General features: G+C 46.2%; 1 long non-coding RNA gene across 1 annotated transcript; it reads left to right on the forward strand.

Moving 5' to 3' along the window:
• Window positions 1-9,857: 9,857 nt before the first annotated feature.
• Window positions 9,858-91,725, forward strand: LOC134943546 (uncharacterized). Its single transcript, XR_010181602.1, has 3 exons — window positions 9,858-9,999; window positions 10,098-10,493; window positions 91,537-91,725. It is a non-coding gene; the product is annotated as an uncharacterized LOC134943546 (long non-coding RNA).
• Window positions 91,726-144,179: the final 52,454 nt, after the last annotated feature.

Below are 144,179 nucleotides of genomic sequence, written 5' to 3' on the forward strand. Positions count from 1 at the left end.
GCCCGAAGAATTGCGGGCCATTTTCGGCATTCAGCCACCGCGTGCCAAAGACTGGAGCACCAGCAAACACTCCTGAATCTACCCCTCCATCAGCTGAAGCAAGAGGTGGTAACGAGGTGGAATTCAACCCTCTATATGCTTCAGAGGATGGAGAAGCAGCAAAAGGCCATTCAAGCCTATACAGCTGCCTATGATATAGGCAAAGGAGGGGGAAAGCACCTGACTCAAGCGCAGTGGAGAATGATTTCAACGTTGTGCAAGGTTCTGCAACCCTTTGAACTTGCCACACGTGAAGTCAGTTCAGACACTGCCAGCCTGAGTCAGGACATTCCCCTCATCAGGCTTTTGTAGAAGCAGCTGGAGAGATTGAAGGAGGAGCTAAAATGGAGCGATTCCACTAGGCATGTGGGACTTGTGGATGGAGCCCTTAATTCGCTTAACCAGGATTCACGGGTGGTCAGTCTGTTGAAATCAGAGCACTACATTTTGGCCACCGTGCTCGATCCAAGGATTAAAGCCTATATCTCTCTTTCCAGCAGACACAAGTCTGTAGAGGTTCAAAGACCTGCTGGTGAGAAAATTGTCAAGTCAAGCGGAACGTGACCTGTCAACAGCTCCTCCTTCACATTTTCCCACAACTGGGGCTGCGAGGAAAAGGATAAGAATTCCGAGTCCACCCACTGGCAGTGATGCAGGGCAGTCAGGAGTAAGTGCTGACATCTGGTATGGCCTGAGGGACCTGCCAACGATTACTGACATGTCATCTACTATCACTGCATATGATTCTGTCACCATTGAAAGAATCAGTGGCGTAACTACTGCCCCCGCAGTCCTCGCGGTGGCTTGGGGGCGAGGGGCTGCGGGGGCGCCACTGATTTAGAACAGATTGACATGCGGACGAGCGTCCGCATGTCAATCTGCGATCTCCTCTCCCTCCCTGCGGTGCCTGCTCCCCCCCCCCTATGTGTTGGAGCGACACGAGCGCATCGCGCGTCTCTCCTGTGTCCCTCCTGGCTCTCCCCCGGCCGGTCTAAGGAAGCAAGTGCCGTTCGTGAGCTCTGATTGGCTCACGAACGGCACTTCCTTTATTAGACCAGCCGGGGGAGAGCCAGGAGGGACACAGGAGAGACGCGTGATGCGCTCGTGTCCCTCCAACACACAGGGGGGGGGGAGCAGGCACTGGGGCATATACCCGGCACTGGGGACATATACCTGGCACTGGGGGGGCAGATCTGGCACTGGGGACATATACCTGGCACTGGGGACATATACCTGGCACTGGGGGCATATACCTGGCACTGGGGGGGCATATACCCGGCACTGGGGGCATGTACCTGGCACTGGGGGCATATACCCGGCACTGGGGGGAAGCAGGCACTGGGGGGGGATATCTGGCACTGGGGGCATATACCTGGCACTGGGGGCATATAACTGGCACTGGGGGGGCATGTACCTGGCACTGGGGGCATATACATGGCACTGGGGGCATATACCTGGCACTGGGGGCATATACCTGGCACTGGGGGGGAATATCTGGCACTGTGGGAGAATATCTGGCACTGGGGGGGCATATACCTGGCACTGGGGGCATTTACCTGGCACTGGGGGGGCATATACCTGGCACTGGGGGAATATACCTGGCACTGGGGGGGCATATACCCGGCACTGGGGGCATATACCTGGCACTGGGGGGGAAGCAGGCACTGGGGGGGATATCTGGCACTGGGGGCATATACCTGGCACTGGGGGCATATAACTGGCACTGGGGGGGCATGTACCTGGCACTGGGGGCATATACATGGCACTGGGGGCATATACCTGGCACTGGGGGCATATACCTGGCACTGGGGGGGAATATCTGGCACTGTGGGAGAATATCTGGCACTGGGGGGGCATATACCTGGCACTGGGGGCATATACCTGGCACTGGGGGGGCATATACCTGGCACTGGGGGAATATACCTGGCACTGGGGGGCATATACCCGGCACTGGGGGCATATACCCGGGACTGGGGGGGGCATATACCTGGCACTGGGGGGGGAAGCAGGCACTGTGGGGGAATATCTGGCACTGGGTGCGAATATCTGGCACTGGGTGCATATACCTGGCACTGTGGGGGAATATCTGGCACTGGGAGCATATGTGGCACTGGGAGCACGGCCCTAGCAACAAGCACTACCCCCTAGCAACGAGCATGACACCCAGTGCATGAAACCCCTGGCAACGAGCATGACATCCTGGCACCGTGCATGGAACCAAGAGCATGAAACCCCTGGCAACGAGCAGGTAATTTAAAAGTAATTGGAAGCCTTACTGTAGAACTTAATGTGTAATGGGCATTACGGTGTGTGGCATAATGTATCACGGACATTGCAGTGTGTGTCATAATGTATCTGGCATTACGGTGTGTTGTATACTATGTCACGGGCATTGTGGTATGTGGTATAATGTCTCAGGATCATTGTGGTGTGTGTCATACTGTGTCACAGACATTGTATGTGCTATAATGTATCAGGGGCATTGCAGTGTGTAGCATAATGTATAACGGGCATTGCGATTCCTGTCATAATGTGTCACAGGCATTACGGTGTGTGGCATAATGTGTCGGGGGCATTACGGTGTGTGGCATAATGTGTCGGGGGCATTACGGTGTGTGGCATAATGTGTAGGGGGCATTATGGTGTGTGCATATTGTGTCATGTGCATTATTGTCAGTAATCGCAAAAACGCGCTATGGCGCGTATTTTACCCAGAAACAGCCGCCCGGGACTCACATTTAGAAGATGAGCGGGTCCCACAGGACGCGCTCATCTGAATATGTGTTTGCATGTGTTAAGCCTGTCAGCGGAATGCAGGAGGTGACTGGCTGTTTCCTCGGCCAATCACCTCCTGTAGTCTCCATCCAATCACAGCCTGCAGCATCTTCCGCTTTGAATCCTGCTCCCCGCCAGCACATGAATCTGTGCTGCAGGGCTGACAGACTGGCCCCGCTCATCCGGCTCCACTGCCGCTCTGCCACCAGCACCCTCCTCTGCGACTGGGAGTACAGCTCCGGATCTGCCCGCCGCCACCCCCCTACCCGGGACCCGCTCAACGCCCTACCGAGACCCGACAACTACCTTCCAGCAGGAGCCGGCCGGGCTGCACAGCTCCCGCTGTAGGTAAGCAGTAGACAGTGCTGCATCGCCCCGCTTCACCTGGAGTAGCTGGTGCAGATGCGGGATGTCCGGGGGCTGCAAGCTCCGTGTGTGCAATGTGAGGCCGCTCAGAGTGTCAGGGCCTCACTGACACCATTTTTCTGACAGCACAGTGCAGTGTGTGCACTGGCACAAGTAGCCAGCCGGCGCCGCAGCATGAAGGAGCTATCTGTGAAATCGCAAGCAGAGGCTGGCAAGAAGGAGCTCCTCCGATCGCTTCCCCTGACGGGCTGGCCACTGCTAAATATACCAGTAATCAGTACAACTGTGCAGTGACACTGACTTTCCCATTGCATCTGGGGCTCCACTACTTTGACACAGTTGGAACTGATTATCGGTATATTTAGCAGTGGCCAGCCCGTCAGGGGAAGCGATTGGACGAGCTCCTTCTTGCCAGAGAACAGCCTCTGCTTGCGATTTCTCATAGAGCTCCTCCAGGCTGTGGCTACTACAGGCGCAGGCTGGCTACTTGTGCCAGTGCACTCACTGCACTGTGCTGTCAGAAAAAATGTTGAGTGTCAGTGAGTTGCTGCTGGGGGCGGAGCCACTTGTGTCAAACGGCCCCTTCGTGCAACTGGAGGTGATAAGTGAGTGGTTACTGCAATGTGCCTCAGTGCTCTACCAGGCGCATTGTGTATAATAACGTGCTCTACCAGGCGCATTGTGTATAATAACGTGTTCTACCTGGTGCAATGTGTATAATAACGTGTTCTACCTGGCGCAATGTGTATGATAACGTGCTCTACCTGGCGCAATGTGTATGATAACGTGTTCTACCTGGCGCAATGTGTATGATAACGTGTTCTACCTGGCGCAATGTGTATGATAACGTGTTCTACCTGGCGCAATGTGTATGATAACGTGCTCTACCTGGCGCAATGTGTATGATAACGTGTTCTACCTGGCGCAATGTGTATGATAACGTGTTCTACCTGGCGCAATGTGTATGATAACGTGTTCTACCTGGCGCAATGTGTATGATAACGTGCTCTACCTGGTGCAATGTGTATAATAACGTGCTCTACCAGGCGCAATGTGTATGATAACGTGCTCTACCTAGTGCAATGTGTATAATAACGTGCTCTACCAGGCGCATTGTGTATAATAACGTGTTCTACCTGGTGCAATGTGTATTATAACGTGCTCTACCAGGCGCATTGTGTATAATAACGTGTTCTACCAGGCGCATTGTGTATAATAACGTGCTCTACCAGGCGCATTGTGTATAATAACGTGTTCTACCTGACGCATTGTGTATAATAACGTGCTCTACCAGGTGCATTGTGTATAATAACGTGTTCTACCTGACGCAATGTGTATGATAACTTGCTCTACCTAGCAGCAATGTGTATGATAACTTGCTCTACCTAGCGGCAATGTGTATGATAACATGCTCTACCTGATGCCATGTGTATGATAACGTGCTCTGCCTGGTGCAAAGTGTATGACGTGCTGTACCTGGTGCAAAGTGTATGACGTGCTGTACCTGGTGCAAAGTGTATGACGTGCTGTACCTGGTGCAAAGTGTATGACGTGCTGTACCTGGAGCAAAGTGTATGACGTGATCTACCTGGATCAGTGTGCATAGGAGGTTCTACCTGGTGCAATGTGTATAAGCGCCACTACTGTGTGGTGTAATGTGAATTGACACTATTATGTGGTCATGCCCCTTCCCTATGAAGCCACGCCCCTAAAATTTTGCGGCGCGCCTACAGCGCGCACTACCTGTTCTTTATGGTCTAAGTGGTCTAACACCAATTCACTTTCTGCCTAAGGGCACCAAAATGTCTAGTTACAGCTCTGGTGCAGGGTGTCCTGCATGCTACACAGCCCAGCAGCATTGTCACCCCATCCCCCCCATCTTGCAACACTTTTGTAGTGTCCAAACAAGATTAAAATTAATAAGAACCTTCATTCCGATGGGACCCAGAAAAAGACCGGTAGGACCCAATTTTTAAAAGTGAAGGGTCCCTGGGACCCACTTTTTTTTTGGCTCAGCGCGATCACTGATTGTGTGTGGAATAATGTCTAAGGGCCATTGCAGTATGTGGAATAATGTATACTGGGCATTACTATAAGGAGGAAAAATGACAAATAATGTAAGGGGCATGAATCAGGATTATTTTTCTTTCCTGTGGTGGCCAACGTCTGGGCGTGCAGGTTGCAAAACTGGGGTATAAAGTAGTCTTTTCCTGCAATGCCACGCCCTCCACACAAAGCCACGCCCATTTCGACAAAGCCACACCCCTTTTTGCCAGCGCGCGCCTGCGGAGCGCGCATTTTTCTACCTTTGCTAGTGCCAATTACGGGGTGTAGGGGGGGGCGGGGGGGGCGCCGAAGGATTTTTTGGCTTGGGGGAGAAAAATTTCTAGTTACGCCACTGGAAAGAATGGTGGAGGATTATATGAGTGACCGCATCCAAGTAGGCACGTCAGACAGTCCGTACGTATACTGTCAGAAAAAAAGTCAATTTGGAGGTCCTTGCACAAACTGGCTTTATTTTACCTAAGTTGCCCCCCCCCCCCTCCAGTGTGTACTCCGAAAGAGTGTTTAGTGCAGCCGGTCACCTTGTCAGTGATCGGCGTACGAGGTTACTTCCACAAAATGTGGAGAAGATGATGTTCATCAAAATGAATTATAATCAATTCCTCCGTGGAGACATTCACCAGCAATTTCCTCCAGAAAGCACACAGGGACCTGTGATGGTGGATTCCAGTGGGGACGAATTAATACTCTGTGACGAGGGGGATGTACACAGTGAAAGGGATGAGGAATCGGAGGATGATGATGAGGTCGACATCTTGCCCCTGTAGAGCCAGTTTGAGCAAGGAGAGACTGATTGCTTCTTTTTTTGGTGGGGCCAAAACCAACCAGTCATTTCAGCCACAGTCATATGGAAGACCCTGTGGCTGAAATGATGGGTTTGTTAAAGTATGCATGTCCTGTTTATACAACATAAGGGTGGGTGGGAGGGCCCAAGGACAATTCCATCTTGCACCTCTTTTTTTATTTATTTATCTTTGCATCATGTGATGTTTGGGGCCAATTTTTTAAGTGCCATCCTCTCTGACACTGCAGTGCCACTCCTAGATGGGCCAGGTGTTTGTGCCGCCCTCTTGGGTCGCTTAGCTTAGTCATCCAGCGACCCAGGTGCAAATTTTAGGACTAGAAATAGTATTGTGAGGTGTGAGGTGTTCAGAATAGACTGGAAATGAGTGGAAATTATGGTTATTGAGGTTAATAATACTATAGGATCAAAATTACCCCCAAATTCTATGATTTAAGCTGTTTTTGAGGGGGTTTTTAAAAAAAACCTCCCGAATCCAAAACACACCCGAATCTGACAAAAAAAATTCAGGGAGATTTGGCAAAACGCGCCTGAATCCAAAACACGGCTGCGGAACAGAATCCAAAACCAAAACACAAAACCCGAAAAATTTCACATCTCTAGTTTTCAGCACAGCCAGGAACCTTGCAAGCGAACGACATAGGAGGCTACTTCTTCAAAATGTGGAAAAGATGAGTTTCATCAAAATTAACTGAAAATTCCATGAGCAACACCTTTCTTTGCAATTACATCAAAGTACAGATACTTCTGTAATGGTGGATTCCAGCGGGGATGAATTCATATTATGTGAGGATAATGTAAAGACTGCTGAGGGTGAAGATGAGGATGGCAGTGACAATTACATCTAACCCCTGCAGAGCTGTTGGCATAGCTGCCTTAAGTCCATTGGTACTGTAGCTTGTTTTGTGGGGACCAAAACAAACCAAGCTCGTCAGATACAAAAGTGGCAGTCCCTGTTACGGAAGTGCTTGGTTTGTTAAACTGCGCATGTCCAGTTTAGTATCCTGCAATGCACAGACATAAGGTTGGGTGGGAGGGCCCAAAGACAAGTTCCATTTTGCACCCCTTTTCTTTTCAAAATAGGCTGTAATTATTTTTATTAGTTATAACTCTATTTATATTATGGGTTGCATTTTTGGGAGGCATTGGTGACTGTTTTTTCCTCTAGGACTCACCTCATGCAGAATATGGACCATACAGTTGCCAGTGTCTACCACAATCAATTAATCTTTTTTTTAAATTCCTTTATTTAGTCTTTTTACCTGTAGGCCTCACCTCACAGAGTATTAATTCATTAACATCAGTCTCTTCCCTAGTTGACCATATAGTTGCCAATCCTACCACAATCAATCAATCGTTTTTTTTTTGTTCTTCTTTTAGTGTCTTTTTGCTGCTAGGCCTCACAGAGAAAAGTTAATTCACATCAATGTCTTCCCCAATGGACCATACAGTTACCAATGCCTACCATAGTTAATCTTTTTTTTATTCTTCTCTTATTGTTGACATAATGAATATAAGCAGGGTAATTTGCCACTGTGAATTGTTATTTGCATATTTTTGGCTAGTGGGAGGAAACCGGAATACCCGGGGGAAAAACCCACGCAGGTACGGGGAGAATATACAAACTCCACACAGTTCCCATGATGAGAATCAAATCCATGACCTTAGTGCTGTGAGGCAGTAATGCTGACCATTACACCGTCCCTACTGTCCCTTGGCTCCATCCACAACACTTACTCTACCCACATGATCTCCCAGCACCACCCTCCCTTTCACTGTGAACCGGAGCCGCGTTGCCTCGACATGGCTCCCGTTCACACTAGACAGCTTACCGGGTTGAACACGCGTTCAACCCGGCAAGCTACCTGGGTAGTATTCCCGGATCACTTGATCCGGGAATTTGCAAGGGGACCCTTTTCCACAGGGGAAAAACACATGTAAATGCACGCCCCCGCGCATTTACTAGTGGAAAAGGGGTATAAGAGAGTGTCATGGGGTGAGAGATAGAGGGTGTCAGGGACAAAGAGAGAAGACAGAGAGAGAGAGAGAGAGAGAGAGAGAGGGAGAGAGCAAGAATGTGTCAATGAGAGAGAGAGGGTGTCAGGGATGGAGAGAGAAGGGAGAGAGAGGGTGTCAGGAAAAGAGAGAGACAGAGGGCTTAATTCAGAACTCGTAGATGTACTAAATTTAGCACATTTAAGATCAGTCTTCAGACATGCGGGGGGGATGCCCAGCACAGGGCTAGTCCGCCCCGCATGTCACCCCTCCCCACACAAGCACAAAAGCATCGCACAGCAGTGATTCTTTTGTACTGGAAGAGTAGCTCCCTGCCAGCGCAGCTCCTGCATGCTGGCAGGAGCTATTCGTCGCTGCCCAGGTTGCATCGGCTGCGTGTGACATAACGTAGCCGCCGCGGCCAGCCCCACCATCGGTCCAGGCACGGCTGTGTTGCCCGGACCAATGGCGTTTCTATAATGGGTGCAGTGTGTGTGGTGCACACGGGCCCGAGTCCCGGAGGGGCCAACACCGCACACACTGCACCTATTTCTCCTATACTTACCTTTCCGGAGTCCATCTCTGACCGTGTGTGGGACTCCTCCTCTCCCATGGCCGTCGCACCACTGCTAGCACACTGACCACTAGAGACTCTGGTACAGTGCCAGAGTCTACAGCGCATGCGGACATTTTTCGTAGTCCTGCGCATGCGCTGTAGACTCTGGTACTGTGCCAGAGTCTAGAGTGCTGAGAGTGCTAGCAGCGGCATGATGGCTACGGAAGAGGAGGAGGCCCACACACGGACTCTGCACACGGGTCCCCTCCTCTCTAGAGACACCCCTGGCCCGGATCGCACCCCCTAAATGACATCCAAATGCCACCGGCCTGCTCCCTCCCACCCAGCGACCGCCTCTGCCTGTCAATCAGGCAGAGGTGATCGCAGGCTAAGACAGATGTCAGCTATCTGGCATGCGCCGCCGCACTGCGGCGCCGGCGAATGCACAATTCAGACCTGATCGGCTGCTGTGCAAAAACGCACAGCAGTCTGAATTAGCCCCAGAGAGAGAAGTAAGAGAGAGTGTCTGATAATGAGAAAAAGATAAGGGAGAGTGAGAGAGTGTCATGGATAGAGAGAGGGGGTGATAGAGAGAGGGGGGTGAGAGAGAGGGGGTTCGGGGACAGAGTCGCAAGAGAGAGAGAGAGAAAGGGAGAAAGAGAGGGATCCGAAGGCAGATCTTTTCAACACCAACAGGAGCCAGGTCCTGCAGCATAGAGCGAAAATCTCGGCAGTGTACCAGGTACTGTAGCACAGAGGTCACTGTGGGGAATTGCTGGTGATAGACCTCAGCAACTAAAGTTACAGCCATGCTGGAGGCTGCTCCTAGGAAGCACAGTCCACCACCAACCCCTCCTCAGGCTATTCTGTCTCCTCTACCTGTAGCTTCCAAAATAGCCATAGCCCCTTCCTCACTGTACTCTTGTCCCCCTCCCCCAAATGCAGGCTATCCTGGTGACCTTGTCTGCTCTTCCTGTAGCTGCCAGCATAGCCCTCTCCTCACTGTACTCCTGCTGCCTCTGATCCCATGCTCTGCACCCTGTCCCCGCTGTGTCTCCTGAGTGTGCCGGGCTGAAGGTCACCTATATATCACTATACTATTATTGTATGTCATCTTACCATTTTTTTCATGAACACTCGCCTCCCAGTAGCAGTACCAATGTGTGCAGCGGTTCCTCCCTCCTTCCGCCCGCTGCTGCCAGTCCCGACTCTGAATATCCTGCCACTATTCACCTCCTCCACTCCCACTTTTCCCGGATCTCTCAGACATCAAAGCAGCCACACGTAGTATATACTGCCTAAGAGGAGCTGCGTGCTGCCAATGCAGCTCCCCTACAGGCATTCAAACAAATAATAATCAGTGAGTAGCGCTGATGGATCAGCACCCAGGGGGAGTTTCTAGGTATTCATAAACCCTCCCTGTGTGCACGTATGAGTTGCCTACCATAATCAATTAATCAATCAATCAATCTTATTTTAATTATTTTTCTTGTCCTTTAGCCACTAGGCCTCATCTCACTGTTGAGAAAGAAGTTAATAGAGGCGCTCATAGCAACCAGCACTTCATACAGAACGTAGCCGGCGTGTGAGCTCCATGCGGCAATTGCAGCCAGATACATCATCCTCTCCTACGCTGACCACGTCCAGGGAGTCTCGGAAGAGGTGCATACACAGCCGGATTTGTGTGGCGGCTTTCATTCATTCAGCCGCATATTTGTTCTCTCCACAAACCCTTGCAGCACTAATTGGGTGAAGCACCCCCAGGGGTATTGAGTTCACAACAGTGTGGTTTCGAACATACACACACCAACGCAACGAACCCTCCAGCTCTATACAATATTGGGCCAGCTCTGGACTCACCCGGGGACGCTCGGGTGCATCAGCCCAAAGGGAGAGGTAATCTTTTGCTTACTTGTTATATATATGCCGGCTACTAATTCTGAAATCAGTTCTAACATCACAGAGCCTACTGTGGCTATACGTTCAGTAACTGTGTCTTATTCATGAACTCTATTCACAGCAGTTTTGGCAACAGTGTTCCCTAAGGAGTATAACAGATTGATACATTTGAACTTTTTATTAGCTACAGTATTTCTGTGAGTTGTTTGATATAGCTTTCACTGCAACAGTTTATACCATTTATATGATTTTTATGTGCATATTTGTGGCAAATCAGTGAGATAGGAATTATATATTAATTACCTATGAATGTTTTAAATAAGTGGCATTTTACCAAATCATTGTGATCATTAAATATTTATTTTACAAATCTACTCGTTTCTTTGGTTGTAGTAGAACCCAGGAAATTATGGTGTTTAAATGCTATGAGCGCCTCTATTAACTTCTTTCTCTGGTTCATGTAGGTAGGAGCACCACACAACTCCTTATAGAGGCGAACGTGGTTTTTTATATAATTAATTCCAGGTTTGTGTCATTAAGATCGGCCCAATGAATAATTGTTAGACCCAGACGCAGCAATTTTTTCTGTTGTTCTCATCTCACTGTTACTTACTGTAGCTTACTCAGCCAGCTAGCTCGGTACAGCCTTTTGGCCTAAACTGGATGAACACAATGGGCCTAATTCTGAGTTGATCACAGCAGCAAATTTGTTAGCAGTTGGGCAAAACCATGGCCCTCATTCCGAGTTGGTCGGTCGCAAGGCGAATTTAGCAGAGTTGCTCACGCTAAGCCGCCGCCTACTGGGAGTGAATCTTAGCTTCTTAAAATTGCGACCGATGTATTCGCAATATTGCTATTACAAACTACTTCGCAGTTTCAGAGTAGCTCCAGACTTACTCTGCCTGTGCGATCAGTTCAGTGCTTGTCGTTCCTGGTTGACGTCACAAACACACCCAGCGTTCGCCCAGGCACTCCCACCGTTTCTCCAGCCACTCCTGCGTTTTTTCCAGAAACGGTAGCGTTTTCAGCCACACGCCCCTAAAACGCCGTGTTTCCGCCCAGTAACACCCATTTCCTGTCAATCACATTACGATCGCCGGAGCGAAGAAAAAGCCGTGAGTAAAAATACTTTCTTCATAGTAAAGTTACTTGGCGCAGTCGCAGTGCGAACTTTGCGCATGCGTACTAAGCGGATTTTCACTGCGATGCGATGAAAAAGAACGAGCGAACAACTCGGAATGAGGGCCCATATGCACTGCAGGGGAGACAGATATAACATGTGCAGAGAGAGTTAGATTTGGGTGGGGTGTATTCAAACTGAAATCTAAATTGCAGTGTAAAAATAAAGCAAACAGTATTTACCCTGCACAGAAACAAAATAACCCACCCAAATCTAACTCTCTCTGCAAATGTTTATATCAGCCCTCCCCTGCAGTGCACATGGTTTTGCCCAACTGCTAACAAACTTGCTGCTGCGATCAACTCAGAATTACCCCCAATATTATGAGAGGTTGTCCAAACTGACTGGAAATTAGTGGAAATTAATGTTATTAAGGTCAATATTACTCTAGGAACAAAAGAAGCCAAAATTATGCGATTTTAGGTTTTTTTGTGCAAATTTTTGAAAAAATTTCAAAACCAGACATAACATTTTCACAAAACCAGAAGGTAAATTAGAACCAAAACCAGCAAAAATGGTCAGACACACATCTATACTGTAGTTTAATAATTTTTCTGCTTGTTGCTGCTCCTTGTTTAGAACCAGAATTGTGTTTTGTTTTGGCCTTCATCTGTCCCAATTCTGCTGAATTTGTGTCTCACAATGTGATACCTATTACGGCCAGGGTGGGCTGAGATAGGGGGCAGGATGGGACCTGCACTCTTGGACAGGTATCCAATGTGTCTGATCTGTGGGCTGATAAGAGGGGGAGCAGATGCTGGTGACAAGGCTACAAGCAATTTGCTCTTCCAATCTACAGCATTGGAGACAGATCAGAGCCGCAGCTGGACCGATCGCCGAGTTTGACTGGTCTCAGTCTTGCAGCAATGCAGCTCTACCTATTATCTAGTACTAACACTAGGGACTTGGCTAGTTCTGCCCCCTCCTCCACACTTTGTGACGTGTGTTAATATTTTGCATTAATGATAACAACGCCATAGGGGGTAATTCAGAGTTAATCGCAGCAGCAAATTTGTTAGCAGTTGGGCAAAACCATGTGCACTGCAGATGTGGCAGATATAACATTTGCACAGAGAGTTAGATTTGGGTGGGTTATTTTGTTTCTGTGCAGGGTAAAAACTGGCTGCTTTATTGTTACACTGCAATTTAGATTTCAGTTTGAACACACCCCACCCAAATCTAACTCTCTCTGCACATGCAGTGCACATAGGCCCTCATTCCGAGTTGATCGCACCAAGCAACTTTTTGCTGCTGGTGCGATCAACTAGTCTCCGCCTATGGGGGAGTGTATTTTAGCATAGCAGGGCTGCGATCGCTTGTGCAGCCCTGCTATGCTAAAAAAGTATCCTGCAAAACAGCACCAGCCCTGGACATACTTACCCTGTGCGACGGATTCAGCAATGATGGGTTCGGCTTTGACATCAGACATCCGGCCTCCGTTCGCCTGGATATGCCTGCGTTTTTCTTTCCACTCCCCGAAAATGGTCTCCAATGGTCAGTTCACGCCTCGGAATGCCTTCCTGCAGTCAATCTTCTTGCGACTGCCGCTGCGACCACTTTTTCCACTGTCAGCATCGTTGCCCGGCGACGGCTGTCGTCAGGCAATGACGCGCGTGCGTATTACGGCCCCCGCACGTGCCCAGTAGTGACCCGGTCGCAGCTGTGCGAACGAAAGCACACTGCGACCGGGTCGGAATGACCCCCATGGTTTTGCCCAACTGCTAACAAATTTGCTGCTGCGATCAACTATTAGGCCCATAGTCTGTGCATTGCAGACTGAGATGCAGTAGAGCTCCTCCTGCCTGCCACTGAATGAGGGATAGGAGAATGCCTTCCATAAAATGCCCACTACATGTTAATTACTTGCTAATAAATCTTCACTGTGAAAGTAATTATATATGAAATGCTGTCTGTGTGCATTACAGCAGTGATATATGCGCAGTTTGCAAAACCATAAGCATAGCATACAACTCTGATTCAGACCAATTGTGAATGAAAGAAGAATGGCCTTACCTGGAATTCCTGCCATTCGGACATTGGCCCTCATTCCGAGTTGATCGGTCGCAAGGCGAATTTAGCAGAGTTACACACGCTAAGCCGCCGCCTACTGGGAGTGAATCTTAGCTTCTTAAAATTGCGACCGATGTATTCGCAATATTGCGATTACTAACTACTTAGCAGTTTCAGAGTAGCTTCAGACTTACTCTGCCTGTGCGATCAGTTCAGTGCTTGTCGTTCCTGGTTGACGTCACAAACACACCCAGCGTTCGCCCAGACACTCCTCCGTTTCTCCGGCCACTCCTGCGTTTTTTCCGGAAACGGTAGCGTTTTCAGCCACACGCCCCTGAAACGCCGTGTTTCCGCCCAGTAACACCCATTTCCTGTCAATCACATTACGATCGCCGGAGCGATGAAAAAGCCGTGAGTAAAATTACTTTCTACATAGCAAAGTTACTTGGCGCAGTCGCAGTGCGAACATTGCGCATGCGTACTAAGCGGATTTTCATTGCGATGCGATGAAAAATACCGAGCGAACAACTCGGAATGAGGGCCATTATTTTGTTATGGTTCAGATAATCTGATTCGATTTTGTCAATTGGTAAGAGGCCAATTTAGTTGTACAGTAACTGTTATCTGTCCTGCACAATAAGACCTTATAATGTTAATCTGCCATTAACTAATAATGCACCATTGTCCAATATACAGTAACAACCAGTAAATGTCCTGTAGAATTTACCACTAAATTTCCAACTGTTTTGGAAAGATAAGCGTTAATGAGAATCCTGACCCAGGAATGACAGCAACAAATGCTTATAATAAATTATTTACTCTGAATAAAATGAAGCTTTTAATCCATCTTACATTCAAGCAGTAGCAGCATTTCTTCTAGAGATTGCGAGTATTACTATATGTAGTAGTGTGAAAATTGTGCATACCATGTGGTATATCTACTAAGATACTGATTTCATTCGAAGCTATTCCAGTTGGGGTTTTTTTTTCTAAGTGGCATCTCGGTAATTTACTAAACATTAAACTCGCAGTGTTTGGGGCATTCGTATTTTTTTTCACGCCCGTCAACACAAATACTAGAGATGAGCGGGTTCGGTTCTCAGAGAACCGAACCCTACCGGACTTCACGCTCCGAGCCCGTCCCCGAGTCAGGCTCGGGTTTTCCCGCCTGACTCGGAAACCAGAATGAAGCAAAACGTCATCATCCCGCTGTCGGATTCACGTGGGATTTGGATTCCATATAAGAAGTCGCGCGTCCCTGCCATTTTCACTCCGACATTGGAGCGTGTGCAGAGAGGACATGTCTCCGTTCTTTCAGTGTCCTCAGTGTCCGTGTCTTGTGCTGCATCAGTCCAGTCACAGTGGTTGTGTCCTCTTGCTGCCATATGTTCATTGCTGCTGTATAGGGTGCTGTGTTGTGCTGCATCAGTTCAGTGGTGGTGTATTGTGCTGCCAGGGCCGGCTCTACCATTAGGCAGCTTTAGGCGTCTGCCTAGGGGCGCCAGCACCTGGAGGGCGCCACTGAATTCATTTCATCTAGCAAAAAACTGAAAGATGTCTCTGTATGCGGCCTCCTCTTTTTACACTGTGCTACCTGCTGCTGCAGGTCTAACCAGGTGCAGCCACCACTATCAGGCTATACCACATAGTGCCTCAGCGCTTTCTCTGTGCCGACACGTGTAACATCAAGTCATGTGAAGGCACATAGGAGGGGGATGTAACTATGGCTCCCGAGAGGCGCCCCCATGGCGGCTCCTCATAGCCATAATGCACCTCCTGCAGGAAGGTTGCAGGTTAGGGGGCACCAGGTTGATGCTTTGCCTAGGGTGCAGAGAGACCTTGCACCGGCCCTGTGTGCTGCATCAGTCCAGTCACAGTGGTGGTGTCCTCTGCTGCCAAATGTCCAGTGCTGCTGTATAGGGTGCTGTGTTGTGCTGCATCAGTTCAGTGGTGGTGTATTGTGTTGCATCAATCCAGTCAGTAGCGGATCTTGCTACGGGCACACAGGATTTTTGCCCAGGGCACCGCCTTCCGGAGGGCGCCGGCACCATCTGTAGGGCACCGCACCATGGCAAGACCCGCTACCGTTTGTCAGTGCCCCCCGGTGCTGTGCCTCGCTGTGAAGGAAACTAGATGGGTAGACGCTACTCATCTAGGTTCCCTTCATGTAGACGACCTTTACTGTGCGGTGCGCGATGATGTCATCCTGCACCGCACAGCATTGTGGGACTGGCACATAGATGCTAGGGGTCATAATTGACCTCTAGTGTCTATGTTGTACTATGGGAGAGACATCATGACGTCTCTCCCATAGATCCGAGGAGAGGAGCTGCGCGGCGGATGTCAGCAGTGGTCGAGAATCAGGAGCGTGGATAGTAAGTATTCATTATTTTTATTTTTGTATTTTTTTTTTAAGCGGCGCTATTCTACAGGGAGCACAAATAGGGGCTCAACTCTACAGGGGGCACAAATGGGTGCACAGCTCTACAGGGGGCACAAATGGGGGCACAACTCTACAGGGGGCGTAACTGACTATGCCCCTGTATGAAGCCACGCCCCTATTTTTGCCCGGGCGCCACAAGGGCTAGAACCGGCCCTGAGTCCAGTTACAGTGGTGGTGTCCTCTGCTGCCATATGTCCAGTGCTGCTGTATAGGGTGCGGTGTTGTGCTGCATCAGTTCAGTGGTGTATTGTGCTGCATCTGTCCAGTGGTAGTGTCCTGTGCATCAGCCATCAGTCATTCCAGTGACCACACACAGTGGTATACTCTGCTGCCATATGTCCAGTGCTGCTGTATAAAAATAACAAGTCCCTTACAGTGTTGCTGTGTTGTCCTGCATCAGACCAGTGGTAGTGTCCTGTGCATCAGCCATCAGTAATTCCAGTGACCAGACACAGTGGTATACTCTGCTGCCATATGTCCAGTGCTGCTGTATAATAATAACAAGTCCTTTACAGTGTTGCTGTGTTGTCCTGCATCAGACCAGTGGTAGTGTCCTGTGCATCAGCCATCAGTCATTCCAATGACCAGTCACAGTGGTATACTCTGCTGCCATATGTCCAGTGCTGCTGTATAATAATAACAAGTCCCTTACAGTGTTGCTGTGTTGTCCTGCATCAGACCAGTGGTAGTGTCCTGTGCATCAGTCATTCCAGTGACCAGTCACAGTGGTATAATCTGCTGCCTATGTCCAGTGCTGCTGTATAATAAAACAAGTCCCTTACAGTGTTGCTGTGTTGTCCTGCATCAGACCAGTGGTAGTGTCCTGTGCATCAGCCATCAGTCATTCCAGTGACCAGTCACAGTGGTATCCTCTGCTGCCATATGTCCAGTGCTCCTGTGCCGCATATTGTGTTTTATAACTCCAGAAAAATAATGGAGAACAAAAATTTGGAGGATAAAATAGGGAAAGATTAAGAACCAGGGCCGTAACTAGGTGTGTGCGGAAGGGGCACCGCACATAGCGCTGCAAGATATGGGGCGCTGTTGGTAGCACTTGTAAATTATCTATTTTAAATCCTTTTCACTTGCAGCTTTCTCCCTTTGTGAAACCCAGCATCTCCTGTCCGCCCCTGTCTCCTACCCTGACCCATTCTGTCTCTAATACCAATACAACATTCATGAACTCAACTTGAGATTTCTTTGTTAGTCAGTCACACTGTCCTTTATTACATTTCAAGATGCTGACATACCCGGGATTCAAACCCATTGCCTGTGGCATTGCAGTCAGACAATCTATTAATTGAGCTGTTGGCCCTGGCATAGAAAGCTAGAGAATTTTAAGCTAGAGAATTCTAACTATTTGAAGCTTACCTTGTACTTTGTGAAAAATATTCAGCATTGCAGCTGAGCAGATCTATGTAGTGTGTGGCAGCAAGAGATTGGATGTGTAGCTGTACACTACATAGATCTACTCAATTGCAATGCTGATTATTTTTTTATACAAAGCACCAGTAGCTTCATATAGTGTCATAGTTTTAATGTAGGATCAAATAGCTCAGTGAGTAGGGTGTGTGATTACAATTCAACAGGTTATAGGTTTAAATCCTGGGTATGGCAGTATATTCAATACTGCCATACCCAGGATTTAATAAAGAGTATTGTAACTGAAAAACAACAAGCTCTCAAGTTAAGTGCATGAATGTGGTATAAAGAGGATTCTTGTTAAATGTGTGTGTAATATATACTGTATATATAATGTGGGAATGGACATCATAACATGGGCTTTCTCTTTGTATCAATCTTGTCAAGCCCCTTCCCCATGAGGCATGTACCTTATGCCCCTATTGGAAAAATGATGGGGGGGGGCAACTCTCTCTATGGCACAAGGCACCAAAAAGTCTAGTTACGGCTCTGGGCGCTACTGTGCGGTGTAATTTGAATAATGGTAACTACTGTGCAGCGGGCTGTAAATTGGTATTATTTTGTGGCCACGCCCCTTCCCCATGAAGCCACGCTCCTATATTTTGCCTTATTCAAAATATGAATGGGGGGGTGGGCGCCGATGATATTCCTTGCACACAGTGCTAAAATGTCTAGTTACGGCACTGTCAAGAACCACTTCCTCCTAGTGCTGAAGCTGCTGCCACTAGCCATGACATAGACGATGAAATGCCATCAAAGTCGTCTGCCAAGGCCGATGCCCAATATAATAATAGAGAGCATGTAAAATCCAAAATGCCAGAGTTCAGTAAAAAGACCCCCAAATTTTTTTTTAATGGTCTGAGGAGAAATGTAAACTTGCCAGTATGCCATTTACGACATGGAGTGGCAAGGAACGGTTAAGGCCCAGGCCTATGTTCATGACTAGTGGTTCAGTTTCACATGACGATGGAAGCTCTCATCCTCCCACTAGAAAAATTAAAAGAGTTAAGCAGGAAAAAGCACAGCAAAGAACTGTGCATTCTGAGATGGTATCACAACTCCCCAAGGAGAGACCAAGTGTGTCGGCGGTTGCGATGCCTGACCTTACCAACACTGGACAGGAAGAGGTGGCTCCTTCCACCATTTGCACACCCCCTGCAAGTGCTGGAAGGAGCACCCACAGTCCAGTTTCTGATATTCAAATGAAGATGTCACTGTTGAAGTACACCAGGATGAGGATATGGGTGTTGCTGGCGCTGAGGAGGAAGTTGACGAAGAGGATTCTGATGGTAATGTGTTTTGTTTAAATGAGGAACCGGGGGAGACACCTGTTGTCTGTGGGATGAAGAAGCCCATTGTGATGCCAGAGCAAAACACCAAAAAAGCCACCTCTTCGGTGTGGAATTATTTCTCCACAAATCCGGACAACAGGTGTCAAGCCGTGTGTTGCCTCTGTCAATCTGTAATAAGTAGGGGTAAGGATGTTAACCACCTAGGAACATCCTCCCTTATATGTCACCTGCAGCGCATTCATCATAAGTCAGCGTCAAGTTGTGAAACTTTGGGTAAGAGCGTAAGCAGTCCACTGACACCTAAATCCCTTCTTCCTCTTGTACCGAAGCTCCTGCAAGCCACACCACCAACTCCCTCAATGTCAACTTCCTCCTCAACCATGATCGTCAGTAGTCCTACAGGCCCTGGCAAGACTGACGAGTCCTCTCCTAACCGGGATTCCTCAAGAGGATCCTTGAGTGGAACGCCTACTGCTGCTGTTGCTGTCGCCGCTGCTGTTTTTGCTGCTGGGAGTTGATCGTCATCCCAGAGGGGAAGTCGGAAGACCACTTGTACTGCTTCAACTAAGCAATTGACTGTCCAACAGTCGTTTGTGAGGAAGATGAAATATGACAGCAGTCATCCTGTTGCAAAGCGGATAACTGAGGCCTTGACATTTATGTTGGTGTTAGACGTGCATCCGGTTTCCGCCCTCAGTGCAATGGCATTTAGGCAATTGATGGAGGTATTGTGTCCCCAATACCAAATCCCATCTAGGTTACACTTCAGTAGGCAAGCGATACCGAGAATGTACAGATACGTCAGAAAAAGTGTCGCCAGTGTCATAAAAAATGCGGTTGTATCCAGTGTCCACTTAACCACGGACATGTGGACAAGTGGAACAGGGCAGACTAAGGACTATATTACTGTGACAGCCCACTGGGTAGCTGTATTGCCTCCTGCAGCAACATCAGCAGCAGCAGCACCAGTAGCAGCATCTCACAAATCCAAACTTGTTTCTAGGCAGGCTACGCTGTGTATCACCACTTTCTGTAAGATGCACACCACTGACAACATCTTACAGAAACTAAGGAATATCATCGCGCATTGGCTTACCCCACTTAGACTCTACTGGGGATTTGTAATATCGGACAATGCCAGCAATATTGTGCGTGCATTACAACTGGGCAAATTCCAGCATGTCCCATGTTTTGCACATACAATTAATTTGGTGGTGCAGAATTTTTTGAAAAATGACAGGGGCATGCAGGAGATGCTGTCGGTGGCCCGAAAAATTGCTGGCCACTTTCGACATTCTGCAACTGCGTGCCGAAGACTGGAGGACCAGCAAACACTCTTGAACCTGTCCTGCCATCAACTGCAGCAAGAGATGGTAACGAGGTGGAATTCAATACTCTATATGCTTCAGAGGATGGAGGAGCAGCAAAAGGCCATTAAAGCCTATATATCCATCTATGATATAGGCAAAGGAGGTGGAATGCACCTGACTCAAGCGCAGTGGAGAATGATTTCCGTCTTGTGCAAGGTTCTGCAACCCTTTGAACTTGCCACACGTGAAGTCAGTTCAGACACTCCCCTCATCAGGCTTTTGCAGAAGCAGCTGGAGAAATTGAAGGAGGAGTTAAGACGGAGTGATTCCGCTAAGTATGTGGGACTTGTGGATGGAGCCCTTCATCCGCTTTGCCAGGAATCAAGGGTGGTCAATCTGTTGAAATCAGAGCACTACATGTTGGCCACTGTGCTCGATCCTAGGTTTAAAGCCTACATTGTATCTCTCTTTCCGGCAGACACAAGTGTGCAGAGGTGCAAAGACCTGCTGGTGAGTAAATTGTCAACTGAAGCGGAATGTGACCTGTCAACAGCTCCTCCTTCAATTTCTCCCGCAACTGGGGCTGCAAAGAAAAGAATATGATTTCCTAGCCCACCCGCTGGCGGTGATGCAGGGCAGTCAGGAGCCAAAGCTGACATCTGGTCCGGACTAAAGGACCTGCCAATGATTACTGACATGTCCACTGTCACTGTATACGATTCTGTCACCATTGAAAGAATGATGGAGGATTATATGAGTGACAGCATCCAAGTAGGCATGTCAGACAGTCCGTACGTATACTGGGGGTAATTCCAAGTTGATCGCAGCAGGACATTTTTTAGCAGTTGGGCAAAATCATGTGCACTGCAGGGGGGGGGCAGATATAACATGTGCAGAGTGAGTAAGATTTGGGTGGGTTATTTTGTTTCTGTGCAGGGTAAATACTGGATGCTTTATTTTTACACTGCAATTTAGATTGCAGATTGAACTCACCACACCCAAATCTAACTCTCTCTGCACATGTTATATCTGCCTCCCCTGCAGTGCACATGGTTTTGCCCAATTGCTAACAAAATTCCTGCTGCGATCAACTTGGAATTACCCCCACTGGCAGAAAAAGAGGCAATTTGGATGCCTTGCACTAACTTGCTTTATTTTACCTAAGTTGCCCCCCTCCAGTGTGTACTCAGAAAAAGTGTTTAGTGCAGCCGGTAACCTTGTCAGCGATCGGCGTAGGAGGTTACTTCCACAAAATGTGGAGAAGAGGATGTTCATCAAAATGAATTATAAATTCCTCCGAGAAGACCTTGTCCAGCAAGTGTCTCCGGAAAGTACACAGGGACCTGTGATGGTGGATTCCAGTGGGGACACATTAATACTCTGTGAGGAGGGGGATGTACACAGTGAAAGGGGTGAGGAATCGGGGGATGAGGTCGACATCTTGCCTCTGTAGAGCCAGTTTGAGCAAGGAGAGATTGATTGCTTCTTTTTTGGTGGAGGCCCAAACAAATCACTAATTTCAGCCACAGTCGTGTGGCAGACCCTGTCGCTGAAATGATTGGTTTGTTAAAGTGTGCATGTCCTGTTTATACAACATAAGGGTGGGTGGGAGGGCCCAAGGACAATTCCATCTTGCACCTCTTTTTCTTCTTTGCATTATGTGCTGTTTCGGGACTATTTTTTAAAGTGCCATCCTGTCTGACACTTCCGTATATGTCCAGTGGTACTGCCATATAATTCCAGTGATATTGCCATATAATTCCAGTAATATTGCTGCATAATTCCAGGGGGAATTGTTTGTGTCGCTTGGCTTAGTCTTACTGCTACCTCATTGCACCTCTTCTACATCTTTGCATGAGGTGCTGTTTGGGGCCTAGTTTTTGAAAAGTGCCATCCTGTCTGACACTGCAGTGCCACTCCTAGATGGGCCAGGTGTTTGTGCCACACACTTGTGTTGCTTGGCTTAGTCATACAGCAACCTCGGTGCACCTCTTTTTCTTCTTTGCATCATGTGCTGTTTGGGGCCTTTTTATTAATATCTGCCCTCCCGTCTGCCACTGCAGTGCCACTCCTAGATGGGCCAGGTGTTTATGCTGCACACTTGAGTCGCTTAGCTTAGTCATACAGCCATCTCAGTGCAACCTTTTGGCCTAAAAACAATATTGTGAGGTGTTCAGAATAGACTGGAAATGAGTGGAAATGAATGTGATTGAGATTAATATTACCGTAGGATCAAAATTACCCCCAAATTATCTGTTTTTAGCTTTTTTTATGTTTTTTGGTTTTTAAATCATCCAGATCCAAAACCAAAACCAAAACACGAAAGGGTGATTTTGGCAAAACCAAGCCAAAACCAAAACATGAAAGTGGAATTAGAACCAAAACCAAAACACAAACACGAAAAGTGCCAGCCGCACATCTCTAACAAATACGAATGTATACACCATCAGTCAATGCATATGTTATTTAATAGAACTTACTAAGAATTAATTTACTAAGAATTTCCATTCTCAATCACTGCCGATAATAGCCAAACACTGCCGGGAAAGCATAGAATTAATTAAAAAATGGAGCTTTCAAATTGACCTGCTTTTTGCTGGCGTGTTCAGATAGTCATGCACGGGTTAGTGAGATCTGTGCATGCTTATCTGTGGAAAAGGGTCTGTAAGAGTTAAAAAAAAATGTGTGGTGTCCCCCCATCTAAGCATAACCAGCATCGGGCTCTTTGAGCCAGCCCATGTTGTTTAAATACTGGGGAAAAATTGAACAGGGGTTCCCCAGTATTTAGCCAACCAGCACCGGGCTCTTGGGCCGGTCCTGGTTCCATAAATATGGGGGACAGAAGATGTAGGGGTCCCCCGTAATTATGAAACCAGCACCGGGCTCCACTAGTCAGGGAGATAATGCCACAGCCGGGGGACACTATAGCTATTATGTTAGAACTTGCATAACACATGACTTTGACAATAATAACCCTTTAACTGCTCTGATAAATGGACATTTGCTTTTATTTCTTCACTCCAGATGACATTTTCATTATGTTGCAGAGTTGCAGACATGTCAGATTGTATTTACTTATTCTTCCCAATTCCTCACCTTGTTAAAAAGAGAACATTATCTTTCCTCTCTCCATTATAGCCTAGATGGCTGTCTACTTGTACAGCAACTGTCTATTCCTGTTCAAAGTTTTGTGTCATCTCAGTTTCTCATTTACTTCACAGCAAATAGCAGAAATAATGGAGCTGCTTCAATGTTTTATTACTGGACAAAATCTTATGTACTGAGCCGACCACCTGTTCTTTGTAAACTATATCTCACTGTCTTCCAACAAGCGCTGGCGGGTCTCAAATATTAATGAATACAGTATACTGTTGTTTTGCTTTTGCCTGAAGCAATTACAGCCACCGCTATATTGCAGTCTTTTCTATTAACTGCTAATCAAATGCAGATTCCCAGTGAGATTCTATATCTGCTGCTGATAAATAAAAGACAAATGGTATCATGCACAGTGAGGTGCAGCTAAATCGTCTCAGTTCCCATCGTGAGTGTTTGAGGATATGCAATATCTCACCTACAGTAGGTGGGACTGAATGTTTTTCTTTTTCTAAATATGTAGAATAATTAACACGTTCTACTACTGAGAGAAGATTATTTGTTTGTCTATGTCTGCACTATATTAGCAGATTGGAGAGTTTAATTAATGCAATATATATCTCTTTATTGCTAGATACAGTGTAGATTGTAGACCAGTGTTACAAAATCTGTCACTGACCAGCTGTTACAAATAACAACTCCCAGAACACTCAAATATTTTCACCACAATTATAATGAAGTAATTTGTTGCTACAGAAGAATCTTTTTTATTTTATTTGAGTTTGTAATCTTTCTACATTTTATCAAACATTCTGAAATGAAATCTGCTTAAACATTGACAGAGCATAAAATTTTTATTACAATACAATTTAGGTTTATACAGTATAAAAGATGTCACCGAAATCTGGCACATAAGTTAACTTCTCTCATTCTTGTGGCGATACACTCTGAGCTCCACCCAAATTGTTCTTGTAGGCCAACAATGCAGAAACATCCTATACCATTCCCACTGCGCCTTCCATGCTATTCAACCTGAGCCCGCCCTTTCTTTTTTCTTTCTTTTCTAGACAGTCAATATACATAGTGTGGTCATCAGATCCATAGTCTCCATATTCCTTGATAGTTTTGCTGCCTGGCTCCTAAAATAATCTATATTCAGCACTAACTCCTTCATCCTGGGTGATCTCAATATTCCTATTTATAAACTCATGGACTCTTCTTCTGCAAACCATTGTTCGTCTTCTTTATTTGGCCTCTCCCAGTGGTCTTTCTCTCCTGCCCACTGTGATGTTCGCACCATCATTTTATTCACCCAAGTTTTCCAACTTACCCTTCCTGCTGTCCAATCACAATATCCTTTCCTTCAACTTCCCCCTGTTTCCTAGACCATTTTTACTAACTAAATCCACACACAATAGGCATTATCAAGAAGCTCTCCACCCTGCCTTCTGTTGTACCTGACTTGAAAAACTCATTCCTGAATCAACTACATCTGCCATCTGCCACCTCATCCATAGTACTCCAAGCTGACCTGTTATTAGCAAAAGTCCTCCCACACTGCAGAGTAACACTGAAGGAAGTCTAATTTTAATGCTGAATTCCTCCACTTCAAATTCATCTTTCCATCCTACAGCTCTGCCCTCCCTCTCACTTAAAAAAACATATCTATATATTTTATATCCTTCCAGTCTTCCAACACAGTTGCCACCTGCAGCTCACTATTTTGCACAACCATCCCCTCTTGCAGCCCTAGATTTTTCCACTCATTTCACCTCCACAGTTGACAACTTCCATAAATATATTTCATCCTGCCAGACTCCTCACACACTACCTTCCAACTCTCTCTCTCTCTCTCTCTCTCTCTCTCTCTCTCTCTCTCTCTCTCTCTCTCTCTCTCTCTCTCTCTCTCTCTCTCTCTCTCCTGAATCATTGTGTTCTTTTTTCCATCTCTGGGCATGATGTACATGTTCATTTGTCAACTTTTCTCCCTTGTAACAACCACCTTGATGACATCCACTATCACCTTTTAAAGACTGTTTGCAACTAGTCCACCTCTTCAACTTGCCTCTCTCAGCTGGCATTTCTTCTTATACATTAAACAAAGTCTTGTCTCACCCATTTCAAGAAAAATTATCTATGTACCTCTTCACACACTTCCAATGTGTCCATAAACATATCATAGTATTCCTCTCCCCTCACTCACTCCTCAACCCACTCCAATTTGATTTCTTTCTTTCTTTTTGTTTTGAAAAACATTTTATTGACAGGAAGAAATGTAAACATTCAGCAGGTTCACACAGTATTAAAATATGGTAATAGATAAAGTCACAGTGCAAAACTCAATAAAACAGTTAGAGGAACGCAGAAGTTCTAGCTTAGAACTCAGAATGGGTGTCCAGTATCCAGAACCATCATATTATACCATGTAGTAAGCTGACAGCTCTGACGTAGAAGTGTTTTAGTCACTGGGGACAGTGTTTTAATGTAAATATCAAAGAAAACAGCCTTCTTTCATTCCTTTTGTAAGGAAATGTCAGACCAATCTACTGTAAAAAGGTAGGACACTCTGGGGTACAGGAGAGTCATAGATACCGGGTCAGGGAATATCCATTAGGATAATATTGTCTTTTTTGCAGTAGCAGCAAATTTATCAAGCAATTTTAAGTTCCTGCTGGATAATCCATTTCTTGATTCAGCGGAGGTTATACCCCAGAAAGCCCATACAGCATCAATAGTAAAGGTCAACCTTAATTTGTGATTGACATATATTTGAAGGGCAGTCTATAGGGGTTGAACAAGAGGATAGGACCAAAGACAATGTTCAATAGTGGCGTCAAGGGATCCACACTTAAAACAAGCCAATGTGTCAGCTTTTCCCATCAAAAACTTAAGTTTGGGCGTGAAATATGCCCTGTGCAAGATTTTTTGGTTCATCTCTACGTATGACATAGAAATGAGTTGTTTATTCAAACCTTGGTAGGTGGAAAACAAAGATTTCATGGTAATATCAGGAAAGTCTCATTTCCACTTCAACAAACCAGTCGACCCTCCATCAAGATTTAGTAAGGGGCGAACCCGGTCATGAATATGTGAAGTCGTAAGTGGGGATCCCAGATGATGCTGAAAGGCACTGTTGAGGTCAGTGGAGGCACCCCTATCTCTCAATAAGCAGTATAGAATTCACATAGCTACAGGCCTGTAGGAAGGGAAACAGTGGTATTGAAAGGGTAGGGAATTTCTCCTGGAATTGGGTACGGGTTAAAGAGTAAATGATTCAGGTTGTAAGAATTGGTATATATAACAAAGACCATGGGTATGCCATTCCCTAAAGATGGGGGAGGAATGTTGTGGGTAAAAGTTTGGGTTTCCCTATAAGGGCAAAATTATCGACTAATAGTGCAGCAGCTTTAGTCAGGGGCATAGCGTGCACAAGGCAACACAGGCAGAATACATTAAACAATTATCTTTGAGTGTTGGAGGGAAAGTTTGGGGTGTGGTGTGTAATAAAGACAACAAATTCTAACCAGGGGTAAAGGATTGATTTAGGTGGCTATTTGAGAATGTTTGGCTGCCACTAATCCAATCTACTGCTACCCTATAATTAGCCACCATAGCGAAGGACCGTAAACAAGGCAAGCTAAGGCCTCCCAATTCACGTTTTTGCTGTAGTTTAAACAAGGAGATTCTGGGGTGCTTGTTTGCCCAAATAAATTTCTAGAGAGCTTTGTTTAGGGTCGATAACATATTTTTAGAGGGATAAACAGGTAGCATTTGGAGAACATACAAAAACCAGGGGAAACAGATCATTTTAAAGAGATGACATCGTCCAATATATGTTAAAGGGAGGTGGGCAAATTTGAAAAGTCCAATAGGGTTCTTTGCAAAAGTGGGTTATACTTACAATTATGTAATAATGATGGTTTGTCAAGGTATATTTATACCCAAATAGGTTAAACAGTCACTTTTCGCCCATTGAAAAGGGAAAGAGTCTCGCCACCCCCGTTTCCCCTCAGGAAAAAATGACGATGCTTCTGTCTTAAGATAGCTGATTTTAAAACCAGAGACCTTCTCAAAATCCGCTAGCAAATTAAGAACTTTTGGGATTGCTAATTTGGGATTTGAGAAGTAGAGAAGAATGTCATCGGCAAATGCCGAAAACTTTACCTCTGTAACACCAATCTGTATCCCTTTTCAGAGAGATTCTTTAATAAAATATTTAAATAGCGGGTTTATGGCTAAATTAAATAAGAGAGGGGAAAGAGTGCAACCTTGTTTCGTGCCTCTGGCTAAATTAAAACAACGTGTGTTATTAGAGTTAACAGTTAAAAAGGCCATAGGATCACAATAAAGGGTAGAGAATATCTGAAGGAAGGGGGCGCAGAATCCCTGAACCTGGAACACTCATGAGAGATGAGCCCAGGATACCCTGTCGAAGGCCTTGTCGGCGTCACAACTAACCACTAGATTATCTACCAGGCCAGCACGATGTGATTCTGTCATACCAGCCAGAAGAGTTCTGATGTTGCGGACAGAGTGTCTGTGACACATTAATTCTGTCTGGGCAGGGTGAATCAGTTTGGAAAGTATGGGTTGCAGTCGAGTGGCAAGAAATTTCATGAAAATCTTAAAGTCTTGATTCAATAGGGAGATTGGTCTGTATGAAGATGGAAGGGTTGGATTCTAGGTAGGTTTTAAAAGCAAAATAATTCTAGCTATATTAAACTGGGGGGAGGCTGGCTCACCAGAAATAATAGAATTAAACAGCGGGTGAGTAACGGAGAAACTTGTGCCAAAAGGGATTTATAGTAAGCGGCAGATAGACCATCAGGTCCAGGGGATTTACCCGCAGGGAGAGATGTAATTGTCATTTCTACCTCTTGTGTAGTGATTGGGGACATTAAAAATTCATCATCTGCATTGAGTACTGGAAGGTTTAAGGAGGTTAAGAAATTCAATCCTGCTGTTAGGTCATCTATGGGGGCACTGTAGAAGGACTCAAAATAAGATAAACAAATCGAATTAATTTCAGTCTGGGAGGTGGAGAGGATGCCATCAGGCAATTGTAGTGACAGAATCGGGGCCGTAGCCGATGAGGCACGCACCATGTTAGCAAGGAGCTTCCCAGGTCTATTACCCCATCTAAAATATTGTTTTTTGAGGTAATTGAGATTCATCTGGGCTCATCCTGTGCAGAGAGTGTCATAGACATCTTTGGCTTGTTTATATAGAAGGCAGGAGGATTCTGAAGGGTTTGAGGCGTGAGAGAATCTTTGGGCAAGTTTCTTCTTTTTAGCTGCAACATAAGCTATGATATGGCCTCTTAAAACTGGTTTAGATGCTGTCCAAAATAAATTAATGTCCAAACAATGGATACTATTATCTGTATGGTAATTGGAAAATGATTGCTTTAAGTGGGTTACAAAATCGTCAGTTGACGCTAAATAATCAGGGAAGTTCAGGGGGACGGGGAGCCCTCTGTAAAACGCGGCCGCTATGCCCACCAGAAGTCTTGATTTCTTTCGTATCACTTCACAGAGACTGCCCTTAAGAAAGGTGACAATGACTTGCTTGTCTGACAAGTATATGGGTAGATATGCCTTGCTTATGATCTTGAACCTCTCTGCTGCTTTCAAAACTGCAGACCACTTGCTTTGTCTGCACACCCATGATTCCATTTGCTTTTGTGAAATAGTTCTTTTTTATTCACTTGCTACCTGTACAACCATTATTTCTCTATTATGGGGTATATTCAATAACTGTCGGAAGTTGCCGTCCTGTCGGGAAGATGGCAGCTTCCGACAGTTTTAGGTCGGAAGGGGTTCAGACCTATTCATTACGAAACCACCAGAATGTGTGCGCTCGATGTGCTGACAAAGAGTTTTATTTACAAACTAATTGGATAATTATGTGTTTGGATTCATTGGGAATTTAAATAATTGAGAGACTTGCTTTAATAAAACATTTTTACCAAAATTTATAATCATAATAGTAACAGATGTAAAACACCAACATATACAGTAAAAATAGATGTAAATATATTCACATTCAATTAAAGTCCGTTTTAGACACGAGCCAGGGATACACTGAGCGTATCAGATATTTAATAGCAATTGTGTTACTTCTTTAAATGGCAACAGTCACGTATAATAGAAAGTAGCAGTAAACTGTTACAACTTGTGAGCATTCACAGTAGAAATAACCAAGTCCTGCTATATGAACAGTTGCTAGCAGTGGTAGTTCACCTGTTACCGGCGTCCCGGTACAGGGAGTATTACAATAGGTATTCTACCCGATCTTGCGGGATTTGTGATATACCAATAATAAAGATGAAAATATCCGGTATATGCTCACCATATATATGGCTCCACAGTGTCCTTTAGTTGTGTCGGTGGCTGTTAATAATACGCAGGATGGATGGCACACTTTTCTCAAATTTAGAGATACCCGTAATGTTAAATCAGCTCTCCAAAGCAGCCGCTTCCGACACACTGCTGTACACACGAGCGGGATAAAATGGAGCCGGGTCAGCCAACCTCTGTTGCTTGTCAGACTTGTCTGTGTGTGCTCAGACAGACGCTGCTACACACACGAGCGGGTTGAAATAAAGCCGGGTCGGCAAACCTCCACTGCTTGTCCGGCTCAGCTCGTCTCCGTGTGCAGATGGTATTGTGGCTGTGATCGTTAGAGAAGCAACACTGTGATGATCCGTGGCTCAGGGATGTCGGCTCAATCGGCAAGAATGACCGGGGATGACGTCAATGCATTTCGTCCCGTAAACTCGGGACTTCCTCGGCCCCATTTATTATGACAAGTCAGGAAACCCGACTTGTCGGAATGCTGTCGGTCAGCGTGCATTGTCGGAAACGGGGGCCAAACCTGACAGGTTTTAGCCCCGTTTCCGACAATCTCAATTTGACTTTAAAAAAAGTCAGGTTGAGATGAGGGAGCTGAGACCAGGAGACGGGGGGAGCAGCGCTGCAGCGGAGAGAGCAGGAACCCAGCTGCAGCATCCACCCGGCTCCAGCAAGCGAGGTCCCGCTTGCTGGAGCCGAGTGGACGCCGCCGTGAGCCTCCGCTGCTGCAGCCGCTTCTCCCCCGTCTCCTCCTCTCCCCGTCCACTTAATTTCCTCCACTGCACCCCCCACCGCCGCAGACATCTCCTCACCTCCGGCGCCGATGACCGCTCCACCCTCACCCCCGGCGCCGCTGACAGCTCCCTCTGCCGCTGCTGTCAATGCACCCACAGCGCTGACAGCAGCAGCAGGTCAGGAAACAGGGAACAGCCAAATCTGACAGTCGGATTTGGACGCTCTTTTGAATAGGGGTTGTTGGGTCCATTCCGACAACTGCATGTCGGAACGGACCCGACTCTTATTGAATATACCCCTATGTCTGACTCTTAATCCCCTCCTCTGCTGCTACATTTAGATATCACAATTTTTGTATCTGTGGTCCTCTATTTTTTATCTCTGTCCAAACCTCTCAAAGTCTCCCTCTCTATGGACAATACTACACTCTTCTCTCTGCCTAATATCTTATACCTGGCTGTTAGCATCAATTTCTCACTCTCGTTCAATTCCCACATCCAGAAACTTAACCAGTCTCTTTCTATTCCATGATGCTACTAAAACTGTTCTCCATATTCTGATTACCTTCTGTTATGCTACTGCAATCTCTTCCTGTATAGGCTCCACTAACTATCTGCAATATTCAAGCCATCCTGCAACACTTTAATTAATTTTCCTCTCCCAACACTTTGCTTCTGCCTCCTAACTCTGCCAGTCCCTAGACTGGCTACCTACAGAATGCAATTCAAACTTCTCATCTCCACTTACAAATACATCAGACTTTCCTCCACTCCTACCTCATCTTATTCCTTATATCCTCCCAACATCCCCAATTGAAAACTACCCAGTAATTACAACACAATGCTTCCAGCGTCTTACTTGGCGCTCTACATCTTTGGAAAAAAAACTGTTTTGTTTTTTATTTGAATCCACTCAGACTATCTACCAGACTTAAAGTGGTCCAAAAAAATGCACCTGCTCTTAAATGTCTTTCACCTAACTCTACCCCCACAGACTGATTCTCAAATAGAAGTTGAAATTAACAAACGTTCTTTAAGGTCACCCTGTCTTTCAGGTATCACTTCAAAAATATAATGATCTTAACCTATTCCTGTAATTCAGATTTTGTGATAAAGTACCTGAGAAATTCAAGGTAGAAAAGATCCTGAATGTAAAGCTGGGTACACACTGGCCGATATATCGGCCGTTCAATTGAACGACCGATATATTGCTGCCTTGTCGGCCAGTGTGTATCAACGATATGTCTGGGAATGCTGTAGTTCACAAAAAAATTGCGTCGGCCCTCCTGCACACATGATGACCAATACAGATATAGAACACAAACACAAGCGGCCTCTGCAGTACACATGTAAATGCGCTCCCAGTTTATGATGTCAGTCATGACGGATTGGGCAGTGTGTATGCACATCACACTGCCCGATCCGCCTATAGATATATCTGCAGATCCACTGATCTGCAGATATAGCTACCAGTACCCACCTTTAATAACAGGGGAAAAAAGTAAATACAGTATCATTATTTTACATATATAATGGACATAATCTGGTTCTGAGGAGTATTTGTTGGAACTACTGGAAACCTATGATGCAAAATACCTTAAAACTAAATGCACACAAAGCTACACAATGTTGTCTGAATATATATATATAGATCAATTTTGACCTTGTCGGGATTTTGCCTGTTGGTCAATGGTTGTCGAGATATTGACTGTCAGGATTTTGATTGTAGGTAAATTGACCGCATCCCACTGGAATAGTGGTGGAAGGCAGGTATATTAGTCCCAGATTTCTTACCTATGTGTTTTAAAACCCCAGGAATATTGTGTTGGTTCTGCTGAGAGCTTTTGCTTTTGGGTAAGATCTAGGTTAGGGTCCTGGGGTTGGATGTGAGAAGAGAGGGCAGGTTCTCCATCCATTTAGGCTCAGTATGGGTCTATGGGCTTTTAGCTTCACAAAAGGCTAATTTGGGCTTTTAGCTGTATGTGTGTGTTAAAAGGCTGTCAGTCTGATCATTGCTCTCTCAGTCTGCTTGGTAAAAACTTCTTGTATTTTTTTAGTGAGTTAGGATTATCCTGTGTATAGTTAGCGCCGGACGGCAAGGTACTTATTTTGATGTTCATTTCTATTTTTCTGTGCAATAAAAGTGGTTGAGGCCAGTTGCACCAAACCAACAGACTTGTGTGATATCTCAGCTGCTGCATGCTGACATCTGCCCCAGGAGATGGTACCTGTTCCCTTGACCCTGTTACGTGGTGGAGAATTAGCTTGCATGATCTGCACATACTGTAAGTGAAGGGAGCAATAGCTTTGAGAGCCCTGCAGAAAGCAGGTATGTGTCTATCTGGACAAAAGCTAAAAATATGGCAATGCAGGTGCAATACTGTGCAGAGGCTTTTTCAGTATGACATGCAGAAGCAATTCCACGTGATCAGTGGTTAAAGTGGGCCAAAACGGGGCAGAACTGCGTTCTGCCACTTCTAATTAAAGGCGAAACCAGTTCCGCCTCCGCCCGGCCACCAAAAAGTAAAAGCTTCAGGACCCAGCTTCACTATAAAGTTGGAATCCACATAAGCAGCTGACAGCCAATCTCTCCTCGCTGACGCAGTTTCAGAGCCAATCACGGCTCGTGGACTGCCAGCCATGAGAAGTTGCAAAGTGGCAGCTTTTCATTGGCTGAAGGTCCGGCGATCCGTGATTGCTTCAACAGTGCGGCTCCATTTGAATAGCAGGCAGTGGCAGTGGCACTGCCAGGCAGCCGATCCGTGACCGTAAGTCAGGCCTGCCTGGCGGCCGCTACCATCAGCTGCAACCTGATGCTCCAGGCTCCGACGAGGGGGGGATGTGGAGGACGAGGACGAGGGGGGGATGTGGAGGACGAGGGGTGGATGTGGGGGAAGATGAGAGCAGCAGGGGATGGCGGGGCCAGGGGGTGATGAAAAAGCTGTAGGCAAGATGGGCAGAGGGGATGATGAGAGAAGCAGGGAGTGAGATAGGTGGAGGGAATGATGAGAGAAGCAGGGGGTGAGACGGCAGGGGATGATGAGAGGAGCAGGGAGTGAGATGGCAGGAGATGATGAGAGAAGCAGGGGGTGAGACGGCAGGGGATGATGAGAGGAGCAGGGAGTGAGATGGCAGGAGATTATGAGAGGAGCAGGGAGTGAGATGGCAGGGGATGATGAGAGGAGCAGGTAGTGAGATGGCAGGGGATGATGAGAGGAGCAGGGAGTGATACGGCAGGGGATGATGAGAGGAGCAGGGAGTGATACGGCAGGGGATGATGAGAGGAGCAGGGAGTGAGATGGCAGGGGATGATGAGAGGAGCAGAGAGTGAGATGGCAGGGGATGATGAGAGGAGCAGGGAGTGAGACAGCAGGGGATGATGAGAGGAGCAGGGAGTGAGATGGCAGGGGATGATGAGAGGAGCAGGGAGTGAGATGGCAGGAGATGATGAGAGAAGCAGGGGGTGAGACGGCAGGGGATGATGAGAGGAGCAGGGAGTGAGATGGCAGGAGATGATGAGAGGAGCAGGGAGTGAGATGGCAGGGGATGATGAGAGGAGCAGGTAGTGAGATGGCAGGGGATGATGAGAGGAGCAGGGAGTGATACGGCAGGGGATGATGAGAGGAGCAGGGAGTGATACGGCAGGGGATGATGAGAGGAGCAGGGAGTGAGATGGCAGGGGATGATGAGAGGAGCAGAGAGTGAGATGGCAGGGGATGATGAGAGGAGCAGGGAGTGAGATGGCAGGGGATGATGAGAGGAGCAGGGAGTGAGACGGCAGGGGATGATGAGAGGAGCAGGGAGTGAGACAGCAGGGGATGATGAGAGGAGCAGGGCGTGAGATGGCAGAGGATGATGAGAGGAGCAGGGAGTTAGACAGCAGGTGGTGATGAGAGGAGCAGGGAGTGAGACAGCAGGGGATGATGAGAGGAGCATGGGGTGAGATGGCAGGGGATGATGAGAGGAGCAGGGTGTGAGACAGCAGGGGATGATGAGAGGAGCAGGGAGTGAGACAGCAGGGGATGATGAGAGGAGCAGGGAGTGAGACAGCAGGGGATGATGAGAGGAGCACGGGGTGAGATGGCAGGGAATGATGAGAGGAGCAGGGGGTGACATAGAAGGGGATGATGAGAGGAGCAGGTGGTGAGATTGGGGTGGGGGTGGTGAGAGAAACAGGAGGTGAGATGGGAGAGTAAGAGAAGCTGGGGCTGAGATGGAGAATGAGAGGAGCATAGAGTGAGAGGCTCAGGGGGCGAGATGGAAGAGAGAGAGGCATGGGTGAGATAGAAGCAGAGGCTGAAAGGGTAGCAGGGAGTGAGAGGTGTAGGGGGTAAGAAAAGGAGAGAAAGATTCAGGTGGTCAGACATAAAGGGAATTCGGTTTGTCTAGGATGAAGATATGGACACGAGGAGAGTGACAAAGGAAACAAGAAAGCAGAAAGGATACATGGAAGACATAGGAGAGGTGAGCAAAGGTTGTTCAACATATCCTGATACAGTGCACATTTCTATATTTAAACACATTATAAAAATACCTATAGATTCAGTGGGACACTACTACTACTGTGGGCATTGTGTGTGTAAAAGGGCTCTAATATGTGGGGCAATGTGAATTAGATTGTGCTACTGTGAGGCGTTATTTTAAATTGGTTCAATTGTGTGGCCACGCCCATTCCTAGTGAGGTCACACACCCTTTTTTGCAACGGTGATGAGTTACTCCACCTCTCCATGACCACTTTAAACCCTGCACATGATGCTTTGTCTGGATGATTGTGGAAACCTGTGCAGTTAAAGGGCCAGACCCATCCTTTTTCGAATCCAATACTGATACATGTCATGGGTAAAAGCATACTTGCCTACCTGACCCTCTCCATGAGGGAGAAAATGCTCTGTTCCTGGACTTTCCTGGTAATGTATGATTGCCGTCAACCTGTGGTGAGCTAGTTAATTGATAAGAAAGGTGTGTGTCACACACCGCAGGCAGCGGCGGCCACGCTTGTCCCTGCGGGTGACTTGGACTGCCCGGTGCCTCTCTCCCCCCGGCGGTCTCCGGGTCCCGGCGGCGGGTCGGTGCGTTCCTCCGGCGGCTTCCCGGAGCGAGGGCGCCGCCATCGTGAGTGTGGTCAGGGAGGTGGAGCAGGACTGACGTCACCTGCCTGCTCCGCCAATCAGGCAAGGGTGGGGAATTCAAAGCCAGACGCCGGGCAGAGATCCAGTGCCTGAGTATCATCGATTCTGCCTCAGAAGCTGTGATTTCCAGAGCTCCCACGTTCCTGCGGTCTCCGTGTCTGCATCTCCGTGCCTCCAAGCATCTCCGTGCCTCCAAGCACTTCCGTGCCTCCAAGCATCTCCGTGCCTCCAAGCACTTCCGTGCCTCCAAGCACTTCCGTGCCTCCAAGCATCTCCGTGCCTCCAAGCATCTCCATGCCTCCAAGCATCTCCGTGCCTCCAAGCACTTCCGTGCCTCCAAGCATCACTGTGCCTCCAGCACCTCAGTGCCTCCAGTACCTCAGTGCCTCCAGCACCACAGTGCCTCAGCACTCAGCATCACTGTGCCTCCGGCACCTCCGTGCCTCAATACCTGTGTCTCCAGCACCTCAGTGCCTCAGCACTCAGCATCTCTGTGCCACCGACACCTCCGTGCCTCAATACCGGTGTCTCCAGCACCTCAGTATCTCCAGTACCTCTGTGCCTCCGCATTCAGTATCTTTACCAGTCTTGTCTTTCAGGAAACCTTCAAGTATTCTTCCGTGCTTCCTGCCTGCCGTTTTAATCCTGCATGAGGAAGACCTACATCCGGCCATCTCTACTGCGACCCAGTAGCGGTTCCTCTTCCCGGTCATCGGAAGAAGCCCCAAGTCCACAACATTCCCAAATCAGGTCAGTGATAGTGTTCACCACAGGTGATGGCAACAGAGGCGTACAGTAGCTAGGGTTTTCGGAGTCCAGGGCAAGATGGAAAATGGCGTCCCCCCCCCCCCAAAAAAAAATAACACACGAAAAGAAGCATGTGCGCGCGCCGAAGGCGTGCGTACCGAAAAACGGGCGTGGTCACACACCAGAAGGGGTGTGGCCACGCTCCAGAAGGGGTGTGGTCACGCTCCAGAAGGGGTGTGGTCACGCTCCAGAAGGGGTGTGGCCACTGAAAATGGCCCACAGTGCCAGTTACATTGCCCCACAGTGCCAGATACAATGCCCCACAGTGCCAGATACATGCCCCACAGTGCCAGTTACATTGCCCCACAGTGCCAGATACTTGCCCCACTCAGTGCCAGATACATGTGCCAGTTACATTGCCCCACAGTGCAAGTTACATTGCCCCACAGTGCCAGTTACATTTGCCCCACTGTGCCAGATACATGCCCCACTGTGCCAGATACATGCCCCACAGTGCCAGTTACATTGCCCCACAGTGCCAGATACATGCCACACAGTGCCAGTTACATTGCCCCACAGTGCCAGATACATGCCACACAGTGCCAGTTACATTGACCCACAGTGCCGGATACATGCCCCACAGTGCCGGATACATGCCCCACAGTGCCGGATACATTGACCCACAGTGCCGGATACATTGCCCCACAGTGCCAGATACATTGCCCCACAGTGCCAGTTACATTGCCCCACAGTGCCAGTTACATTGCCCCACAGTGCCAGATACATGCCACACAGTGCCAGTTACATTGCCCCACGGTGCCGGATACATGCCCCACAGTGCCAGTTACATTGCCCCACAGTGCCGGATACATGCCCCACAGTGCCGGATACATGCCCCACAGTGCCGGATACATTGACCCACAGTGCCAGTTACATTTGCCCCACAGTGCCAGTTACATTTGCCCCACAGTGCCAGTTACATTTGCCCCACTGTGCCAGATACATGCCCCACAGTGCCAGTTACATTGCCCCACAGTGCCAGATACATGCCACACAGTGCCAGTTACATTGCCCCACAGTGCCAGATACATGCCACACAGTGCCAGATACATTGCCCCACAGTGCCGGATACATGCCCCACAGTGCCGGATACATGCCCCACAGTGCCGGATACATTGCCCCACAGTGCCGGATACTTGCCCCACAGTGCCAGATACATTGCCCCACAGTGCCAGTTACATTGCCCCACAGTGCCAGTTACATTGCCCCACAGTGCCAGTTACATGCCCCACAGTGCCAGTTACATTGCCCCACAGTGCCAGATACATGCCCCACAGTGCCAGTTACATTGCCCCACTGTGCCAGATACATGCCCCACAGTGCCAGATACATTGCCCCACAGTGCCTGTTACATTGCCCCACAGTGCCAGATACATTGCCCCACAGTGCCAGATACATGCCACACAGTGCTGGATACATGCCCCACAGTGCCGGATACATTGCCCCACAGTGCCGGATACATTGCCCCACAGTTCCAGATACATTGCCCCACAGTGCCAGTTACATTGCCCCACAGTGCCAGATACATGCCCCACAGTGCCAGTTACATTGCCCCACAATGCCAATTACATTGCCCCACAGTGCCAGTTACATTGACCCACTGTGCCAGATACATGCCCCACAGTGCCAGATACATTGCCCCACAGTGCCAGATACATTGCCCCACAGTGCCAGATACATTGCCCCACAGTGCCAGTTACATTGCCCCACAGTGCTAGTTACATTGCCCCACTGTGCCAGATACATGCCCCACAGTGCCAGTTACATTGCCCCACAGTGCCAGATACATTGCCCCACAGTGCCAGATACATTGCCCCACAGTGCCAGTTACATTGCCCCACAGTGCCAGTTACATGCCCCACAGTGTCAGGTACATGCCCCACTCAGTGCCAGTTACATGCCCCACTCAGTGCCAGTTACATGCCCCATTTGGTGCCAGATACATGCCCCACTGTGCCGCCGCCCCCCCCCCCCCCCGGTCACTCACCGGCCGCTTGTTGTTATGTGAGGGGAGGACAGCGCAGCGCCTCTCCTTCCCCTCACTGCTCCAGGTCTCCGGCGGCTGTCTGGCGCCGGTTCGCTACCCAATCAGAGCTCGCGGACCGGCAGCCAATCAGGAGCCGGTCCGCAAGCTCTGATTGGCTAACGCCGGAGACCGGACACAGCAGCGCTGCTAGTGCTGGCAGCGGCGGTGAGGGGAGGGAGAGACGCTGCGCTCTCCTCCCCTCACATTTCGGGTTGACGGGGGCGAGTGGGGCATGATGCCCTGGCCACCAGCGGCGCCCCCCTCTCCTGGGCCTGCCAAGGCGCCCAGGGCACGTGCCCCACTCGCCCTACCCTAGATACGCCTCTGGATGGCAATCATAAATTACCAGGAAAGTCCAGGAACAGAGCATTTTCTCCCTCATGGAGAGGGTCAGGTAGGCAAGTATGGGTAAAAGTGGCTACAAAATTGCTGGAAAACCCGAAAACATGGAGTACACAATTAAGGCCTTGCTACAAGAAACAGCAGCACAGCAGGAAACCACCAGGGTTCAGCAAGAAAAAGAGACATACTGTATATACCAGGTGCTGACTATTCAGGGGACCTCTTATATATAAAGATTATTCAGGATATACTGCAGCTTCACAAGAGGAGATCACTGATTCTCCAATCAATCAAATAGACAAATAACAAACTAATGAAGCGCTGTATTACCAGAATCAATTATAATAATTTTTAATTTTTTTATTTTTTCACCAAAATAAAAAGTAAACACACAAAAACAGACAGACACACGGCCGGTGTTCAATTAAGATACAATAAAAAAAAAAATATATATATATATATATATATATATATATATATATATATATATATATATATATATATATATATATATATATATATATATATATATATATATATTATATATATATATATATATATAAATTAAAAACACCATGAAGTTATTAATGACCCTAAATGGTTATACATAGCACCAAAAAAGTATTTTCATCACAATAAATGTTAGAGCAGGTGGTTGCTGATTAGTAAATAGCTGATTCAGGTGGTTAGTAGGCAGTCTGTTAATTGACCCTTATCACTTTATGACCATCTGTTCATCACCTCTCCAAGAGATACAATCACACTTGTGAGTAATCCAGCATAAATTGGTCAGTTAGTAAGCAATCAGCTGCAATAGCCTTTTATCCTTGCTATAGGCCAGGCATTCCCAACCGCGGTCCTCAAGGCACACCAACAGTGCAGGTTTTAGTGATATCCAGGCTTGAACACAGGTGACTTAATTAGTACCTTAGTTATTTTGATTTAACCATCTGTGCTGGAGCCTGGATATCACTAAAACCTGCACTGTTGGTGTGCCTTGAGCAGTAGTGGATCTTGCCACGGGCAAGCAGTACTTTTGCCCGGGGCGCCGCCTTCCGGAGGGCGCAGGGCGCCCTCCGGAGGGCGCCGCACCAGGGCAAGATCCGCTGCTGGTGTGTGCCCCCTGCTGCCCGCTGCCCCCGGCCGCCACCGCTGGGAAGGGAAACTAGACGCGTACGCGTCTAGTTTCCCTTGCTGGAGAGGTCCTTTACTGTGCGGTGCGCGATGACGTCATCGCGCACCGCACAGCCAAGGTCCTCTCCACGAAGGGAACTAGACGCTACGCGTCTAGTTTCCCTTCGTGGAGAGGACCTTGGCTGTGCGGTGCGCGATGACGTCATTGCGCACCGCACATCAATTCAGCTGTACAGGGGGCGTAAACGACCACGCCCCCTGTACAAAGCCACACCCCCTAAAGCCGCCCGGGGCGCCACAAACCCCGGAGCCGGCCCTGGCCTTGAGGACCGTGGTTGGGAATGCCTGCTATAGGCTATAATCATCACTTGTTAGTAAAAACGTAGTCACATGCATCAAACAAAGGGTGGATGGTTAGTCTGATGTCATTGTCATCAGTATTTACTTTGCTTTAGTATAATGTTAATATGTTTAAAAGTGGACACAGTCAATTGAATCCTTTTATGTCGTAATACTGAAAATGCAGACACAGTCATAACAGGGCACAGCCAATAAATTCCTCTTAAACTGTGATATCTGAACATGCAGGTAAAATTATAACTGAACCACTCTGAATCAGGGTATACACACACAGCCACTCTGTCTTGGACACTGGTCCTTACTGGTCAGCTTACTGTACTGGAGTCTCTCAGTGGAACTAGGTATCACACCAAAAATTGTTCCTCCTTGGAATTCCACTCACCGCACCTCAGGTTCCTTTTCAGAAATGTCCCACAGAGTGCTTGTATCAAATCCTGGATTTGTGTGTGATTGCTCAACGCATTTCTCCACCTTATGAATCAGGAGCTTACTCCTGAGGAAGCCGCTGAATCGAAAGGCCATTACTGAAGCAGAAGTACTTTCAGTTATTACGGAACTTAAATCCAGCAAATTTCTGGGTCCAGACGGATATACTGGAAAATTCTATAAAGCCCTTCAAACCTGTTACCGCCATCCTTACATGTCTTTATAATTCTGTTTTTAAAGGGTTATTATCCCAAAAAATTTTACAAGCTTTCCCATGTGTGTGTGGTTTAGGGGTACGCTCTCCTGTGCTGCATATTATTATAATAACTCAAAATAAAAGGGTTATTATCCAAATAATTTTTACAGGCTTTGCCATGTGTGTGTGGTTTAGGGGTATGCTCTCCTGTGCTGCATATTATTATAATAACTCCAAATAAAAGGGTTATTATCCAAATAATTTTTACAGGCTTTGCCGTGTGTGTGCGGTTTAGAGGTACGCTGTCCTGTGCTGCATATTATTATAATAACTCCAAATAAAAGGGTTACAGGTTGAGTATCCCATATCCAAATATTCCGAAATACGGACTTTTCTGAGTGAGAGTGAGATAGTGAAACCTTTGTTTTTTGATGGCTCAATGTACACAAACTTTGTTTAATACACAAAGTTATTAAAAATATTGTATTAAATGACCATCAGGCTGTGTGTATAAGGTGTATATGAAACATAAATGAATTGTGTGAATGTAGACACACTTTGTTTAATACACAAAGTCATAAAAAATATTGGCTAAAATGACCATCAGGCTGTGTGTATAAGGTGTATATGGTATATAAATGTATTCTGTGCTTAGATTTAGGTCCCATCACCATGATATCTCATTGTGGTATGCAATTATTCCAAAATACGGAAAAATCCGATATCCAAAATACCTCTGGTCCCAAGCATTTTGGTTAAGGGATACTCAACCTGTATTATCCAAATAATTTTTACAGGCTTTGCCGTGTGTGTGTGGTTTAGGGGTACGCTGTCGTGTGCTGCATATTACTACAATAACTCCAAATAAAAGGGTTATTATCCAAATTATTTTTACAGGCTTTCCCATGTATGTGTGGTTTAGGGGTATGCTCTCCTGTGCTGCATATTATTATAATCACTCCAAATAAAAGCGTTATTATCCAAATAATATCTACTGGCTTTGCCATGTGTGTGTAGTTTAGGGGTACGCTCTCCTGTGCTGCATATCATTATGACAACTCAAAATAAAAGGGTTAATATCCAAATATTTTTTACAGAGTTTGCCCTGTGTGTGTGGTGTAGAGGTACGCTGAAGCTGCTGCCACTAGTCATGACAGACAATGAAATGCCATCAACGTCGTATGCAAAGGCCCATGCCCAGTGTCATAGCAGAGGGCATGTAACATCCAAAAAGCCAAAGTTCAGTAAAATTACCCCCAAAAAAAGAAAATTAAATTGTTTGAGGAGAAATGTAAACTTGCCAATATGCCATTTACGACATGGAGTGTCAAGGAACGGCTAAGGCCCTGGCCTATGTTCATGACTAGTGGTTCAGCTTCACATGACGATGGAAGCCCTCATCCTCCCGTTAGAAAAATTATAAGAGTGAAGCTGGCAAAAGCACAAATCCCAAGGAGAGTCCAAGGGTGTCGGCGATTGCGATGCCTGACCTTACCAACACTGGAAAGGAAGAGGTGGCTCCTTCCACCATTTGCACGCCCCCTGCAAGTGCTGGAAGGATCACCCTCAGTCCAGTTTCTGATATTCAAATTGAAGATGTCACTGTTGAAGTACACCAGAATGAGGATATGGGTGTTGCTGGCGCTGAGGTGGAAGTTGACGATTAGGATTCTGATAGTGATGTGGTTTGTTTAAATCAGGCACCGGGGGAGACAGTTGTTGTCCGTGGAATGAATAAGCCCATTGTCATGCCTGGGCAAAATACCAAAAAAGCCACCTCTTCGGTGTGGAATTATTTCTCCACAAATCCAGACAGCAGGTGTCAAGCCATGTGTTGCCTTTGTCAATCCGTAATAAGTAGGGGTAAGGACGTTAACCACCTAGGAACATCCTCCCTTATACGTCACCTGCAGCGCATTCATCATAAGTCATTGTCAAGTTCAGAAACTTTGGGTAAGAGCATAAGCAGTCCACTGACACCTAAATCCCTTCTTCCTCTTGTATCCAAGCTCCTACAAGCCACACCACCAACTCACTCAATTTTAATTTCTTCCTCAGTCAGGAATGTCAGTAGTCCTGAAGGCCATGTCACTGGCAAGACTAATGGGTCCTCTCTTAACCGTGATTCCTCTGGAGGATCCTTGAGTGGTACGCCTACTGCTGCTGTTGCTGCTGTTGTTGCTGCTGGGAGTCGATTATCATCCCAGAGGGGAAGTCAGAAGACCACTTGACCTACTTTAACTAAGCAATTGACTTTCCATCAGTCCTTTGCGAGGAAGATGATATATGACAGCAGTCATCCTGTTGCAAAGCGGATAACTGAGGACCTGACAGCTATGTTGCTGTTAGACGTGCGTCCGGTATCCACCATTAGTGCAGTGGTGATTTAGACAATTGATGGAGGTAGTGTGTCCCCGGTACCAAATCCCATCTATATTCTATTTCACTAGGCAGGCGATACGGAGAATGTACAGAGACAACAGAAAAAGTGTCCTCAGTGTCCTAAAAAATGCAGTTGTACCCACTGTCCACTTAACAACGGACATGTGGACAAGTGGAACAGGGCAGACTAATGACTATATGACTGTGACAGCCCACTGGGTAGATGTATCACCTTGCGCAGCAACAACAGCAGCGGCACCAGTAGCAGCATCTCAGAAACTCCAGGGCAGGCTGTGTTTCGCTGATTTCAGTAAGAAGCACACCGCCGACAACCTCTTAGAGAAACTGAGGGAAATCATCCCTCAATGGCTTACCCCACTCTCCTGGGGATTTGTGATATCAGACAACTCCACCAATATTGTGCGGGCATTAAATCAGGGCAAATTCCAGCATGTCCCATGCTTTGCTCACACAATAAATTGATGTTAGAGCATTTTTTAAGAAACAACAGGGCCGTACAGGAGACGCTTTCGGTGGGCTGAACATATTTGCAACACTTTCGCCATTCAGCGACTGCATGCCAAAGACTGGAGCACCAGCAAACACTCTTGAACCTGCCCTGCCATCACCTGAAGCAAAAGGTTGTAACACAGTGGAACTCAACCTTCTATATGCTTCAGGGGATGGAGGATCAGAAAAAAGCCATTAAAGCCTGTGCATCCACCTATGACATAGGCAAAGGAGGGGAATGCACCTGACTCAAGCACAGTGGAGATTGATTTCCATTTAGTGCAAGGTTCTCCAACTCTTTGAACTTGCCACACGTGAAGTCAGTTCAGACACTGCCAGCTTTAGTCAGGTCATTCCCCTCGTCAGGCTTTTGCAGAAACAGCTTGATAAAGTGAAGGAGGAGCTAAGATGGAGCAATTCAACTCGGTATGTAGGGCTTGTGGATGAAGCCCTTCATTCGCTTTGCCAGGAGCTGAGGGTGGTCAATCTGTTGAAATCAGAGAACTACATTTTGGCTACCATGCTCGATCCTAGGTTTAAAGCCTACGTGGTGTCTCTCTTTCCAGTCAAGCTTGCAGAGGTGCAAAGACCTGCTGATGAAAACACAGTCAGCTGAAGCGGAACATGACACGGCAACAGCTCCTTCTTAATTTTCTCCTGCAACTGGGGTTGCCAGGAAACAACTTAGATATCTGATTCCTAAATAACCCGCTGTTGGTGATGCAGGACAGGCAGGACATCTGGTCCAGCTGAAGGACCTGCCAACAATTTCTGACATGTCTGCTGTCACTGCATATGATTCTGTCACTACTGAAAGAATTGTGGAGGATTACTTCGGTGACAGCATCCAAGTAGACATGTCAATCAGTCCGTACCCGTACTGGCAGGAAAAAGAGGCAATTTGGAGGCCCCTGTACAAACTGGCTCTATTTTACCTAAGTTGTCCCCCTCCAATGTGTACTCCGAAAGAGTTTTTAATGCAGCCGGTAACCTTGTCAGCGATACGCGTAGGAGGTTACTTCCACACAATGTGGAGAAGATGATGTTCATCAAAATGAATTATCAATTCTTCCGGGAAGACCAGCATCCAGAAAGTAGAGAGGGACCTGTGGTGGTGGATTCCAGCGGGGATGAATTAATACTCTGTGAGGATGAGGATGTACACAACACTGAGGGGGGTGAGTAATCGGTCGATGAGGATGAGGACAACATCTTGCCTCTGTAGAGCCAGTTTGTGGAGGGACAGAATAATTGCCAGCTTGTTTTGTGGGGGGCCAAACAAACGAATCATTTCAGCCACAGTCATGTGGCAGACCCTGGCACTGAAATGTTTGGTTTGTTAAAGTGTGCATGTCCTGTTTATACAACATAAGGGTGGGTGGGAGGGCCCAAGGACAATTCCATTTTGCACTTTTTTTTTTCTTTGCATGATGTACTCTTTGGGGCCTAGTTTTTATAACTGCCATCCTGTCTGCCACTGCAGTGCCACTCCTAGATGGGCCAGGTGTTTGTTAGCTTAGTCATCCAGCGACTTCGGTGCACCTCTTTTTTTTCTTTGCATGATGTGCTCTTTGGGGACTAGTTTTTAAAACTGCCACCCTGTCTGCCACTGCAGTGCCACTCCTAGATGGGCCAGGTGTTTGTGTCATTTAGCTTAGTCATCCAGCGACCTCGGTGCAACCTTTTGGCCTAAAAACAACAGTGTGAGGTATTCAGAATAGACTGGAAATGAGTGGAAACGAATGTTATTGAGGTTAATAATACAGTAGGATCAAAATTACCCCCAATTTCTATGATTTTAGTTGTTTTTAGGATTTTTAAAATCATCGAGATCCAAAACCAAAACCAAAATCCAAAAGGGTGGTTTTGGCAAAAACCAATCCAGATCCAAAACACGAGCGGGGATCCAGATCAAAAACCAAAACACAAAACACGAAAAGTGCCCGCAGCAAATCCCTAATGTATACTTGTAATTTTAGATGGACCTTCGCAGCAGGCTATGGACAAAATTAGGGAAGCAAGCAGAGCTTGAAATTGAGAGTGGTGTTGGAGGGTTTTGTTACAGCTAGCAACGGTTCTCCTTCCAAGGAGGGCGGAGCTCACGGAGGTCTTCTTGCCGTGACCCTTGTACACCCAGGATAGTAATATTGCTGGCAGATGGGATTCTAGCGATCAGGATATCGACACAGGAATCCAGACCACTGACAATGACGACAGCCGGAATCCCATCTAACAGGGGCTATCCCCACTTGTGGGTGTCCACAACATCCATAGAGTGGGATTAGAACCTGTGGTAAGTGCAGCGAGCCTGCAAGGGGCTTGTTAGCGCTCGCACCGCTGCCAGCATTAGGGTGACTGGGGTCCCTGCGTCGGTATGCTGACCCCCAGGATCCCGGATGCAGGCAAAGCATATTCAACCCAGGGTTGAGACTCATAGAACCTACCAGCAGGTCTTCACGCCTATGACAGTCACTTTTCCCATAAGGCGGAACGTGCATACCAGTACTGGGATGCCGTCAGGTCTTTCTCCACTGGTGGAAGTATGAGCTCAACCCCTGAGTGACCTGAATCGATACCGGTGGAGAGAAAGACCAAAAAAGGATAGGTGCTGCTCTTAGACAAGGGACTGGAGAACAAACAATAGACACTTAAACACAGAACTCTCCCAAACTCTGGACAGCTTTTGGGTGAGGAGGGAACATAAAGTACGTACACAGACAATACACTACAGAAAGAAGTTAGACAAAAGAATTTAGAGACAGAGCCACTGGCATTGGGAGTACTGAGGGTATGCAGGTGAGATAGATAACTGAGAAGACACAAGACTGCATAGCAAGAAGATGAGGAGTACTATACACAGAATAAAAGCAATAGAGACAGATAATGCAACTTACACAGAGTAGGATGCTGATGATTATGTACTGATACAGGGCTGGACACAGGAATACTGAGTTTGGATGCTGATAATTACATAACTTACACAGAGCTAGGCCCAGGTATAACTGAGTTGGATGCTGATAATTGCATAACTGACACAGAACTGAACACAGGAATACTGCAGAGGACAGTAGCAGAATAACCAGACAAAGAATTCCATTACTAGTACTAGAACCTAGAGACAAGGACTCCCACTGCAACCAGGAACTAAGGGGGTAATTCCAAGTTGATCGCAGCAGGATTTTTTTTAAGCAATTGGGCAAAACCATGTGCACAGCAGGGGAGGCAGAGAGCTACACAGGAAAAAAGACTGCAATTGTCTTCTCTCCTTGCTGACATATGTGGGAAAGTACTCATTAGAACATCTTACGCCCACATGACTGCCCACTTTCGCAATGGTAATTCAGCCACTCCTCAACCACAACCTGATACACCTCTTTTGTAGTAGTGCTATTTCCATTTTTTTAATTTTTAGTATTTTTGGGTTTGCTGTCAGAATATTCACTTGTGCAGTACACTCTGCGTGCTTGCGCACTGTGCTAACATAGACAGTCATTCCGAGTTGATCGCTCACTAGCTACTTTTTGCAGCCGTGCAAACGCATAGTCGCCGCCCAAGGGGGAGTGTATTTTCGCTTTGCAAGTGTGCGATCGCATGTGTAGCCGAGCAGGACAAAAACATTTTGTGCAAAACAAGACCAGTCCTGAAGTTACTTATCCTGTGTGTTGATCCTAGCAACGAAGGTCCCGGAATTGACGTCAGATACCTGTCCTGCAAATGCCTGGACATGCCGCGTTTTTCCTACCACTCCCAGAAAATGGTCAGTTGACACCCATAAACACCCTCTTCCTGTCAATCTCCTTGCAATCGGCTGTGCGATTGGAATCGTCACTAGAAGCATTGCACAGCAACTATGCTGTTTGTACCCATACGACGTGCGTGCGTATTGCGGTGCATACGCATGTGAAGTTTTGCCATTTTTTTACCTGAACGCTGAGCTGCGAAAATCAGCAGCGACCGATCAACTTGGAATGACCCCCATAGATGGCTTGCGTGATTATTTGCAATCCATGCTGAATGAGAGCCTAAATAAAAAATGCAATCTGGCCTTTTGTGACTTCATCTCTAAGCATACCAGTATATTTTTTGTTGTTTTAGATGTTATTTTATTGTGAACACTGGACTGCTTGCAACTTGTAGGTCCTAGCTATATGTATTGGATGTGCTGTTTTCCATACCATTGTATCATTGTGTAATTTCCATAATACAGACACCAGATACTCTGATTAAACAAATGTGTTTAAATTAGAGCTGATCGGGTTCGGATCTCTGAGATGAAAACCCCCCTGAACTTCACGATCTGAGCCGGGAACCAAATCCGGCTTGGAACTTCCCGCCAGACTCGGATCCCAGAATGAGGCAAAAGTCATCATCCTGCTGTCAGATTCTCGCGGGTTTTGGATTCTATATAAAGAGCCATGCATCACCACCATTTTCACTCTGGACTTGGAAAGTGAAGAAGACAGAACTCTGTCTCTGCAGGTGGTGGCATTGGGTGTGCTCTCTAGGGGTGCTGTCCTGTGTGCTGTTAGGGGAGCTGTCCTGTCACTGTGGTGTCCAGTGCTGTTAGGGGTGCTGTCTTGTCACTGTGGTGTCCTGTGCTGTTAGGGGTGGTGCAGCTGTACAAAAGTGTTGCTGTCCTGTCATTGTGATGTACAGGAGCACTGTCCTGTATGCTGTAAAAATACAGGGGTGCTGTGAAAATAAAGGTACACTGGCCCTGTCTTGTATGCTGTAAAAGTACAGGGGTGCTGTGAAAATAAATGAACACTGGCCCAGTCTTGTATGCTGTAAAAATACAGGGGTGCTGTGAAAATAAAGGTACACTGGCCTTGTCTTGAATGCTGTATAAATACAGGGGTGCTGTGAAAATAAATGAACACTGGCCCTGTCTTGTATACTGTAAAAATACAGGGGTGCTGTGAAAATACTGGGGTGCTGGCCTTGTCTTGAATGCTGTATAAATACAGGGATGCTGTGAAAATACAGGGGTGCTGGCCTTGTCCTCTATGCTGTAAAATTACAGTGGTGCTGTTGTTAAAATAAAGGTAAAATGACCCTGTCTTGTTTGCTGTAACATTATAGGGATGCTGTGAAAATACAGGGGTGCTGCCCCTGTCTGCATGCTGTAAAATTACAGGGATGCTGTAGTTAAAATAAAAGTACACTGACCCTGTCCTGTATGCTGTAACAAATACAGGGGTGTTGTAAAGGTACACTGGCCCTGTCTTGTATGATGTAAAATTAAAGGGATGCTGTGAAAATTAGTTTACACTGGCCCTGTCCTGTATGATGTAAAAATACAGGGGTGCTGTTGTTAAAGTAAATGTACAATTGCTCTGTCTTTTATGTTGTAAAAGTACAGTGGTGCTGTGAAAATAAAGGTACACTGGCCCTTTCTTGTATGCTGTAAAAGTACAGGGGTGCTGTGAAAATAAAGGTACACTGCCCCTGTCTAACATGCTGTAAAAAAAAGGGGTGCTGTGAAAATACAGGGGTGCTGGTTCTGTCCTGTATGCTGTAAAAAATACAGGGGTGCTGTTGTTAAAATAAATGTACACTGGCTCTGTCTTGTATGCTGTAAAAGTACAGTGGTGCTGTGAAAATAAAGGTACACTGGCCCTTTCTTGTATGCTGTAAAAGTACAGGGGTGCTGTGAAAATAAAGGTACACTGCCCCTGTCTTGCATGCTGTAAAAAAGGGGTGCTGTGAAAATACAGGGGTACTGGTTCTGTCCTGCATGCTGTAAAAAATACAGGGGTGCTGTTGTAAAGGTACACTGGCCCTGTCTTGTATGTTGTAAAAATACAGAGGCACTGTAAAAATAAATGTACACTGGCCCTGTCTTGTACGCTGTAAAAATACAGGGGTGCTGTGAAAATAAAGGTACACTGGCCCTGTCTTGAATGCTGTATAAATACAGGGGTGTTGTGAAAATACAGGGGTGCTAGCCCTATCCTGTATGCTTTAAAATTACAGAGGTGCTGTTGTTAAAATAAGTGTACACTGGCCCTGTCCTGTATGATGTAAAAATACAGGGGTGCTGTTGTTAAAATAAATGTACACGGGCTCTGTCTTTTATGCTGTAAAAGTACAGTGGTGTACTTTCTTGTATGCTGTAAAAGTACAGGGGTGCTGTGAAAATAAAGGTACACTGCCCCTGTCTAACATGCTGTAAAAAAAAGGGGTGCTGTGAAAATACAGGGGTGCTGGTTCTGTCCTGTATGCTGTAAAAAATACAGGGGTGCTGTTGTTAAAATAAATGTACACTGGCTCTGTCTTGTATGCTGTAAAAGTACAGTGGTGCTGTGAAAATAAAGGTACACTGGCCCTTTCTTGTATGGTGTAAAAGTATAGGGGTGCTGTGAAAATAAAGGTACACTGCCCCTGTCTTGCATGCAGTAAAAAACAAGGGGTGCTGTGAAAATACAGGGGTACTGGTTCTGTCCTGTATGCTGTAAAAATACAGGGGTGCTGTTGTAAAGGTACACTGGCCCTGTCTTGTATGTTGTAAAAATACAGAGGCACTGTAAAAATAAATGTACACTGGCCCTGTCTTGTATGCTGTAAAAATACAGGAGTGCTGTGAAAATAAAAGTACCCTGGACTTATCTTGAATGCTGTGTAAACACAGGGGTGCTGTGGAAATACAGGAGTGCTGGCCCTATCCTGTAGGCTGTAAAATTAAAGAGATGCTGTTGTTAAAATAAAGGTACACTGGCCCTGTCTTGTATGCTCTAAAGTTATGGGGTGCTGTGAAAATACAGGGGTGCTGGCCCTGTCTGTATGCTGTAAAATTACAGGAGTGCTGTAGTTAAAATAACGGTACGCTGGCCCTGTCTTGTATGCTGTAAGATTAAAGGGGTGTTGTTAAGACACAGGGGTGCTGGCCCTGTCCTGTATGCTGTAAAAATACAGGAGTACTGTTGTTAAAATAAAGGTACACTGGCCCTGTCTTGTATGTTGTAAAAATACAGAGGCACTGTAAAAATAAATGTACACTGGCCCTGTCTTGTATGCTGTAAAAATACAGGGGTGCTGTGAAAATAAAAGTACACTGGACTTATCTTGAATGCTGTGTAAACACAGGGGTGCTGTGGAAATACAGGAGTGCTGGCCCTATCCTGTAGGCTGTAAAATTAAAGAGATGCTGTTGTTAAAATAAAGGTACACTGGCCCTGATTTGTTTGCTGTAAAGTTATGGGGTGCTGTGAAAATACAGGGGTGCTGGCCCTGTCTGTATGCTGTAAAATTACAGGAGTGCTGTAGTTAAAATAACGGTACACTGGCCCTGTCTTGTATGCTGTAAGATTAAAGGGGTGTTGTTAAGACACAGGGGTGCTGGCCCTGTCCTGTATGCTGTAAAAATACAGGAGTACTGTTGTTAAAATAAAGGTACACTGGCCCTGTCTTGTGTGCTTTAAGATTACAGGGGTGTTAAGATACATCGGTGGTGGCCCTGTCCTGTATGCTGTAACAAATACAGGGGTGTTGTAAAGGTACACTGGCCTTGCTTGTATGATTTAGAATTAAAGGGATGTTGTGAAAATAAGTGTACACTGGCCCTGTCCTGTATGATGTAAAAATATAGGGGTGCTGTGAAAATAAAGGTACATTGGCCTTGTCTTGTATGCTGTAAAAATACAGGGGTGCTGTGAAAATAAAGGTACACTGGCCTTGTCTTGAATGCTGTGTAAATACAGGGGTGTTGTGAAAATACAGGGGTGCTAGCCCTATCCTGTTTGCTGTAAAATTACAGGGGTGCTGTTGTTAAAATAAAAGTACACTGGCCTGTCTTGTTTGTTGTAAAGTTATGGAGTGCTGAGAAAATACAGGGGTGCTGGCCCTCTGTGTATGCTGTAAAATTACAGTGGCGCTGTAAAAATAAATGTACACTGGCCCTGTCTTGTATGCTGTAAAAATACAGGGGTGCTGTGAAAATAAAGGTACACTGGCCCTGTCTTGTTTGCTGTAAAGTTATGGGGTGCTGTGAAAATACAGGGGTGCTGGCCCTGTCTGCATGCTATAAAATTACAGGGGTGCTGTAGTTAAAATAAAGTTACACTGGCCCTGTCTTGTATGCTGTAAGATTACAGGGGTGTTGTTAAGATACACGGGTGCTGGCCCTGTCCTGTATGCTGTAAAAATACAGGGGTGCTGTGAAAATACAGGGTGTTGGGCCCTGTCCTGTATGCTGTAAAATTACATGGGTGATGTTGTTAAAATAAAGGTACACTGGCCCTGTCTTGTATGCTGTAAAATTACAGGGCTGTTGTTAAAATACAGGGGTGCTGGCCCTGACAGTATGCTGTAAAATTACAGGGGTGCTCTGGTTAAAATAAAGGTACACTGGCCCTGTCTTGTATGCTGAAAGATTACAATGGTGTTGTTAAAATACAGGGGTGCTGGATCTGTCCTGTATGCTGTAACAAATACAGGGGTGTTGACAGGTGGCCCTGTCTTGTATGATGTAAAATTACAGGGATGCTGTGAAAATAAGTGCACACTGTCCCTGTCCTGTATGCTGTAAAAATATAGGGGTGCCATTGTTAAATAAAGGTACACTGGCCTTGTCTTGTATGCTGTAAAAATACAGGAGTGCTGTTGTTAAAATAAGAGTACACTGGCCCTGTCCTAAATGCTGTTAAATTACAGGGGTGCTGTTATTAAAATAAAGGTACACTGGCCCTGTCTTGTATGCTTTAAAATTACAGGAGTGCTATGAAAATAAACGTAAACTGGTCCTGTCTTGTATGCTGTAAAAATGCAGGGGTGATGTGAAAATAAAGGTACACTGGCCCTGTCTTGTATCCTGTAAAAATACAGGGGTGTTGTTAAAATAGAGGAGTGCTGGCCCTGTCCTGTATGCTGTAAAAATACAGGGGTGCTGTGAAAATACAGGGGTGCTGGTTCTTTCCTGTATGCTGTAAAAAATACATTGGTGATGTAAAGGTACACTGGCCCTGACTTGTATGCTGTAAAATTACAGAGGTGCTGTGAAAATAAATGTACACTGGCCCTGTCCTGTATGCTATAAAAATACAGGGGTGCTGTTGTTAAAATAAAGGTACACTGGCCCTGTCTTGTATGCTACAAAATTAGAGGGGTGCTTTGAAAATAAAGGTACACTAGGCCTGTCCTGTATGCTTTAAAAATATAGGAGTACTGTTGTTAAAATAAAGGCACACTGGCCCTGTCTTGTATGCTGTAAAAATGCAGGGATGCTGTGAAAATAAAGGTACACTGGCCCTGTTCTTTATGCTGTAAAAATAAGGGGTGCTGTGAAATTAAAGGTACACTGGCACTGTCCTGTATGCTGTAAAATTACAGGGGCACTGTGAAAGAGCACTGTTCTGTGTGCTGTAATAATACAGGGGTGCCGTCCTGTGAAATGGAGAACAAAAATTTGGAAGAAAAAATAGCTGAAGCTGCTGCAGCCAACAGTCATGACATTGATGATGCAATTCCATCAACGTCGTCTGCTAAGGCTGATGACCAATGTCATAGAGGGCATGTAAAATCGAAGAAGCAAAAATTATTAACCAGAAGAAAAAAAAATATCTGATGAGAAACATAAAATTGCCAATATGCCATTCACGACACGAAGTGTCAAAGAAAGGCTAAGGCTTTGGCCTATGTTCATGACTGGTGGTTCAGCTTCTCATGGAAGCCCTTATCCCTCTCGAAAATGTAAAAACAAAATGAAGCTAGTTAAAACACAGGAAAAACAACAAATACCCAAGGAGAGTCCAAGTGTTTTCGCGGTTGTGAAGTCTAGGCCTGACCTTCCCAAGACTGTATGGGAGGAGGAGGCTGCTACCACCATTTGCATGCCCTCTGCAAGTGCTGAGAAGAGCACTGCCAGTCCAGTTGCTGATATTGAGATTGAGGGTGTCACTGTTGAAGTACACCAGGATGAGGAGGATAATGGTGTAGCTGGCACTGAGGAGGAAATTGACAATGAGGATTCTGATGGTGATGTGGTTTATTTGAATGAGGCACCAGTGGAGACAGTTGTTGGCTATGGGACGAAAAAGCCCATTGTCATGCCTGGGCAAAATACCAAAAAAGCCACCTCTTCGGTGTGGAATTATTTCTCCACAAATCCATACAACAGGTGTCAAGCCATGTGTTGCCTTTGTTAATCCATAATAAGTAGGGGTAAGGCCATTAACCACCTAGGAACATCCTCCCTTATACGTCACCTGCAGTGCATTCATCATAAATCATTGCCAATTTCTGAAACTAAATCCCTTTTTCCTGTTGCAACCAAGCTCCTGCAATCCACACCACCAACTCCCTCAATGCCAATTTCCTCCTCAGTCAGGAACGGAAGTAGTCCTGCAGGCCATGTCACTGGCATGACTGACGAATCCTATCCTATCCGGGATTCCTCCGGAGGATCCTTGAGTGGTATGCCTACTGCTGCTGCTGCTGTTGTTGCTGGTGAGAGTTGATCGTCATCCCAGAGAGGAAGTCGGAAGACCACTTGTACTACTTTAAGCAATTGACTGACAACAGTCCTTTGCGAGGAAGATGAAATATGACAGCAGTCACCCTGTTGCAAAGTGAATTACTGAGGCAATAACAACTATACTTGTGTTAGACATACGTCCGGTATCCACCATTAGTGCAGTTGGATTTAGACAGTTGATGGACGTACTAGGAAAGCGATTCCCAGACTGTACAGGGTCATTAAAAAAAGTGTCTTCAAAAATGCGGTTGTACCCATTATCCACATAACCACGGACATGTGGACAAGTGGAAAAGGACAAACTAAGGACTACATGACTGTGACAGCCTACTGGGTAGATGTATTGCCTTCCGCAGCAACAACAGCAGTGGCACCAGCAGCAGCATTTCACAAACACCAACTCATTCCTAGGCAGGCTACGCTGTGTATCATCGGTTTCCGTAAGAGGCACACTGCTGACAACCTCTTACAAAAACTGAGAGACATCATCGCACAATGGCTTACCCCACTTAGACTCTCCTGGGGATTTGTGATATCTGACAATGCCACCAATATTGTGCATGCATTATATCCGGGCAAATTCCAGTACATCCCATGTTTTGCACATACAAGTATTTGGTGGTGCAGAATTTTTTTAAAAAAACGACAGGGGCGTGAAGGAGATGCTGTCAGTGGCCCGAAAAATTGGAAGCCACTTTTAACATTCAGCGACTGTGTGCCGAAGACTGGAGTGCCAGCAAACACTCTTGAACCTGCCCTGCAATCACTTGAAGCAAGAGGTGGTAACAAGTTGGAATTCAACCCTCTATATGCTTCAGAGGATGGAAGAGCAGCAAAGGGCCATTCAAGCCTATACATCTACCTATGATATAGGCAAAGGAGGGGGAATGCACCTGACTCAAGTGCAGTGGAGAATGATTTCTGTCTTGTGCAAGGTTCTCCAACCCTTCGAACTTGCCACACGTGAAGTTAGTTCAGACACTGCCAGCTTGAGTCAGGTCATTACCTTCATCAGGCTTTTGCAGAAGCAGCTGGAGAAACTAGAGGATCTAAGACAGAGTGATTCCGCTAAGTATGTGGGGCTTGTGGATGAAGCCCTTCATTCACTTTGCCAGGATTCAAGGGTGGTCAATCTGTTGAAATCAGAGCACTACATTTTGGCCACCGTGCTCGATCCTAGGTTTAAAGCCTATGTTGTATCTCTCTTTCCGGCAGAAACAAGTCTGCAGAGGTGCAAAGACCTGCAGGTGAGAAAATTGTCAGCTCAAGCGGAACGTGACCTATCAATAGCTCCTCCTTCCTTTTCTCCCGCAACTGCGGCTGTGAGGAAAAGAATAACATTTCCTAGCCAACCCGCTGGCGGTGATGCAGGGCAGTCAGGAGCAAGTGTTGACATCTTGTCCGGACTAAAGGAGCTGCCAACAATTACAGACATGTCTACTGTCACTGAATATGATGCTGTCACCATTGAAAGAATGGTGGAGAATTACATGAGTGACAGCATCCAAGTAGTCATGTTAGATAGTCTGTATGTATACTGGCAGGAAAAAGAGGTAATTTGGAGGCCCTTGCACAAACTGGCTTTATTTTACCTAAATTGCCCCCCCTCCAGTGGGCACTCCGAAAGTGTGTTTAGTGCAGCCGGTAACCTTATCAGCGATCGGCGTAGGAGGTTACTTCCACAAAATGTGGAGAAGATGATGTTCATCAAAATGAATTATAAATTCCTCCGGGAAGACATTTACCAGCAATTGCCTCCAGAAAGTACACAGGGACCTGTGATGGAGGATTCCAGTTGGGACGAATTAATACTCTGTGAGGATGAGGATGTAAACACTGAAAGGGGTGAGGAATCGGTCGATGAGGACGAGGACAACATCTTGCCTCTGTAGAGCCAGTTTGTGCAAGGAGAGATTAATTGCTTCTTTTTTGGTGGGGGCGCAAACAAATCATTCATTTCAACCACAGTCGTGTGGCAGACCCTGTCGCTGAAATGATTGGTTTGTTAAAGTGTGCATGTCCTGTTTATACAACATAAGGGTGGGTGGGAGGGCCCAAGGACAATTCCATCTTGAACTTTTTTTTCTTTGCATTAGGGGGGTGATTCCGAGTTGTTCGCTCGCTAGCTTCTTTTAGCAGCATTGCACACGCTAAGCCGCCGCCTACTGGGAGTGTATCTTAGCATAGCAGAATTGCAAACGTAAGCTTCACTAATTTTCTCGTAACGATTACCCCGCAGTTTCTGAGTAACTCCAGACTTACTCAGCCATTGCGACCAGCTCAGTCCTTTTCGTTCCTGGTTTGACGTCACAAACACACCCAGCGTTTGCCCAACCCCTCCCCCGTTTCTCCAGCCACTCCTGCGTTTTACCACTCGAACGCCTGCGTTTTTCCGCACACTCCCATAAAACGGCCAGTTTCCGCCCAGAAACACCCACTTCCTGTCAATCAAACTACGATCAGCACAGCGATGAAAAAGCTTTGTTATGCCGTGAGTAAAATACCTAACTTTTGTGTAAAATAACTAAGCGCATGCGCTCTGCGAACCTTGCGCATGCGCAGTAAGCGACTAATCGCAGTATAGCGAAAATCGGCAACGAGCGAACAACTCGGAATGACCCCCTATGTTCTGTTTGGGGCCTAGTTTTTTAAACTGCCATCCTGTCTGCCACTACAGTGCCACTCCTAGATGGACCAGGTGTTTGTGCCACCCACTTGGGTCGCTTAGCTTAGTCACCCAGCTACCTCGGTGCAACCTTTTGGCCTAAAGACAATATTGTGAGGTGTGAGGTGTTCAGAATAGATTGGAAATGAGTGGAAATGCATGTTATTGAGGTTAATAATACTGTTGGAACAAAAAAAAATGTGATTTTAGCTGTTTTTATGCTTTTTTCAAAAAAATCCAGATCCAAAACCTGAAAGGGTGGTTTTGTCAAAACCAATCCAGATCCAAAACAAGAATGGAGATCCAGAGCCAAAACCAAAACCCGAAAAGTGTCCGGTGCACATCTCTAGTTTAAATGAAGAGTAAATATAAAAATTCTTACCCTCACTCACAGCACACTAGCAATAAAAGCAGACACTATGGCACACTGGGGATACATTCAGCATGCCAGCGTTTAGGAAGCTGGCAGTTAAAATACCAGTGCCAGAATCTCAACACATGGGCAACATACTGGCACCAGAACGCCGACATGAGCCAAAATGCAGACACCACAATCCCAACTGCCGACATCCAGATCATAAGTATGCTGGTGACTCTTAGGTTTAGGCTTTAGATAGGGAGGTTAGGTTTAGGTTCCACCTAGGAGGGCTAGAGTTATGCTGCAGGGAAAAGAGAGTTAGGGTTGAGCTGTGGGTAGGGAGGGGTGTGTTAGGTTTTTTGCTCCACTGGAGAGGGTTAGGCTACTGGGGAGGTAGGGTTATTTTCAGGCTCCACTGGGGAGGGTAAGGGTTAGGTCTTGGGGGTGGGGAGTTATTTATTTATTACCAGTTATTTATATAGCGCACACATATTCTGCAGCGCTTTACAGAGAATATTTGCCCATTCACATCAGTCCCTGCCCCAATGGAGCTTACAGTCTAGATTCCCTACCACATGTACACACACACACACACACACACACACACACACACACACACACACACACACACACACACACACACACACACATTCACTAGGGTTAAGTTTTTTGTTAGGAGCAAATTCACCTACCAGTATATTTTTGGATTGTGAGAGGAAAACGGAGTACCCGGAGGAAACCCGCGCAAGTACGGGGAGAATATACAAACTCCGCACAGTTAGGGCCATGGTAGGAATCAAACCCATGACCCATGACCTCAGTGCTGTGAGGCAGTAATGCTAAACATTACACCATCCGTGTTTAGGCTGCAGGGAGGAAGGGTTAGGGGGGTTGGTGGGGAAGGTAAATATACTCACCTGACTCGTCGGGATCTTCTCCATCGGGATGCCTCTAATGATCATATGACTACCAGCATCCTGATCGCAGGTAAAAGGTATCACAACCGGTACACTGCAAACATGCATCACATATATGAAGACACTATGTGATCAAGTGCTGCTGTTGCTCCTGACAGGGATCCAACAAGTGGTAAATAAGTCATCAGCAGGGACTCCTGAACAACTACAGCAATCATAGTGATTACGGCAAATCACGGGCCATGCAGAGAAACTCCTTGGTCAGAGGCATATTAAGAGAGGAGGGGGCCTATGTGCAGTGTCTATCTGGCCACCCTCCTCTCTAGCTGGCAGCGCAGGTCTCTAGGAAAATGAGCACTAGAGCACATATCTGTGGGAACATAGCATGGTGGCCTTTTTCCCAGCAATTTCCCTATTGCACTTGCTGCTGCGCCCACGGGGCAGTAGCACAGGCTGGATTAAAGGAGGGCCAGATTAAAGGAGGGGTGAAAGGGGCCGTAGTCCAGGGGACCACACACATTTGGGGCCCCCACACACTGTCCCTCAAATCGGACACTGGCACTATAACAACGAACACAGTTGTTAGCTGTGTCTCCGTTCTCCTCTCTGTGCGGCCACGAAGGAGCTGCTCATAGCTATGCATACACTGCACAGTCAGTGTGGCGGGAAGTCAAATCCCGTGAGACACTCATAGTACTCATAGCCACAGATCCGGCCTCGGATGCAGGGATACTGATGTGACAGAGCTGAGTGAGTAAGGCACCATTTCACTCACAGTTCCGACTTCAGCAGCGCCAGCTGACAGGTGGTGGCGAGTGGCTTTGTATTGGTCGGCTACACCGAACCCACCTACCACCTGTGGTGCAGTGCTGTGTGTACTAGGAAGACAGTATAATGTGAGTGTTTTAGATAGTAGCTCCGCTGCCTCTCTAGCCTATGATATTGCAATATGTTTCCTAAATATATATATAAAAAAATTAATAATCACCTTATGAATTTTGGTTAATGCATATGCAATAATTAATCCTACTGTAGTTTAAGCAGTTAAATCATAATTATTATTGAATCAGTCATTCTTTCTAAGAGGTTATTACTAATAACCCCTGAGGAAGAATGACTGATTGAATAATAATTATGATTTTACAGTTTAAACTAGGATTAATTATTTACTATGCACATAACCACAACTAATAATATATATAAATGTAAAAAATTGTTTTACATATATATAGGAAAATGATTGCTATTTTCAATACTTGTTAATCGCCACTATATTACTTTCGTTGATGGGGCCCCCCACAAGTATGTTGTCCAGTGGCCCCAACAGACCTTAATCCAGCCCTGCTGGAGAGGTAAGTCATTCAAAAATAGGTGCAGGGTGTGTGGTGTTGGATCCCTGTACCCAGGGATCTATGTGTACTGCACACCGTGCACTCATTATAGATAAGCCTTTGTCCTTGGTGGTACCCTGGCAGGCTAAGTTAGGGGGTCATTCCGAGTTGATCGCTCGTTGCTGATTTTCGCAGCGCAGCGATCAGGTAAAAAAATGGCAAAACTGGGCATGCGTATGCACCGCAATGTGCACGCGTGTCGTACGGACACAAAGAGCATCGCTGCTTTTCACTGGATCTAGCGAAGATTCCATTCGCACAGCCGATCGCAAGGAGATTGACAGGAAGAGGGCGTTTATGGGTGTCAACTGACCGTTTTCTGGGAGTGTTTGGGAAAAGGCAGGCATGTCCAGGCGTTTGCAGGATGGGTATCTGACATCAATTCCGGGACCTTCGTCGCTGCAATCATCTCACAGAATAAGTAACTACAGGGCTGGTCTTGTTTTCCACAAAATGTTTTTGTACCACTCAGCTACACAGGCGTTCGCACACTTGCAAAGCAAAAATACACTACCCGTTGGGCGACGACTATACATTTGCATGGCTGCTAAAAGTAGCTAGCGAGCGATCAACTCAGAATGACCCCCTTAATCTGACGTAAAGAATCTTGAGTACTTGTTTACAATGCAGGGCATCAGGAGGTTATACACTAAAATGAGAGTTACCTGTAGAATATAGGAGGGTAGGTAAATACTGTATGATGGGATCTACATTTCACCTATATAAACTACAGCTAAAGGGATGCACTATACATGTAATGGATTGGTAATGTGGGTGGAATGTATTCGTACCTGGAGCTCGACCATGCTTGTTGTCAGCTAAATCCACTTCTACACGATGTCGGAGTCAGTACCTGTTCTTCGCGTCACCTCTATAACTGAACAGAAGGACAATGAGACCCCCAGAAGGTCAACATTGACATGGTCGACATGGACAAATGATCAACACATGAAAATGTTCAACCCATGAAAGGTCGACACATTAAAAGGTCAACATAGATTTTTGGACTGTTTTTGGTGTAATTTTTTCTGTAACATGACCAGGAACCCCAATTAGTGTACCGCGTCCTCTTGTTGCAGGCAAGGTTACCGTTCCTAATCGTAGTCCACGTGGATCGTAAAGTATGAAAAAGTTAAAAATCTATTTTTTTTTTTTAAAAAGCCATGTCGACCTTTTCATGTGTTGACCTTTCATGTGTCGACCATTTTCATGTGTCAAACATTTGTCCACGTCGACCATGTCATTGTCGACCATTAGTGATCGACCTAATGAGTGTCAACTTTAACATTGTCGACCATCTGTACGGATACCGGGAAACCTTTGGCCCTCACGCTGTTGTTGAACTACACATCCCAGCATGCCCTGAAAAAGTTTTAGCATGGCCAAATAGCAAAACTGTAGCAAGGCACGCTGGTATGTATAGTTCAACAGCAGCTGTAGGGCTGAAAGTTCCTCAACCCTGGTCTAAACTGTACACAGGGTGGCGCTGTGCTCCAAATAATAACATTCAATTACTGCGCTGTGGTTTCCGTTTAGTATCAGTGTCCCAGATTAATAAAACCTGCATGGCAATAGTGAACTCCTGAGATAATGTCAACAGACACCAGGTAAGTATTTGTAGGAAGGCATGCAGGGTGGGTAACTTTAAGTATAACACAGCAACAATGAATAACAGTGTTTAAGGTATTTGCATCCACAGAAAGGTAAGTCAATTAGCAGACTTATGCGCCTTCGTATTCCTAAGGATATTTGTATCCACTGAAAGGTAAGTCAATTAGCATACTGTCTCGTAGTGCAAACTAGCAAAGTCAAAACAGTTCTTGCTGGCAGAGTGAATAGGGGCTTACACAACTCACGGGTCTATTTATTAAGCCTTGGATGGAGCTAAATCTGACTGAGATAAAGCCCCAGCCAATCGGCTTCTAACTGTAATTTTTCAAATCCAGCTTGTGACATGACAGTTAGGAGCCGATTGGTTGGGACAGTATCTCCGTCGGATTTATCTTCATCCAAGGCTTAGAAAATATACCCTTCCGTCTCTTAAACTGGAGTGGGGTGAGGGCTATTCCCAGTCCCCAATTCAGGATCTCTCTCTTTACCCCAGGTGATAAAGTAGCATGTAATTAGGGTCCCAGTAAAATGTCTTAGCTTGGGACATTAGGGACAGGCCCCACAAAATATAAGCTGGTGGAAGGAGGGTGCAATAGGGTACCTGTATTGGTTGTTGCAGTTCCTGCTGGCTGCCTCCGTGCTCCTGGCCTGCACAGCCCCTCCTGTATGTCCTGTATGCTGGCCGCTGGGATACCACTTTCAGGCGCCCTGCTCCCTTCCCAGCCAGTCAGTCAGTGCCAGCTGCTTGCAGCGCAGCGGCGCCTCTCCCTGTTAAGCGGCTGGCGAGGAGCTATGGTGTCTCCTTCCCCCCAGGCGAATCGGCAGTCAGTCTTCTCCGCTCCATGATGTGGCTGGTGGCTTGGCGCTCCCCACAGCGGTGTCTCTAGCTCTGGCGCTGGTGATGGCCGTGTTTCTTCTGCTCTCCGGGTGCAGCGGCGGTGAAGTCCCCGCTCCAGCCAGCTGGGCATCTCCTTTCTCCATGCCACGGCTCTCTCCTCTCCTGATAAGTCAGACAGGCCGGGTCCTCCTCTTCCTTTATTCAACCTCGTGAGCCAATCCTAGGGCTTCCTGCTCTCTGGTATCTGGCAGAGTGTCCTGGGTCCCATTGCCCCAGCTGTTGACAGGCACCAGGTAAAGAAGTTTAACTCTGACAGTACCAGTACAAACAAAAGGTCTCCTCAGGCAGCGCTGGCTGCCATTAGGGCCGGAGCCGGCCTTAGCTATAGGCAGTCTAGGCATTTACTTAGGGCATCCAAGCATGTCTTGGGGCATCCAAGCATATCCCTGCAGTATCTCATGCTGGGAGGGACAGTCTGCAAACTATCTGTTACTTTCCAAATGTATTCAATCAGTACTTGGATACACTGCTGTTTATATTTTTCAAATAGAATACAGCCATTCCCTTAAATTGTCTTTGACATGCTTGATTGCCCCTGACTTGTGAGACCTCAGACAGACAGCAGAAGCCCAGTAACTGCAATTTACTGGACCTGTGACATTTTCACTGACTATATAAGGTTATTACTGGATGGCTCCTTATGATACCACATGTGTATTTTAGACGACTGCTCCACATAAATCTGACATCACCTATACTGCATGTGCACATGGGGGATGGGGACCCTGGTATCTTGTGTGTGTCCCTTATCCCTGTGCAAACCCCTGGTGTCTGCAGGGATATAACATGGGCAGTGTTCTCCCCACACTTATTTCTCAGTCAGTAAATGCCATAAATTCCCCTGCCATCCAGCACTGTAACTCGGTCAGTATGTTGCGTTGTGCTATTTCTATATGAAACGTCAGTGCAGCATGACTTTCATATTCGTAAGACTGGAGAGCAGAGCATATTGCTCCCACAGTATAAAATAAAGGGCATGCAGTTGCCAGGAGTAACAGACACCAGCAAACACACTGAACAGTGAAGATAATGGACAGTTTCTATGTTTGATACTGGTCTATTTGCATAACCAGCAAGTATGGAAGTATCTGGACTTTGCTGCCATCTGCGCCCAACCAGCAAGCTAAAATAAAGGATGAGGCTTGCAAAGGACGGCATACCCTGTGAGGTCACATCCCTTGTATGGGTGCCCCTTTAACGGGTGCGAGCGCAAGAACTCACCCATCCTGCCACCCCCATCTCACAAAACGCAGTCACGGATCTAGGGAGCTGCATGGGCGCACACACTGACTGCAAGTACACCAGCAAGCAAACGTAAGTTTTATTTACAAAAAAAGCTACTAGCGCTACTAATGTGGGGCATATGTGTAAGGTGAATTGATGTGTGGAATTATGTTTATTATGGGCATTACTAATGTGGTTCATATGTGTGAGGTGCATTACTGTGTGGAATTTTGTGTATTATGGCCATTACTAATGTGGGGCATATGTGTAAGGTGCATTACTGTGTGGAATTATGTGTATTATGGGCAGTACTAATGTGGGGCATATGTCTAATGTGCATTATTACATGGAATTATATGTATTATGGGCATTACTAATGTGGGCACATGTGTAAGGTGCATTACTGGGTGACATTATGTGTATTATGGGCATTACTTATGTGGGGCATTATGCAGGGTTAAACTGGCCCACAGGGGCACAGGGTAACCCCTGTGGGCCCCACTGCCTGAGTGTTGCTGGGTCAGATGCAGAACTAGTGGCGGTGCTAGGGGGCACCAGCCAAAATTTTGCCTAGGGCATCAAATTGGCTAGGACCGGCTCTGGTTAGGGCTGTGACAGTTTGCTGTAGGGGTATCCCAAACGTGGGAACCACATGCATGATTCATGTTGCCATGTGTGGAGGTGTATTTTTAATTCATTAAAATACTACATTATATTATCTCATTGTTCCTGTTTTTTTTGTATGCTGGAATAATTAATTGGAGAAGATTTTAATTAACATCTATCAATTTAAGTAAGGATTTTGATTTATTATGTGTAAGGATTTTGATTTATGATTGGAACTTTCCTTTACTGTGGATGTGAAAGACTGTAGCGCTAGTATAAGGTGTACCTACTCTATTATGTATTGTATTTTATATAGGTGTGTAGGTGATATCCTTGTTCACCTAGTCTTGGCTGCTTTGTGTGCTGATTTAGTGATTTCTCTTTTATAAAGTGTAAATTAGAACAAGGTGAATAGAAATAGGTTAGACACCAGGCTGCAGAGCAGAAGACGGAACCATAGAACTATCACTATTCCGTGCATAGGACACGCGGTCTCATTAGCAGACAGTTCCCATAGTTCAGTGTCAAGACGAGCAGATGTGGATAACAGGCTCTGGGGAGATTTCTGCTCTAAAAACCTGGAAATCTTTGTATAGTAATTACAATTAATGGGGATGGAAACAGCTACATCAAACCAAAATACACACAGGCTCATGTCCCAGAGAACAGCAGTTGGATCTATTTAAAACTTTCCAGACAGACCGTATTGAATGCTGAGTTGTGAGAGACAATACAGTATATTGTGTATGTTACAAAATAACCCCAGCAATTGCTTTCAGTAACAATATAAAGTTCTTATAGTTCCGTCTCTCGCATTATGTTTTATTCACATTTTCATATTGACTGTTTACCATCTGTATATTGGTCCCTTTCCTGATCTGTGGGCAGCAGTTTCATTTGAGGGAAAAGCAGCCACACAACAGGCAGAGGGCCTGATTCAGAGATGTATGCAAATACCGTCGCAGCTGCAAATTTGTACACACCGGCTGTGCTAAAATATGGAAGTGTTGTAGCCACTAGGCTTTGTATTGAGATGACACTGAAACAAACTTACCTACTTTGCTGCCCCCTCCTCCGGGAGAAGGCAGCGTTGTAGGTGCATGGGGGCGTGGCTGGCAGCAAGATGGATGGTCTGGGGGCGTGACCGACAGGGAAGTGGGCAGTACGGGGGCATGGCATAAGGATCTCGTCATCGTGGCTCCGCCCCCCGCTATGCAGTGCTAAGAAGATAGGCACTGTATAGCGGGGGGCAGAGCTACGATGACGCGATTCAGCGTGAATCGCGTCATCGGACCCCCTCAGACCGCCCACTTGTTCTCTGCAATGAGCGGCCGAGGAGGGGTGTGGAGGGGCTGCAGGGAAAGCAGGAGGCTTGCCCACCTTTCCGGGGGGCTGGGAGGGCCACCCGATTTTCAGGAGCCTCCTGGCTATTGCGGGAGAGTAGGCAGGTATGCACTAAAAGCATCCCAGTTCCTATGCTTGTGTACAAAGATCAGGGCCAGATTAACAATAGGGCGGATTGAGCTGCAACTCCAGGCCACCTCATCAAAATAGGCCCACAGGAACAGCTGGTGTTGGACGACTCCTATCAAGGTATCTTTGTATGGATGGTAAAGCTCCTTCTTCAAGCCCCCTTAAACAGGACAAAAGAGATAAATTACATTTCCCATCAGTCCCCGGCGGGCCGTGACTTCCGTTTTAGCGATGTTAACTCTGATACTTGTTGATGTTTGTGTATATAGTTATATGGGACCCAAATATGTATGTTTGATGGCCATTATTGGAGTCTGATTTATATAGCTATAATTTAAGCAGGTTATTTGACAGATATAGCAAACATCTGTTTAGCAATTAGATGAGGTAATTTCCTGTGGACATGTTATTGGCTACCTGTACTATAAATACCTAGCTCCTGCATACTCCAGTTTATCTTGATAGAGGTCTTCCATTCAGGAGTGTGAGTAGCCATTTTTAATCCATTTTGATATTTCCATTCAGGAGTGTGAGTAGCCATTTTTAATCCATTTTTTATTTTATGTTTGTTTTTATTTTTTCTGGATCCCCTTTTTAAATCCCTTTCTATGTTTTGTACGTTTTTGGATATTTTTTATTGTGGACCTTTCATGTGAGGATTTTGTACAATCCATTAAACCGTTGTTTTTATGAAAATCTGTGGATACGGATTTCTTTTGTGGCTTGAAGCAGGAGTATTCAGTTTATCGCAAAAAGATACCTTGATGGGAGCAGTCTGACATCCTTACGTGTGAGTTGGGGTACGCAATATATAGAATTTGTCATACCTTAAAGATACCGAGATGTGCGTGATATTTATGCTGTTCCTGTGAGTGTTGGGGATATAAGGAAGCATTTGGAGTGAGAAATTTGAGAAAGGGTACCCTCTATTCGTATAAAGATACCTTGATGGGAGTCACCATACGTCACTGAGTGTGAGTTGGGGTACGCTGAGTGTGATAATCACTCCAAAGATACCTTGATGTGCTTTCCATCTTTTTCCCTTTTGTGAGTCTTGGGGTATGCTGTACATCCTTCAAATTGTTCTATTCATGACCTATATTGATTACCTTCACTTTACATGTTGAGGGTGAATGGATATAATAAGATACAGCTGAGAGTGTGAAAAGATACCTTAATGAGCACATATTTACCTCTAATTGAGTGAGTGGGGTACGCTAGAATTTGACGTCTATAACTCTATTTGGGGATATCTTTCTCTTTTTCCCTTATGTTTATTGAGACATATTACACATTGGTTGTTTTTTTTTTTTGCTCTACCTTATATATTTTAGAGTACATATATTGGACAACCCTTTCTTGGGGTTTGAAGAATGAGTTTTACCATCCATACAAAGATAGCTTGATAGGAGTCGTCCTACAGCACTGAGTGTGAGACGGGGTATGCTGAATGTGGTTATCATTATACCCTAAAGATACCTTGATGTGCTTTCTACCTTCCTCTCTCCTGTGAGTTTTGGGGTATGCTTTACATCCTACCAATTGTTCTGTGCTTGATCTACACCACTTACCTTCATTTCACACTGTTGAGGGTAGACGAATACAATAAGAGACAACCTGATGGTGGAAAAAGATACCTTGATGTGCACATATTCACCTCTAATTGAGTGAGTGGGGTACGCCAGAATTTGATGTCTGCAACTCTATGTAGGGACATCCTTGTCTTTCCCGAGATATACTACACGTTGTTTGTTTCTCTGCTCCTACTTTGCATATTGGAACATGAACTTTGGACATTATCTACTTGAAGAATCCAAATAGGAGAATCAGCATCTACATCCTAATAATTAGTAGAGATGAGCGGGTTCGGTTCCTCGGAAACCGAACCCCCCCGAACTTCACCCATTTTACACGGGTCCGAGGAATACTTGGATTCTCCCGTATGGCTCGGTTAACCCGAGCGCGCCCGAACGTCATCATCCCGCTGTCGGATTCTCGCGAGATTCGGATTCTATATAAGGAGCCGCGCGTTGCTGCCACTTTTCACTCGTGCATTGGAAATGATAGTGAGAGGACGTGGCTGGCGTCCTCTCACATTGTTTCAGGGGGCTGCATATCTTTATTCTGGGGACCAGCAGTATTATAGGAGGAGTACAGTGCAGAGTTTTGCTGACCAGTGACCACCAGTATTATACGTTGTCTGCCTGAAAAACGCTCCATATCTGTGCTCAGTGTGCTGTATATATCTGTGCTCACACTGCTTTATTGTGGGGACTGGGGACCAGCAGTATTATATAGGAGGAGTACAGTGCAGAGTTTTGCTGACCAGTGACCACCAGTATACGTTGTCTGCCTGAAAAACGCTCCATATCTGTGCTCAGTGTGCTGCATATATCTGTGCTCACACTGCGTTATTGTGGGGACTGGGGACCACCGGTATATTATATAGGAGGAGTACAGTGCAGAGTTTTGCTGACCAGTGACCACCAGTATTATACGTTGTCTGCCTGAAAAACGCTCCATATCTGTGCTCAGTGTGCTGCAGATATCTGTGCTCACACTGCTTTATTGTGGGTACTGGGGACCACCAGTATATTATATAGGAGGAGTACAGTGCAGAGTTTTGCTGACCAGTGACCACCAGTATTATATGTTGTCTGCCTGAAAAACGCTCCATATCTGTGCTCAGTGTGCTGCATATATCTGTGCTCACACTGCTTTAATGTGGGTACTGGGGACCACCAGTATATTATATAGGAGGAGTACAGTGCAGAATTTTGCTGACCAGTGACCACCAGTATACGTTGTCTGCCTGAAAAACGCTCCATATCTGTGCTCAGTGTGCTGCATATATCTGTGCTCACACTGCTTTATTGTGGGTACTGGGGACCACCAGTATATTATATAGGAGTACAGTGTAGAGTTTTGCTGACCAGTGACCACCAGTATTATACGTTGTCTGCCTGAAAAATGCTCCATATCTGTGCTCAGTGTGCTGCATATATCTGTGCTCACACTGCTTTATTGTGGGTACTGGGGACCACCAGTATATTATATAGGAGGAGTACAGTGCAGAGTTTTGCTGATCAGTGACCACCAGTATTATACGTTGTCTGCCTGAAAAACGCTCCATATCTGTGCTGCATTGTAGTATATAGTAGGAGTACAGTGCATAATTTTGCTGACCACCAGTATATAATATATAGGAGTACGGTACAGAAGGCTACTGCTCTACCTACCTCTGTGTCGTCATGTATACTATCCATCCATACCTGTGGTGCATTTCAGTTTTGCACAGTTTGCTGACCACCAGTATATAATACATAGCAGTACGGTACAGTAGGCCATTGCTCTACCTACCTCTGTGTCGTCAAGTATACTATCCATCCATACCTGTGGTGCATTTAAGTTTTGCACAGTTTGCTGACCACCAGTATATAATATATAGCAGTACGGTACAGTAGGCCACTGCTCTACCTACCTCTGTGTCGTCAAGTATACTATCCATCCATACCTGTGGTGCATTTCAGTTGTGCGCAGTATATATAGTAGTAGGCCATTGCTATTGACACTGGCATATAATTCCACACATTAAAAAATGGAGAACAAAAATGTGGAGGGTAAAATAGGGAAAGATCAAGATCCACTTCCACCTCGTGCAGAAGCTGCTGCCACTAGTCATGGCCGAGACGATGAAATGCCATCAACGTCGTCTGCCAAGAACGATGCCCAATGTCATAGTAGAGAGCATGTAAAATCCAAAACACAAAGGTTCAGTAAAATGACCCAAAAATCAAAATGAAAAGCGTCTGAGGAGTAGCGTAAACTTGCCAATATGCCATTTACGACACGGAGTGGCAAGGAACGGCTGAGGCCCTGGCCTATGTTCATAGCTAGTGGTTCAGCTTCACATGAGGATGGAAGCACTCATCCTCTCGCTAGAAAACTGCAGTGCCACTCCTAGATGGGCCAGGTGTTTGTGTCGGCCACTTGGGTCGCTTAGCTTAGTCACACAGCTACCTCATTGCGCCTCTTTTTTTCTTTGCATCATGTGCTGTTTGGGGACTATTTTTTTGAAGTGCCATCCTGCCTGACACTCCAGTGCCACTCCTAGATGGGCCAGGTGTTTGTGTTGGCCACTTGTGTCGCTTAGCTTAGCCATCCAGCGACCTTGGTGCACCTCTTTTTTTCTTTGCATCATGTGCTGTTTGGGGACTCTTTTTTTGAAGTGCCATCCTGTCTGACACTGCAGTGCCACTCCTAGATGGGCCAGGTGTTTGTGTCGGCCACTTGGGTCGCTTAGCTTAGCCATTCAGCGACCTCGGTGCAAATTTTAGGACTAAAAATAATATTGTGAGGTGTGAGGTGTTCAGAATAGACTGAAAATGAGTGGAAATTATGGTTATTGAGGTTAATAATACTATGGGATCAAAATGACCCCCAAATTCTATGATTTAAGCTGTTTTTGAGGTTTTTTTGTAAAAAAAACACCCGAATCCAAAACACACCCGAATCCGACAAAAAAATTTCAGGGAGGTTTTGCCAAAACGCGTCCGAATCCAAAACCAAAACACAAAACCCGAAAAATTTCCGGTGCACATCACTAATAATTAGGGACGTATTTATACTCTTCTTTGTTGCGCCGAGTGTGTTAGGGGGCCTATATTTTTTTGTGTTTCAGTCTGTGTTTAAATGTGGTGACATTTATTTTTAAGCCCATAGCACCTTAGCAGCATTGCGCCACTTGGTACACTTTCCTAATTTAATTCCACAGGAACAGCTGTCTGCTGCTGCAGTACACAGGAAAAACATTTTCCTGCTACAGCAGCACAGTCTGCCACAGTTGACCGGGGCCCCGCCTGCCCATTTAGCCCCTGTTGTGACTCCGACCCCGCTATGACCACACCCTGGCCTGAGAGCAACTTCCTTTAACTTCACCGCGGATCGGACGCTGCCGCATATGCAGAGAGAAAGCAGCAAATAAGACACCAAAGAGGTGCTGCTCCGCTCCACCACAACTGAGCCCTAAAAAACAGCAGCATAACAATGGAGAAAGCATAGTATCTATATCTATGTATGTGTGTGCAGTGTAAAAAAAAAATATATTTTATGGGACAAACTGTAGGTGCGGCACTGTGCTTAAGAAAGCATTTTCAGACAGCTTTATTGTGTCAACGTTTCAATGCCCGTTTATTAAGGCATTTTCATCAGGATGAAAATGCCTTAATAAATGGGTATTGAAATATCGACACAATAAAGCTGTCTGAGAATGCTTTCTTAAGCACACTGCCGCACCTACAGCATGTCCTTTGTATACTACCCTTGTGATGGAAATGTGTATTATGGGCTTTATTCAGTATGCGCATACTCTGGAATATTGGCCCAGTGTACATGCGCAGGCAGGCATCTCCATAATGCAAACACCTCTGCCTGACTGACAGGCAGAGGCGTTCATGGGGCCTTCGCAGGTAGTTTGCACTGGCAGGGGGCTACCCTTGTTTTGCGGGGCCAGTGATGCGATCCTGATTGAATTGCAGTCACATCGCTGGCGGTCATTTGAATGCTGGGCGGCCTTGCGGTGTGCCGAGCAGCCGCCAGCATGTGATCACAAGCACCTGCAGTTTTGCTAAATTTGCAAAACTGTAACTGAAGCTTGATAGGGTCCAGTGTGTGTGTGTGTGTGTGTGTGTGTTTGTGTGTATATATATATATATATATATATATATATATATATATATATATATATATATATATATATATATATATATATATATATAATAGATAAATCCGGAGGCTCTGTCATTCACGCAAGGATGGCAACTATGCCTGGTTCCCTCACTGATGCAGCCGCAGCAATAGGTGGAGGATGTGCGGCACTCAAGGCTTGTAAAACGACAGTTTCAGTATCAACGTTTCAATTTACATTGTCGTTAGGATACATAAGACCGATAAGTGACCATTTCACCTTCTTATTGCTTATATCATCATAATGAATTGTTTGTGGCATGAAAAATGCTATATTGGATACATTGTTGTCATTTGGATGATTATGATGAGCTACCACCACTTAAGACTTTCTACAGTGCCCATTGTGGGTGAAAATAAAAGTTATGTGTTTTTCTACATAGTTAAGAGTGCCCTTTTCTACAATATCCTATTTTCTCTAATGTCCTAAGTGGATGCTGGGACTCCGTAAGGACCATGGGGAATAGCGGCTCCGCAGGAGACTGGGCACAACTAAAAGAAAGCTTTAGACTACTGGTGTGCACTGGCTCCTCACACTATGACTCTCCTTCAGACCTCAGTTAGATTCTTGTGCCCGGCTGAGCTGGATGCACACTAGGGGCTCTCCTGAGCTCCTAGAAAGAAAGTATATTTAGGTTTTTTATTTTACAGTGAGATCTGCTGGCAACAGACTCACTGCAGCGAGGGACTAAGGGGAGAAGAAGCGAACCTACCTAACAGGTGGTAGTTTGGGCTTCTTAGGCTACTGGACACCATTAGCTCCAGAGGGATCGACCGCAGGACCCGACCTTGGTGTTCGTTCCCGGAGCCGCGCCGCCGCCCCCCTTACAGAGCCAGAAGCAAGAAGTGTTCCGGAAAATCGGCGGCAGAAGACTTCTGTCTTCAACAAGGTAGCGCACAGCACTGCAGCTGTGCGCCATTGCTCCTCATGCACACCTCACACTCCGGTCACTGATGGGTGCAGGGCGCTGGGGGGGGGGCGCCCTGAGGGCAATATAAGACACCTTGGCTGGCAAATCATCACAATATATAGTCCCAGGCCTATATATGTGATAAATTACCCCTGCCAGAATCCATGAAAAAGCGGGAGAAAATTCAGCCGAAAAAGGGGCGGGGCTATCTCCCTCAGCACACTGGCGCCATTTTATCTTCACAGTGCAGCTGGAAGATAGCTCCCCAGGCTCTCCCCTGTAGTTTTCAGGCTCAAAGGGTTAAAAAGAGAGGGGGGGCACTAAATTTAGGCGCAATATATGTATACAAGCAGCTATTGGGGGGAAAAATCACTCAGTTATAGTGTTAATCCCTGCATTATATAGCGCTCTGGTGTGTGCTGGCATACTCTCTCTCTGTCTCCCCAAAGGACTTTGTGGGGTCCTGTCCTCAGTCAGAGCATTCCCTGTGTGTGTGCGGTGTGTCGGTACGGCTGTGTCGACATGTTGGATGAGGAAGGTTACGTGGAGACGGAGCAGAGGCCGATAAATGGGATGTCGCCCCCTGTGGGGCCGACACCGGAGTGGATGGATAGGTGGAAGGTATTAACCGACAATGTCAACTCCTTACATAAAAGGCTGGATGACGTAACAGCTGTGGGACAGCCGGCTTCTCAGCCCGCGCCTGCCCAGGCGGCTCAAAGGCCATCAGGGGCTCAAAAAACGCCCGTTACCTCAGATGGCAGACACAGATGTCGACACGGAGTCTGACTCCAGTGTCGACGAGGTTGAGATATATATACACAATCCACTAGGAACATCCGTTGCATGATCTCGGCAATAAAAAATGTGTTACACATTTCTGACATGAACCCAAGTACCACATAAAAGGGGTTTTATTTTTGGGGAGAAAAAGCAGCCAGTGTTTTGTTCCCCCATCAGATGAGTGAATGAAGTGTGTAAAGAAGCGTGGGTTCCCCTGATAAGAAATTGGTAATTTCTAAAAAGTTACTGATGGCGTACCCTTTCCTGACAGAGGATAGGTCACGTTGGGAGATATCCCCTAGGGTGGATAAGGCGCTCACACGTTTGTCAAAAAAGGTGGCACAGCCGTCTTTGGATACGGCCACCTTGAAGGAGCCTGCTGATAAAAAGCAGGAGGCTATCCTGAAGTCTGTATATACGCACTCAGGTACTATACTGAGATCTGCAATTGCCTCAGCATAAATAGTGCTGCTGCAGCGTGGTCTGATACCCTGTCAGATAATATTAATACCCTAGACAGGGATAATATTTTGCTAACATAGAGCATATTAAAGACGTTGTCTTATATGAAGGATGCACAGAGGGATATTTGCCGGCTGGCATCCAGAATTAATGCAATGTCCATTCTGCCAGGAGGGTATTAGAGACCCGGCAGTGGACAGGTGATGCTGCCTTTAAAAGGCACATGGAGATTCTGCCTTATAAGGGTGAGGAATTGTTTGGGGATGGTCTCTGGGACCTCGTATCCACAGCAACAGCTGGGAAAAAAATTTTTTACCTCAGGTTTCCTCACAGCCTAAGAAAGCACCGTATTTTCAGGTACAGTCCTTTCGGCTTCAGAAAAGCAAGCGGGTCAAAGGCGCTTCCTTTCTGCAGAGAGACAAGGGAAGAAGGAAAAAGCTGCACCAGACAGCCAGTTCCCAGGATCAAAAATCTTCCCCCGCTTCCTCTGAGTCCACCGCATGACGCTGGGGCTCCACAGGTGGAGACAGGTGCGGTGGGGGCGCGTCTCGGGAACTTCAGGGACCAGTGGGCTTGCCCACAGGTGGTTCCCTAGGTTCTGCAAGTAGTATCACAGGGATACAGGCTGGAGTTTGAGGCGACTCCCCCTCGCCGTTACCTCACATCAGCCTTGCCTGCTGCCCTCGGAGAAAGGTAGTACTGGCGGCAATTCACAAGCTGTACTTCCAGCAGGTGAAATCAAGGTACCCCTCCTTCAACAAGGCCGGGGTTACTATTCCAAAATGTTGTGGTACCAAAACCAGACGGTTCGGTGAGACCCATTCTAAAATTTAAATCCTTGAACACTTATATACGAAGGTTCAAGTTCAAAATGGAATCGCTCAGGGCGATTATTGCAAGCCTGGAGAATTTCAGGGTATCACTGGACATCAAGGATGCTTACCTGCATGTCCCTATTTACCCTCTTCACGAGGAGTACCTCAAAATTGTGGTACAGGATTGTCATTACCAATTCCAGACGTTGCCGTTGGTCTGTCCCCGGCACCGAGGGTATTTACCAAGGTAATGGCCGAAGTACTTATCCCGTACTTGGATGATCTCCTTATAAAGGCGAGGTCCAGGGAGCAGTTGTTCGTCAGAGTAGCACTATCTCGGGAAGTGCTACAACAGCACGGCTGGATTCTGAGTATTCCAAAGTCGCAGCTGGTTCCTACGACGCGTCTACTGTTCCTGGGTATGGTTCTGGACACAGAACAGGATAAAAAGGGTTTCTCCCGAAGGAGAAGTCCAAGGAGTTGGCGTCTCTAGACAGAGACTTCCTACTACATATACAGGTGTCGGTGCATCAATGCACGCGAGCCCTGGGAAAGATGATAGCTTCTTACGAAGAAATTCCATTCGCTAGGTCCCATGCAAGGATCTTCCAGTGGGATCTGTTGGACAAGTGGTCCGGGTCGCATCTTCAGATGCATCGGCAGATAACCCTGTCTCCAAGGGCCAGGGTGTCGCTGTGGTGGTGGCTGCAGAGTGCTCATCTTCTAGGGGGCCGCAGATTCGGCATACAGGACTGGGTCCTGGTGACCACGGATGCCTGCCTTCGAGGCTGGGGGGCAGTCACACAGAGAAGAAACTTCCAAGGCCTATGGAAAAGTCAGGAGACTTCCTACACATAAATGTTCTGGAACTAAGGGCCATTTACAATGCCCTAAGTCAGGCTAGACCCCTGCTTCAACACCGGCCGGTGCTGATCCAGTCAGACAACATCACGGCGGTCGCTCATGTAAACCGACAGGGCGGCACAAGAAGCAGGATGGCGATGGCAGAAGCCACAAGGATTCTCCGATGGGCGGAAAATCATGTGTTAGCACTGTCAGCAGTGTTCATTCCCGGAGTGGACAACTGAGAAGCAGACTTTCTCAGCAGACACGACCTCCACCCGGGAGAGTGGGGACTTCATCCAGAAGTCTTCCAAATGATTGCACACCGTTGGGAAAGGCCACAGGTGGACATGATGGCGTCCCGCCTCAACAAAAAGCTACAAAGATATTGCGCCAGGTCAAGGACCCTCAGGCGATAGCTGTGGACGCTCTGGTAACACCGTGGGTGTACCAGTTGGTGTATGTGTTCCCTTCTCTGCCTCTCTTACCCAGGGTAATGAGAATAATAAGAAGGAGAGGAGTAAGAACTATACTCATTGTTCCGGATTGGCCAAGAAGAGCTTGGTACCCAGAACTCCAAGAGATGATCTCAGAGGACCCATGGCCTCTGCCGTTCAGACAGGACCTGCTGCAGCAGGGGGCCTGTCTGTTCCAAGACGTACCGCGGCTGCGTTTGACGGCATGGCGGTTGAACGCCGGATCCTGAAGGAAAAGGGCATTCCGGAGGAAGTTATCCCTATGCTAATTAAAGCTAGGAAAGAAGTGAACGCAAACCATTATCACCGCATATGGCGGAAATATGTTGCGTGCTGTGAGGCCAGGAAGGCCCCAAAGGAGGAATTTCAGCTAGGTCGATTTCTGCACTTCCTACAGTCAGAGGTGACTATGGGCCTAAGATTGGGTTCCATTAAGGTCCAGATTTCGGCTCTATCGATTTTCTTCCAAAATAGAACTGGCTTCACTGCCTGAAGTTCAGACTTTTGTTAAGGGAGTGCTGCATAGTCAGCCCCCGTTTGTGCCTCCAGTGGCACCGTGGGATCTCAACGTGGTGTTGGATTTCCTGAAGTCGCATTGGGTTGAGCCACTTAAATCCGTGGAGCTACAATACCTCAGGTGGAAAGTGGTCATGCTGTGGGCCTTGGCGTCGGCCAGGCGTGTATCAGAATTGGCGGCTTTGTCATGCAAAAGCCCTTATCTGTATTTTATATGGATAAGGCGGAATTGAGGACTCGTTCCCAATTCCTTCCTAAGGTGGTATCAGTTTTTCATGTGAACCAACCTATTGTGGTGCCTGCGGCTACTTGGGACTTGGAGGATTCCAAGTTACTGGACGTAGTCAGGGCCCTGAAAAGTATATGTTTCCAGGACGGCTGGAGTCAGGAAAACTGACTCGCTATTTATCCTGTATGCACCCAACAAGCTGGGTGCTCCTGCTTCTAAGCAGACTATTGCTCGCTGGATCTGTAGCACGATTCAACTTGCACATTCTGCGGCTGGACTGCCGCACCCTAAATCTGTAAAAGCCCATTCCACGAGGAAGGTGGGCTCTTCTTGGGCGGCTGCCCGAGGGGTCTCGGCTCTACAACTTTGCCGAGCAGCTACTTGGTCGGGGTCAAACACGTTTGCTAAATTCTACAAGTTTGACACCCTTGCTGAGGAGGACCTAGAGTTTGCCCATTCGGTGCTGCAGAGTCATCCGCACTCTCCCGCCCGTTTGAGAGCTTTGGTATAATCCCCATGGTCCTTACGGAGTCCCAGCATCCACTTAGGACGTTAGACAAAATAAGAATTTACTCACCGGTAATTCTATTTCTCGTAGTCCGTAGTGGATGCTGGGCGCCCATCCCAAGTGCGGATTGTCTGTAATACTTGTATATAGTTATTGCCTAACTAAAGGGTTATTGTTGAGCCATCGGTTGAGAGGCTCAGTTGTTATCATACTGTTAACTGGGTATTGTATCACGAGTTATACGGTGTGATTGGTGTGGCTGGTATGAGTCTTACCCGGGATTCAAAATCCTTCCTTATTGTGTCAGCTCTTCCGGGCATAGTATCCTAACTGAGGTCTGGAGGAGGGTCATAGTGGGAGGAGCCAGTGCACACCAGTAGTCTAATGCTTTCTTTTAGTTGTGCCCAGTCTCCTGCGGAGCCGCTATTCCCCATGGTCCTTACGGAGTCCCAGCATCCACTACGGACTACGAGAAATAGAATTACCGGTGAGTAAATTCTTATTTTTCCTGGACCAGTATGGATCAGCTTTAAAGGAGCACCACTTTTTATTGAGTATGGGAGTGTGCAAGTGTTTCTATACACACATATATATATATATATATATATTGTTTGCATTAATATTATGCTCATATTACATTGTATGCCAGAGGTATGTGCTTCCGTTGGAGCAATGCTGATATGAGAATATGAGATATACCCTTTAACTCCTGTTTGAGGTATTCAGAATTTAATTGTTTCTGTAGTTTAGCTGATCAGTGATATGATATAGTCCCTACTGGTCCACACATGTGCGCTGATGTTGCTTGGTCATGGTAGCTGCATTATAATGTGTTTGCATTCCACAGGAGGAGCTCAGTTTAGGTGCACCTGTACCACTTGTTGTTCAGTACACCTCTGCCTGACTAATTACATGACCATGGCCTTGCAGTCCAAGTTGGTGCACATACAGTTTGGCCCCTTTTTGCAGACGGTTCTGGTGGTATAAATAGAGAGGTCCATCAGACAGTGCTGCAATCTCTGCCTGTTCTGCTGTAATTGTGCTGTATTGTTACCTATTTACAAATGTTCTGAGGAATCAAAATGCCAGCTCTGACTTTATGAATAAATGACATTTTACAATGTCAGGTCAGTACCTCTCCTCCATCTAATGCAGGGGTTCCCAAACGTGGTCCTAAAGTACCCCTAACGGTCCAGGTTTTAAGTTTATCCATGCTTGGCCACAGGTGACTTAATTAGCACCTCGTTCACTTTGATTTAACCATCTGTGCTGAGCCATGGATATACCTAAAACCTGGATCATTGGGGTACTTTGAGGATCATGTTTGGAAACCACTGACCTAATGGAATAACATGGAAATCTCTAAAAACTGGTACAGGGCATGTGTTATGCGGTGCATGCACAGAGGTGCTGTGGTGGTTGACATGCACAGTATCAGAAATGTTTTTGAAAAGTGATGGGCATTTCTGTGCAGTGATTGGGAGGTGGCTATTAATGTACAGAAAAATGGTATCTTATATGGGCATGTTATGTGTGTGCAGCGGTTGTGTCGCTAAAGTGTTTTCCTACACAGACACTTCATCACTCACATTGGAGGCAATACTCAGATGGGAAATCTGCAACTGCAGTAGGGCTGGTGCATGTTTCAATGGTGTGACCAATGGTGGCTCTGAGGACTGTGTCTATAGATGAAGAAAGTTGGCATCTCAGTCCTTGCACATTTGGTTGTACACTTGTACACATGGGAAGGGCTTTGTAGCGGTATTTGCATAAAGCCACAGATGCGTGACTGCCAAAAGAAGCAAGTGCGACTACTGATGAATCAGCCCCTGTGTGTGTTCTCCTGTTCTTTTTGTTGTACCAAGGAAATAAACACACACACACATATACACATAAAACAAAAGAGGACTACTATGTAACAATGTACACACATTTTCGGTTGTTTACTTCACTATTTAGCACATTGTCCTCTTTTGTTATTTCTATATTTAGATTCTGGTATATTTAGGATGATAGCCACCCTTTTTAAAGAAGTGACGGTGTTCACATTTATTTTATCTGATTTTCATTTTTGGAATTTCTATATTATCTGTGTATGGATTTGTTTCAATAATTAACTTATTGGAGATATAATTGAGCATTTAAATACCCAAGTATTTCTATTATTCAAACACACGTAAATACACACACATGGGGGTAAGTTTACTAAGATGGGAGTTCTATTTAAGATGGGATGTTGCCCATAGCAACCAATCAGATTCCAGGTATTATGTTCTAGAAGGTACTAGATAACTGAGAAGTGGAATCTGATTGGTTGCTATGGGCAACATACCATCTTAAATAGAACTCCCATCTTAGTAAATTTACCCCATAGACTCATTTATAAATATATATACAGCAATGGTCACACCTCCAAATCAGTAGCCACACCCTGCCATTCTGGTCACACCCCCTGCGGCGGCAGACAATAAGACCTACAGACATTTCAGCTCCAGGCACATGAGGACCTTAATCTGGCACTGACAAAGATGCCACCTCCCTTTATTGCCCACAAACAGGGCCTGACTGTCAATCATTTATCGCAGCACATGCCTAGTGTGACTTAAATCAGTGTCAAAAAAATTGTTCCACAGTCAGATCCTCCATTAGGTAACCTAAGATTTATAGCCCAGATTACATTAATATGGTTTTATGTGTTTTTAGATCTGACCTGTTTTTTTCCGGAGAGGATGGGTGGTCAAAAAGCAGAGGGGTTAGGGGGTGTCAAGCCATTATGTTACCAATGGACTAATGGCTTCCTAATCAAACTCTGGCAGAAGCAGTTGGATCACTTCACACCCCAAACATAACACATGCAGCGCCCCACATGCAGTATATTTCTCTCTTACCAACATATCAAACATCCATAATTGGAGGTAAGCATTTCAATAAGTCAATTGTGTCAAAATTTCAACGTACAAGTATAGTGTGCAAATTGTAATTCTGGTATGGCAACTGTATAATTGCACTTTTGCTTTACTATAGGCTTATGAAACAGTAAATATCAGCATCAGTTTATTAGACAGATGACTAAAAAAATTAATAATCAAGCTGTACAGTACTTTGTTTCCTATAGAAGTGCCTGTGGATCATATCGATGGGCAGTTGGTGAGACCCAGCAGCTGTGCAATTCCTTACAAAACCAGAAATAGACCCTCAAAATAAGCTCCATTGAGCCTGCGATAACTGTCCATTTAAGATGTGCACTTGATTCGTTGTCCAGCTTTTAATTTGGATTTTATTAAAAACAAAATTGACAAAAAAAGCTAAAATCACATAATGTGGGCCTTTTTATGTTCGTAGAGTATTATTAACCTCAATAACATTAATTTTAAATAATTTCCATTCAATTTTGACCACCTCACAGCACACAATATTGTTTTCCCTATTAGTCCAAGGCTGCAGTGAGCTGACTAGTTACTAAGCGACAGAGAAGTGGCACAAACACATGGCACAGCTACTCAGTAATGGCAGAACAGAAAGATAGTGCAAGATGGAATTGTCCTTGGGCCCTCCTACCCACCCTTATGTTGGATAGTAAAAAGGACATGCCCACTTTAACAAACCAAGCACTTCAGTGACAGGGACTTCTACTTTTGTGCTGAAGTGCTTGGTTTGTTTATGCCCCCACAAAAAAAGCTATTGGCTTAAGGTAACATCTCTAAAGTGGCAAGATGTCATCATCACTGGCATCCTCACCCTCATCAGTGTGTACATCATCCTCACACACTATTAATTCATCCCTGCTAGAATGCATTATTACAGAATTCACTGTACTTTGATGTAATTGCCAAGAAATGTCTTGCTCATGGACTTTCCAGTTTATATTTATGAAAATCATCTTTTCCACATTTTGAGGAAATAGCCTCCTATGCCACTATTCAATCACAAGTTTACCGGCTGTACTGAAAACTATCTCAGAGTAAACACTGGGGGGTGGTCAGCTTAAGTAATGCAAACCAGTTTGTACAAAGGCATCCAATTGCCTATTTTCCATTCTAGTACTTGAAGGTACTCTGTGACATGCCTATTTGTATGGTGTCATGAAAATAATTCTCCACTATTCTTTGTATGTTGACCATATCAAGTGGAGTTATGATAGAAGCATTACTAATGTTGGGCAAGTCTTTTAGACCCAACCAGATGACAAAATGTTGTGTTGACTTATTTGCATTACCACTGGGTCTTTTGGGAAAGATGAGATTTCCTGGCTGCTGCCAAAGAAACTGAAGGAGGTGATGTCATAGTGCAATGTGGCACTTGAGCTGCCAACTTGCTCACCATGGGCTCTTTGAATCTCTTAAAATTTGTGTCAGTTGGAAAGACACAGCAAATGACTTAAACCTAGAATCAAGCACGGTTGCCAAAATGTAGTGATCTGATTTCAAGAGATTGACAACCCTTGGATTCTGGTGAAGCAAATGAAGGACTTGATCTAAAAGTCTAGCATACTCTGTGGATTCGCTTTGTTTCATCTCCTCCTTCAATATCTCCAGCTGATTTTCCAAATGTCTAATTAGGGGAATCACCTGACTCAAGCTAGCACCGTCGGAATTCACTTCACAGTCAGCAACTTTGAAGGGTTTGATCACCTTGCACAAGACAGAAAGTACTCTCTACTGCTCTGGGCTAAGGTACACTTCCCCTCCTCTCCAATTGTCATGGCTTGTTGTATAGCTATGGATGACTTTTTGCTGTTCCTTCATCCATTGAAGCATATAAAGGGTGGAGTTACACCTTGTTACAAGGGCCACAGACAGAATCTCCTGTACACCCCTATCATTTAAAAAAAAACTGTTTACCACCAAATTGATCATGTGAGCAAAACAGGTGATATATTTACCCAGCTGTAATGCTTTTGCCAATATTTGTGGCATTATCAGAAATCACAAATCCTGAGGAGAGTCCAAGTGGGGTAATCTTATTGAAGACGGTGATACACATAATAGCCTGCCTCAGAATGAGTTGGTATTATTTGTTAGATACTGCTTCAGCTGCTTCTGAAGGTAATTCACCAACTCAGTGGGCTGTCACAGTCATGTAATCTTTAGTTTGCCCACTACCGCTTGTCCACATATACAGTAAGTTTATTGTTTTTCTTCACTGAGCACAGTGCACTTTATTTATAAATGTATACTTGCTGTAGTAGGTGCTGTTTCTCATTTGCTATTTAAAAAAAGGAGATTTATCGTAATAACTTACCATTGTTAAATCTCTTTCTGCGAGGTACACACTGCACAGGGATAACATCAGGGGGTGTAGTGTAGGATCTTGATCCGAGGCACCAACAGGCTAAAAGCTTTGACTGTTCCCAAGATGCTCAGCGACGCCTCCTCTATTACCTCGCCTCCGTGCACAGGAGCTCAGTTTTGTTAAACAGTCCAATGCAGTAGCAGGTAAAAGAGATGACAACCGTTAGTAGCCAGGTACACCACATTCTCACGACAGGAGAAGGTATCAGCGGCTAATGCCATACAAACCCAAAGAAGCTAAGTGCGTCAGGGTGGGCGCCCTGTGGAACCCAGTGTACCTCGCAGAAAGAGATTTAACAATGGTAAGTTTTTACCATAAATCTCTTTTTCTGCAGCGGGGTACACTGGGTTCCACAGGGATAACATCGGGGATGTCCTAAAGCAGTTCCTAATGGGAGGGGACGCACTATAGCGGGCACAAGAATCCGGTGTCCAAAGGAAGCATCCTGGGAGGCAGAAGTATCAAAGGCATTGAACCTTATGAACGTGTTCACTGAGGGCCACGTAGCCACTTTGCACAATTGTTCAAGGGTTGCACCACGGCGGGCCGCCCAAGAAGGTCCAACTGACCAAGTAGAATGGCGTTGATGGTAGCAGGAGCTGGAATACCATCCTGTACATAAGCTTGTGCAATCACCATTCTAATCCATCTGGCCAGGGTCTGCTTATTCGCAGGCCAGCCACGTTTGTGAAAACCAAAAAGTACAAAGAGAGAATCAGACTTCCTAACGGAGGCTGTCCTCTTCACAAAGATACGGAGAGCCCGTACCATATCCAAAGATCGTTCATTGGAGGACAAATCAGGAGAGATAAAGGCCGGTACCACAATCTCTTGATTAAGGTGGAAAGAAGACACCACCTTAGGTAGATAACCAGGGCGTGTCCGAAGAACCGCCCGATCCCGGTGAAAAATCAGAAAAGGTGACCGACAGGATAAGGTACCCAAATCTGAAACACGTCTAGCAGAGGCAATAGCCAGCAGAAACAAAACCTTAAGAGTAAGCCACTTAAGGTCCGCAGATCCAGGAGGTTCAAACGGAGACTCTAACAAGGCCTCCAGGGCCACCGACAAATCCCAAGGGGCCACAGGTGGGACATAGGGAGGTTCGAATCCATAACACACCCTGAGTGAATGTGTGAACATCAGGCAGAGTCGCAATTTTTCTCTGAAACCATATCGACAAAGGCAGAACTATGAACCTTGATGGAGGCCAGATGAAGGCCTAGGTCCAGGCCCCGTTGCAGGAAGGCCAAAAGTTTGGCCGTACTAAACTTGTAAGCGTCATGATTGTTAGATGCGCACCAAGCAAAGTAAGAATACCAGACCCTATGATAAATCCGAGCCGAAGCCGGCTTACGGGCCTTCAACATGGTTTGAATGACTGCCTCAGAAAATCCATTGGCACTCAGAACTGAAGCTTCAAGATCCACGCCGTCAAAGCCAGACGGGCCAAATCCTGGTATACACAAGGGCCCTAAACGAGGAGGTATGGACATTGCAGAAGTAGAAGAGGACGCTCTATCGAGAGACCCTGTAGGTCTGAGAACCAACGCCGTCTGGGCCATGCTGGAGCGATCAGAAGTAGGATTCCTCCTTCTTGCTTGAACTTCCTTACTACCCTGGCAGAAGGGACACTGGAGGGAACACGTACGGCAGCCGAAAGTTCCATGAAATTGCTAGTGCGTCCACGAACGCTGCTTGAGGATCCCTTGACCTTGCTCCGAAGACCAGAACCTTGTGATTGTGTCGATAAGCGATCAGGTCTTCATCTGGTAGGCCCCACTTGTCCACTAGGAGTTGAAATACTTCTGGATGGAGGCTCTACTCTCCGGTGTGTACGTCCTGATGACTGAGGAAGTCCGCTTCCCAGTTTAGGACCCACGGAATGAACACTGCCGATATGGCTGGCAGATGGCATGCCGTCCACTGAAGAATCCTGGACACTTCCATCATTGCCATGTGGCTTTGAGTGCTGCCTTGATGATTTATGTACGCCCCCATGGTGGCGTTGTCCGACTGTACTTGAACAGGCCTGTTCTGTAAGGGATGCTGTGCCAGGTTTATAGCCTTGAACACCGCACGCAATTCCAGAATGTTTATCGGGAGGAGAGACTCCTCCCTGGTCCACCGACCCTGAAGAGAGTGTTGCTTCAACACCGCTCCCCAACCCCACAGACTGGCATCCGTCGTCAGAAGGACCCAGTTGGAGATACAGAAGGGACGACCCCTGCTCAATCGATGGTCCTGTAGCCACCAGCTCAGTGACAGCCGAACATCCAGAGACAAGGAGATCATGTGAGACCTGATCTGGTGAGGCAGGCCATCCCACTGGGCAAGAATCAGCTTCTGCAGAGGGCGGGATTGAAATTGAGCGTACTCTACCATGTCGAAAGCCGACACCATGAGGCCTAGTACTTGCATCGCTGAGTATATCGACGCTTGCAGGAGAGAGAGGAGCATCAAATTCTGTTCTGAAGGTTCAGGACCTTCTCCTGAGACAAGAACAACCACTGGTTGTGAGTGTCTAACAATGCCCCCAGGTGCACCATGCTCTGAGCAGGGACCAGGGAAGATTTTTTCCAGTTGATGAGCCACCCGTGGGCTTGCAGAAACTGGACCGTCAGATCCAGATGACGGAGGAGAATTTCTGGGGAATTCGCAAGGATCAGCAAGTCATCCAGATACGGTAGGATCCTGATACCCTGACGGCGGAGTAGGGCCGTCATTACCGCCATGACCTTTGTGAATACTCGCGGAGCCGTAATCAAGCCAAAAGGTAAGGCCCGAAATTGATAATGGAGGGTGCCAATAGCAAACCGCAGGTATTGCTGATGCGACATGGCAATAGGAATATGGAGGTAAGCATCCTGTATGTCCAGGGAGACCATATAGTCCCCGGGCTCCAAAGCCAAAACAATAGAGTGAAGAGTTTCCATTCGAAATTTGGAGACCCTCACAAATTTGTTCAAGGACTTGAGATTGAGAATGGGCCGGGAGGAACCATTCGGTTTCGGGACTAGGAACAGTACCCCTTACCTCTCTGAGCCAGAGGCACCGGCACTACCACTCCTGTGTCCAGGAGGGACTGTACCACCAAATGAAGAGTTTTTGCCTTCACCTGATCTGAAGGGATGTTTGCCAGGCAAAATTGATGAGGGGGACGATTCTTGAAGGATATGGCATAACGGTGAGTGACGACTTCCCTTACCCAGGCATCAGAAGTGGTCTTCAACCATACCTGAGTAAACCTTAGAAGTTGGTCTCCCAACCTGGGATCCCCCAGGGGGAGGCCCGCCCCATCATGCAGTAGGCTTTTCTGATTTGGAATCAGGCAGACGGGCAGCCCAGGCATGTTTAGGTTTGGGCTTAGTGGATTTGGAAGTGTGAGCCTGTTTTGGGTACGCCTGACCCTTTGCTTTACCTGTAGGTCAAAAGTAATGAAAAGAAGTACTCTTAACCTTCGGGACCGAAGGAGCAGTACTAGGTAGACATGCCATCTTAGCTGAAGCTAAGTCAACAACAATCTTGTTAAAGAGAGCACCTCCAGGGTTTTCTTAGAGTCCAGATCCACAGACCAGGACCGTAACCAGAGAATCCGGTGAGCCAGAATGGACATAGTAGAGGCCTTGGCCACCAGAACATCGGTATCAGAAGCCGCCTCCTTAATGTAATGAGAAGCTGTGACAATATACAAAAGAAATTGTCTAGCATTATCAGAAAAATTGGACGGCAGCTCTGCTTCCACCTCTAGAGCCCACGCTTCAATAGCTTCTGCAGCCCAATTAGCCACAATAGTGGGCCGATGCACAGCTCCCGCAAGGGTATAAATAGCCTTTATGCAACCCTCCACACGCTTATCCGTCGGTTCCTTCAAAGAGGTGACGGTAGTTACAGGCAGAGCAGAGGACACCACCAGCCGAGCTACTTGTGAACCCACCAGCGGTGGCATTTCCCAACTCTTACTTAACTAGCGAACCAGCATCTTCTTGTGAGGTGTGAATTTCTTTCCTGGGTTTTCCCAGGATTCCTGACGTAAGTCAACTAAGTAGTCAGAATGAGGTAAAACTAATTTGGTAACCTTCTGACGTTTGAATCTATCAGGTTTCTTAGCGGGAACAACAGGTTCTGGGTCATCATCAATTTGAAGAATCAGCCTGATAGCCTCTAATAGGTCAGGAACATACACCTGTGAAACAGATTCCCCATCAGAAGCATCGGGATCAGTGTCTGAAAGGTCAGTATACACGCCATCCTCATCAGACGAAGTGTCTGAAACATGGGTGGATTGGGAGGAAGTAATGGCCCGCTTAGAGGAACCCTTGGTCTTAGGCGGGCGAGGGTTAGGTTTCTGTTTGTTCAAAGACTGATTCAATTGCTGTAACTGAGTGGACAGAAGATCTGCCCATTAAGTGCTGGGACAATATGTGGCTGTACCGACATGTGAGGTCCCATAGGGGGCGTAAGTCTAGTGTATTTAGTAAAGTAGAGAAAGTAGCCTAAAGTGGGTCGTTATGTACCCCCATTGCTACAGACCTACTAGGGGGGGTAGGGAAACCCCAAAACCTGAACCCTCCGCTGCTATGTTTTCCTCTAATGTGTCTGTGACATCACCACCGCGTATTGCGGGATCAGCCACAGAACCGTCGCCCCTTGAAGCTGACATAATATGAGAGTGTGAACCACGGGCAACACAGTACAATATCAGCAGTATAATACCTGGCCAAGAACCCCCTGCACAGTGTGATAGCACAAACAGAGGATTCTGAGGTATACAGTCTGAGGTATACAGTGACTGAAAATCACAGAGAAAAATACACAATAAGTATATCCTGTGAAATACCTATATAAAATAATAACCCTGATGCACTTAGCCCCCCTCAGGGTACAGAATATAGGGATAACAATCTGAGTGAGATACACGAAGTAGAAATCACACAGCAGCTATATGCACACACACACACAGTCAACTGTACAATGAGGAAATTATGACAAACAATAAAACTGCACTGGACTAGCAATACTAAGTAATACTTATGTAAAGCTATAGGGACTTATAGATATATCAATGCACAGTAAAGACTGGATGTATATCACAGGCCCTGAAGTAATGACCTGTTTCTTAACTAACACTGTTTTAAAAGACATATAGAATACTTAAGTGTCCTGTAAAATGCACAGCGCTGATAATGCAGATGGCTTTACAGAGGAGACTTTGCCCATGCAGTCCCAGAATCAGCTCAGCATGTGTAATGGCGTCCCAACGCTTACAAGGAGTGAGGGAGAGAGAGATATGCACCTCCAGGGCGGGAACATTTACTCTAAATGGCGCCCTGGGGCTCGGGGAGGGACTACAGGTCAGAGCCTTATCCCCTTGCTGGACTTTACCACCGGGTACTGTGGGCCATAATAAAATGGTTTATGTAGAAATTCGACCTGTGCCCTTGCCCTGGTGGTCTAGTGGGGTCCCTGTACCAACACAGTGTCCACGCCAGTGCGCACGGCCCGCCTCCTGATGGCCGCGCCGGATCGCGATTTACAGCGGGTCCCACCTGGGGGACTCTCTTGCTACCTCCCTAGATGCGGCCATGTGATCCTGGAGAGCTGCGGTGAGTGTGTGTGTGTCTGACCTGAAGAACCGGAGCCCTCCGCTGTAAGTACCCGACAACCAGGGTGCGGGAGTATACAGCGCTGCCGGGGGAGGTGATGGAGCTGCAGCAGGAGATGTCAGAATGACATCTAGCACTAAGAGTGCCTCTGCTGCAGCCCTTGAAGTCTTCTATCTTCTTCTAAAAAGCTCTTTTCAGGGCTGCTGGAACAGCCCTGCCTGTTAGTGTCCTGCAGGCAAAAACTTACAAACTGAGCTCCTGTGCACGGAGGCAGGGTTATAGAGGAGGCGGCGCTGAGCATCTTGGGAACAGTCAAAGCTTTTAGCCTGTTAGTGCCTCGGATCAAGATCCTACTCTGCACCCCCCAATGTTATCCCTGTGGAACCCAGTGTACCCCGCTGCAGAAATTTTATATATATATATTTTTAAACTTGCAGCTCTGCTCAAACTGCGGGGATCACAGGGCTTATAAATGCATGTGAAGAAAGCACACTATAGTAAAGCACACTAGAGTAAAGCACTACGACCAGTATAAAAGATAGATAGATAGATAGATAGATATGTTTTTTTTTAAACTTACAGCACATTTCAAACTGTGTAGATCACAGAGATTATAGATGCTCATGAACAAAGCGCACTAACTAGTACAATTTACAGCAGAATACAGTGCAGAATACAGCATGCACCCTATATACAGTCACTTTATACAGCACAGCCACTTCTCAGTCCAGAGTCTCAGTACAGTCACTGCAGCAGAGTACAGCGCAGCTTTCAGCCGTGTGTCCCCTATACACAGTTACTTTATACAGCACAGCCACTTTTGAGGCCAGAGGCTCAGTACAGCCACTACAGCAATGGGGGTCATTCCGAGTTGATCGCTCGCTAGTAGTTTTTAGAAGCCGTGCAAACGCTATGCCGCCGCCCACTGGGAGCATATTTTAGCTTAGCAGAAGTGTGAACGGTTGTATCGCAGAGCGGCTACAAATTTTATTTGTGTAGTTTCAGAGTAGCTCAAAACCTACTCAGCACTTGCGATCACTTCAGACTATTCAGTTCCGGATTTGACGTCACAAACCCGCCCAGCGTTCGCCCAGCCACGCCTGCATTTCTCCTGGCACACCTGCGTTTTTCCACACACTCCCTGAAAACGGTCAGTTGCCACCCAGAAACGCCCACTTCAAGTCAATCACTCTGCGGCAAGCAGTACGACTGAAATGCATCGCTAGACCCTGTGTAAAACGACATCATTCGCTGTGCCCGTACATTGTGCGTGCGCATTGCGCCACATACGCATGCGCAGAACTGCCATTTTTTAGTCTGATCGCTGCACTGCAAACAAATGCAGCTAGCGATCAACTCGGAATGACCCCCCAATATACAGTAGCACAGCTTTCATTTCAATCCAGCTTTGAGGTCAATCCAATTAGATGTGACTTGGGTTCTGACAAACTTGGTTCTATGGCAAAAATTCACAGAAAAAAACCCAGCTGTCATAAATGTCATAAACAACCTATCGCCAGATGTCATATTGAGGCCTACAATTCAACTTTAACCTTTCTTAACTTAGCTACTGTAAATAAAATACACTGACAACATGAGTGGCGTTTAAGAATCCTTTATTGTAAACACCAAAGAAAAATTATGTAATGTGTGGGTTCTCAATTACAAAACCACCCAAAGCGCATTCACTTTTTGCCTAGCCTTGCCTTTTCCATAATCACCTCTTCTCCAACTCAACCTGGGTATGTTGCAAGACCACACCAAGGCCACCAGCCTAAGTGAGTCTCTAGATCATGAAACATACCATAACAATGACCTGGTACCCAGCTGGTTAGCACCAAGGTGCACTACCAGAACTGCTGGGGGCCCACGAGACACATCCCTCGACCACAACAAAGGCAACAGAGAGTCCCACATCACCTTATGATGACCAAGCCATCTAAACCAAGAAATCATTACAAATACCTCCATATCATGGGCCAAAGGGGATCACACTTCCCAAAACGCACTATCCAAATGGGACAACTATCTAAATGGACTCCTGTAATAGAAAGCAACAAAATAGGCTATCCACCAATGTAACACAGAGCACCCATCATTTCAGACACAGGGAGGAAAACGAGGGTAGGGAAAGGTAAGGGAATGACTTGATTTGAGGTGAAATCAATAAAAACCTGTCCGGAATCAAGGTCAATCAGATTCCGGGTTCAGGGGGAAAAATGGCTAATACCTCAGGACTCCCGCTGTCAACAATGATGAGCAACCAAAGCTCTCAAGTCGCAAAATAAAAACACATTGAAACAGAAAATAACATCCCTCACTATAGCTGAACCTAGGAAACATAATGCTTATGAGCCCCGGATTTCCTGCAACTAAGATCTTAAATCTCAGCAGCCGCGTTGGTGGTCACTCAGATGCAAAATTAATGAGTGCCATAACCACTTGGGACAAACCAAGGACATGGAGACACCGACGGAAATGCATCAGAACTTTTACAAGGGGAAGCATCACAATACAGCAACCATAACCTGGAACTATCCGAGAGGACAGCACTGTACCATTTTGCTAAAACTATGGGGCAGATCTGTGTACAGATGTAGCAACAATCATCTATCCTCCGTGTGGTATGTAGTGCAAAAAACTAGTTGCATTACGTTTCCCTGCGCCTTGTCGCAACGTGGCATATTCAGTTGCAAATTCACAATGCAATGAATTGTCACTGCAGGTGCAGTACTGGTGTTCATCCACCAGGTGTCACTTTTCATAATCACCATTGCACATGTGTGAATTCTCCATTGTAACGATGCTACTGAACACTATAAAGTAGCATGTTATATTATGGTGGATATACTGTAATATATGTTTAACAAGCCTTTCAACGATAACAGTTGTTTTATTACACACTGCAAATTTTGCTGTGATTATGCAGGGGCACTCATGATCACTCATGATATACTGTATATTTTACATTACAAATCTAATTTCTTTTTGCACACCGCGATTTGCACCGTGTTCTCAGACCTTGCAATTTCACTGTGGCAATTACGCAATAATACCATGCTTATATAGTACTGTATATGGCTGGGGCACATATGATCACTCACAGTAACTACAGTACCAGTACAAGCACAGAAAATGTTTTTTCGGCATTGAACTGATTGCGTGTATCTATGCCCCACTGGAAATGACACTGAACTGTATTGTATTGTATTGTATATCTGTGTACAAAGAAGCATCCATTGATTTTTTTCTAATTTTCCTAAAACAAGTTCTGTCATTCTTCATATACAGACTCAAATATGCACACAGACATACCAATCAGTTGTGAAAAAAGCTGTGGTTGCTACTTTTTACACAGATATATAAATGTTGCTTTTCAAATGGCAAGAGTGACTATTAAAAGGGGGTGTGGTATTGAAAGTCGACAGTAACTAGGTCGACAATGTCTAGGTCGACCCTTATTGGTCGACAGTAACTAGGTCGACAGGGTGTCTAGGTCGACAGGGTCTTTATGTCGACGTGTTCTAGGTCGACAGATCAAAAGGTCGACATGAGTTTTTAATGTTATTTTGGTGTCGTTTTCTTCGTAGAGTGACCGGGAACCCCAAATAGTGCACCGCGTCCCCTCGCATGGTGCCTTCGCTCCGCTACCGCTTCGCTCGGCACAGATTACCGTTCCAATCGTAGTCCACGTGGATCGTTAAGTATGAAAAGGTTCAAAAAAAGAAAAAAATTGTAAAAAACTCATGTCGACCTTTTGACCTGTCGACCTAGAACATGTCGACCTAAAAACCCTGTCGACCTAGACACCCTGTCGACCTAGTTACTGTCGACCAATAGTGGTCGACCTAGACATTGTCGACCTAGTTACTGTCGACTTTCAGTCCGGATCCCATTAAAAGGATGGGGATGACCATGAAGTACAGTAAACTCAATCTCCTAAAGATAACACAAAACACAGGATCAATCCCTCACCAGTACCCAATGAGCTTATTTAATTTGATATTCAAATGATCCTTGGATCCTGTTTTTATACATCTTATTGTTTTTTTGAAAAAACATCAATTATTATATGTATTTCTCTCTTTAGGTGCTACCCCAATGTTTCAGGTCTAAGACCAATAGTTTCAAACATAAAAAGAGAAGAACAAGAGAAACATCTTTCAGCGTGCACACTGGTATCTTAATAATGTTTTAAAAAAAGTTTTAGTGATATGCATTAAAAAAATTCAGAAAAAAATTGTGAAATATTAAAAAATAGTGTATTAGAAAGACAGAATGTGCAATTAAAACTATTAAAATCTCTGACTGTTGTTCTTTTCTGTGTACCTAATTGTATTTATGTAGGCTACATTGCCTGTATAGTCTGTGCTTGATTCTGCTACATTTGTATCATCCTAGACATTAATCTTCTCAGGTTGCAACAAATGATCTGTTTTTGTGATACTGTGTTTCTGCAGGATCCTTATTCTTTACATATACTGCCCATTTACAATATTATATAGCAGGGATGTTCAATTTATAAGTAATATTTATATTGCAAGGGACACGGGGAGTCATTCTGAGTTGATCGCTCGCTAGCTACTTTTAGCAGCCGTGCAAACGCATAGTCGCCGCCCACGGGGGAGTGTATTTTCGCTTTGCAAGTGTGCGAACGCGTGTGCAGCCGAGCTCTGTAAAAACATTTTGTGCCGTTTCAGAGTAGCTCTGGACTTACTCAGCCCTTGCGATCACTTCAGCCTTTTTGGTGCTGGAATTGACGTCAGACACCCGCCCTGCAAACGCCTGGACACGCCTGCGTTTTTCCAAACACTCCCAGAAAACAGTCAGTTGACACCCATAAACGCCCTTTTTCTGTCAATCACCTTGCGTTCGGCTGTGCGAATGGAATCTTTGCTAAATCCATCGCCCAGCACAATCCTCTTTGTACCCGTACGACGCGCCTGCACATTGCGGTGCATGCGCATGCGCAGTTTTGCCGTTTATTTACCTGATTGATGCGCTGCAAAAATTGGCAGCGAGCGATCAACTTAGAATGACTCCACAGACTTCATAATAGTGCATTAGTGTCAGTAGGAATTATGGTGGTTATTCCGAGTTGTTAGCTCGTTGCCGATTTTCGCTATGCTGTGATTTGTTGCTAAATGCGCGTGCGCATGGTACGCAGGGTGCATGCGCTTAGCTATTTAACTAAAAACGTAGCAGTTTTGCTGTTGTTCGTGCGGCGCTTGTCAGTCGCACTGCTGATCGGTGAATGATTGACAGGAAAGGGGCGTTTCTGAATGGTGACTGAGCGTTTTCCGGGAGTGTGCTAAAAAATGCAGGTGTGTCAGGGAAAAATGCGGGAGTGTTTGGAGAAACGGGGGAGTGGCTGGCCGAACGCAGGGCGTGTTTGTGACGTCAAACCAGGAACTAAACTGACTGAGGTGATCGCAGTCTAGGAGTAGGTCTGGAGCTACTCAGAAACTGCTTGAAAATATTTAGTAGTAGTTCTGCTAATCTTTTGTTCGCTGTTCTGCTAAGCTAAGATACACTCCCAGAGGGCGGTGGCCTAGCGTTTGCAATGCTGCTAAAAGCAGCTAGCGAGCGAACAACTCGGAATGAGGGCCTATATTATTACCATTAGGGGAAATTCCTCACACCCCTGTATAGTACAGGTTGAGTATCCCATATCCAAATATTCCGAAATACGGAATATTCCGAAATACGGAATTTTTGGAGTGAGAATGAAATAGTGAAACCTTTGTTTTCTGATGGCTCAATGTACACAAACTTTGTTTAATACACAAAGTTATTAAAAATATTGTATTAAATGACCTTCAGGCTGTGTGTATAAGGTGTATATGAAACATAAATGAATTGTGTGAATGTACACACTTTGTTTAATGCACAAAATTATTACAAATATTGACTAAAATGACCTTCCTGCTGTGTGTATAAGGTGTAAATGAAACATAAATGCATTCTGTGCTTATACTTGGGTCCCATCGCCATGATATCTCATTATGGTATGCAATTATTCCAAAATACGGAATAATCCGATATCCAAAACACTTCTGGTCCCAAGTGTTTTGGATAAGGGATACTCAACCTGTATACCATTTATTCTAAGTTTACAATTGTGGAACAATTTTCACTATTATGACATGTAATATACTGGTATAGTTTTGTTCACTATAAACCTTCACTATACACCTTGCTGATACCCTTCAGTATCTGTTAACTTTTTGATCACTTTTACACTTAATTGGCATGTTCCAGTGGATGGCTATTAAGGCAACTGTCACCCTTAAGTTTTTTTTTAAATTTGTTAATATGTTTTATTATTATATATTGTCAGGGTACAATATTAGTGTTGTAGCTTATAGTTATGACACGTATCTGAGATTGTATTCCCCTCTTCATTTACAACACCTGACCTTGCAGTATATTCAGATCCTAGATAAGTTTATTTAGGGCTGTAGGTATATCTCCCTCTGTGTGAGTCAAACAATTGCAGCTATAGTGGAGGCTAAAGATATTGCCTTGCAATGTTTCAAATACCGCCTGTATTCAGCGGCATGCTCCATCCCTCCTGTGTCTCTCCCCACCATGAGCCGCCTTTGACTAGCTTGGCAAGCATAGGAGCTGCAGCTACCACGTTCTCCGTGCTTCCGTCTCCATCTATGTTTTGTGGCCAGAATGGAGACAGCCGGCACCAGAGACACCAAGGAGGCAGCACCCACACTCAAGAATATATATTGCACACTGTAGTGTGTATATAATAATTTCTATTGCACAGATAGTTTCAAAGCTGTTTTTATAACAGCCGGGAAGCTGCGGTATCCAGTCTGTAGGTCGACAGTAACTTGGGTCGACCACTATTGATCAACAGTAATTTGGTCGACAGGGTTCACCCAAAGCTGCTTCCTAGCTGTTATCAAATTATTTTGATCTGCAGAAGCTGTTTGTGCATCCTATTAACATAACAATGCATATATGGTTATGTGCATCTGAGATCAGTGCAATGCAATCTGTTTTGTCATTATTAAGGCCCCCATCCACTAGTGTGATATGACCAATTTTCATCCGATTCCGAGCTTTCTGTTTGATGGATTGGATGAAAAGTGTCACATCGCATGTCATTTTTCTCTGACTTCGATCCGAGGTGCGTTCCTGTGCTCCTAGGATCAGAGTCACAGATCGGCATGGCTGCCATGAATATTTATCGCAATCGGTGGAAAAGGTGCACATCGGAATGCATTTGCACACAATCAGATGCTATTCATCAGATGTAGAAAAAACACTCAGTTGCAAATCGTAATCGCAGGACTCCCGGGAAACTGCCGGGAAGATCTGGGGAAAATCAGATCCGACTTTCAGTTCAAATATATCTCACCTGTGGATGGAGGCCTTTAGTTACAGTGCGTGATCACTTTATACAGCGATCCTGGGGCCCAGCGTTGATTTGTAAGGCATGTTAGCATTGTGTGAGCACACTGCAGAAATTGATGATCGGCGCTTGCTAAACAATGTGTGATAAAATGAGACTTGCAATGTATACCATACAGTATATCCAGTATAAAATTGATAACCGAAAAGTATTCTAAATTGTTTTTCAAAACATCTTGTCCTTTGCAGGAATCAAACCCTAGCTCAAAGGCATAGTAACCATTGGCATTACCACTATGCCAATAGAGCAACGGAAACAGGTGACTGACACATGCAGTGACATAGTGATGTCACTCGTTGTAATTTTTTTTATAGTGCTGTGACTTTCTCTAATTATAATGTAGTGTAGAACTTTGAACTGTGCTTTTCTGCATGTGAGTCAGAGACATTGAGCAAATCTTTTTCTGTGCTGACATTTTTACTTAATGTAGGGAACATTTTATATAGTGCCCCAGGGGAGCATTCAGTTGTAAGGCATATTGTCACTGGGTGTCTTCCATTCTGGTGATTTTGTAGTCCACCCTGCAGTAATACTGTATTTAAAAAAGAACTACTATACTTATTGTGCACTGGCCCGCTTCTCAGGACTTGCTACATTGTACAGTATTCTGTAGTTCCATATCCATCTTCTGCTATTCAGCACTGTAATATAGTTTTCATTAATAGAGCAATCGCCATCCAGCAGTGAAGCTGTGTATTGCATGCTGTGGATCCTTTAGCGCCTTATCATGCCTTACTTCGCTAACCTGCACTATTTGTATGGTACAACTAAGATGCCTGTATGGTGCAGCAGCAACGATGAGCTTGGCTATACCTGTACATCAGAACACGGCTGCAACAATACAAATCTACCCCATTTGTTTTTGAGTGGGGAATCAGACACAGAACTGAATCCACAATAAAAACATGAGTATGCAACAATGGAGAATCCGGGCGCCTATATTTGGCCACCAGCTTGCCGATGCGAAAAGCCCTGTTAAAGGCCATCACAAAGGCAAGCTGAAACAAAAGGGATACAAATGGGGATGGACATACCACAGGCAGAGCAGCTAGCAAATCCCCGAGCAACTGAATTGTGATAGGGCGATGATTATCAGGAGGCATCAGTGCTAGACAAGCCCAACCTTGGAACTACAAAACTCTCAGGGAAATTGTGAAGACTGTGCAGGTGCAAGAAAAATGAAATCCTGGCTAGCTTGAGCAGTACAGTCACCCTGGACCTCCCCACTGTATACAGATCCCAAACAAAAGACAACAGCAGTTGATGCTCTTCCTTACCACAATGCATAAAAGATGTGTATTGGCTTTAAGCTTAACGATATGCTCGCATCATCCTCAGTGCAAGAGAATGACATGCTAGCCCCTCCATTCTGGCTGAATAACCTGAAAACAATGAGGGGGCAAACATCACCTACCGAAGCAGCAGCAGGCACCCACTGACAGGAACACTCCGATTAAAAACAGGATAAAGCACCTGCAATGGAGTTGACCATGCCAGGAACATGACAAGCCATGAAGTGAATATACAACAGCAGACAACACAAAACCAGCTGTGCTTGTAAACGCAAAATGGTCAAGGAGAAGGAATGTTTGCAACTAATGATGTGTACAACCCTTATGTTGTCACACCAAAAGACAACACGAAAGTCACGCAGGCGCTCACCTCAGTCACCCACTCTGTGGGCCAGGGAGTGGCAGTCCAAGAACCCTCTAGGTATGCGCAGAAGCCAGCCGAACCTGTTGCATCTGTAAACAGCTGTAGCTGAGTACTGGACACAGGAGGGGAAAAACAAAAAACACACTCCATTGAAATCTGTCAAAAATGAGTCCTAGACCTGAAGATCCCACCTAATCTCTGCTGAGAACCTAGTGAAATTATTAGGATATCGCACGTCGGCAGTAGCCAACTCCAGCTTGTGACAAAAAATCCTACCCAAGGGGATGATTATGCACGCGAAATTTAAGGAGGCCCAAAAGCTACTGGCACTGCCTCAAAGTAAGGGCCCTCACACTTGTCAGCCGCTATAGGGAAACAAAAAAACTGAAAACAAAGGCCGCAACAAAACAAATACAGCACTTTCCTAGATGTTTAAGTTCCCTCCTGCACCTCCTCCTCCTAACTTGAGCGCTCACTCATTATGAACAAAAACGTCATCATATATCACAAACGGTCACCAGAAAAGAACACACAAGAAAGAAGCTTACAGGAAAATTGGACATAAAAAAAACAAAACACTGTCATATTGTAATTTCCCTGTGGGCTTTTTTCCATGCGGGTTTTTTCTGGCAAATTTGTATTGTGAATTACAATTCCAAACTCGCATTAATTTTCTTGGTGCATTTCATGTTTTGTTGTGTGCACCCCCCGAGCAGGTGAAATGGAAGGGTAAATCTTTATTTCAAGGTAAAAATATTGGCAGAACCCCCGGTACACATTTCCTAATGAATAATAATGCACTTGGAGGATTTTAAATACCATAATATGGCCAATAAAAACATCAGTTTTCAGGTGAATTCTCTAATTATCTCAATAATGGGTTACATCAGGCATGTCCAAACTGCGGCCCTCCAGCTGTTGAGAAACTACACATCCCAGCATGCCCTGACACAGCTTTAGCATTCTCTGACAGCAAAACTGTGTCAGGACATGCTGGGATATGTAGTTTCACAACAGCTGGAGGGCCACAGTTTGGACATGCCTGGGTTACATGATGTGAGACAGGTACTTGGAGGTGATGTATTGATGGGACAGGTTTTTTTTTTTTAAATTGTAGATAAAAGCTAAAGTTTTTACTCCAACTTTTACAAACTTGTATAAAAACTGAAAAATTACTATACAGACATTTTCCTGTACCCCAAAATCTGGAAAGACTTTAAATCAACTATTAATAAAAAAGTACAAAAGTCATCCACTTGACACATTTTAAAAACCTTGAATAGTTTTCTTATGGCCACTAACAGATTTCTATATGGTTCTGCTGTCTTAGTTGTCATTTTGTTGGGGTCCAGGATCGTTTCTCCATTTTTTAATGCACTTTTCCCAGGTTGCATAGAAAAGTCACACAACCCGGTATTAGTAATTGAATCTCACATTTCTTGGGTGTGCGCATTCGTGCGATGTATGCGAGTTTCGATATCCGGTCATTAGGTTGACCACACTTAGGTTGACAGTCATTAGGTCGACCACTATTGGTCGACATGCATTATGCCGAAATGGTCTTTAAGTCGACATGATCAGTAGGTTGACATGGCAAAGGTCAACACATGAAAGGGCCGACATGAGTTTTCTAAAAAAAAAAATGTTTTAAACTTTTTCTTACTTTACAATCCACATGGACTATCCAAATATTCCGAAATACGGAATATTTCGAAATATGGAATTTTTTGAGTGAGACTGAGATAGTGAAACCTTTGTTTTCTGATGGCTCAATGTATACAAACTTTGTTTAATACACAAAGTTATTAAAAATATTGTATTAAATTACCTTCAGGCTGTGTGTATAAGGTATATATGAAACATGAATGAATTGTGTACATGTACCCAAACTTTGTTTAATGCACAGTTATTACAAATATTAGCTAAAATGACCATCAGGCTGTGTGTGTATAAGGTGTATATGTAACACAAATGCATTCTGTGCTTAGACTTAGGTCCTATCACCATGATATCTCATTATGGTATGTAATTATTCCAAAATACGGAAAAATCCGATATCCAAAATACTTCTGGTCCCAAGCATTTTGGATAAGGGATACTCAACCTGTAGTAACCTGCCCGAAGCAGCCATGCGAGAGCATGCGGTGAAATAATTGGGGGTCCCGGTCACTTTATGAAGAATATGACACCCAAAAAAACAACAACATCACGTCGACATTTTCCCATGTCGACCTTTTATGTGTCAACCTCATGACCATGTCGACCTATTTCAGGTGTCGACCTACCCACTGTCGCCCAATAGTGGTCGACCTAATGACTGTCGACCTAGGTAGTGTCGACCCAATGAACCACACCCGCGAGTTTCATGAAACAAACTTGCTCCTATTTGGATTGACCACTAATGACCTAGTTTTTTCCAGTAAAGTAATTAGAACTAAATCAACTTATCTGCACTACACACCCAACCTTAATGGCAATTGACAATCCAGAATTAACTGATACATTTAACCCACATAACTCAGATTCAGGCCCGGCGCTACCCGCTCAGCGAAGGGATGTAGTGCAGGGAGGCGCTGGGACAGAGAGGCGCTCCCCCTGCTCTGCATTCCTTCCCTGCTGCGCCGTCCTGTGCCCCCTGCTGCTGCTGCTGCTGTGCCTGTCACTGTATGACAGGCACTGGCTGCGGCACCTGCAGCATGAAAATCCTCCTCCCTCCCCTCCCCTCACCTGTGTGACAGGACAGCGCTGTGCACGGTACCGAAGGGGGCGGAAGGGGGCGGGACTAAACGGCCCGGCTGCTGTAGTGTAGGGAGACTGGCTTAGGTAAGTGAAGTGTGAGAGGGAAATGTGTGTGTGTGTATTGTGTCTGTGTGTGTGTGTGTGTGTGGTATGTCTGTGTGCGTTTATGTGTGCTTTAAGGACGCTACTACTACAGGGGGGGCATTACGTGTAACAACGCTACTAATGGGGGCCATTGCGTGTAACGACGCTACTACTGGGGGGTCATTACGTATAAGGACGATACTACTACTTGGGGGCATTATGTATAGGACGCTACTATTACTGGGGGGGCATTACGTATAACACTACTACTACTGGGGGAGGGCATTACGTATAAGGATGCTACTACTGGGGGGGGCATTATGTATAAGGACGGTACTACTACTGGGGGCGCATTACGTATAAGGACGCTTCTACTACTGGGGGTGCACTACGTATAAGGACGCTACTACAACTGGGGGGGGGGGCATTACGTATACGGACGCTACTACTACTAGGGCGTAATTATGCATATGGACGCTTCTACTACTGGGGGTGCACTACGTATAAGGACGCTACTACAACTGGAGGGGGCATTACGTATAAGGACGCTACTACTACTAGGGGGAATTACGTATAAGGACGCTACTACTTGGGGGGGCATTATGTATAAGGATGCTACTACTACTGGGGTGCACTATGTATAAGGACGCTACTACTACTGGGGGGCATTACATATAAGGACGCTACTGCTACGGGTGGGGCATTACGTATAAGATGAATAAGATTGTGCTACATTGTGGCGTAATTTTGAATGGGGGTACTATTGTGTGGCTATGCCCCTTACTTGTGAGACTACACCCCTTTTCCCGGCGCGGCCAAAGGAATATGGGAGGGCGCAAATTTATAGTTTGCAGGGGGGCGCCGAACACCCTAGCACCGGCCCTGCTCAGATTACATGTCCATGAGCACCCAGGAACTCCTAACACTTTTGTTGGAAGCCACAATATGATACTCTTTACAATATAATACATCTCAGCAACCTGTGTCTACAGAGACTTTGTTTGACTATTCCATTAAGCATAACTGATCTCCTCTGAGGCACAAGGTCATTGAGGATTTGCTGGCATCAAGGTGATTGGATCAATTACGTTTCCAGCTAATGCTGAAGAGATTCAGAGCTCCTTCAATACTGAATAGACAGGGAGAAATGGAGAAGCTGTATACACAGAGATATTGTCTTCAATGACAAAACTCCATGTAAGCACCACAATTCTCTGTTTGTTTTGTCAGGCAGCATTACAGGCTCAGAGCAGACAATAGAAAATTAGGAAGCAGTGATAAAAATACCTGCAATATAAAATTGAGAAATCTTCCAGGCTGCAAGCAGAAGAGGAATGGGAGGAAGACTCTCAGATAACATTCAGCATTAGAACCGAAAGAGTTGACTGAAAGTTCACCAGGATAGAAAAAAAAGGCTTTGGGATTTGTATTGAACCTTCCAAATACACTACTGAGCCCATCTAAACCAAAATATTCAAGTTTAATCCTAGGACACAGATCATGTATGACATACTGTGACTGCATAGAGGACTTGCTTTAGATATCAGACAGTGTGTCACATATAATCTGTCGCAAAGTCATGGCTGGGTCACTGTACAGGGCAGGAGACATGAGGGGGAAATGATCTACTTTTCTGGTTGACTGTCTAAGAATAACTGCTTGCAAAAAAAAGTTTCATCCTCTGAGATGTACAGTCAGTTTGGTTTATTTCATAAGAAATCAGTTGTTAGAAAGAGACAGGGGTATGAGCACTGATTTGTGGACAGTTTGTATACATTCAGGCCTCAGGGGGCAACATACAACAGTGCAGCACTTTGATCCCTTTGTATGTTAATAATTCATTTATTTTCATATAAAAATATGTGAGTAGAAATAAAGGTTTTTTTTTTGTTTTTTTATACTGTAAGAATAACATTGGGTGTTTGATGCATTATGGTAGTGGGAAGTTGGGGTGCACAGTAAATGTAGCCCAGTGGGACCAAAAATATAAATCTGGGCTTGATTGGACATTATAAGCAGGACACTTTTTGATAATTGTAGCTGTAGTAACCAGCATTTTCTTTTTTGTTTTCTTACATGATAGTCCAAGCCAATGTTATTGTTATTACGTGTACACATAGTTACCAACACCATGTTAACACTGTCAAGAGAAAAGAGACTTCTCTGCCATGCATGTGCTCCCACTTATCACACCTGAGGGTTGGATCTGGCTTGGCTAGGCATGGGGAACTGAAGCTGGAGCTGAAGGAACGTGGAGGAAGCAAGGAGGCTTAATACAGCTCCTATTCTTGGAGTTTTAGAGAAGACTGTGAAACTGCTATCTAGTAGACTTAAGGAGTTACGTTGGTGTTCTAGCAGTGGCTGGCCAGAAGGCATGAGCAGGAAATAGCAATACATTTCATTGTACATAAACTGCAACAGATTGGAATCGGATATATCCCTGAAATGGAACCACATTGATAACTTAACTGGGACCAGCCTGGAACCAGTTTGATGATTGGACTGGACCTGGATAGTAACTGAACTGGTACCGGATTGGTAACTGAACTGGAACTGGATTGATGACTGGACTCGAACAGTATATGTGACTGGACTGGAACCGGATAGGTGACCTGCTGGAACCCGTGAGGCAACTGGACTGGAACCAGAGAGGTGTCGCTAGGAACAAGTCTATGCCTAGCCAGACTTGAACTTAAAACTAGAGCAGAGCAGAGACTTGAAATTAACCAGAGCGAAACTGGATTGGATGGACTGGAACTGTGCAAATATGAAGCAACAGGGAGCTCAGCACAGAGCTGTTACTTCAACAGAAGCGATGTTGTACTGGCAATTTGGGCTACTCAGGAAGTTCCCTTTATAGCACGGAGTGTTCACACATTGGAAGCTGCAATTAGCTGGTCTGGGAGTAGCACTCTGAGTGGCTGAGGAAGGTCAGGTAACTTATTCCAACATGGTGTGCACATACTTGTATTTTGGTGGGGCTTTGGCATTCAGCCTCTGCAGCAGAATGCTGAGTGGAAGTGGAAGTGAATTAGCCTCAGGATGCAGAGAGCGCTATGCAGGGACAGTGTGAACAGACCTTATTGCCAACTGGGAGCGATGTACAGCACAAGTTGACCTCAGCGCAGATAGGACAGACACTATAAAGGTATAAAGTTAAGTTTAAAACTCTAAAGCTTGACACCACTTAACCAAAGGCTGCCTATAGACCTCCAAAATCGTCAGCTCACTTACAGACACACTGTGGTGTGTGGCTTCAGCATTTCTGCTAAAGCAGGATACAACTCATTAGGAAAACTGTGTTTATATACAGTGGCCAAAAAACAAATTAGATAATTAACAGTACTCAAACAAAAGGTGTTTTTACACAATAGCAGTAGTTTGCATCTCATGCTGGCGACATTTAACAATTGTGTAATTGAAATACATGGTTTACACAAAATAATACAGGTAGACAAATATTGTGGGGAATGTATCAGACCTTCGAGAGACATAAATTAGAGAAGTTTTGCATAGTAGTTGTCGAAGTCGAAAATTTTTCAGTACACACATCACGTACAAACTACACACAGATGGCCTCCGTGCGCGTACTTGTTCTGCCATGCGTGCACATATTCGCAATTTGCGTATGATCACTCCTGCGGTCCTGCGTATTAGCGTGTGGTATGAGTAATTACGGTAGTATTTGTAATCGCATGGAAAAGCCATAAAACACATTACATATTTAATCCACATAGTGCACAATGTACACATAGTCTACATGCACCACACCAGCGAATTATACTTGCTTAAAGGGTATAATAACAAAGGGATTCACCTTTACTGGATAGGAGGGGACAGAATAAGGTTAGAAGGTGGTGTTTGGTATCCAGCTGTAGGGTATTTTAAGAACAATATTTCGGTGTAAGTTTGCAGAAGATTGCACGCTCCTGCGAATAGTTATGCGCAGGAGCAGAATATTAATATCAACTGTATTTACTGTACTCCTGATATTTGGCGGGAACCCAGTGGGGAACATCTGCAAGTGCACCTGGACCAGACATCGCCCACCTTCAAACCGACCTATGACCTCTCCTGCACTGTAAATGACCATCCCAGTGACCAATAGACAAATAGATTACAGTTTCCATTGTGTTAGGTTTTGGACAAATGTATAAAAAGCCAGCTGCAGGCCCGGTCACACACAATCTCTGAAGATCATCTACCTTGATGATTGAGGACCGGACCGGGAAGCGCAGGTGAACAAACATATGTACCATTGACTGTAGCCTTTTTCTCTTATTGTATTGTATTATTCTTGTAACCCCCTGCTAGTAAAATAACCGTTGGTGGGTTGGATCCCAACATAGTTTTGAAATACAATTTGGTGTCGTGTCCCATTTCCTGCTAAGGTTTAAGGTATATTTCTATCACACATGTAGCTGCATTGTGCTCTCAGTGTGTCCGTGGGTGTGTGTATGCACTGCGTGTACTTTGTACGTTCGTCGCGGCGTGAGTACGCAAATTGCGTACAGGGTACGGGCCTTTGTATGCTAACTGTGTAAAAAGTACGTAGGGCGAGGATTACATACAGCGGCCGCAGCGTCTCGAATTAAAGTGTATTAAGGTATAGCTTTCTGTCCTGTAAAGTAATCAGCATTCACAATTGGGGGCTCAATACGGTTTTTCACACACCCAAGGACTAGCAGATCATAGCAGACTTTAATCTATCAGCAAAGGGTGGAAATACATCTTTACGTTAAACCTTTTTCTGGTTGCTGGATGTTTTAAAACCCTATTTTTGTGTTGTTAGATTGCGTCTGCTCTGTCTGGTCTGCAGAGGTGCTGAAAGAATCTGGAGGTAAACAGGAAAAAAGCTATTTAAAAATCTGTGTAATTTTTTTTGGCGCCAAAAGCGTACACAAAGGGTACCGATAATTTGCATACCCTCTCACATATTGTTGCCACAAGGTATAGATTTTTAGATCAGTTTAGATCTGTGTGAAATCGGATACATTTGTTGCTATATAGATAAATTTGAATTAGTGTGTTAAGGGAATAATTATAATAAAAACACAAAACGCAGTTCTGGCCTGGTTGTAAAGGGTTACACAGAACAAGTGTGGGTTGTGTTTGTGAACAATTATAGTTTGTATTGCTCACATTTATAGAGGATGTGTGATTTGTTTTATTGCGGATGCACGTTTTGTACACGTGGCCTGGACAAAGTACATGAGCGCGCACGTGGCGTAAAAGGCATGCATGGTCGCGTGTTTACGCAAGGTTGTGTAGGAGTGCGGACGCTAAGTGCAAATCACATGATAGTTGTTCAATTAAAGGAGGGATAGTATACCTTAAATACAAATAGCACAGTACTATCCGATTTCAAAAGCAGATTAGTATAAGACGTTTGTCTACACTGTACTGCCTCTGGGGAAAAGCTGCCGATCAGAAAGAGTGGAAATTTTCTGTACAGAAATCACTGTGTATTTGTGTGAGCTGAAAGCGGAATTAGTGGATTTGAACCCCGGAATTCGGGATCCCGTCATTGGTACACCAAGTAAGTGGAGGCTTGGCGGCGTGAGGCGGCTGACTCACGTTAGTATAGATAGTTAAGTACGCAAATCGTGAGGAGATTTACAGGGGAGCGTAATAGGGAATTGTGCATTGTGTAGTATTGAAGTAAAGGTTTTTTGTTACGCTCCGGCTGAGGATCGCAGCTTGTATATTCGACTCCAGTGGTCGTAGAGTGGATAGGTAACAAGTACCTATACGCTGTGCGATTGGACCGCGCATTTGTGGGTGCGATACGTGACGCAACTTGATACCCTTGTGCGAACTTTTTGCACAAAACTGTGGTATCATTAGCGCCGTGTAAAGCATATGCAAGCGTGATTTGTGTATAAGTGCATAGGGAGTTTTCGCTGGTCTCTCTCAGGAAAATCTCCAACGGTGGATATTCACTGGAAAAGGTAAGTCACTCCTAAAACTTCCAGTGAATAGAAACCAGTTAGGGACTTCACTGGGTACGTGGTGGTCCCTAATGGAGTGAGTTGTGGTACATCAGTGGAGAAGGAGTGGGTGAAAGCGCTCTAAGAACTTTCACCGTCTATTCGTGTCATGCATTGGGGATTGCGTAAAAGGAAAAAGTCCGCGATGGCATCCAATTGCACAAGCGGTGGACGTATGGTAGCCAGGGTTCTGGTTGAAGAGCCGCGGCCCAAGGTGTCAGCGAGGTTTATTATGTGTGGTAAATATGGTCCACATGTGGAAACTTTTTGTTTTGAATGGGTACGTATGACTGCAGAAGATAGGGTATCATTCCCCAGGATGGGCAGCTTTGAGACAGAGGCACTGCAGAACGTAAAGATTAGAATATGTCTGATAAAATCTAGGAAACAAAGGATCAGACATAACGATTGTTTAAACTTGTGGCAGCAAGAGGGGAATGTGCAGAGGGAATTGGCTCTCACAGCAAATTCCAAACATAGCAGGAGTGTGGGCACGAACACACCATTACCGACACAGGTCGAAGGGGTGAAAATGGTATATCTGTAAATGATAGAAAAATGCAGAATCAATGTATTAACCTTAACCCTTGCAAGTTGTATCCTGTTTTGAACTCTCTCCAAGGTCATAGGTCAGAGAAAAATGATGCATCCATCCCACTCTCAGCCCTTATCCAGGCAGTCGCCTTAAAGGAAATTCAGGTGGGCCCTGTCCAACCAGTAAGAGCAGTAACAGTATCCCCCACTGAAAGGACTGGTGAGATCACAGACATCGGTAAGTGTGAGACTGTTCATTACACAGAGATTTTAACACCTCACAGTGAGCAGATCAAGAATGGAATGGTTGGGTTATATCCTGTCTTGGAAATAGTAACTCCCAATAGGAGAACCGATAGTCAGGGAGTAACCCTCACCAGGAATAATGCAATGTATTGCCCGTGGACCAGATCAGAGCTGCCCGATCCCCAGAAGCATTTAGCCAGATGTCAGAAGTATATAAAGGCTAAGGGTAATGCCCATGAACCTGCAAACAAAGATTGGCGGATACCTTTGAAAGCGTGCCTACCCCCTAATATTGACACCTACAAATTTATAGCGGATTGTAAATTAGAGTCGGATAGTCCTATGACTGACGAACACAATCAGGAGAACGTGGAACGAATTAACATACAACTAGGATTGTATTTCCCCACTGCTAATAAGTGGAGCAAAATTTTCTCCATAAAACAGAGAGAAAATGAAATGACATCTGAATATTTCCATAGGGCTTTGCAAATAATGGCTAGATACACTGGGGTATCGGATATAGAATTACAGGGAGGTGGCTGTCTCTGTGCTAATGGACGGGCTCAATAAGGCAGCAAGGGACAGGATGCAAACATTTTTGCCTAATTGGAGAGAGGTCACAGTAGATAGTCTCATAGAGTGCGTTATGGAACATTACAAGAATATGTAGAGAACAACAGGAGGAGAGGGTGAGGACGGTAAGTATACAGGCATATACAGGAAAAACCCATCTGCCTAAACCTCAGACCCCTAATGGTAAGTCAAGGTCAATAATATGTTGCACTTGTAGGAAGGAAGGACATTTTGCCAGAGATTGTAGGAGTAGTAGGACACATAGTCAATATAGACCCCCTAGACAGAAAACACAAGCCACATTATTAAACACATAGTCGGGACCAAGGGACATATAGTAAGGAATCATGAGTCATATAGAAAACACAGATTCGGCTAATGGGAAGAATGGAATATATGCAACATTACCCTTTCACAAAACTTGCTGGGGTTAAAATGGGGCCTCTAAACTTTTGCTTCTTTCTCTAGCAGAAATGGCCCCTGATTAAACTTAACAGGAGCTTTGTTAAGATGATATACATATGATGTGCTCCCGCTCAGGAAGTACAAAGTATGTTAGACACCCACAAAGACTAATGTTACATTTCACTGTTCTAGATGCATGTCCATCACAGGTAGAGGAAATTATCTCACAGATACCGGGTTCTCTATGAATTTAGGATGGACAGGACACTGGATTGATGGCTGGGATAGTCCCAGTAGAGATACAACACACATAGAATTATTTTTTTTAAGGGGAGTAGACCAAGTAGAGAAGTCACTCCCCATAGTGCCCAATCCAGTTGTCAAATTCTCTTTATCTTTACAAACTTATCTGTCACTAACTTCTATGTGATTTTTCTTTCTTCACAAGTTTCCTCTTCATGTTACGTTCACCGACAGGAGGGTACAATACATGGACCCGATTACAGTTCAAACGCCACATGCCTACTCGGTCCTTCAGAGTTCTGCCCAAATCCAGTATATCTCACCAGCACAAGGACACCAGTATTACTGCAGTGTGCCTGGTCATGCACAAAGGGTGGAGAATGAGAATACTGGTGAAGGGAGAGTGTGTACAGACACCGATATGCATGATGGTGTGACAGCCTGTTGGTGAATGCCAAACCTTACATTTTTCTTTTTTTATTATTATTCCCCTCTCTTCTCTCATCCAGAGACGGTTTTACTTCACACAACTGATAACACATGACATTAAATTGGAATGAAAAAATTTGTGTTCCCTACAGGAAAAGGAGGTCTGGAAGTCGAAGGGGTATGGTTAGGAGTCCCCAGGACTCTGGAGAAATGGACAGGGTAAGCCAGTGGTCCCCAGAGCATATCTTCCAGACCTTGCTGAGGTGGCATATGGTCTGACTCACCTAGGGCAAGGAGGGTATGTGTAAGCTTGTAAGAGCCTACTGGAGTGCACCAGGATTCTCTTCTCATGCAGGTAAGAAAGCAATGACATGTCTTATTTGCTTGAGGAAGAATATTGGTAAGGCAATACCAACGGAGCCATCCCATATCCCTCCTACAGACGGACCTTTTCAGGTAATACAAATCGACTTCATACAGTTACCACCCTGTAGGAATTTGAAATATGTGTTAGTATGTATTGATGTGTTTTCCAACTGGGTAGAAGCGTTCCCTGCTGCCACAAATACTGCCACGTTCACTGCAAAGAAAATTGTGCAGGAATTTGTGTGCAGATATGGTATCCATAGAATGATTGAAAGTGATAGGGGTACCCATTTTACAGGTGAAATCTTTCAGGTCATGTGCAAACTGATGGGAATTAATAGCAAGCTACATACTCCGTTCCAGCCACAGGCGAGTGCAAAGGTGGAGAAAATGAATAGCACTATTAAGAACAAGCTGAGCAAAGTGATGGCTGACACTGGATTGTTGTGGCCAGAAGCTTTGCCACTAGTGTTGTACAGCATCAGAACCACTCCCAGGTCACCGCTTAACTTATCGCCCTTTGAAATTCTTTTTGGTCAACAACCTCATGTAATGATAGACCCCCAGGATGATTTGAAATGCAATAATGAAATAACTGTGAAATATTTGGTTAGGATGAGCCAGCAGCTGAGAAATCAACAAAGAAATCTAAAACTGGTGATTCCTGACCTACCGAACAGTAATTGTCATGACATTGAGCCTGGGGAGTATGTGATGATACAAACTTTTCTACACTCAGGTTGCCTCATAGACAGGTGGGAAGGACCGTACCAAATCTTGTTAACCAGCACAACAGCATTAAAGGTCGCCGAAAGAGAGACTTGGGTCCACTCGTCCCACTGCAAGAAGGTCGCTGACCCGGAGAAAACTCGTGACAAAGAGCAAGGTGAAGAGAGCCTCATATCATATCACTAGAGAATCTATTCCGGGAAAGCTGAGAGGCAGGACTGTTGAACGGCACCTGAGCAACAAGTTCAAGGACGGTTGTCGCACCATTTTCTTTTTTCACCCTCCCCTGCATTTTCCTTTCTTTTCTCCTCCTTATTTTCCTTCTTTCCCCTAATGAAATAGATCTATCACAAGAGACTGCGTTTCGGGTTCTGCTAGTAATACTGTTTTTGCTCAGGACAATTTGTTTTGGTGAGGGTCCCAGAGAGGTTGAGCAAGGATCTGGAATGGGTTCTGATGGCGAGTACAAATTTGTAGGATCTCAGGAGCAGCACATCACTCAAGTAAAGGCTGGTATCAGTAAGCACTCTGGTAGTCATGGATCTCGGAGGCAATGTGAGGGGTTATTGTCTGATGAATATTGTATTGGTAGATATTGCGAGAACATAGTCGAAGATGGGTGCATCCAGAGATGTCAGTCCAACAGTAATATCGACCTGGGCCGACATCTGTTGAGTGATTACCACTCATTAGTGGGTAAGGTCTTAAACCAGACAGAATGTTGGGTGTGCTCCCAAGTACCTCAAGGACAGAGTAAATCGGGATTAGTGCCATATCCTTTAACGTTAGATGAGGTACTCGAATTACGGGGTGGGAGACTGGTGGACAAGAAATTCAATATATCTAGGCCCCCTTGCTTGAAGCTCCACCAGTATCATGTAAATAGATCACTAATATGCTTTAATGTCTCCAATTTCTGAAAACCCGGAAATTGGGAAGTAACCTGGAATAACGAGACAATGAACTTCTCACACAGAGCTGATAGGATACCTATTGACTCTGAACTTGTACGCAAGATAGCCAACAGTGGGAGGTATTTTCGGTATATTTATACACGTGGAAGCAAGAACATGTGGGTTGGAAACGTATCGCCGGGGTATTGTGCCCACATCATCCAGCCTGATACTTGTACTGAGCAGATGCACCTGCAGAGGCACTTCCTGAATGGCAAGTGGTGAGCAATGATGCAACTTCCTGTCCGCAACATTAAGCAACACAGCGTACATATTCTTAATTCCGATTTGAGAGCAGCAGTGCTACCACTTGGTGACCAGGTTGGGATACAAAAGTTTGTATCTGGCAATAAGTGACCTATAACGATTCGCTCAAAGTATATGGTGAAAATTCAGGGACATGCGGTGAGGTATATTGCTGAGGAGGAACTGGCTAGTACCAGAGTCAGATTTACACACAATATATAAGCCTAAGAAGGATATTTACTAAGTGGAGAAGTTGCCCATGACAACCAATCAGCTCTGAAGTAACATCTATAATTTGCATACTATAAAATGATACAGAGCTGCTGATTGGTTGATGGGGCAACTTCTCCACTGGCTCACTTCTCCACTCTTATCACTGCTTAGTAAATGTCCCCCTTAGGGTTCATGTGGGCATTATACAGGTGCAGCAGTATATATAGTGTTGATCAGAGATGTTCGGAAAAGATAGGCACCTGCCATAGACTATTTACTCCAGAGTTCTGACTATAAAAATTATTAGAATAATACAAAGAAGATATTTCTAATTTATTCTTTGAACTTTTCACATACTTTATATACTCAAAACTCTGGCTTATACGTTAGTATGACAGGGAAGGCCCTGCCTCACCCCACCGCACTTCACTAATGGTGAGCCCTAACCCCAAGTCATTTGCCAAAAACAACAAAATAACCTCAGATGTTAACTGGCACATGAGGGTAGCATGAATCTTCTTGTTGAATATTTCCACTTGGCAACATGCAATCAAATAACTTCTGTCTGGAGTTATTCTCTTATTTTTTTAGTTTAGCCTTGAGTCATGAAAACCAGTTAACTTATTCAGTATATTCAAATTTGGCAACAAAAACTCAATTTTTCAATAATAATTTTTATGAATATATGTTAGAAAAGGCTTTAGCAGAAAATACCAGGAGATAATTGATTCCGTTTAACATGCAGTACTATAATATGAGAAGCTCTACTGGACTCATCACTGTTTAAAGCTAATATTTGACAAGTATATCATTAAACTAAGATTGAAAATTCATCCTTTCAAACATAACACTGGACTGAATCCAACAATGCAGTAAGTAGGAATGTGAGCAGTAAGGAGATTCTGCTATGAACTCTAAAAACTGTAAACGTGTAGACACCCTCCTCATGACTGATTACATTGCAATCTATGATCTCACCATTTTATTCACTTATATTATTTTTATATGATTATTCATTTTTATAATTACAATACAACAATATTAGTGCATGGCGCTGGTGTTGTCTAATAAAATGGGATAGTCTTTATATTTCCAACATTTAACAATACAGAAATCTGCTTTCTTACATTTTCTACTTTTCCCTCCCAATTTTTCACTTACTTGAGTTTATGAAAATAATAGGATTTTAATACTTACCGGTAAATCCTTTTCTCTTAGTCCGTAGAGGATGCTGGGGACTCCAAAAGGACCATGGGGTATAGAGACAGGATCCGCAGGAGACATGGGTACACTATAAGTCTTTGAATGGGTGTGAACTGGCTCCTCCCTCTATGCCCCTCCTCCAGACTCCAGTTAGAGAACTGTGCCCAGGGAGATGGACATTTCGAGGAAAGAATTTATTGTTTCAACACGGTGAGTGTCATACCAGCTCACACCTCGAACATGCCGCAGAATGTGGCATTCAATAGAACACCAGCCGATGGCATGAAAAATATACAGCAATATGCTGACCGAAATTGTAACACAACCAGTGTGTAAACACGACCAATAATAGCATACCGCAGGCCATGGCATGAATAACGTCAGCAACAGACCTGACTGAAAAGAAACACCACATGAGTGTAACCACAACCAATAGCTGCAGATACAGTACGCACTGGGACGGGCGCCCAGCATCCTCTACGGACTAAGAGAAAAGGATTTACCAGTAGGTATTAAAATCCTATTTTCTCCTACGTCCTAGAGGATGCTGGGGACTCCAAAAGGACCATGGGGTTTATACCAAATTATTTAGTTCAATATACTGCGCCATCTCTACTATCCACATTATTAAATCGCCTAATGTGCACATACAAAGTTAAGAGTGACCTTGGTTACCAATATAGTGATGGTCATAGAAATTGTCATATAAATAAATGTAGCCAAAGTGGGCTAATTTTTATTTTATTTTTTATTGAAATTTCAAGAAACCAAGAACAAATATGATATGTACATGTATGTATATATACTAACGACCCGCCCGGGCTTTGCACAGGAGCTGCTTGCTTCACTAAAATCATCACTGCTTGGCTCTCTTTTGTCATAGTTTGTTTCACTAAAGCTTCCTCGACAAATGCTCTACAGCAGTGGTTCTCAAACTCGGTCCTCAGGACCCCACACAGTGCATGTTTTGCAGGTAACCCAGCAAGTGCACAGGTGTATTCATTACTCACTGACACATTTTAAAAGGTCCACAGGTGGAGCAAATGATTTCACTTGTGATTCCTTGAGGAGACCTGCAAAACATGCACCGTGTGGGGTCCTGAGGACCCAGTTTGAGAACCTGTGCTCTACAGAATTGTGAAAACCACATCATAATCGGATCAGTGGCTCTGGACATTAGCCTGATCAAACAAACAAACAGACACCTACTGGGGACTACTATGTAGAGATATAGAGGCAGGGGCATAGCTAGAACAACTTTGTGAGCCCCATTGCAAAATTTCAAATTAGTAGCAAATTTGATGAAAGGACAAAACTCTTTAAACTCTGTACCTACTACATACTGTAATCCCTTTAATCATTATTAAAAGGAAAATTGTTCTTACCTGCCTTTATGTTCAATTATGTGTCTCTGACCATAGACTTGTCTCCTTTTGTCCATGCCACTTCTGATCACAAGACACCAGCCTTGGGGAGGGGCAAAGGCACAGTAGTATGGTGGTCAAGGCGCAAATAAGGAGGAGGGGGTAAGTGGAACACATGGGGAGGAAAATACGAGATACACATGGGGAGGTAAAGGGGGCAGTCAGAGGCACACTTGTGAGAAGTCAGAGATCATAGGCAGGCACACACTGGGAGGTAGGAGGCTGAGGCACTTAAGGAGAGGGGAGTAAGAGGCACAATTGGGCAGGCAGTGGTCACGGGCCCTCATGGGGAAAGGGGCAGAGGTACATATAGGGAGGGAGCATGATAGGTGCACATGGGGAGGGAGGAGGCAGAGGCACTAATGGGAAGGAGTGGCAGAGGAACTCTTGGGGTGGCAGGAGGAAGAGGCAGTCACGGGAAAGACCTGCCTATAATATTGATGACTCATGGAAGCAGGTGAAGGAGGACCATTAAGGAGAGATGGGATGGGGACGTATTTGAAGGATGAGTTGTGATTTCCTCCCCAGTGAAGAGTTGCAGACTGAAGGATCGGGGAGCTGCTGCTGATCAGTCTGACAGGGGGGCTGAAGTGCTGATGAGCCCTGCAGCAAACTGCTTCCTAGTCACAGGCTAAAGTCTGCCTGAAACTAAGAGGCAGTAATCAGGAGGGATCGTCACTCCTGCTGTCCCAATATAATACACCACTCATTGTTCCACATACTGCTGCCCCAAGCAGTACCCCTGTAGCCCTGCACCCATGTAGCCATGCCCCAATACATAGGTATCTGCCTTAGTTGCAGGGAGTGCAGTTGATATGGGACCCAGAGCTGAAAGGGGCCCACCTTCCCTGTCAAAGTTACATGTGTTATAAACATTTTTCACCTTTGCTAGGATACATGGGGTCCCTTACAAACCTTTGCCATGGGGCATACAATATACCTAGTTATGCCCCTGGACCTGCTCATTATAGTGTGTTATAAATTTAACTGGAGGACATTATAATGTTACATAATATGAAATGAGGAATTGTAATGTGGCATAATATGACGTTGATGCTTTTGTACTGGAAGAGTGGCTCCCTACCAGTGCAGCTCCTGCACGCTGGCAGGGATTCTACTCGTCATGCAGCCACCACGGCCCGCCCCCCCAATGGTCCGGGCCAGGGCCCGACTGGCCATCTGGCCCTTCTGGCACATGCCAGAAGGGCCGATGGCCAGGTGGGCCGATTTATCCATCCATTTCGAGACTTGGCTGGCCTGGCAGCACCGCCTCCTGGGCGGCACTGTGCTGAGCGGACGCGTCATTTGCATAGTGACATCATGACGCGGCTGCGTCATGACGCGACCGAGCGGCAAGTACGAGTGGTGCGGGCAGGGGGAGCTGAGCGCACAGTGAGACCCCATATGTGAGTCCTGCAGCAACACGTCCTGGGCGGGACGGAGCGGGCGGAGTTTCATACGTGTGGTCATGACGCGACGGAGCCGGCCAGATTATGAAACATGCGGGCAGGGGGGAGCTGAGTGGACGGAGTTCCATGTTCAGTCACGCTGGGTATGAATAGAAAGGCGCGCGTGGGCAGGGAGCTGAGTAGCAGGTGCAATGCTCAGATGAAAGTGTCTGCCTGCCTGTGCTCATGCATCCTGCTCACCATGTGCACCGGCTCCTGCCGGGTGCACAGCTTCCAGTCTCATTCCAGGCCTGCACACCATTCTCGGAGAGGCCGCGGTGGTGGGAGAAGACGAGCGAGGAGCATTAAAAGAACAAGGAGCAGCAGCCCCAGCGTGGCGGCATGCGGCCGCCTGCCACAAGCATCCAGTCTGACTGCCTGAGCCCCTGTCCCTGGATCCCGGCAGCAGCACAGCAGACAGACAGCTGCAGCATCAGCACTGCAGGGAGAGTGCTGCCCCCCAGCCAGGGTGCGTGCAGGTGTAGACATATCCTTGTTGACTCTCACTCTCTCTCTGTCTGTCCTCTCTGCGCTCTCTCTCTATATATATATATATCCTCACCCTCCTCTCTCTTCCTCTCTCTGTTCTTTCTCTCCCCCTCCGCCCCCCCCCCCTTCACTACTGTGGCATAATTTTACTTAGGGTACTATTGTGTGGTCACGCCCCTACCTAGTGAGACCAAACCCTATTTTTCGATGCGCGCCTACGGCGCGCACTCTCCCTGCCTAGTGTTTGGACAGGGACACCAATGCTCTTTATCTACTAAGGGCACAAATAGGTATACTTACAGCTCTGCTTTGGTATGCACAGATGTGTCCTCCTCTGTGGTCAACCCCACTGGCGTAACTACTGCCCCCGCAGACCCCGCCGTGGTGTGTAATGGGGATTGCGGTGTGTGGCATAATGTATCACGGACATTGCGGTGTGTGTCATAATGTGTCACAGGCATTACGGTGTGTAGTATACTATATCACGGGCATTGTGGTATGTGGTATAATGTCTCAGGGGCATTGCGGTGTGTGGCATAATGTATAACAGGCATTGCGATGCGTGGCGTAATCATGGCATAATATGGGCTAGATGCATCATCGCTTGGAGAGTGATAAAATGGAGAAGGAAAAAGTGCCAGCCAATCAGGTCCTAACTGCCATGTCACAGGCCCTGTTTGAAAAATGTCAGTTAGAAGCTGATTGGCTGGCACTTTTTCACTCTCCATTTTATCACTTTCCAAGCGATGATGCATCTGGCCCTATGTCACAGGCATTATGGTGTGAGGCATAATGTGTCAAGGGCATTACGGTGTGTGGCATAATGTGTCAGAGGTATTACGGTGTGTGGCATAATGTGTCGGGGGCATTATGTTATGTGGCATATTGTGTCATGGGCATTATTGTGTGCGGCATAATGTCTAAGGGCCATTGCAGTATGTGGCATAATGTATACTGGGCATTACTATAAGGAGGAAAAATGACAAATAATGTAAGGGGCATGTATCAGGATTATGTTTTTTCCTGTGGTGGCCAATGTCTGGGCATGCAGGTTTCAAAACTGGGGTATAAGGTAGTCTTTCCCCGCAATACCACACCCCTTTATGCAAAGCCACACCCAATTCAGCAAGGCCACGCCCCCTTTTTTGCAACGCGCGCCTTCGGCACGCACAGATTCATCAGTTTTCTAATGGCACTTGTGCGGGGGGAATGCATTCCCTTTTTTTTGTGTGATCTACACCAATGAAGTCTCCGCTTTACCTAACAGAACCAACTAAATGTCTGACTTTGGCACATGATGGAATCCCCTGCAAGATGAGCTTTGTTCTGTGTATTTTAATAGAGAACGATGTACGCTTGTATGTTGTTATATTAATTATATTTGTAAGAGCATAGACTAAGTAGGAGGAGTCAGGAATAGTAAGGGTAGGAGTCAAATGGTGACACCGAGGTGCAGGGGCGGATCCAGAAGAAAATGATAGGGGGTGCACCATGGAAGGGGCAAGTACATTTGCGTGCGGCTTCGGTGCATGTGAGGTGGCGCTTCTTATACAATGCCCACAGTTTTAGCGCTCATTATGCAATGTCCACTGTACTGGTAGTGCCCCTTATATAGACCCCATAGTAGTGGTGCCCCTTATGCAATGCCCGTATTGCCCCCAGTAGTAATGTTGCCTGTAGTAATGCCCCCAGTCATTTAGCCATTTAGCGCCCTAGTAGTTATGCCCCCAGTGGTAATGCCCCTGCAGTTATGACCCCAGTAGTTTACCCCCCCTCCCCTTTAGTTTAGCCTCCCAGTGGTAATGCCCCCAGTAGTTTGCCTGCTTGTAGTTTAGCCACCTGTAGTAATGCCCCCCTGTAGTTTGCCCCATTGTAGTTTAGCCCCTGTAGTTATGCCCCCCTTGTAGTTTAGCCCCCAGTAGTAATGCCCCCAGTAGTTTGACCCCTGTAGTTATCCCCCAGTAATTTGGCCCCTGTAGTTATGCCCCCCTGTAGTTTATCCCCCAAGTAGTAATGCCCCTGTAGTTACACCGCCAGTAGTAATGCCCTCCTGTAGTTTGCCCCCAGTAGTTAGCCCCTTTGTAGTTGGCCCCAGTAATAATGTCCCCCAGTAGTGTGCCCCCAGTAATAATGCCCCCCAGTAGTAATGCCCCCTAGGAGTTTGCCCCCCATAGATGACCCTCCCAGTAGTAATGCCCCCAGTAGATGCCCCCAGTAATAATGCCCCCAGTTGTAATACACCCAGTAGATGCCACCAGTAATAATGTCCCCCAGTAGTTTGCCCCCAGTAGATTCCCCCCAGTAAAAATGTCCCCCAGTAGCTGCCCCCAGTAGTAATGCCCCCAATAGATACCCCCAGTAGTAATGCCCCCCAGTAATAATGCCCCAAGTAGTTTGCCCCAGTAGTAATGCCTCCCCAGTAGTAATGCCCCTTGTTGATGCCCCCCAGTAGTAATGGCCCCAGTAGTAATGCCCCTTGTTGATGCCCCCCAGTAGTAATGCCCCCAGTAGATGCTCCCCCAGTAATAATGCCCCCAGTAGTAATGCCACCCCAACCAGTAGTAATGTCCCTTGTTGATGCCCCTCAGTAGTAATGTCCCCCCCGTAGTTTGCCCCCACTAGATGCCCCCGCTGCACTGAGGAAGAGAAAACAGAACATACTTACCAAGCCCCGTTCCCGCTTCCAGATCGCTGCAGTCCTCCTCCTCCATGGGCGTCCGCTCCTCAGTCAGCACTATGAGAGAGACGTCATGACTGACATCTCTCCCATAGCGCACGCTGCACAGTGACAGCGCCGGAAGCCGGAGCTCAGTACTGAGCTCCTGCCTCCGGCTGCCGCTGTGCAGAGAGACGGGCGCCCGCTGGTAACACAATCTCAGCGGGCGCCCGTCATCTCCCTGTACGGCGCTGGCGCTGGGGGGGACGGAGGCCACAAATGACAGCGGTGGCACGGGCCCGAGTGCCCCCCCCCTGGATCCGCCACTGGGGGCAAACTACGGGGGGGACAAACTACGGGGGGGACATTACTACTGAGGGGCATCAACAAGGGACATTACTACTGGGTGGGGGGGGCATTACTACTGGGGGCATTATTACTGGGGGAGCATCTACTGGGGGCATTACTACTGGGGGCATTACTACTGGGGGGCATCAACAAGGGGCATTACTACTGGGGCCATTACTACTGGGGGGCATCAACAAGGGGCATTACTACTGGGGGGGCATTACTACTGGGGCAAACTACTTGGGGCATTATTACTGGGGGGCATTACTACTGGGGGTATCTATTGGGGGCATTACTACTGGGGGCAGCTACTGGGGGACATTTTTACTGGGGGGCATCTACAACTGGGGGCATTATTACTGGGGGGCATCTACTATGGGCATTACTACTGGGAGGGTCATCTATGGGGGGCAAACTCCTAGGGGGCATTACTACTGGGGGCAAACTACTGGGGGGCATTATTACTGGGGGCACACTACTGGGGGACATTATTACTGGGGCCAACTACAAAGGGGCTAACTACTGGGGGCAAACTACAGGAGGGCATTACTACTGGCGGTGTAACTACAGGGGCATTACTACTTGGGGGATAAACTACAGGGGGGCATAACTACAGGGGCCAAATTACTGGGGGATAACTACAGGGGTCAAACTACTGGGGGCATTACTACTGGGGGCTAAACTACAAGGGGGGCATAACTACAGGGGCTAAACTACAGTGGGGCAAACTACAGGGGGGCATTACTACTGGTGGCTAAACTACAAGCAGGCAAACTACTGGGGGCATTACCACTGGGAGGCTAAACTAAAGGGGGGGGGGGGTAAACTACTGGGGTCATTACTGCAGGGGCATTACCACTGGGGGCATAACTACTAGGGCGCTAAATGGCTAAATGACTGGGGGCATTACTACAGGCAACATTACTACTGGGGGCAATACGGGCATTACATAAGGGGCACCACTACTATGGGGTCTATATAAGGGGCACTACCAGTACAGTGGACATTGCATAATGAGCGCTACAACTGTGGGCATTGTATAAGAAGCGCCACCTCACATGCACCGAAGCCGCACGCAAATGTACTTGCCCCTTCCATGGTGCCCCCCCTATCATTTTCTTCTGGATCCGCCCCTGCATGCAACAGTTGGTTGGAAAATATATGTTCATCTAATGGTGGAGTGATCAGATCCACCAGTGCACTTGAGCAATGCTCAGATAAGAAAAGTGGGCATCGCAAGGTCTGCCGCATAGATGTACACAATAGGAATGCTTAAGATGGCATTTGCATGTTTTCATACTTGAGAATCTATGAGTATTCTTAGCAGTACAAGAGTTGCATGCATCTCTGAATCAGACCCAACAACATACCTCCCAACATCACCAGAAGTCAAAGAGGAACTCCCTGTGACCAATAAGGGGGCCAATGGCTTTGTGGGAGTGCCACGATTGCAAGCTACGCCCCTGTTTTTGTCCTTGAGGGGGCATGCCCAGCGCTTTGTGAGCTGTTGACATGCCCCAGTCCCTCTGTCTCCCCTGAAAATACATAGCATGCACATATAATCTATTCCCTGCTGCTCTGCTAAGCACAGCAACAAGTAACAGGAGCCTCCAAACTGCACCCCCCCCCCTTCCCCCTATTGCGGGACACTGCGGCCTGCGGGTGGGACAGTTCCATAATAATGGAAATTGGGACATTTGGGAGGTATGCAATAACAGGTAAATGTATTATAGTGGCACGCATCATGCCACTATAACACTTCCTGCTTCGCCTCATTATCGAGGCAAAGCAGGAAGGGACATCAACAAGATGTATTAACATTAGAGATGAGCGGGTTCGGTTCCTCGGAATCCGAACCCGCCCGAACTTCAGGGTTTTTTACACGGGGCCGAGCGACTCGGATCTTCCCGCCTTGCTCGGTTAACCCGAGAGCGCCCGAACGTCATCATCCCGCTGTCGGATTCTCGTGAGGCTCGGATTCTATCGCGAGACTCGGATTCTATATAAGGAGCCGCGCGTCGCCGCCATTTTCACACGTGCATTGAGATTGATAGGGAGAGGACGTGGCTGGCGTCCTCTCCGTTTAGAGTGACTAGAGTACTAGAGAGAGACACAAATTTTGGGGAGCATATAGGAGGAGTACTACTTGCTGCTGATAGTGTGACCAGTGACCAGTGCCACCCGTTTAATTAATCCGTTCTCTGCCTGAAAAAAAACGATACACACTGCACAGTGTGACACAGTCACACACACCATATCTGTGCTCAGCCCAGTGTGCTGCATCATATACTGTATATCATTATCTGACTGCTGAGTGCTCACTGCTCACACAGCTTAATTGTGGGGGAGACTGGGGAGCAGTTATAGCAGGAGTACATTTAAGTACAGTGCACACTTTTGCTGCCAGAGTGCCACTGCCAGTGTGACTGACCAGTGACCACTGACCACCAGTATTGTGATTGTCTGCTGACCACCAGTATATTGTGGTTGTCTGCCTGAAAAAGTTAAACACTCGTCGTGTGGTGTTTTTATAAACGCATTCTGCAGACAGTGTCCAGCAGGTCCGTCATTACATAATATATACCTGTCCGGCTGCAGTACTAGTGTGATATATATATATATTTTAATTTTATCTCATTATCATCCAGTCTATATTAGCAGCAGACACAGTACAGTAGTCCACGGCTGTAGCTACCTCTGTGTCGGCAGTCGCTCGTCCATCCATAAGTATACTAGTATCCATCCATCTCCATTGTTTACCTGAGGTGCCTTTTAGTTGTGCCTATTAAAATATGGAGAACAAAAATGTTGAGGTTCCAAAAATAGGGAAAGATCAAGATCGACTTCCACCTCGTGCTGAAGCTGCTGCCACTAGTCATGGCCGAGACGATGAAATGCCAGCAACCTCGTCTGCCAAGGCCGATGCCCAATGTGATAGTACAGAGCATGTAAAATCCAAAACACCAAATATCAGTGAAAAAAGGACTCAAAAATCTAAAATAAAATTGTCGGAGGAGAAGCGTAAACTTGCCAATATGCCATTTACCACACGGAGTGGCAAGGAACGGCTGAGGCCCTGGCCTATGTTCATGGCTAGTGGTTCAGCTTCACATGAGGATGGAAGCACTCAGCCTCTCGCTAGAAAAATGAAAAGACTCAAGCTGGCAAAAGCACAGCAAAGAACTGTGCGTTCTTCGAAATCCCAAATCCACAAGGAGAGTCCAATTGTGTCGGTTGCGATGCCTGACCTTCCCAACACTGGACGTGAAGAGCATGCGCCTTCCACCATTTGCACGCCCCCCTGCAAGTGCTGGAAGGAGCACCCGCAGTCCAGTTCCTGATAGTCATATTGAAGATGTCAGTGTTGAAGTACACCAGGATGAGGAGGATATGGGTGTTGCTGGCGCTGGGGAGGAAATTGACAAGGAGGATTCTGATGGTGAGGTGGTTTGTTTAAGTCAGGCACCCGGGGAGACACCTGTTGTCCGTGGGAGGAATATGGCCATTGACATGCCTGGTGAAAATACCAAAAAAATCAGCTCTTCGGTGTGGAAGTATTTCAACAGAAATGCGGACAACATTTGTCAAGCCGTGTGTTGCCTTTGTCAAGCTGTAATAAGTAGGGGTAAGGACGTTAACCACCTCGGAACATCCTCCCTTATACGTCACCTGCAGCGCATTCATAATAAGTCAGTGACAAGTTCAAAAACTTTGGGCGACAGCGGAAGCAGTCCACTGACCAGTAAATCCCTTCCTCTTGTAACCAAGCTCACGCAAACCACCCCACCAACTCCCTCAGTGTCAATTTCCTCCTTCCCCAGGAATGCCAATAGTCCTGCAGGCCATGTCACTGGCAATTCTGACGAGTCCTCTCCTGCCTGGGATTCCTCCGATGCATCCTTGCGTGTAACGCCTACTGCTGCTGGCGCTGCTGTTGTTGCTGCTGGGAGTCGATGGTCATCCCAGAGGGGAAGTCGGAAGACCACTTGTACTACTTCCAGTAAGCAATTGACTGTCCAACAGTCCTTTGCGAGGAAGATGAAATATCACAGCAGTCATCCTGTTGCAAAGCGGATAACTGAGGCCTTGACAACTATGTTAGTGTTAGACGTGCGTCCGGTATCCGCCGTTAGTTCACAGGGAACTAGACAATTTCTTGAGGTAGTGTGCCCCCGTTACCAAATACCATCTAGGTTCCACTTCTCTAGGCAGGCAATACCGAGAATGTACACGGACGTCAGAAAAAGACTCACCAGTGTCCTAAAAAATGCAGTTGTACCCAATGTCCACTTAACCACGGACATGTGGACAAGTGGAGCAGGGCAGGGTCAGGACTATATGACTGTGACAGCCCACTGGGTAGATGTATGGACTCCCGCCGCAAGAACAGCAGCGGCGGCACCAGTAGCAGCATCTCGCAAGCGCCAACTCTTTCCTAGGCAGGCTACGCTTTGTATCACCGGTTTCCAGAATACGCACACAGCAGAAAACCTCTTACGGCAACTGAGGAAGATCATCGCGGAATGGCTTACCCCAATTGGACTCTCCTGTGGATTTGTGGCATCGGACAACGCCAGCAATATTGTGTGTGCATTAAATATGGGCAAATTCCAGCACGTCCCATGTTTTGCACATACCTTGAATTTGGTGGTGCAGAATTATTTAAAAAACGAGAGGGGCGTGCAAGAGATGCTGTCGGTGGCCAGAAGAGTTGCGGGACACTTTCGGCGTACAGGCACCACGTACAGAAGACTGGAGCACCACCAAAAACGCCTGAACCTGCCCTGCCATCATCTGAAGCAAGAAGTGGTAACGAGGTGGAATTCAACCCTATATATGCTTCAGAGGTTGGAGGAGCAGCAAAAGGCCATTCAAGCCTATACAATTGAGCACGATATAGGAGGTGGAATGCACCTGTCTCAAGCGCAGTGGAGAATGATTTCAACGTTGTGCAAGGTTCTGCTGCCCTTTGAACTTGCCACACGTGAAGTCAGTTCAGACACTGCCAGCCTGAGTCAGGTCATTCCCCTCATCAGGCTTTTGCAGAAGAAGCTGGAGACATTGAAGGAGGAGCTAACACGGAGCGATTCCGCTAGGCATGTGGGACTTGTGGATGGAGCCCTTAATTCGCTTAACAAGGATTCACGGGTGGTCAATCTGTTGAAATCAGAGCACTACATTTTGGCCACCGTGCTCGATCCTAGATTTAAAACCTACCTTGGATCTCTCTTTCCGGCACACACAAGTCTGCTGGGGTTCAAAGACCTGCTGGTGAGAAAATTGTCAAGTCAAGCGGAACGCGACCTGTCAACATCTCCTCCTTCACATTCTCCCGCAACTGGGGGTGCGAGGAAAAGGCTCAGAATTCCGAGCCCACCCGCTGGCGGTGATGCAGGGCAGTCTGGAGCGACTGCTGACATCTGGTCCGGACTGAAGGACCTGCCAACGATTACGGATACGGACATGTCGTCTACTGGCACTGCATATGATTCTCTCCCCATTGAAAGAATGGTGGAGGATTATATGAGTGACCGCATCCAAGTAGGCACGTCAGACAGTCCGTACTTATACTGGCAGGAAAAAGAGGCAATTTGGAGGCCCTTGCACAAACTGGCTTTATTCTACCTAAGTTGCCCTCCCACAAGTGTGTACTCCGAAAGAGTGTTTAGTGCCGCCGCTCACCTTGTCAGCAATCGGCGTACGAGGTTACTTCCAGAAAATGTGGAGAAGATGATGTTCATTAAAATGAATTATAATCAATTCCTCCGTGGAGACATTGACCAGCAGCAATTGCCTCCACAAAGTACACAGGGAGCTGAGATGGTGGATTCCAGTGGGGACGAATTGATAATCTGTGAGGAGGGGGATGTACACGGTGATATATCGGAGGATGATGATGAGGTGGACATCTTGCCTCTGTAGAGCCAGTTTGTGCAAGGAGAGATTAATTGCTTCTTTTTTGGTGGGGGTCCAAACCAACCCGTCATTTCAGTCACAGTCGTGTGGCAGACCCTGTCACTGAAATGATGGGTTGGTTAAAGTGTGCATGTCCTGTTTATACAACATAAGGGTGGGTGGGAGGGCCCAAGGACAATTCCATCTTGCACCTCTTTTTTCTTTAATTTTTCTTTGCGTCATGTGCTGTTTGGGGAGTATTTTTTTGAAGGGCCATCCTGCGTGACACTGCAGTGCCACTCCTAGATGGGCCAGGTGTTTGTGTCGGCCACTAGGGTCGCTTATCTTACTCACACAGCTACCTCATTGCGCCTCTTTTTTTCTTTGCGTCATGTGCTGTTTGGGGAGTGTTTTTTGGAAGGGCCATCCTGCGTGACACTGCAGTGCCACTCCTAGATGGGCCAGGTGTTTGTGTCGGCCACTAGGGTCGCTTACCTTACTCACACAGCTACCTCATTGCGCCTCTTTTTTTCTTTGCGTCATGTGCTGTTTGGGGAGTGTTTTTTGGAAGGGCCATCCTGCGTGACACTGCAGTGCCACTCCTAGATGGGCCAGGTGTTTGTGTCGGCCACTAGGGTCGCTTATCTTACTCACACAGCTACCTCATTACGCCTCTTTTTTTCTTTGCGTCATGTGCTGTTTGGGGAGTGTTTTTTGGAAGGGCCATCCTGCGTGACACTGCAGTGCCACTCCTAGATGGGCCAGGTGTTTGTGTCGGCCACTAGGGTCGCTTATCTTACTCACACAGCTACCTCATTGCGCCTCTTTTTTTCTTTGCGTCATGTGCTGTTTGGGGAGTGTTTTTTGGAAGGGCCATCCTGCGTGACACTGCAGTGCCACTCCTAGATGGGCCAGGTGTTTGTGTCGGCCACTAGGGTCGCTTACCTTACTCACACAGCTACCTCATTGCGCCTCTTTTTTTCTTTGCGTCATGTGCTGTTTGGGGAGTGTTTTTTGGAAGGGCCATACTGCGTGACACTGCAGTGCCACTCCTAGATGGGCCAGGTGTTTGTGTCGGCCACTAGGGTCGCTTACCTTACTCACACAGCTACCTCATTGCGCCTCTTTTTTTCTTTGCGTCATGTGCTGTTTGGGGAGTGTTTTTTGGAAGGGCCATCCTGCGTGACACTGCAGTGCCACTCCTAGATGGGCCAGGTGTTTGTGTCGGCCACTAGGGTCGCTTATCTTACTCACACAGCTACCTCATTGCGCCTCTTTTTTACTTTGCGTCATGTGCTGTTTGGGGAGTGTTTTTTGGAAGGGCCATCCTGCGTGACACTGCAGTGCCACTCCTAGATGGGCCAGGTGTTTGTGTCGGCCACTAGGGTCGCTTATCTTACTCACACAGCTACCTCATTGCGCCTCTTTTTTTCTTTGCGTCATGTGCTGTTTGGGGAGTGTTTTTTGGAAGGGCCATCCTGCGTGACACTGCAGTGCCACTCCTAGATGGGCCAGGTGTTTGTGTCGGCCACTAGGGTCGCTTACCTTACTCACACAGCTACCTCATTGCGCCTCTTTTTTTCTTTGCGTCATGTGCTGTTTGGGGAGTGTTTTTTGGAAGGGCCATCCTGCGTGACACTGCAGTGCCACTCCTAGATGGGCCAGGTGTTTGTGTCGGCCACTAGGGTCGCTTACCTTACTCACACAGCTACCTCATTGGGCCTCTTTTTTTCTTTGCGTCATGTGCTGTTTGGGGAGTGTTTTTTGGAAGGGCCATCCTGCGTGACACTGCAGTGCCACTCCTAGATGGGCCAGGTGTTTGTGTCGGCCACTAGGGTCGCTTATCTTACTCACACAGCTACCTCATTGCGCCTCTTTTTTTCTTTGCGTCATGTGCTGTTTGGGGAGTGTTTTTTGGAAGGGCCATCCTGCGTGACACTGCAGTGCCACTCCTAGATGGGCCAGGTGTTTGTGTCGGCCACTAGGGTCGCTTATCTTACTCACACAGCTACCTCATTGCGCCTCTTTTTTTCTTTGCGTCATGTGCTGTTTGGGGAGTGTTTTTTGGAAGGGCCATCCTGCGTGACACTGCAGTGCCACTCCTAGATGGGCCAGGTGTTTGTGTCGGCCACTAGGGTCGCTTAGCTTAGTCATCCAGCGACCTCGGTGCAAATTTTAGGACTAAAAATAATATTGTGAGGTGTGAGGTGTTCAGAATAGACTGAAAATGAGTGGAAATTGTGGTTTTTGAGGTTAATAATACTTTGGGATCAAAATGACCCCCAAATTCTATGATTTAAGCTGTTTTTTAGTGTTTTTTGAAAAAAACACCCGAATCCAAAACACACCCGAATCCGACAAAAAAAATTCGGTGAGGTTTTGCCAAAACGCGGTCGAACCCAAAACACGGCCGCGGAACCGAACCGAAAACCAAAACACAAAACCCGAAAAATTTCAAGTGCACATCTCTAATTAACATCTCGTCTGCCGAAGTGGGAGAGCGAGAGCTCCCCCCTCCGGCATCTGCTCAGAGCTGACGGGCTGTGTCTCCTTCCCAGCCAGCTCCTCTGTGAATGCGCAGGATCTCGCTACTCACGCCAGATCCCCAGCACTGTCCGGAGCCGGCACCCACCTCAGGCGGGTACAGCTCTGTCTTTGCTGTGGTGAATGGGTATCACCACTCTGCAGCTGTTGAAAGCGATGCTGACCGTTCATACATTGGCCACGTTTATCGGCCTGCTATCTTGCAGACACCGCTGACATCGTACATGGGGGAGAAGCGTTATAGCGCACATAATGTGAGCTGACACCGCTTCTCCACATATCGACACATAATACATTTACCCCTAAGTGCTAATAGGCTCCATAATTCCAAAGTGGAAACTCTCTCTTTCTAATATAGGGTCTTCTTACATATTTGAATCCAGATAGGAAGAGATTTTCCCCGTCCCTGGACTCTTTAACTAAGAAATGTAATTAACTTGGGCATGAGAAATTAGACTGATCTAAGAAAGAATTTTCATTAATGGCTATTTTACAAAAACAAATACCTAAAAGATTTGTCAGTGGAGATCATCACAGATCTTCCAGTCTATGAGTTATTAATATTTTGCATGTCCTGGAATTAGACATTTTAGCAGTGGCCACTCTGCAATTAGTAATTAATGTAAATGTTTAATTACTGTTATTAATTTAGCCACCTAGAATAGATCACCTAGTAAAATATGTAATTACTTACTTCATTATTGAACTATAATCACTATGCTTTATTTATTGAAATAATAATTGAATCCTCCTAGTAAAACCATTTAGAGCAGCAGGAGGAACAGAGGTTTTTTTAAAATAATAATTATGATAGTTTGGCCAAGTGTTGCATCTGAAATAGTGCATGGAATAAAGGGACAATGCAACTCCTCAGCCATTTGGTTTTCTGATTTGGGACACATTTTTTATCATTTTTTTTAAAATAATTATTACTATTTGGCGCTGATTTGCAAGGTGCCACAGTGACAGACAGGGGGAATTGGAAAGACTTGTTTATAGGTGACCCCAGTGGCGTCATGAGGGGGGTGTGGGGGGTGCGGCCCGCACCCAGGTGTCACCCTTCAATAGGGTGACACCAAAAAGAGCTGTACACCCGCCTGGCCTGACTACTTTCACCGCCGCGGCGTCGCCGGGTCTGTACTGCCGCAATCAATAGATGCCGGGTGCAGTATGTCACTCACCGTGACGTCATGCCGCTCTTAGCAACCAGCCGCTGGCTTCCTTAACTACCCACCCGGCATGCTCCCGGCAGCGACACGCCTTTCCCAGCAACCGCCCGCTGGTGTCCTTAGTTACGGACCCAGCATGCATCTCGTCCAGCTGCCCAGAGTCACGTTCAGTGCGCCGGTTACGTCACAGTACCGGCGCCACCCACGGAGAGGCGGGAGAGACACACTGTTGGACTCACAGTCCTCTTATATATAAGGTATGTTCATCTTTTATCGCTTTTATTGCACCTGATGAAAAGGCCATTGGGCCTTAAACGTCGTTCTATTAAAAGCAACAGCTTATTTGAAAAAGTCCGGAGGAGTGCCGCCTGTTCCTTTGTCTAAGGGGGGACACCTGCATTTGTCTATTATTCATTTGGGAAGGCACCCCGGCTATTACAATGGATATCCCAGAGTGCCCTTTCCAGTGACTGTATATATATACATATTAATTGTAACTGTTTTTGATTGTATAGGTGATTTAAGTGCCAATCTTGATAAAGGTCCGCATAAGGACCGAAACGTCGATGAAATACGGCATCAACAGTGAACCCGAATAAAAATATACTGAATTTACAAGTGACTTCAGAGACTAATTTCTGGGCGTGAGTGCACCTTCCACCTAGGTGGTTGTTGTGGTATATTGGTGGCCTCTCAGGTCATTAGGAGCACCCGCCGTCGTTATTACTTTTGATGAGAGTGCAGGATCTTCCAAGACTACATTTGTTCGAACTACTATACGCAGTTCCTACTTCCTGACACCCATCCAACATACCGGATTGGACTTCCTCACCGATCACCACCTTTATTTCCGGGAACCTTACATGTTTTGTTTGTCATGTTTAGTATGTTATTAATCTAATTGCTATACCTGTTTGAGTTTTCCAGTCTAAAGAGTGTTATGACTCAGAGCGGGGTATATTTGTTGGACGATGGCCTACTGGCCAAAGCTGAAACTGGTATAGTTTCATTTACGGATGAGGACACTGAAAAATTACTATTCGATAAATTAGAGTTTGAGGCCTTACCAGCCGAAACCCCTGTGGATTTGTTTTACAAAGTGCTTAAACACAGACAAAAAGAGGTTGATTTGACTTTACATGGTCAATTTTTGTCGGAATACCTCAGGAGAAAACAAATCCCCCGGGGTTTCCGTATCTCTAACGTTCCAACATTGGGTAGAAACAACCCTGTCTTCTGCAGCCGGTGGTGTGGAGTATTGAACAAATGTTCGCTTGACCTCATGACCCTGGTAGTGGAGGAAGTTGGCATTGAGTTAAAGAAATTATCTACTGAAGTGGATATTACCATCAAATCTCACACCACCGTGCTGCAGAATGACAAAACCCAAAATTGGATCGAACGTCTACAGACACAGGTGGACACTTATAAACGTGATCTAATTTCTTTCAAACGAAAAAAATTGTCCACTGTAACTAACGACTACCAAACGCATACTGTATACCGCTGGTTACTTGGAAACAATACTAGTGGACGTCAGAATAGACAATACACTAGGCGAAGGGCCCAACCGTTTGCCCATGAATTTGTTTCCTCCGCCTCTACCTCAGACACCGATTATTACGAAGGGAACAACGACTCCACTCGTTTTTTAGATCGAGGAGGAGAGGCCTCCTCTACCCGTTCTAGGGTTCTCAGAAGCGGCACAGACCGCACCCGAGGAGAGGGGGGTACCAAGAGAAGAGGGAGGAGGAGACAGTAGGTGACAATGTCTTTAATCTATCTAGCGTAGAACTGAGTCCAGCGGAAACTAAACTTCTTGCCCGAGGTTTATCTTTCGTCCCCACATGCAGAATTAATTCATTCCAACAAACTATAGATCAGTATAAATTTGGCCGCTCCCTCCGTCTGCGGGAGTTCTTTGCTAACAAATCCACTAACAAAGAGATACCTCAATTCAGACCCAAATCGACATTCGATCCTCCATCCTCCAATCCCAGCATCAAAACCTATTTACGGTTAGTCCAAAGAGACTCTGAGAGCTCACCCCCCAAAAGGATGTTTGATAACCTGTCCATAGCCGAGAGGAAAGCATTAAAAACTTTAAAGGATTCTCCCCATATAGTCATCCGCCCGGCGGATAAGGGAGGAGCAATAGTCGTCCAAGATTGGACTGACTATGACATGGAGATCAACCAACAATTAGCAGATGACATGACCTATCAGAAATTAACCACCAATCCGGTTCCTAAAATTAAATCTAAAATCGATCAATTTCTGAAGTTAGGTTTTGAGCAGGGCTACATAAGTGAAGACACATTAAAATATTTGACCATCAATTCACCCAGGTGTCCCATCCTATACACTCTGCCCAAAATTCATAAGACATTAGTTCACCCTCCCGGCAGACCCATTATTGCCGCGGAAGGCTCTCTGTTACAGCCAATTGCTGTCTTTATTGACAGTATCCTACAGCCTTTGGTATTAAAAACTGATAGCTATTTAAAGGACACTGGGGATTTCCTCACACATCTACGGACATTTGCCCATCTTAGTGAAGGCACTCTTCTGGCCACTATGGATGTGGGGTCCCTTTATACCGTTATACCACACCACTTAGGTTTGGATGTTATACGTCAATTTCTTTCCAACAGCCCCTGCAAAGATTACCCCACTGAGTTTGTGTTGGAACTGACCTCATTGGTTCTTACGTGCAACCACTTTATGTATAAAAATGATTATTTTCTTCAAATCGCCGGAACCGCGATGGGGTCTAATTTGGCCCCCGCCTACGCCAATCTGTTCATGGCGCACTATGAACATACGTATCTGTTACCTAGGTATGGGCACAAGATTGCCTTCTTTAAACGGTACATTGATGACGTCTTCTTGCTGTGGGAGGGCACCGAGTCTGAGTTTCTTGACATGGTGAACCAATTGAATGCTTTGGATAATCCTATCAAGTTCACATACACAGTATCGGCCACTAACATCACTTTCCTGGATGTCAGTATCACCAGAAATGGTGACCGACTGGACACCTCGTTGTACCGTAAACCCACTGACCGCAATCTGACCTTGCATGCTAGCAGCCATCATCCCCCAGCCCTCAAAGAAGGATTGCCCATATCCCAGTACCTCAGAGCCATGAGGATCAATTCCAACGCAGCACTCAAAGATCAACAATGTAACGAGATCACTTCTCGCTTTCTGGAGCGAGGGTACACTAGCAGTGTACTTACTCGCTGTCTCAATAAAGCGAACAGCATTTTTCATGGACAACAGGTTAAAAACCCCATTCGTAACAATCGGATGATTTGTTCCACTCAGTATGATGGTTCCACAAGTGCAACCAGAAAGGCCCTACGGAAACATTGGCCAATAATAGCCACCGACAACAGTTTGCCTTTTCTTAAAACACCTGCTCCTATGGTTGCATACAAACGAGGGGCCAACCTAAAGCAATTACTAATGAGACCCACGATTTTCCCTGAACAGAACACATCTCAAATCCAGCTTATGCAAGCCAAACCTGGCAGTTTTTCTTGCGGGGGGTGCACAACGTGCAGATCTATGATCACTGGTCCTTTTTTGTATCACCCACACACAGGGAAAAAAATCTTCATCAGATATCATCTCCACTGTCGACTGGATCATGTCGTCTACCTTCTAAAGTGCCCATGTGGGTTATGTTATGTCGGACTAACCGCGCGTCCCTTTCGCGACAGGATGGCAAACCATCGGTCATCCATACACACGGCCCTCAATGTGGGCTTTTCTGACAAACCGGTAGCACGGCACTTTTTGTCAGTTAGACATCAAGTATCTGCCCTGAAGTGTCAGCTGATTGACTGGGTGCCGCCACCTGTTAGTGGAGGCGATCGCACCTTGTTACTTAAACAGAAGGAAAGCTTTTGGATACACAAACTCAATACAGTGTCACCAAAGGGCCTCAATGAGGCCAACCCCCTTAATATTTTTCTTTAGAATTTTATTTTGCCATAGTTGATTGGATACCTTGGAACACACTTTGTATGTTTCAGGGACATAGGGCACTGTGATACAATCAGCACATACAGGCTGGGTTTCGATTTGTGTTTTATATGTTCTATGTTTTATTTTTTTCATTTTTGTATGTTCTTTTTATGTATAGAGATTAAGAAAGTAAGGACAGTTATTTATACGTCCTTGCTTATGTTTTTTATATATATTTTTCTGTTGTTTCCCGGAGCCTTCCCAGGTCCTATACTAGTCACGAGGGTCCACCAATTTCAATGACCACACCACCCACTATTCCCTTTTATTATTTAAAATCTTTTACTACATTATACCAATGTATTACTATAAAGATATTACACTCACATCAGTATTCAATTTGCCTTTGTTGATCAGATATATGTTAGTTTGTATGCGTAGGGTGAGTTGTGGTCATTTGATCTGGTGCCCTCTTATGTCATTTTTGACATTTTTGACATTTCATATTATGGATCATTATTTACATTTGCACTCTTTTTCTTCTGTGGTGATTGACAGGCTACACATAGGTTAATCCAGGATTATACGTGAGGAGACCTCCGGTATACCTCCGAGTCCCTGTGAGCTATGAGTGAACCTGTACATTGATGATTCCACCTGGGGGAGTGTTCATTCTCTGAGAACACCCCCCTCTAGGTTGTACACCTCCTTTAAACATTAGCCAGTGGATAAGCCTAATTACGGTTCTTTCCGCGAGTGGAACGCAGAGACTTCCGGCCAGCGCCACTTCCGCGGAATGGAACGCATGGTGTTCCGGTCGGTGGAACGCAAAAGACGCGTCTCCGGCAGTTGCCCTTCTAAATCGTTAAAATACACTCATTTAAGTAGCCGTGCGTTAGCGATAGCCACTGCCTGTCCTGTGAACCCTGTAACGTTTTTCCCAGTTGGTCTGAGTTAGTTATCTGAGAGGTGATCAGTTAATGAGAGACTGGGTTTATACTAATCTCCCTAATTGGCACTTCCTGTGGTTGATCCTTAAATAGTGCTCAGCTGAGGCTGAACTTTATGCAGCTTCCATTTGGCTCTGGACACTTGAGCAGTGAGTATGGTTCTCCTGCAGCTCCCTTCTGACACATGATTACGGTTGGTGATTATCTTTTCCTGTTGTGCCTCCTTACAGACTGAGTGTCTGACACATGTACAGAGCCCACAAGCTGCCATGAGCTATTTCTACATGTAACTAGGTATGATCTTTTCCAAAATGACGTTGTTAGTGTATTTTCTTATGGTGTAGTTACTCTGTTATTTATCTAATGGGTGACTACGCCTTGCAGCTTCCCCTACGTTATAGGCTTTTTAACTTCATTATGTGATCAGGCATGTTGCCAACTTTGAAGGCCATTCCACACATCCGAGTGATCTGGCTTGCCGTCCAGGTAATCATTTGCCTATCTAAACAGATAGTCCTAACGGTGGAGGTGTCTCTTTCATCACACGTGGATTATTTCCAAGTATCTCTTTTTTACATATATAAAAAAACAGCTTTTTAATACGTTTTCTGGTTTTTGTGACAGTCTTCAGGGCCTGGGAGGCACTGGTGGTGTTGGTGTTGAATAAATCTGGGTTCTTATACATATTAATTGTAACTGTTTTTGATTGTATAGGTGATTTAAGTGCCAATCTTGATAAAGGTCCGCATAAGGACCGAAACGTCGATGAAATACGGCATCAACAGTGAACCCGAATAAAAATATACTGAATTTACAAGTGACTTCAGAGACTAATTTCTGGGCGTGAGTGCACCTTCCACCTAGGTGGTTGTTGTGGTATATATATATATATATATATTGTGTGAGTGTAATGTATATATATATATATATATATATATATATATATATATATATATTATATATATATGTCATCACGCACGCCGGCACCACAGGGCAGGCCATTCGGGGGGGGTAGACAGTAGATGTATTATTCTGGGAGGAAGAATGGCAGTCCAGTGTATGGTGCCCACGTGGGGTGCGCCCGGCTCCTGTCTTTGCAGCTAGCGGGTACCCGGGCCGGCTCTCATCCCTGCCTGCCACCGCCGGGCGCGCGCGGGAGATGCGCCTGGATCTCGTCACTGCCGGTGAAGGAGCACCGCCGGGCGCTTGGTTCCTGTACCTGCCGCCGCTGGAGCTGGTAGGCTTTAAAATGAAATGACAGTCTGTCCAGTATGTTTCTCTCCAACCCTGTGTCCCCAGTCTGTCCCCATCCCACTCTGCATCCTCTCCCACCCGGCGTCCCAATCTCTCCCACTCTGCATCCTCTCCCACCCAGCGTCCAAACCTCTCCCACTCTGCATCCTCTCCCACCCAGCGTCCCAGTCCCCAGCATGTCCCCCTCCCACTCTGCGTCCTCTCCCACCCAGATCCCAGTCCCCAGCATGTCCCCTCCCACTCTGCGTCCTCTCCCACCCAGCGTCCCAGTCCCCAGCATGTCCCCCTCCCACCCAGCGTCCTCTCCCACCCAGCGTCCCAGTCCCCAGCATGTCCCCCTCCCACCCAGCGTCCCAGTCCCCAGCATGTCCCCCTCCCACTCTGCGTCCTCTCCCACCCAGTGTCCCAGTCCCCAGCATGTCCCCCTCCCACTCTGCGTCCTCTCCCACCCAGCGTCCCAGTCCCCAGCATGTCCCCCTCCCACTCTGCGTCCTCTCCCACCCAGTGTCCCAGTCCCCAGCATGTCCCCCTCCCACTCTGCGTCCTCTCCCACCCAGCGTCCCAGTCCCCAGCATGTCCCCCTCCCACTCTGCGTCCTCTCCCACCCAGCGTCCCAGTCCCCAGCATGTCCCCCTCCCACCCAGCGTCCCAGTCCCCAGCATGTCCCCCTCCCACTCTGCGTCCTCTCCCACCCAGTGTCCCAGTCCCCAGCATGTCCCCCTCCCACTCTGCGTCCTCTCCCACCCAGCGTCCCAGTCCCCAGCATGTCCCCCTCCCACTCTGCGTCCTCTCCCACCCAGTGTCCCAGTCCCCAGCATGTCCCCCTCCCACTCTGCGTCCTCTCCCACCCAGCGTCCCAGTCCCCAGCATGTCCCCCTCCCACTCTGCGTCCTCTCCCACCCAGCGTCCCAGTCCCCAGCATGTCCCCCTCCCACTCTGCGTCCTCTCCCACCCAGCGTCCCAATCCCCAGCATGTCCCCCTCCCACTCTGCGTCCTCTCCCACCCAGCGTCTCAGTCCCCAGCATGTCCCCCTCCCACTCTGCGTCCTCTCCCACCCAGCCTCCCAGTCCCCAGCATGTCCCCCTCCCACTCTGCGTCCTCTCCCACCCAGCATGTCCCCCTCCCACTCTGCGTCCTCTGCCACCCAGCGTCCCAGTCCCCAGTATGTCCCTCTCCCACTCTGCATCCTCTCCCACCCAGCATCTCCCCCTTCCTCTGTCCCTCTATCCATTATGTCCTGCTCCCACCCTGCATCCCCCTCTCACCCAATGCCCCCGTCCTCCTCAGTCCCTTCCTCCACCATGTGTCCTCCCTCTCACCCAGTGCCTCTTAAGGATACCCCCCTTCTGATTGGACACTACCCCTTTCAATTTTCCATATCCCCACTTCAAAATTCCTTCTTCGATCACCGTATGTGTGTGTTTGTGTTTACATATATATATATACACACACACGCACGCACGCGGAGGTCCATGGGGGTTGACACCATGAGTTACCACACCGGGTGACACCAACCCTAGTGACGCCTCTGGGTGACCCTACTAAGGTCGACAGTTAATAGGTCGACAACTATTAGGTCGGCATGGACAAAAGGTTAACATTGTAAAAACAAGTGGACATGGCAATGGTTAACACGCATGAGTTTTTAAGATTTTTTTTTTTTCATTTACATTTTTTCACACTTTACCATCCACATGGACTATGGGGCCGATTTAGCATGGAACGCTGCTACGACAGAGTTTGCATGCTGAATCCTGCTGCAATGTATGCATGCAAAGAAGCCGCACTGCACATGCGGACACAGTGAGATGCGACGGCATCTCATATGTGCAAACGCCTCTGTCTGATTGATAGGCAAAGGCGATTACGAGGCGGAAGGGGGCATCACATCAGCATTTCGTGGTTGGCGTTGCAGCGCTGGGGTGGCACGGTCCAGACAATGCAGGTGTGTCCGGACCGTTTGCGGGGCAGGCCGTGGTGCCTGTGTGATGTCATACGCAGCCACTGAGACCCAAAAGATGGCGGGTTACCTTCTGCTTTGGAAGCTAGGCTGCGAGGCAGAGGGCAACCCTAAACATGTGAGAGCATTGCCGTTGTGCGATGCACTCGCAGTTTTACGCGGGAGGCAGGACCACGCATGTGGGGTGGACTTGCCCTCCTATGGGTGTCCTCCGCATGTAAGTGTAATGGGTTGTAGATATGCAATTTTTCGTACATCTACGATCCATGCTGAATTAGGCCCTATGTTTGAGAATAGTAACCTGTGCTGAGTGCAGCAGTAGCGTAACAAGGCACCTTGTCTGCAGTATGGTGAGCTAAGCAAGCCATGCAAGGGGACGCGGTGCTCTAATTGGGGCTTCCGGTGACTTTATGGAGTAAACGACACAAAACCCAGGCAAAAAAAAATCATGTCAACCTTTTTTCCATGTCAACCTGTTGTGTGTCGACCATTTGGGGTTGACCTAGTGACTGTCAACCTTTTCCAGTTTGACAGTATGATCCATACCCATTTATTTAGAGGAACAAGAGCAAGGATTCAGAGAATAGGCAAGATACCAAAATATTTCACATTTCCAGATGTAAATTTACACAAAGCTATATATAGGGGCCAGTGTGGGTTATACAATGGATTTATAAGCATATTTGGCTACAGTAATCTCAATTCTGGTTTGTTTTCCCCTAACTCTAGTTAAATTTGCCTGTGGGGGTGCTGAGAGAAAGGGAGGGGCTCTGCAGGGGCCTGGCTCTGCTATCCCCAGTGCAGTGGCAGTTTGGGCAAGGAGGAAGAGAGAAGAGACTACTTAATGGTAGCAGCCTCTTTACCCAGCTCAACACACACTACTGTGTGCTGGGCTGCAGAGAATCCAGGAAGGCTGATCTTTCCTCCTGCACGAAGTACGTTCACTTTCCCTCCTGGTTCCACCTTTGGCGCTCCCCAGTGTAGTTTTATTTAAAACATTTTGGGAAGAGATGTGGCCACACCTCTCCAAAGTGGCCACCCTCCAGTACCCATGTCCATCGCCGCTCTCGATGTTCTTGCTGGGCAGGACAAGGGACTGAGGAGGCCATTCATTCACTGTTAATTGTGCCATTACACAACAGAGGGCAAGGCCATGATGCTGAATCATATAGGTACACATAGGCAAACGCAGGGGAGGTTTCCGGTTACACAGAAACCCCCCCCCACTTGGCAAGTGGCTCACATTACGACAACAATAGCAATGGTATATAATAGAGATGAGCGGGTTCGGTTTCTCTGAATCCGAACCCGCACGAACTTCATGTTTTTTTTCACGGGTCCGAGCGACTCGGATCTTTTTTCATCGGTTAACCCGAGCGCGCCCGAACGTCATCATGACGCTGTCGGATTCTCGCGAGACTCGGATTCTATATAAGGAGCCGCGCGTCGCCGCCATTTTCACACGTGCATTGAGATTGATAGGGAGAGGACGTGGCTGGCGTCCTCTCCATTTAGATTAGGAGAGAGAGAGAGAGATTGACCTGAGGCTGATACTGTAGAAGAGAGTGCAGAGTTTAGTGACTGACCACAGTGACCACCAGCAGTGCAGTTGTTTTATTTAATATATCCGTTCTCTGCCTGAAAAAAACGGTACACACAGTGACTCAGTCACATACCATATCTGTGTGCACTGCTCAGCCCAGTGTGCTGCATGCCTGCATCATCTATGTATATATTATATATCTGACTGTGCTCAGCTCACACAGCTTATAATTGTGGGGGAGACTGGGGAGCACTGCAGTGCCAGTTATAGGTTATAGCAGGAGCCAGGAGTACAAGACAGTCACATACCATATCTGTGTGCACTGCTCAGCCCAGTGTGCTGCATCATCTATGTATATATTATATATCTGACTGTGCTCAGCTCACACAGCTTATAATTGTGGGGGAGACTGGGGAGCACTGCAGTGCCAGTTATAGGTTATAGCAGGAGCCAGGAGTACATATTATATTAAAATTAAACAGTGCACACTTTTGCTGCAGGAGTGCCACTGCCAGTGTGACTGACCAGTGACCTGACCACACTGACCACCAGTATAGTTAGTAGTATACTATATTGTGATTGCCTGAAAAAGTTAAACACTCGTCGTGTGACTTCACTTGTGTGGTGTTTTTTTTTTATTCTATAAAAAACTCATTCTGCTGACAGACAGTGTCCAGCAGGTCCGTCATTATATAATATATATACCTGTCCGGCTGCAGTAGTGATATATATATATTTTTTATATCATTATTTATCATCCAGTCGCAGCAGACACAGTACGGTAGTTCACGGCTGTAGCTACCTCTGTGTCGGCACTCGGCAGTCCATCCATAATTGTATACCACCTACCCGTGGTTTTTTTTTCTTTCTTCTTTATACATACATACTACTACATCTCTTTATCAACCAGTCTATATTAGCAGCAGACACAGTACAGTACGGTAGTTCACGGCTGTGGCTACCTCTGTGTCGGCACTCGGCAGTCCGTCCATAATTGTATACCACCTACCCGTGGTTTTTTTTTCTTTCTTCTTCATACATACATACTACGACATCTCTTTATCAACCAGTCTATATTAGCAGCAGACACAGTACAGTACGGTAGTTCACGGCTGTGGCTACCTCTGTGTCGGCACTCGGCAGTCCGTCCATAATTGTATACCACCTAACCGTGGTTTTTTTTTCTTTCTTCTTCATACATACATACTACGACATCTCTTTATCAACCAGTCTATATTAGCAGCAGACACAGTACAGTACGGTAGTTCACGGCTGTGGCTACCTCTGTGTCGGCACTCGGCAGTCCGTCCATAATTGTATACCACCTAACCGTGGTTTTTTTTTCTTTCTTCTTTATACATACATACTACGACATCTCTTTATCAACCAGTCTATATTAGCAGCAGACACAGTACAGTACGGTAGTTCACGGCTGTGGCTACCTCTGTGTCGGCACTCGGCAGTCCGTCCATAATTGTATACCACCTAACCGTGGTTTTTTTTTCTTTCTTCTTCATACATACATACTACGACATCTCTTTATCAACCAGTCTATATTAGCAGCAGACACAGTACAGTACGGTAGTTCACGGCTGTGGCTACCTCTGTGTCGGCACTCGGCAGTCCGTCCATAATTGTATACCACCTACCCGTGTTTTTTTTTTCTTTCTTCTTTATACATACATACTACTACATCTCTTTATCAACCAGTCTATATTAGCAGCAGACACAGTACAGTACGGTAGTTCACGGCTGTGGCTACCTCTGTGTCGGCACTCGGCAGTCCGTCCATAATTGTATACCACCTACCCGTGGTTTTTTTTTCTTTCTTCTTCATACATACATACTACGACATCTCTTTATCAACCAGTCTATATTAGCAGCAGACACAGTACAGTACGGTAGTTCACGGCTGTGGCTACCTCTGTGTCGGCACTCGGCAGTCCGTCCATAATTGTATACCACCTAACCGTGGTTTTTTTTTCTTTCTTCTTCATACATACATACTACGACTTCTCTTTATCAACCAGTCTATATTAGCAGCAGACACAGTACGGTAGTTCACGGCTGTAGCTACCTCTGTGTCGGCACTCGGCAGTCCATCCATAATTGTATACTAGTATCCATCCATCTCCATTGTTTACCTGAGGTGCCTTTTAGTTGTGCCTATTAAAATATGGAGAACAAAAATGTTGAGGTTCCAAAATTAGGGAAAGATCAAGATCCACTTCCACCTCGTGCTGAAGCTGCTGCCACTAGTCATGGCCGAGACGATGAAATGCCAGCAACGTCGTCTGCCAAGGCCGATGCCCAATGTCATAGTACAGAGCATGTCAAATCCAAAACACCAAATATCAGTAAAAAAAGGACTCCAAAACCTAAAATAAAATTGTCGGAGGAGAAGCGTAAACTTGCCAATATGCCATTTACCACACGGAGTGGCAAGGAACGGCTGAGGCCCTGGCCTATGTTCATGGCTAGTGGTTCAGCTTCACATGAGGATGGAGGCACTCAGCCTCTAGCTAGAAAAATGAAAAGACTCAAGCTGGCAAAAGCAGTAGCACCGCAAAGAACTGTGCGTTCTTCGAAATCCCAAATCCACAAGGAGAGTCCAATTGTGTCGGTTGCGATGCCTGACCTTCCCAACACTGGACGTGAAGAGCATGCGCCTTCCACCATTTGCACGCCCCCTGCAAGTGCTGGAAGGAGCACCCGCAGTCCAGTTCCTGATAGTCAGATTGAAGATGTCAGTGTTGAAGTACACCAGGATGAGGAGGATATGGGTGTTGCTGGCGCTGGGGAGGAAATTGACCAGGAGGATTCTGATGGGGAGGTGGTTTGTTTAAGTCAGGCACCCGGGGAGACACCTGTTGTCCGTGGGAGGAATATGGCCGTTGACATGCCTGGTGAAAATACCAAAAAAATCAGCTCTTCGGTGTGGAACTATTTCAACAGAAATGCGGACAACAGGTGTCAAGCCGTGTGTTCCCTTTGTCAAGCTGTAATAAGTAGGGGTAAGGACGTTAACCACCTCGGAACATCCTCCCTTATACGTCACCTGCAGCGCATTCATAATAAGTCAGTGACAAGTTCAAAAACTTTGGGTGACAGCGGAAGCAGTCCACTGACCAGTAAATCCCTTCCTCTTGTAACCAAGCTCACGCAAACCACCCCACCAACTCCCTCAGTGTCAATTTCCTCCTTCCCCAGGAATGCCAATAGTCCTGCAGGCAATGTCACTGGCAATTCTGACGAGTCCTCTCCTGCCTGGGATTCCTCCGATGCATCCTTGCGTGTAACGCCTACTGCTGCTGGCGCTGCTGTTGTTGCTGCTGGGAGTCGATGGTCATCCCAGAGGGGAAGTCGTAAGCCCACTTGTACTACTTCCAGTAAGCAATTGACTGTTCAACAGTCCTTTGCGAGGAAGATGAAATATCACAGCAGTCATCCTGCTGCAAAGCGGATAACTGAGGCCTTGACAACTATGTTGGTGTTAGACGTGCGTCCGGTATCCGCCGTTAGTACACAGGGAACTAGACAATTTATTGAGGCAGTGTGCCCCCGTTACCAAATACCATCTAGGTTCCACTTCTCTAGGCAGGCGATACCGAGAATGTACACGGACGTCAGAAAAAGACTCACCAGTGTCCTAAAAAATGCAGTTGTACCCAATGTCCACTTAACCACGGACATGTGGACAAGTGGAGCAGGGCAGGGTCAGGACTATATGACTGTGACAGCCCACTGGGTAGATGTATGGACTCCCGCCGCAAGAACAGCAGCGGCGGCACCAGTAGCAGCATCTCGCAAACGCCAACTCTTTCCTAGGCAGGCTACGCTTTGTATCACCGGTTTCCAGAATACGCACACAGCTGAAAACCTCTTACGGCAACTGAGGAAGATCATCGCGGAATGGCTTACCCCAATTGGACTCTCCTGTGGATTTGTGGCATCGGACAACGCCAGCAATATTGTGTGTGCATTAAATATGGGCAAATTCCAGCACGTCCCATGTTTTGCACATACCTTGAATTTGGTGGTGCAGAATTATTTAAAAAACGACAGGGGCGTGCAAGAGATGCTGTCGGTGGCCAGAAAAATTGCGGGACACTTTCGGCGTACAGGCACCACGTACAGAAGACTGGAGCACCACCAAAAACTACTGAACCTGCCCTGCCATCATCTGAAGCAAGAAGTGGTAACGAGGTGGAATTCAACCCTCTATATGCTTCAGAGGTTGGAGGAGCAGCAAAAGGCCATTCAAGCCTATACAATTGAGCACGATATAGGAGGTGGAATGCACCTGTCTCAAGCGCAGTGGAGAATGATTTCAACGTTGTGCAAGGTTCTGATGCCCTTTGAACTTGCCACACGTGAAGTCAGTTCAGACACTGCCAGCCTGAGTCAGGTCATTCCCCTCATCAGGCTTTTGCAGAAGAAGCTGGAGACATTGAAGGAGGAGCTAACACGGAGCGATTCCGCTAGGCATGTGGGACTTGTGGATGGAGCCCTTAATTCGCTTAACAAGGATTCACGGGTGGTCAATCTGTTGAAATCAGAGCACTACATTTTGGCCACCGTGCTCGATCCTAGATTTAAAGCCTACCTTGGATCTCTCTTTCCGGCAGACACAAGTCTGCTGGGGTTGAAAGACCTGCTGGTGAGAAAATTGTCAAGTCAAGCGGAACGCGACCTGTCAACATCTCCTCCTTCACATTCTCCCGCAACTGGGGGTGCGAGGAAAAGGCTCAGAATTCCGAGCCCACCCGCTGGCGGTGATGCAGGGCAGTCTGGAGCGACTGCTGATGCTGACATCTGGTCCGGACTGAAGGACCTGACAACGATTACGGACATGTCGTCTACTGTCACTGCATATGATTCTCTCACCATTGAAAGAATGGTGGAGGATTATATGAGTGACCGCATCCAAGAAGGCACGTCACACAGTCCATACTTATACTGGCAGGAAAAAGAGGCAATTTGGAGGCCATTGCACAAACTGGCTTTATTCTACCTAAGTTGCCCTCCCACAAGTGTGTACTCCGAAAGAGTGTTTAGTGCCGCCGCTCACCTTGTCAGCAATCGGCGTACGAGGTTACATCCAGAAAATGTGGAGAAGATGATGTTCATTAAAATGAATTATAATCAATTCCTCCGCGGAGACATTGACCAGCAGCAATTGCCTCCACAAAGTACACAGGGAGCTGAGATGGTGGATTCCAGTGGGGACGAATTGATAATCTGTGAGGAGGGGGATGTAAACGGTGATATATCGGAGGGTGATGATGAGGTGGACATCTTGCCTCTGTAGAGCCAGTTTGTGCAAGGAGAGATTAATTGCTTCTTTTTTGGGGGGGGGTCCAAACCAACCCGTCATATCAGTCACAGTCGTGTGGCAGACCCTGTCACTGAAATGATGGGTTGGTTAAAGTGTGCATGTCCTGTTTTGTTTATACAACATAAGGGTGGGTGGGAGGGCCCAAGGACAATTCCATCTTGCACCTCTTTTTTCTTTTATTTTTCTTTGCGTCATGTGCTGTTTGGGGAGGGTTTTTTGGAAGGGACATCCTGCGTGACACTGCAGTGCCACTCCTAAATGGGCCCGGTGTTTGTGTCGGCCACTAGGGTCGCTAATCTTACTCACACAGTCAGCTACCTCATTGCGCCTCTTTTTTTCTTTGCGTCATGTGCTGATTGGGGAGGGTTTTTTGGAAGGGACATCCTGCGTGACACTGCAGTGCCACTCCTAAATGGGCCCGGTGTTTGTGTCGGCCACTAGGGTCGCTAATCTTACTCACACAGTCAGCTACCTCATTGCGCCTCTTTTTTTCTTTGCGTCATGTGCTGATTGGGGAGGGTTTTTTGGAAGGGACATCCTGCGTGACACTGCAGTGCCACTCCTAAATGGGCCCGGTGTTTGTGTCGGCCACTAGGGTCGCTAATCTTACTCACACAGTCAGCTACCTCATTGCGCCTCTTTTTTTCTTTGCGTCATGTGCTGATTGGGGAGGGTTTTTTGGAAGGGACATCCTGCGTGACACTGCAGTGCCACTCCTAAATGGGCCCGGTGTTTGTGTCGGCCACTAGGGTCGCTAATCTTACTCACACAGTCAGCTACCTCATTGCGCCTCTTTTTTTCTTTGCGTCATGTGCTGATTGGGGAGGGTTTTTTGGAAGGGACATCCTGCGTGACACTGCAGTGCCACTCCTAAATGGGCCCGGTGTTTGTGTCGGCCACTAGGGTCGCTAATCTTACTCACACAGTCAGCTACCTCATTGCGCCTCTTTTTTTCTTTGCGTCATGTGCTGATTGGGGAGGGTTTTTTGGAAGGGACATCCTGCGTGACACTGCAGTGCCACTCCTAGATGGGCCAGGTGTTTGTGTCGGCCACTAGTGTCGCTTAGCTTAGTCATCCAGCGACCTTGGTGCAAATTTTAGGACTAAAAATAATATTGTGAGGTGTGAGGTATTCAGAATAGACTGAAAATTAGTGGAAATTATGGTTTTTGAGGTTAATAATAATATGGGATCAAAATGACCCCCAAATTCTATGATTTAAGCTGTTTTTTAGTGTTTTTTTAAAAAAACACCCGAATCCAAAACACACCCGAATCCGACAAAAAAAATTCGGTGAGGTTTTGCCAAAACGCGGTCGAACCCAAAACACGGCCGCGGAACCGAACCCAAAACCAAAACCCAAAAAATTTCAGGCGCTCATCTCTAGTATATAATATGATTATTACTAGAACTGCTGGCAAATCATGCAGGTCTGCTGCACATGCCCAGTGGCAGCAGCTTCTTCTACCAAGTTTGCTGTGTGTGTGTCCTCAATCACTGCACTGGACCAGACAGTAGCTATCAGGAAAAAGAGACAGGAACCTTACCACAAGGTGGGAAAATGTGTGCAGTACTGGCTCTATTATATTTGTGTATTAATTAATTAATTAATTTATTTATTTATTTATTATGGTACAGTATGTTTATGCTTTTCCTGACCACTTTGTTTGATACAGCCTATACTAGAGACCATTT

The sequence above is a fragment of the Pseudophryne corroboree genome, chromosome 7 (genome assembly GCF_028390025.1).
Source record: "Pseudophryne corroboree isolate aPseCor3 chromosome 7, aPseCor3.hap2, whole genome shotgun sequence".
Lineage (NCBI taxonomy): Eukaryota > Metazoa > Chordata > Amphibia > Anura > Myobatrachidae > Pseudophryne > Pseudophryne corroboree.